The 128,432-nt window shown below is 48.3% G+C and overlaps 4 protein-coding genes and 4 long non-coding RNA genes across 18 annotated transcripts; 4 read left to right on the top strand and 4 right to left on the bottom strand.

Annotated features, from left to right (window-relative positions):
- Positions 1-18,522: 18,522 nt before the first annotated feature.
- On the top strand, positions 18,523-27,283 carry ANGPTL4 (angiopoietin like 4). Its single transcript, XM_066336064.1, has 7 exons — positions 18,523-19,042; positions 19,378-19,488; positions 19,951-20,077; positions 24,361-24,474; positions 24,560-24,655; positions 24,954-25,229; positions 25,774-27,283. Exons 1-7 carry the CDS (start codon positions 18,527-18,529, stop codon positions 25,953-25,955), a joined length of 1,422 nt encoding a protein of 473 aa, XP_066192161.1. The 5' UTR covers positions 18,523-18,526; the 3' UTR covers positions 25,956-27,283.
- A 12,603-nt stretch (positions 27,284-39,886) lies between these two features.
- RAB11B (RAB11B, member RAS oncogene family) lies at positions 39,887-52,518 on the top strand. Of its 2 annotated transcripts, XM_066336101.1 has the most exons (5): positions 39,896-40,078; positions 45,843-46,038; positions 47,872-48,065; positions 49,575-49,655; positions 51,868-52,518. In XM_066336101.1, exons 1-5 carry the CDS (start codon positions 39,922-39,924, stop codon positions 52,011-52,013), a joined length of 774 nt encoding a protein of 257 aa, XP_066192198.1. In that variant the 5' UTR covers positions 39,896-39,921; the 3' UTR covers positions 52,014-52,518. The 2 variants fall into 2 exon arrangements, with proteins under 2 accessions (XP_066192199.1, XP_066192198.1); XM_066336102.1 differs by lacking the exons at positions 49,575-49,655; positions 51,868-52,518 and adding an exon at positions 48,997-49,548 and having other exon boundaries at positions 39,887-40,078.
- A 3,336-nt stretch (positions 52,519-55,854) lies between these two features.
- LOC136371825 (uncharacterized) lies at positions 55,855-56,634 on the bottom strand. Its single transcript, XR_010745409.1, has 2 exons — positions 56,581-56,634; positions 55,855-56,077 (listed from the first exon to the last, which is right to left on the bottom strand). It is a non-coding gene; the product is annotated as an uncharacterized lncRNA (long non-coding RNA).
- A 289-nt stretch (positions 56,635-56,923) lies between these two features.
- On the top strand, positions 56,924-92,336 carry MARCHF2 (membrane associated ring-CH-type finger 2). Of its 10 annotated transcripts, none has more exons than XM_066336477.1 (7): positions 56,980-56,996; positions 63,463-64,204; positions 70,374-70,594; positions 74,105-74,300; positions 86,552-86,761; positions 87,197-87,283; positions 89,424-92,336. In XM_066336477.1, the coding sequence occupies exons 3-7, from the start codon at positions 70,419-70,421 to the stop codon at positions 89,580-89,582; spliced, it is 828 nt and encodes a 275-aa protein (XP_066192574.1). In that variant the 5' UTR covers positions 56,980-56,996; positions 63,463-64,204; positions 70,374-70,418; the 3' UTR covers positions 89,583-92,336. The 10 variants fall into 10 exon arrangements, 9 of the variants coding, with proteins under 9 accessions (XP_066192570.1, XP_066192576.1, XP_066192574.1 ...); XM_066336476.1 differs by lacking the exon at positions 56,980-56,996 and adding an exon at positions 60,011-60,147; XM_066336473.1 differs by lacking the exon at positions 63,463-64,204 and having other exon boundaries at positions 56,924-56,996.
- Positions 90,190-92,992, bottom strand: LOC136372023 (uncharacterized). Its single transcript, XR_010745432.1, has 2 exons — positions 92,000-92,992; positions 90,190-91,969 (listed from the first exon to the last, which is right to left on the bottom strand). It is a non-coding gene; the product is annotated as an uncharacterized lncRNA (long non-coding RNA).
- Positions 92,993-94,392: 1,400 nt separating this feature from the next.
- On the bottom strand, positions 94,393-97,621 carry LOC136372022 (butyrophilin subfamily 1 member A1-like). The gene is made up of 2 exons (XM_066336481.1): positions 96,972-97,621; positions 94,393-96,344 (listed from the first exon to the last, which is right to left on the bottom strand). Exons 1-2 carry the CDS (start codon positions 97,042-97,044, stop codon positions 95,824-95,826), a joined length of 594 nt encoding a protein of 197 aa, XP_066192578.1. The 5' UTR covers positions 97,045-97,621; the 3' UTR covers positions 94,393-95,823.
- A 5,396-nt stretch (positions 97,622-103,017) lies between these two features.
- On the bottom strand, positions 103,018-105,300 carry LOC136372024 (uncharacterized). The gene is made up of 2 exons (XR_010745433.1): positions 104,932-105,300; positions 103,018-104,317 (listed from the first exon to the last, which is right to left on the bottom strand). It is a non-coding gene; the product is annotated as an uncharacterized lncRNA (long non-coding RNA).
- A 2,765-nt stretch (positions 105,301-108,065) lies between these two features.
- Positions 108,066-108,972, top strand: LOC136371789 (uncharacterized). Its single transcript, XR_010745402.1, has 2 exons — positions 108,066-108,519; positions 108,550-108,972. It is a non-coding gene; the product is annotated as an uncharacterized lncRNA (long non-coding RNA).
- The last annotated feature ends 19,460 nt before the right edge of the window (positions 108,973-128,432 follow it).

Raw genomic sequence — 128,432 nt, 5'->3', positions numbered from 1 at the left:
AAAGCAAAGCAACTGCCACCCTGGGAGTGGGCAGTGAGATTAGTGATATTGGAGGGGCAGAAGGGCTGTGGCCTGAAGACAGCCCTGGTTTTCCCCAACTGCTGTGGCTGCCCATGCTGTGACCAAACAACATCCACATGGAGATGGGTACTAATGGGTCTCAGGCATTGATGGGATTCCCAGGCACTTGGCCACCCTCCTCCCATTGTGACCAGTGGAGAGGCCATGCTGTGTCTAGCAGCAAGCTCCCAGCTGCCTCTGCCTCACCCCATGTCCCAAAGCAGGAAAGAGGAGTCCCCAGTGCCCAAGGGTGCCCTGAGGGTAGACTGTGATCCTCCTCCTCCTCTGTGCCCTCAGCAAGGGAGGGGGTGATGCCCATGGCTCAAGGAGCATCATCCCAGACAGTGGGGCACTGCATCCTTGCCCTGTGCTTCAACTGCCACATCACCAGAGCATGCTCAAAGTGGACACCCCAAAATTCGCACTTTTCTCTCCCAAATCTCCCAGCTGAGGACCGGACCTTGTGGAAGAATCCAGGAAGGGGTCCACATATGTCTGTGGTGTGGAGCTCTTTTCCCAGGCAGGGGGTGAGGATCCCAGGGATCCAGCACCCCACACCTTGGAGCCATGCCCTCCCTTAACCCCCTGCTGAGGCCAAGCCCTGGGACTGAGGGTTCTGCCAGAGAGGGACCCCTGCCAGCTGCCTCGTGAAAATTTCTGTTACCTGCCATGGCATTCCAGGCATCCCACATGCTGCCAGCAGTCTTCGGCTGGAAACAGCACACCCACAGTCTTTCCCTCCATTCAAACCAGGAGAACAATCCTTCTGCTTGGGTTTATTGTCCTGAATGTTGGGCTTTTGAAGCAGTGAGCCTTCCAGTGAGCTCTGCTGTTTAAACCATGACAGATATTCCCAGGGGCAAGTTATAAGGAAATCAACATGCAGAAGTGAAATATAGTGGAAATAGCCTAAAAGTCCATGGTGATTAAGCAGAGAAATGGTGTCAGTCTATTTATAGAAGTATCTTGCAGTAGAAACATTGCACTTGCTCCTCAGCCCTGAAGAGTGATGCTGGGAGAGACCAGCCTTAAACCCCAGTTCACAACAGGCCTCCTACACTGGAGTGGGGCAGAGGCTGAGCCCTGTGGTTTTGGGAAGGGTGCACAGCTGAACTTGAGATGTTTAAGGGGATGTCAGAGCCTTTACCAAAGCTCATGTTAGTCTTGGATGTTAAAAGCCCTTCATGCTGCCCTGGCCACAATCCAGCAGATGCTCTGTGCCCAGAGTCAGCAGTGAAACCTCTGGCCCGGCTGCTTAGGCTTCCCTCCAGGGGTTGGGGAGAGCCATGTCTCTATCTCCTGCAGAACAACGGGGTCCTTGATGATGTGATGCCAATGCCACTGTGCCCAGGGCCCTGCTGATGTGGGGGTTTCACAGACAGTGTCCACGTTTGAGCAGGGCTGGCCAGGGGTCTCAGCAGTGAGGGGAGTGATGGGGCTGCAAAAGCTGCTTAAGGGATTTGAATGCTTAATCCCCATTACAAATTAATGTCCAAATCCCTGGAGTGGGGGCAAATCCCACCCCAGAAGTTCATTTTTCTTCAAAACAAAAAGAAACACAATCTGTAGCATGTAGGACCAGCAGCCCAGGAGCGAGGCTGGCCAGGGTCACCCACAGCCCCAGGTCACCCATGGCCAGGCACTGTTTGGGCACAACTGCCCTTAGATCCCTCTGTGTGTTGAGACATTTTCTTCCTTGGTGGCTGTTTCAAAGCATGGGAACACAGCTCGGGCTCTCATCCTGGTGACTGCTCTTTCCTCTGCTACCTAGCCATTAGCGAGTCCCCAGAATCCTCCTCCTGTATTTTGGGAAAGTATTTCCCCTCTTCTGCAAAACAGTAGCTGGTTTGAAAATGGTCCAGCTCCTGGGAACCCAGGCAGGTTCCATTGCTTTGAAATCAATTCCCATCTGAGGGCTAAGCTAAGTTTACACATGACTTACTTTCACACCTCTAACAAGAAGCAGTTTGTTTCTTTCTTGATGAGCAGTGCATATGGCAGTTAAATTGATTATTCATTGAACGAGTGAGAACATGCAACACAGAAACTGCACTGGATACTTAAGCTATTTGAAAGGCACTACAGGGAGACATGGAAAAGTGCAAACATGAACATATCCAAAGCCACTGAGGCCCACTGAGAGGGATCACATCTTGTGCTAAAGCTGATGAAAAAATCAAGGTGTAATTTAGTTTAAAAATTTGGCTTAGCTGGCCTTTCCCTGGTATTTTCTGCCCTTCAGCAGCATTCCATCTGTCCACAGCCACAGGAAGGTGCTGCACAGCTGTGGGGACAGGAGCACCTGCTGCAGGCTCAGAGTGCTGGGAAACACGGGCTGGATTCTGCTCATGCTTCACCTTTTACTCCTTTCACCTCCAATGGAAATCCCTGACACAGGGCACAGGGACTCCCACTGACACCCCTCACCCTACTCCTGGTGTGGGAACATTGCAGGGATTCTTGCTTGGAGGAGGATGGATCTGCATGACCTTTGCATAATGCAGGACCCTCCAGCACTTGGTCACTAGCAGGTACAAAAGACTCAAATCAACGCTCCTTAACCTGGCCATGCTCCTCTCTCCCTCCATAAGGATTTCTCTGTATTTCCACTCACCTCTAAGAAAAAACACATCTTGGGCAGGAGATGGTGCTGAGAGAGGGAAGGGTTCATCACAACCCCATAAGCCCAGTGGCCATGGGATGTCCCTGCTGGTCAGACATGGCCAGTCCCAGCACCAGGGCAGGATGGTCACAGCATTGTGCAACCAGGTTTGGAAACCCCACGCAGGAATGGAGATAGCCTGTGGCTCTGCAGCCCATCCCAGGGCTGTATCTCCTCCAGGGAAGGAACTTTTTGGTGGGTCCCACCCAAACCCCATGAGCAGCAACTACTGCATCACAGACAGGAGTTTTTCCCCATCATCCCTAGGCTGGATGGGGATTAAATCCCCCTGGCACAGCCCCTTGCTCCCAGAGGCTCAAGGGTTTTTGCATCTGCTCCTGTTTCCAGCAAGCTGCATGGGAATAGTCTCTCTGTCATTATCCCAGCCCCATCCCAGGTTTGTGGGTCCTGCTAGTGGTTCATTTCCAGATCTTGGCAGCACAGGAATTTTGCTGTAATTTCCTTGCCCAGGTGGTAATCATAATGAACATCCTTGCTGCAAGGAAGCCCAGCACTGTCAGCTCATATGATGCTTTAATTTAGGTTAAATAATGGGTTCAGGCAAGAACAAACAAGCAGACAGGCTCCTCAGAGCAGATGATGTGAAGAGCTGAACCCAAGCTGACAATTGCCCATGGGAGATGGCCAGTCCAGGGCTGTTGAGGGGAGAGCACTTCTGCTTGAAACTACATGGGACACAAACCAAATTTGTCCAATGCAGGTACCCAGGTCATCATCACAAGACTCCAAACCACCTGGCAGCAACCAGATAAAGGTCTCAGGTCAGTCCAGGACCTGGCAGGTGCCCAAAACCTGGGGCCAGGAAGGTGTTTCTGCATGAGAAGCGTTTGCAGGGTGTCCCCCAAAGGTAGGTAGGTTGTGTAGGTTCACCCCACCTCTATTGCATATATCTGGGGTGGGTTCCTGGACTAAGCCCCAAAGTTTTAAAGAAGGGTGATGTGAATTTGCTCTGATGGGCTAGCAGCTTGGGCTCAGGACCAGACAAGCCTTCTAGGTTGAGACAACCTTCATGGAGCTCAGCTTTCTGTGTGCTTCCAGCACCCACCTCAACAGAGATGACTTGTGCTAACCCGCCTTTTGGCATGTTTGCCTCCAAAGCATAGGACAAGCCCTAACGGATTGTCCTAAATTTTATGAGAAAACAGGATTCAGTGCCTGGGGAGGGTTTTCTTGTGCAGCAGTACAGGGTTCTGGCTGGGATAGAGGAGGCTGCTGAGGCTACGTGTCACCTGCCTGGGTTTTGTGCAGCGCGTGCATTACTCCATTTCACTGTAAAACTGCTTCTGAGGGACACACTCATGAAATATGAATGTAAGACCTGCTTTAAGTGGGCAGAGCCCAGAAATGAACAGCAGGTCTAAGCAGGCAGCAGCTCACAGCCTTTCTCTTCTTAGCTGCAATTAATAATTTATGATTTTCATAACATGAGCTGTGATCTGAGAGCCCAAAATGCCCCGGGGCTGGCAGGGCTGACCCCATAGCTCACTGCCACCAGTGTTTCACTTGTCCAGGCACTGTCCCCACAGGCTCCCATGCAGTGCCACCTAGGGTCGGGCAACACCTTGCCATCACCACAGGGGGCTGGGTCTGTTTTCCAGTGAGGGTGGATGGCACTGATTGGGAATGGGCTGGCGTGGGGCAGGGATGATTTGGTGGATGGTAATGGCTGGTGACGGGTTAGTGAGAGGTGGTGACTGGTTGGTGAGGGGTGGCAATGGGTTAGTGGTCAGTGGTGATGGATGGTGATGTGTTGGTGGGGATGGGTGGTCAGTGGTGATGGGTGTTGATGGTGATGGTTGGTGGTGATGGAAGGGTGGCAACAGATGGTGAGGAGTTGGTCATGGATGACAATGGGCTGGTGATGGTTGATGACAGTACCATAAAACTTTACAGTCTGGGGACCATAGGGGTGAGGAGTAATAGCCTGCTGGGGGGCTGGGTAAATCTGAATGCAAACCTGTCTTCACAATCATCCCTGGGTGAGAACCTCAGCTTCTCCTATGTCATTGTCTTCTGTGAGGAAAATGACCCAGAATATTCAATTTTGAATGAGCAGACACTGTCTGTGCCCAGGAAATACTAAGTGCTGGGCCATGGGTCAGGTTATTGGGGATCAACTTCTGCCCATGTGAGGACAGCACCGAGCCAAGCTAGGGTTAAGTCAGTGACTTACAGATGGGACTGTAGCACAAGCGTGTCTCCTGCAGCAATGGCACTCCCTTGCTGGAGGATCAGGACAGGAAGGGGCTGCGAGGGGCCCAGGAGAGGAGATACAGCTCCAGGCAGGTTGCCCAAAAGGCAGGGCAGAGGTACAGGCAGTGTGTTGTCATACAGACACCACCACCATTTCTGTGCTGGAGCCCTATATCCTGGCTGAGCATCCTTTGCCACTCTTGGGAGGACAGTGATGCCAGGGCCACCATCACCCACTGTGCCCGGGGACACTGCCTTGGGTGTGTGTTCCCAGGCAGAGACTGGCTCTAGGCTAGGTGTGGGGCTGGCACCGGGGCCAGATGAATTGTCCCAGCTCCCACATGCCCCTGTCTGGGCTGAACTTCCCTCTCCTAGCTTCTGCTCTATTTTCAGCTCAGCTAGAAAGAAACCCTTTGGAGTTGTTGTTTCTTCCTTTATTTCCTAATTTAGATGGTCCCAAGGCTCCACAGGCAGATAAAGGCGAGTTTCTTGCTTCTCTGTGTTTATGGCACTGCTGGAACACAGTGCTCCCACAAATATTACATCAAGGGAGCGTAGGGAAGGCTCAGTGTCCCCAGCATGGCTTAACTTTCACCTATATCTGCCCATCACTGCTCACCGCAGCCTCTGGCACCCTGACGCCGCACCCCTGCCACTGCTGGCTCTGTCTGGGCTCTACAGTGGTGCCGACAGCTGTGGCAGTCCCTGTGTCACCCTCCGGGGACAGTCGGTGCCCTCGGCTCTTGCTCTGAATTGTGCTGGTGCCTCGGCTCATCCCGTGACTTGGGAGAGTCCCAGTGCCATGGATCCCATGGCTTCACGTTGGCCTCAGGCCCTTCTCACATGCCTGCTGTGCCCACAGGGAGTTAGGGGCAGCACCAAAAGGCCCCTAGGGAATCAGCTGATGCCCTCCATGGCCCCAACAGTTCTGCTCTGCTGTGGGGGGCAGAGAAGAGACAGGGCAGAGCAGGTGCAGAGACAGGCAAGGATGCAGGGACACCACAGGACCCTGTGATGAGCTCATCACGCTGTCAGGAATGGAGACCCTTCAGGATGTTGATCCATTGTGTCCTGGAGACCTCAACCCTTCCTTGGTCTTGGCAGCCACAGCCCTGGGAAAAATCATCCCCGAGGGGTGCTGGGACAGTGTTTGCACCAGAGGAGCTGCCACTGCCAGCCCCTGGCTCTGCTGGACACGGCTGGGCTGTGTCTGGCTGGGAGTGCCAGGGCTGTGCAGGCTGTTGCAATGAAACACGTGGTCTGAGCTGTGTTTTTTTGGCTGGGACAGTGTGCCACTGCCACGGAGTCCCAGTTGCATCATACCAGGAGATGGAGAGGGAAGAGCTGTGTCCAGCCTCCATCTGCTCCATGGCCAAGCTGCCGTCTTGGGGGAATGCAAGGGTAGGGGACAGGCAAGGAAGGGGAGATAGTGGGGTGGTAGGGCAGGGGGGACAACAGTGAAGTTGGAGAGTTTATTACCTATATGAGAGGAGCTGGGGGTTAGGAGAACCCCTAGGTACTGGATGGAAGGGCTCAGGGCTGCGGCTGGATGTTTTAGGGGCTGTGCTTTAATACAGCCTGACTTTGCCAGACAATGCTGGTAAGAGAGAGATGCCTATGAGACCACTTCTGCCAACAAAAGTCCAGAGACAATGACATTGGGGATTGTCAGTGTTTTTCAGGGCAGAGGTATGATGACCCCCAAAGCCACTGTCACAAGCACTGCCCTGTCATGCTGCCAGTTCCTTGCCTCTTTCCAGGGTCTGACAGAGAAATTAAATCAAAATCCCTCTTTGTGGGATGGCCAAATAGGCAGAGATCTCTAGCAGGGTGTGGTTGATGGGGCCCATTTGCCCTGTCTCTAGTCCTGAGAGGTGTTGGCTGTGGTGTAAATCTAGTGGGTCAGATCCCTTGTGGTAGTTTGCACCTGGCACAGTGTCCATACCACCAGGATTTGACTAAAATGCAAACAGTGGCCTGCTTGGTCTGGCTTTCCAAAGATGTCCAAAACCCCATGCCAGTCTCACCACTTCTTCCCAGGCAAGGATGAGACACCAGACTGGCACTGCCTTACCCAAGCTCTGGTGGTCATGCTGGGCACAACACTGACCACACGTGACTGTGGACATGTCCCAGGCAGGCAGCATGGGGGCAAATTAAGGTTGTCTGTCACTATGCGAGGGGAGAGGGAGCTCTCTCCCCTCCATGCTCTGGCTCCATGGAAAGGGACATCATTATACCCTGAAATCAGCCTGGAGGCTGGGAAACGAGTCAGCAATGAGGTCAGGGATACCTGGGGAGGAGCTGGACCTTGGGAGTGGTAGTGTGAGGACAGCAAAGGAAATCAGAGATAGGGACAGGAAATAACAAAAGTGAGTCAGCTGAGAAGAACGCGGGCAGCTTTGGGGAGCTAATCTGCAGCAGATAACACTGCCAGGATGGAGGAGCCTTGGAGACAAGGTCATGGAAGGGAAGAGTCAAGGCCCAGAGGTGTTTGAGACTCCAGTGGCCAATGCAGTCCTCTGCGTTACACTCAGAGACTTTCCCCTGGGAGCTGGGGGAAGTGTGGGATCTGGCACCCAGCCTTGGGCACTCTGGATAGCATGTACACTTTTGGATGCGTGTCACAGCCTCCAAAGTTTTCCCTGAAACCCTGCGCTGGGTGTTTATCCACTGGCAGACAGGACTAGCTGTGGGTGCAGCCTGTCTGCTTTTAGTCTGGTGGAGATTAAGCTCTCCAGGACCTAATGGCGATTCTTTTGGCAACCGTTCAGCAGGCCTTAATCCATCTTATCTCTGCTCTGAAAGGATGAATTAGGCGCCTCTCCAGGAACTCACTCAGTGGGGGCCAGGAGCAGCAGGAGCTCTGGCAGTGCACAAGCTGCTGCAGGCACCCCGGGGCTGCCCTACATACAGCAAAGAGCCCCTGGAGCCAGCAGCTCTCAGGCAGAAGCCAGGGTGATCTGGGGGCTGGGGAAGAGGCAGCACTGCAGGACGGCCAGCCCGCTTCCCTGCACGCAGCAGAATCCTCTCACCTTGCCCGCCCTGCACATCCGGCTGTTGGCATCACCAGGAGTCTTGGCCTGAGTAATGAATGTTCTGATTCTCTTGGGATTTGCCTGGGTATGAGCCAAGAGCAGTTTCTTGGCTCATGGGGAAAGACTGGCAACAACATGACCCCACTCATCCTGTGCAAAAGCTCCCATGCCTGGACCAGTGCCTGTGCAGCCCATCCAACACATCTGGCACCCAGCAATGTCCTTACTCCCAAAGTCCAGATGCAGTCAGAACTCCCAAGTGACAGAGAGGACATCACGGTCATGTGGGATTTGCTGTCAGGCACAGGGGCTCTGAACTTGCCTTTTTCAAACCTGTACTGACATTGCTAATAATAACTGTGTTAATTAGGGAGCTCTCACAGCCCTGCATAATTCATTCAGTCAGTTATGGGGAATGTTGTCAGGGTAACATAAATGAGGGGTGGCACTCACATCTCCAGCAGCCGTCTGGAGTGCTGGAGCCGTGTCTGAGACCTGAGGCCCTTGCTGCACGTCAGGGTGTCCCAGTTGATGCCACAGGCAAGGACACAGCTCAGTCCCACACAGGCATTTGGCCCAGAGAACCGTGGCTCAGACACTCGCTGAGCCCAATGGCTGCTCGTGGCCATCTCCACCGCAGGGCACTCAAAGGTGAGGTTTGGGGCGAGCGGCTGTGCCCCAGCTGGGGCATCTGCCCCAAGTCCACCAAGTGTCCCTGGCTCTTAGATGACTGCCCATCACGATGGCATCTTTCGTTCTCCAAGTCCCTTTTAAGTGAAATCAGAGAGTACAGTGACACTGTTCATGGGCTTTGCAGAACTTGAAATCTCCCACTTCTCTGCATTAAAGTATTGGTGTAGTGGGTGACTGGGGGTTTAATTTCTTTTTGGCTGTGGTACCCCTCAGGTAGCACACTTGCTCACCTGTCCACCCAGCAAGGGTTAGTGCCACAGCATGGCACTGGGACAGGGTCTCTCTGAGCCTGCCAGGAGGACTGTGTTACCCTGACATCAGCTGGGGACAGTTTGCAGGATGCTGAGAGAGCCCCTGCAACATCACCTGGTCTCATCCTGCCTACACGCAACAGCTGGGAAATGCCTTTAGAGGGGGAATTTCCTTCTTTTCCATGCATGGTAAAGGGAATGATGGGTTTGCTGCAGGGCTGCTGCCAGCTGGCACCCACTGGTGCTGCTGAGGGGCCCATCACCACTGGATCACCCTCCCAGGGGTGCCTGGTGGGCAGTGCCACTGCTCAGCATCACTGCCATCTGCTGTCCTTGCTCCTGACCTCAGCCTTGTTTGCTTTAAGCCAAGCTGTGCTGCCTGTCAGTCAGTGTTTGAAGTGGCCACGGTGGCTGTGGAAGCTCTCCAAGCACTGCTGGTGACACCCTGGCCACCAAACCCAGCCCACCACACCAGCCCCCAGCCTACCCCAACGCTGCATCAAAGGTTCTGTGGGAACCCTGGGCATCCCTCCTTCAGTGAGGGTTATGGGGATCTTTGCTGGAAGATTTAATAAATGTCTTGTTTCTCTCCTTGTCTCTAAAGCTCCTTTTTGCCTCTGAAAGAGGATAAGAATTAATTGAGCAAGAATTAATAAAAAAGCAGAAAGATGCAAATTTTCAAATGAGACATCAAGTGCTGCAGGTCCTGCCCTCTCTGTACTTTGGTTCCAACCTTAGTTCCAATCTTCCAGCCTTAGTACAGAGGTTCCAACCTTGCTCTGCTCCAGCCACTGGCAGCCCTCATGTCTATTCCTGGCCCAGAGCCCCACACGAGCAGAAATCCCCTCTCCATTGCATCACCAGTTGAACTCCAGTGCATGCTGTCTCCAAAGCAACAAGCAGCTAAAATTGGTAGAAAGTTTGATTTGAGCCTGAGCCAAGCTTAATTTTTAATTGCTTCTAATTTCATTCTCTGGGCTAAGTTTGCCAAGCCAGGCAGAAAGGCCACAGGGGCAGGTGTGGACCTGGTCACCCACGGGCAGCACTCAGCTCTCCGTGGTCTGGAGCCCTCAGCTGCAGCACTCGTGTGTACTCAAGGCCCCCAGACCTGGGGGTCCAGCTCAGCTGTCTTGTTCCTGGCTCCCAGACAGTCTCTGGGCTCCCAGACAGGCCCTCAGCTCCCCAGGAGACCCATTTGTTGCTCCCATGGCAGAGGAGATCGAGCCCTTGGACTGAACCAAGAAGACAGTGGGACAGGATTTCAGCTTTTAGTTTTTGTGTTCAAAAGACTATCATGGGGTGAGGATTTGGTACTAAATCCCAAACACCTTGTGGCATTCCTGAGCCCATTACCATTCCTGCAACCTTTCCCATTCCATGCCTGCAGCCTTTGTCTTCCCATCCCACCCTTGAAGCATACCCCTTCCATTCCTTCCATCCCATTCTATCCTACCCCATTGCTGTGTCCTTTCCCTTCCCATTCCATGGTGGGTCAACAAGTCAGGAGAGTGTTTCTGGAATGGAGACACAGAGGGAATCCTACAGTCAGCACTCACATTTCCTGGAAGGCACCTCTTCTCCCAAGTGTCTCCCTGAGCAGGGATTATGAGGCCACATTTCTGGTGTTATTCATGGCTGCCTGCTGAGAGGTGAAAATCTTCTGGTCCTGGCTCAGAACTGCTAGAACTTTGCACAAAATCACTGCTAGAACTTTGCACAAAATCCTCGAACACATTGTGCCTGTGCTGACACAGCAATCAGTTATTCAAATGGCAAAGGTCACTTTCCCCTTTCTGATAGCTATTTTTGCTACATGTCCTGAAGTCCAAGGATAAAGGAGATGTACAGCCAGGCAGAGCTCCATCCCTCACACCAGCTCAGGGTGTTAGAAAGGTTTGGGAGAGAGGAAGAAACAGGAGAAAGAGGACAGTGTCCCTCCTGGCTGCTCCTGCTGATGTCCCACAGAATCATCCCAAGAAGATTGGAGTGGGAGTTGCAAATATTTACAGGAGATGGTTGTGCAAATGAGCATTGCCTGGACTGGCTGCACAGCTGGATTTCACCAAAGCCCTGGGGTTGTGGTGAGGCTATTCCCCAGAAAGTGATCAGCACCTCAGCAAGACTCAGCATCAAATGGAAAACAGCAAGTGCCAGAAGCTCCCAGCCCTCGAAGGCTGCTGTGTGTCACCAGTGGCTGGGAGCACCTGGGATCTGCACCCAGGTGTGGCTGGGACTCCTTCAGGGAACCAGCAGAGGTGGGGGAAGAGCCATGAGGGCTGAGCCTGCTGCCGGTGATGCCCCAGTCACTGGCACAACCCAACTGCCCCAATTTGATGGTGCTGAAGGCAGCCCTGAGCCACAGGAAGGTGCAGCCCTCCTGTGATAGTACACTCCTGTTGATATTCACATTTCCTGCAGAGTCCCAGGAGAGGCTGGTGACAGGATGTTCCTGGGTAGTATTGCACCAGGACATGCACCATGAAACTGCTGGTGGACTGTCTCTGGTTGGTCCAGGGGAACTCTTGATGAAAGTCAGGTGTCCACCAAAGATTGCTTGTAAAGGCATCCAGGGGGACTTGCCTGGGGTCACTTGCACCTCATGGGGAAGGTCACTGGGAAGACTGGGACCAGCCCTCTGCACTCTGACCTTTCTCTCCCTAGAGAGTTTCTCCCAAGAGAGTTTCTGCCCAGTTGATGGCACGGTTCTGGGTGGGTTTGGAAATGGCCATTTAGCAAGAGGAAACCACAGAAACACCATTAAAAGTGACACTGCCCAACACAAACCCTGCTTTTCAGATGGAATGGAGGAGCCATGATGCTCCGTGGTCTCAGGTGATCACTGCCAGCTCATGATCACATCAACCTTGGCCACTTTGACAGAAAACTCCACATTTTGGACTCTCTTTTTAGGATGGGAGGAATTTCTTGGACTCAGAATTTGTCTTTTCTCAGTGTTTTGCAATGGGGAAACAATTTCCAGGCCACTTGAGTGTGTAGCTGCATTCTTGTCAATCAGGACATTTTTCTCTAGGCATTTGAATTTCCTTGCATAGGGGATCATCAGATGTCAAACCTGGGCACCTCGCAAGGGCACCTGCACAGCTCCAGCTGAGTGAGGTGGTCTAAGAGCAGCATCCAAGCTCAAAGCTCAGGCACTGGCTTGGACCTGCATCAGGTTTCTTACAGTGCTAAGCAAAGTCCTAGGAATGGAAACACCTGTCTGCCAAGTAGAAACCTCACAGCCTTTGTTTTTTAAGAAATTCAAACTAAACAGATGCTGCCCTGTACCAGCAGAACCACTGCATGTCACATGCTCCTCTCTGACCTGAGGATGAAGAAAATTGGGGGTAGGATGCCCCTGCAGAGGTACTTGCTGGATACTGGGTTCCAAGCGTGAGATGTCCCAGGCGAGGGATCTACAGGTGCTGTGTCCTGGGTGGTAGGTTCGGGGTGTAGGATGCCCCAGGGGATGTATCTCAGTGCTAGGTGATGGATTCTGGGTGTGGGATGCTTTGGGGGAAATACCTGTGAGTACTGGGCAGCCCCCACTTGGGAAGCCAAGCCCTGCCCTGCAGCAGGAACAGGGCTGCTGTTCTGGGGAGAGCTCAGATCCACCCTGAGGTTAGCAAAACACTCAGTTTAGGAAACCAAGAATCAGCCAAAGTCCCTGTCAGAGCAGGGAAAGAGCCATGGCTGGAAATGGGGCCAGCTCTTCTCTCCCAGCCCTGCTGGGGATCTGGAGCTTCCCCAGCCACTGCTGGTGTTTCACCAGCGAGGGGGGGATGTGAAAGGGGCTGCTGGGGTTCTTGATGCTTTGGAGCATTTTCATCTATTTCTTTTCAGGTTTTCACAGGGTTTTTTTTCGCCTCCCAATGCCTGCATGTCTTGGGAGGTGGATTGTAAAAACCTAGAAAAATCCAGAATCTGAACATGAAAATGCAGGGAAATGTTGACTAAAACTAAGATATATTTCCCTTCGGAAAATGCATGCAACAGACAAAGCCTTGTTTTCATCACTTTTTTCTGGTCCCTATCCTGCAGACCTTTCCCTTTACAGCAGGAAATATCCCGACTTCCCAGACGCAGCCCAAGGCTGGTATTCCTGGACACCCTGTGATGTAGCTGAGCACACAGTTTGGATGCAGCTGGCAGGGAGTGGAGAGAAATCACGGCTGCCTCGCCTGATGCCTGGAGGCATGGCCCTGCCTCTCCCTGAGCTTTGGCCAGCAGAGCCAGATGAGGAGGCCAAGCACCACGTTGTCATAGTCACAAACCAAGCAGAGACGTGAGTGGGAAAAGGTTTGGTCACCAGCTGGGGTTTTCAGGACAGTGACTCAAAATTTGCATGCTTCTCTCTTTGCTGCTGCATGAGGAATGTATGCCGTCATTCTCCTGTACAAAGTTCTGCTGCATTTTCCTGCAAGTCTCTTCCCAGGAGGAAAAGCAGCTGAGGCCCCATGGGGACAAGCAGAGATCTGGCAGAGCCCCTGTGGATGTGGCTGTTGCTGGCTGTGGGTGAGGAGACCACAGAGCTCTTACCCAGCACAGTGTTGGACAGGAGGGCACATCCCCAGGGGTTCTTGTGGACACCCATCCTGAATGTCCTGGGACCACTAAAAACTTTCCTGAGCAGCAGAAGTGACCTGGCGGTTTTTCACACAATGCAGCCAAAAAAACCCATTTGTGTTGCGTCAGGAAATCCAGCCTGTGAGAGGCTATGCCAGCAGAACAGAGAGGTCACGGCCACCAGCAGATGCTGAATGATAAATACCAAGCAGTGCCAGAGCTGTCTCTGCCTCATCACAGAGGAGAAGATGGGTGGCCAGGAGTGACAACAGTGCTGTGGATGAACTCTGTGGGCTTTGCTTGTGATCGCCACAGCAGCTCTCCCCTTCCAGTGGCTCTGGGCATCTCATTTCAGAAACTACAAATGAAATGAGAGGATATTCAGAAAATACTGAAGAAATCCCACGTCACCCTTATGCTCGCCAAAGGCTCTACCAAATCTATTGTCTGCCACTAGCCAAAGGCTGCTGGTAAAATAGAAACCACCATTGTCTCACAAGGAAAGCAGACCTCAGTGCTGATGCCTGTGGTCCAGCCCTTTCCTCATGCACCTATGAGCAGACTGAGTAAGCCAAGGGGCGGCCTCATCCCCAGGAACCTGCAGCTCTCTGAACCCTTAGCTGCAAACTCAGCCATCCAGAGCCCCTAATGTGAAACGCATGTTGGTTAAACCAAGAGATGACTGTAAAAAATAAGGGTCAGGTTTCTCTGGCTGCAAAGCCTCCCACATTACCCCAAGCCCTCTGGTTTCCTGCCTTCTGTCGTGTGTGACCTTCTGCACAGTAACCCTGGTGCTCCCCACAGGCCCAGGATGGCAGGAAGAATAAAGGGGAGTGAAGACTTGCATAATGTTCATCCAGGCTTGCCAGGAAAATAAGGAGACTGCTTGGAATGAGAGCATTGCTGGCTTTTTATGTCAGCTTTTCAAACATGGAAATGGGCCTCCCTGCTCTGGGCTAATGGGCTCCAGGACTTTCCCCAGGTGAGAAGGACCCCAGGGTGGCTGCAGCCCTGATCCATTCTCTGGAGACCTCAGAAGATCCGGCAACCTGGGTAACATGTTGCCTCCCTTGGACTGCCAGTGGTTTACCCAGGGCTGCTCTGTGCTGGCAGGGAAAGCCAGAGGAGACAGGGTGGGAATGGAGCCCAGTGACATGGTTGATCTCCCTATGGAGCTGCTTCTCATTGGGGTGGATAGCTGTGGCAAATTTTCCATCTTTTTGACTTACCCTGCTTGGAAATTCATCTCTACTTAAGAAGCAGCCAAGAGCAGAAGATTTGGGTATCCTCTTACAGGGTGAGGGGGTATCCCCAGCCCTGTGAAAGGATGAGGCTATGCTCCGGCAGGCTATTCCACCCTGCTGTCCCCTCGGGGCAGTGAGGGTTGGGGTACAACCAACCTGGACAGGTGTCAGGAGCCGCATGGCCCTTCTCCAGAGTGGTGAGTGACAAAGCTCGAGCCAGCAAACTTGCTTGGGAAGAGTGGGAATAGGTGACCTCAGGGGTGGGGGTTTAGCAAGCTGTTTGGCTGCAGGGGTAGACCAGGGTGGTGAAGGATGAATCCTTGCAGGAGCAGATGTGAGCAGAGACTGGGGCGGATGGGGTACGCACTCTGCCTGGGAATGCTGCCAGTCCCTGTCTGGGTGAAGTATGCTGCTGCACCCAGATGGGGGCCAGTAGGAAATCTGTGTTGGATTTTTCCCATCATCTGTTGAATCAGAATTATGTTCCTCTGGAAAACCTAAATTTATCCTTGAAGCTGTGATGATGTATTTCACACATCCTATTCCCTCTCACTGGAGTCTCCCTTACGTTTGCAATTTCTAAGAACAAAGCAAAGCTGTGAACAACCTTCCTGTAAATCATCCAACCATCCCTCCTGGTGACGTGAGCCTGGGGCTGAGCAGCTGCAGGAATTCGTGTGAGTTCAGACTGGGCTGAACTTTCACACAGTGACCTGCCAGGTCAGCCTGGGAAGGAGCGGGATGGAGAAAGGCAGGGAACCAAGATGCTTCCCACAACCCACCCGCTCACAGCCTGACGTTCGTGGGACAGGAGTGGGGATGGGAATGAGTATGGGGGGGTGTGCCACCATGCATGTAGGGGCTGTTTGAAGGAGCTACTTGTGATGTGTGCTGGTGAAACTGCCTTTTCTGGGTGTCTGAGCTGGTGGGGCTGCATGGAAGAATGGGTAGGGGTGGATATAGTGATAGGAATAAGGATAAGAATTGGAGGATGGGTTTGGGAGCATCCCTTGATTCCTGAGAAAACCTCCAGAGAAAATAACTTCCTCTGGAGTCTGCTGTTCCCTGCCCCAGGGATGACCCCAGACACCCACAGAGAGCACTGAGAGCCATCGTTGTGCCCTGCTAGCCCATCCTGCTCTGGGTCCCAAGGCCACTGGGCTGCGACAGTGTCTTCATGGGGTCCCTCCTGGGAACCTGCACAGGGGACAGGGTCCTTCATCCCCTGGGACCAAACCTCAATCCTTCCCTGGCCTCAAGCTAACCTGGCAGTTGGGACCCTACAGAGATTTTGACCACAGCCCTTTTCCACACCGGACAGAGCAGGGCATGGAGAAATGCCCCAGGAGCTCCCACTCTGCTGGCCAGGCCGTTTTAAGCTCGACTTAAACTTGAGACCACCTGGCTCTGTGCAGAGCACCTTCCCATCAGGTCATTCCTAGCCTGATGCAGCTCATGGCCTCTGAGGGCTTTGCATTGTGTGCTTTAAAAATTTGTATTTCTCAGGGCAAATTTGAGAAGTCGCAAAAGGAAAACACAGCCAAAGGAAAACGCAGCCAAAGGAAAACGCATTAATCATATGGCTTCTCAACATGTCTTGGCTTCTCACATTCCCTCTCTCCTGCCACTGCAGAAAATAACCAGTGGCAACATGTCTGCTGCAGCACCTGGAGTAACCCCGCCGTATCCCAGGACAGGCTCTAGTGTTGGGTAATGGTGTGTAGGGAGCAGAGCTCACACAGGATTTATTTTGCCTGATGTCATTAACCCACAGCAATAGCCAATGCATGAAATTGTGCTTCCCTGTTTGTCCCAGTGACTCAAGGGTTGGTGTTTTCCAGTCCAGAGGGCTCTTGGGGTGATGAGTGCTCCAGCCTTGGGCTCCAGGGCATGACTCCTGCCAGCTCACTCCCTCCTGGGATGCCAAAAACAAACAATACAAGCTGAAAAGGAGAATATTCATTTTTCAGATTCCATGTGGGAAATTTTGGCAGCCCCTACAGCACTCGGATGGTGGGTAAGGTGGCATATCTGTCCTTGGCCAAGGGCCATGACCTGGGGATGAGGGGGGCACAGGCCAGCCAGGGGCACCCTAAAGAGCCTTGCAGGGACCTCAGACCCTGCAGAGAACGCTGTCAGAGGACGACAGTGGAAACCACCCCCCCACCCCCACCACTACCCTCTCTGTGTCCCCAGCTCCTCTCTAGCAATAGTGTTAGGGAGAACACAGAGGGACTCCCCCAAAGCACAAAGATTTGGAAAAAGACATTCATATTTTTATTGTTTCTTTTTCTCATGCAGTATTTTCTACCTGGGGTTTTTTTGGGTTGGTTTTTTTTTTCTTTTTTTTTTTCCCTCACTTGAAAAAATCCTTCTGACCATGAAATAAATGTGAAAATAGTGGCTGGTGGAGGGGGCTTGGGACTCTCTGGAGTGAATACCTGCAGGAATTTCCAGAATTCCTCTTTAACCTCTGTGACTCCACCCTGAGCTGTTGCTGTTGGTGTCATTCTCTGGGGTCTCTCACTCACCCTTCCAACAGCATCAGCCTGGGGAATATTTGGAGATGGCATGGGGACTTCTGGAAAGATAAGTCCTCCACCCAAGCATTTTCAGATGAGATGAAAAGCCTTCTCCTGGGGCCATGCCTGAGCTGCAGGGCTCTGAGCAGCGGTGGTGGGATGGAGGCAGAACTGCTGTGGGCTTCAGTGGAGGAGCTCAGCCCCGGAACCAGGGGCCTGCAGCTCTGGTCCCGGGGGGCTCGTGTCGGCCAGACCCAGTGAGTGGTGGGAAGCAGGGATTTGGCTCCAAAATCTGGAGTGGGAGGAGAGGCAGTTCCCTGCTCGAGGCTGCGAGGTGCAAAGCAGGGACAGAGCCCTGGGGCAGCAGGAGGAAGCGCCTCGTGGGGAGGGAGCAGAAGGGCTCCATCTGCTCCAATCCGAACAGAGCCGACAGCAGCTCCATCGCGGTGTGTGAATTCCTTCATGGAGAAAAAACAGGGACTCGAAAATCCCTTTAAGCCAGAAGAAAAAAGCAGAACAAGAAGGAAGAGCCAGAAACCAGGGTTCAAGACACTGGCAAATAAAATAAGATGCAGGTTTTTCACAGAGAGGTGATTGAAAGCTGTGGGGGGAGTGTAGTGAGAGATGGACCTATCCATCCTTGTTGCTCTTGGAGACCAGGAATGTTTAGAGGAGTGAACATACTGCTTCCCTCAGGTGTACAAAGGTGCTGACACTGATGCCCCCTCTCCAGGGTTGGCAGCACCCACCTGTGCCAGGCCAGGGCCCCCCAGCAGAGCCCTGTGCCGCAGGGTACTCCCACCCCGGGGCCAGTGGGTGCCAGAGCGGCACAGCCTCAGAAAGTCACGCGGGTGCATCCGCAGGAGTGGGGGACCAAGCATCAGGGCTTGGTGCAGATCAGAGTCCCCAGGGCAGGACGAGGGGCAGGACAGTCAGCAGGGGTGGAATAGGGATGGGCACGCAGACAGGAATGGGATGAGGAGGGGAATGGGGACAGGGATGGAGATGAGGACAAGGACAGGAATGGAGATGGAAATGGGGACGGAGACAAGGATGGGGACAGCGATGAGTACCGGTGCAGGCAGGGTTCAGCGATAGGGACCGAGGCTGCCCCGGGCGGGGGCGGACACAGGGCCTGAGCGGCGGCCGCCGGGGAGGACGAACAAAGCGGCGGGGCCGGGTGGGCGGGGAGGGGCCGGTGCGGGGCCCTCCCCGCCACGGGGGCATAAAAGTAGGGCGGCGGCGAGGGCGCGAGCAGAGGAGCGAAACGGGTAGGATGCGGCTGGGCGGCGCGGCGCTGCTGCTGTGCGCGGCGGGGCTGGCCGCGGCCCCCGCACCGGCTCCGGGAGCCGGGCCCGAGCGGCGGGCGGCGGCGGGAGCCGGGCGGGAGCGGCGGCCGCAGTTCGCCTCCTGGGACGAGGTGAACGTGCTGGCCCACGGGCTGCTACAGCTGGGGCACGGCCTGAAGGAGCACGTGGAGCGCACCAAGGGCCAGCTGCGAGAGCTGGGCGGGCGGCTGAGCGCCCACAACAGCTCTCTGGGGCGGCTGCTGCGGCAGGCGCGGGAGGCGCAGGAGCGCGGCGAGCGGCTGCGGGGCAGCGTGCGGGAGCTGGAGGGCCGCGGTCGGCAGCTGCTCAACCTATCCGAGGCGCTGCGGCAGCGGCTGGAGGAGGTGGCGGCTGACAAGGAGGCGATCCAGGGCCGGCTGGAGCGGCTGGAGGGCCGGGTCCGTCTGGCGCTGCAGGCGCGGCCGGCTGGGAACCAGAGCGCTCGGGACCTGGGAGCGCTGCAGGTGAGCGCGGGGCCACCGGCATCCAGCGGAGGGCGAGGGGTGGACGATGGACCGGACCAGCACCGTCCGGGTGGAGCGGGATAGAGAGGACAGGGCCCTGCCAGTGGCACCGATGCGGGGAGCGTTGGTGGGGAGACGTCCCCCAGACCCGCTAGGGGCCACCGAGAGCGACTGCGGGAAAGAGCGATGGGGGACCCGGCTGTCCCGGGACATCGGGAGTAGCCGGCGGAGATCGGCTTCGGGAGAGCAGAGAGGTCCTGGGAGCACCCTCCCAGGAGTCTCGCATAGCCAGAGCTTCCCGGAGCTATGGAGCTCACTTGGCTCTTCCCCCACAGTCCCTGATGGATGCTCAGAACCTGCGGATCGAGGAGCTTCTGCAGAAAATCAAGCAGCAGCAGTACAAGCTGGATAAGCAGAACCTGCAGATTAAAAGCCTGCAGAGCAAGGTGAGCACCTGTCCTGTACTGTAGCCCCCAGCCTGGCCCTGCATGCTCTGGGTACCCTGGTGTCCCAGCACTGGTGGCTCTGCTGGTGCTCTCTGGCTTTGGGGACCCCAAAGGGGCCACAGTTCTGGTCTCTGTGCTGCAGTGTATAATGTGAGGGTAGCAACCTGCAAGCTTCCAGAGAGTTTGCATGGAGCAATAGGAGGAATTGGTGGGTGGGAACAGCCTCCCTGGCCTCTGCCTTTGCATTCATCTGCAGAATAAACTAGCTAGCATATGTGGGGAAAAACACTATCATTTCTGGCTTTTCCAGGACTGAGTATCTCCTGTTCCTTGAGATTTCCCGGCAAGTTCAGCCATAGCTCAGGGAGTGGCTGTCATGTGGCTGACCTGCTCCCCTGAGTAACAGGGTGGAAAACAAGCTGGTATAAAACCATTCTGACTTGTGCATTTTTTTTTTTTTAGGTCAATCTACTAATTCCCCTACACCACAACAAAACGCAGTCTCCAAAGTGGAAGATAAACCTGAAGAAGAGCCTCAACTTCACCAACCAGAGTCAAAATGGCAGTGGGGAGTCCATGCAGACACAGAGTGAGTATCTGCTTGTGCTGTCCTGCTCATCCATGCCAGAGCAAACCTGTAGCAGTTGGAACCTTTTGGAAACAGAAGGCTCATTTGTCCTGAGCCAGGATATGAGATTTGCTGGAAAAGCTGGAGCTTGGGAGTATGGCCAGAGTGAGGGGCTCTGGAGCACAGACTTATCTTCTGGGCCAGTGTTAGTCCAGCAGGAATTTAAGGATTAAAGAGGCTTTTTTCCTGCCTGGTGTTAGGAATGCAGTGGGGAGCAGACAAAGCCTGAGAACAGGTATTTGTCGGAAAGGATTGGCAGGTGCAGAGTGAGGAGAGGAGGGTCCCAGCTCTTTTTGAGTTAACTCTTATTCACCTCCTCACACTTCACCAGGCAGGATCTGCTTTGCTGTCTGTAGGAGGAGAGGAGGGTTAGGGAGCCCTGGCCTGAGAGCAAAGCTATGTGCTTTTGTATCTCTCTCCCTTGGCTCATATTTAGAGCTCGTGCATGAAACACAAGTGTCTTGGCTCACACTATCCTTAGCTGAAGGTGGTGAGTTGCAGTGGATGCTCACAGCCCTCAGAAGTGTGCACTGGAGCAGGCAAGCTGATGCTGCATCTGCAGCTCCTGGTTCCGCCTGGAGCATCTTCTGCCTCTGCAGCAAGACTGGAGGGGCTCCTGCAGAGCAAAGAGCAGCAGAGCAGGTGTCCCCAGCTGTGCCATGTCCTGCAGCCTCCCTGCAGACAAGAACTGATGTCCCAGCAGGGTTTGCTGGCCAGGAGCAGCTGCTGTCATTCTGTATCACCTACTTCACAGTGCTGGCTCTGCCTGTGCCACTAGGGATCTAGAGATCTTCAGCAGAAGGAAAACAGAAACCAGGCAGGATGAGGAGGCATGGGGAGTTCCTGCTCAAGGCCTGATGCAGGGATGGTTATGAGAAAACATGATAATTTGTGGAGCCTGGAGCTGTCACTGGTGTGTCTGAAAGTTGGGTGGGCAGAACAAAGGGCTTGCCCACATGGACAAGAAGAGAGGTGGGATGTGAGGGTTAAAACTCCTCCTGGGACACAGCTCAGTGTGGCTGGGCAGGATCAGCCTTACTCAGAGCAGCAGTTCTGAGCCAGAAAGCTTTCTCAGAACTTCTCTCAGCCTTAGATGTTTTTTCTAAGCTCTACTTTGTGACTTGCCTGCATAGAACAATTTGGGTGGGAGGGGGCCTTTAGAAGTTATCTAGTATAACCCTTGATTCCACTCTTGGGTTATGCTGAAAGTGGGGTGCAGGGAGATGGGCTGGGACCTTTGCTACTTGTTGGTGCAGATGTAGGATGTTCTGGCTGATGCTGACTACAGAAATGTTTGTGATGCATCATGGAAGGCAGCAAGAGCTACAGCCCCCAGGGATGCTGTGTGAGCTCAGCACCTTCCAGTGCTGCAGTGTCCCTGATGGAGAGACCCTGGACATGCCAATTCTGTCCTGCCAGCTGTGAGCTTCCCTTTTCCTTGCCTAATCCCTGATGCTGGTATCACTGACAGAAAACAAATTGGCTTCCTTTCATTAGCAAGTCGAGTGAGTTTTCTGTCAAATCTTAAAGCACAGAGGCTGGCCCAGTGCCCTCTGCCTGGGGAGGCTTGTGGCCACTTTCAGAGCAGGGGAGTGCTGAGGAGGCTTGTGCTGGCGGCTCCCAGGCTATTGTCAGGCAGAGCCTGGTGCTGGTGTGGCCCTGGGGAGCAGCAATGAACTCTGCCAGCAGCCCTTGTAGAAAGACCCTTTTATTTTCATCCAGTGAACACAAGTTTTTTCAGGGCAGGGCTGGCTTGGGGCCAAGTATGTGAAAGTTGAAGGCTCAAAGCTGCCTGGAGAGTGAGAGGTTTAATAGCTTGCAGAAAGAGGATCACGTCTTTGGGCAGAGCCTGTGCTTGCTGGCAGCCAGCCGAGTAGGGGAAAGGTAGAGCCCTGCTCATGCTCTCCCTGTGGTGCTGAGACTCCAAAATCATGGGGTTGGGGTGGGGTGGGAGAGGGGGAGGCAATGCAGACAGCTCTAGGCATGCCCTCATGCCCTGCCATCCCTGAGGATGGATGTTTACACCAGCTTAGTGACCAGCTTAGTCCCCTGTGTCATGACTGGAAATCCTGTTGAGTGAACATGGGGCCTGAGGCAGATCCAGCCTTGTTGTGTTGCTTGGCTAAATAAAGGGGGAAGGAAAAGAAAACACAGGAGTAGTCAGGAGGGCTTGTTCTGCTGGTGCCGTTCAGATGTGCAACATGAACTGGAACTAACAACCATGTTCTTCAAACAAAAAGACTGAGCAGAAGCTGTTCAAACAGCTGCATCTTGTTCAGCTGTGGCACCAGGGGAACAGGGATCGAGTGCAGCCAGGCACCAGAAATGAGAAACACGCAGAGATGAAGTTGACCTTTGCGTGCTGGGACCACTAAACATCCTGGCACTATCCCACCCATGCTGGGAGATGCAGTGGGAGAAGGAGAGGAGCTTAGAAGCCCAGTGCATTCCTGCTGTGGCAGTATGAGCAGGGGCTTCTGGCTGGGATGTTCCTTCCTCTGAATCTGGTTTGCTTCCCTGCCTGCATTTACCCAAAAAGTGGGGATATTCAGGATGCACTCAGCCCCTGCATTGCTGGGGGAGGGGGGGGGGAGCTCTGTGTGGTTTTGATCCTTGATGCACAATGCCCTCAATCCCTGTGTCATGGGTTCAGGGTAGGGCTGGTGCACAGCTTGTCCTGTGGTGCACTATGGTGGCACCAATCCTGCCCTGGGGGTGCAAGGGCTGGGACTGCCAGCTGTGCTGGCTGTGGGAGAGGGGATGCCTCTGCTGAGGAAGGGAAATTTTGTGGGAAGAGGGGGAGGTGAAGGGAGAAATATGTTGGAAATAGGTGAAAGGTGATGGCAGGTGTCATATTTCTGTCCCCTGGGTCCCCCCTGACCTTTCCTCCAACTGGGCCTCTGCTCTTCACCCCAATGCAGCGTGAAGGCTCCCCAGCACCCAGTGATGATGGGACAGGGTGATGCTCTGCAGGGGTTGCTTTTGCTCTTGGCAGCTCAAAGGCCCTTTTTTTTCTCCTCTATCTGCCCCTAGGAAGCCCCTGGCTGTTGGAGGAAGCCCTTCTCCCTGCTGCTGCTGCCCTGGATCATGGTGTCAGCTCTGACCCTGGGGCAGCTGCTGTGAGGGGACCCCCACGATCAGCACCCCAGCATAACCCAGGGCTTGTCTTGAGATTTCTTGTCTATCTCAGGGTCGTGCTGGCAGCAGCTGTGAGCCAGGGTAGCCAGAGCTACAAACCATCTGCCCTGGCCTGAGGAGAATAGGCCCCCTCTTTGTCTGGGTGTGATTGAGACACCTGTCCCTGCTGACAAAGAGCCCCTTGACTGTGCAGCAGCCTAGGGCTGAAGTCCCTGCACATCCTCCTGTGGCCTTTTGACTCAGGTGTTGTAACAGGTTCCCCACTGCTCATCTCTCCCAAGTTCTGTGGGTAGTGGTTCCTGGATGGACTTTTATCAGTGCTGTTGAAAAGGTGCTTTGCTGGCAGCTCTGGGCAAAGTCCCTGCAGGGCAGACGGACCATTCCTGGGGATGGAGGGGGATGAAGCAGGGTGTGGCTTCACCCTGGGCAATCCACTCCTGCAGTGAGCGAAGGCTCCCAGACTCCACCTTCCCCTCCCGTTCCTTAGTCACTGTATCTTGGAAAAAGGGTCACCCCAGCTTGGCACTGTGCCTGCTGGTGGCAGCTTGCCTAGCAGTATGTCTGGCTGGGGCCACCACAGTTGCTGGGAGAAAGAGATCATGTGCTGATGCTCAGCCACCTTCCTGATGTCAAGACTTTTTCTTTATACCTATGAGACCCCTTGACCCTGCTTCAGCCTTGTGTGGGATGGGCATGCTTGGCCTGGTGTTGCCCCACCCCAAATGGGCTGCTCCTATCTGCGGGTGAAGAGGGACCTGGGAGAAGTTACAAAAAATACCTGGGAAGCTCCTTTGTCCCTCCTTGATGGGGACCCCTGCCCTCCAGCTGAGGTCACTCCAGCCTGGCCCAAAGCCTGGCTTCTGCCTTGGATGAAAGCCCAAGGAGCTCTGTTTGAATAAAAGGGAAGATGTGGGGTCACAGTGTTTAAAGATGTTGAAGTCTGGGGCCATTGTCCCCAGCACATGTCCAGAGCTACAGCCACTGCTGTGTGCAGCTGACTGGGCTTGTGGCCAGGGCTGCAAGTGCCAGGGCCATGGTAGGAGCAAGCTGCTGAGGAAGTGGGGTTTGTGGCCATCTCCTCAGTTGCTTTTTTTCTTTCCCTGCAGAGCTCCCAGAGGGTTGCCACCAGCTCTTCCTGGCTGGGCAGCAAAGCAGTGGCATTTTCCAGGTGCAGCCTGCAGGATCTCAGCCCTTCAAAGTCTACTGTGACATGACTGCAGGTAAAGCTGTGCAGTATCCCACAGCACTTAGGAGAGTGCCCTTGTAAATGGTAACCCCAAGTGACTGTGTTTTCCTGTCCCACAGAGGGTGGCTGGACAGTGGTCCAGAGGCGCACGGATGGCTCTGTAGACTTTGACCAGCTGTGGGATGCCTACAAGAATGGCTTTGGAGACCTTCATGGTAGGTGGATAATGGTGTTTATGTTTTCTCACTGTGGGATAAGGGAAGCTTAGCAAAAATTATTCCCCTTGCTGGCCTCTGGAGCTCTGTGCTGGAGCACAGACATAGGCTGAAGGGCAGGGACACTGCTTGCAGAGCAGGAGTCCTTGATCTTCCGATGTGTCCTGCAGGTGCCAGACAGTGATTCTAATGCTGCAATGTCCTAGGTTGTCCCTTTTTGTCCCTGGAGCTTGCTCACATCTCCACTTTTCATGGCATGTTTGTGTCCCTGCAGCCAATATCATGAGTCTTATTTCAGGTGACTTTTGGCTGGGCCTGGAGAAGATACATCATCTTGTCCAAGAAGGAAAATACAATCTCCTGATTGAGCTGGAAGACTGGGAGGGGAATTCCCAGGTGGTTCAGTTTGTCTTCAGTCTTGGTGGTGAGAGCACAGCCTACACACTCAGCCTGCTGGGGCCTCTGTCTGGAGAGCTGGAAAATGCCATTGGGGAATTCAGGCAGCTGCCCTTCTCCACTCGGGATCGTGACCATGACCTTAAAGCTGACACAAACTGTGCCAAACACCTCTCAGGTCAGTCTGAGGTATTTTATTCCAGTATGTGCACTTGCCTTTTAGCCCTCTGCTGTCTGGTGGTGGTCCAGTGGGACACAGACCCTGTGGCACTAGACCCTTTTGCTGTTGAGCTGGTCTTGTCCCCTACTTCCATGGGACAGCTGCTTCTTTGGGAGGAACTATGCAGAGAACCAAGAGGGAAGCTGAAGCTGAGGCAGGGTTCATGATTCCGGTCTTGGATCAAGCATCTGTCCTCATAAGAGCTTTGCTGTCAGCCACTTTGCTTGGAACCTTTTCAAGCAGGGCAGAGGCCTCTCTTGCCCTGGCTGCTGGAGGTTTTTCACACGAGGAGCAGCCTGGATTTGCAGATGCAGCCTGAAGTAATGTAGGATCTGTGAAAGGTTCTCTAGTGCATGGCACTCCTTGACTGTACATGAAGTGGTCTTGTAAGATCTTGAAGCTTTGAAAAAGTGGGGGAAATAGGGGCATCAGCTGCCTTGAACCTGGGTTTTTCTGTCTGGAATTTCCATGAGTTAAAATGGTCTCTTCATTGCCCTTGTAGGTGGCTGGTGGTTCAGCACCTGTGGCCATGCCAACCTCAATGGGAAGTACTTCCGCTCCATCCCGCGGCAGAGGCATGAGCGCAAGCAGGGCATCTTTTGGAAGACATGGAAGGGCAGGTACTACCCCCTGAAGTCAACTATCATGAAAATCCAACCTGCAGCATTGGAAGCAGAGCCCTAAAGTTGCTACTTGAGACTTTCTCTGTGGAGCATGGACCCCCATGAGCTCCATCGCTCGGTGTTTACAGAAAATAACCTCCTCTTCCTTGGTTAGAAGCCCTTTAGAGGCACAACACTGCTCCTCACTAAAAGTAAAACAGCTCCCTGTTGCCAAAACCCCTGGATGGGAGCTCCCAAACCTGAAGAGGAGCCCCAGGAGGGAGATACACCTCCATTGCATGTACAAGGGTCTTCTAACCTGCCACGTGCTGCTGTGGGAAGTTCAAATTGTTTGGTGCTTTCTATCCTGTCTTAACATTTCTGTACTGTGTTGATGAGATAGGCCTGGGGCAGGTGAGGCATGTAAAGTGTCTCACTGCTCTGGACTACAGCACTGGGTGTGGAGCCTTGCTATGTCCTGTCTTTCACTCTTGTTCCCAAATGATGTCCCATGTACCCTCCTGTGAGAGCCCCTGGAGCCTCCTTCCTGTGTGGGGGCTGGGGGCAGTGAGCCTCAGGCAGCTCCATCTGTGCAGACCCTGTCCCCCTGAGGTACAGGGCTTAGTGGGGGGGATGAGGTTGACCTGTGCAGAAGGGGAACTCAGGCTCACTTGCCTTCCCTTTGAAGACCTGTATTTCTGGCTGTGCTGGAATTTGCTGGGAGCTAGGAAAACTGCTTCCAGCTCTAAGGTTGATGGGTGAGATCCTGCTGCTGGTTGCCTGAGGGGCCAGGTCCTGGGAGCCTGCCATTGCTGCTGGGAGTAGGTAGGGTGAGCAGTGGAACAGCACAGATACAGAGCAGGGAGTGTCCCTGTGTGGGAGCAGCCCTGCTGTCACTGTCAGCTCCCTAAAAGTAGGGGCTGACACCCTCACCTTTGCAGAGTGACTGGACCTGTCCCACTTGTGTGTCCCAGTACTACAAGGCCAGGGAACCACAGGGTTTCCCCACAAGAGCCACACTTCATCGGGTATGTAACGTGATGTCTGGCATTACCTCTGCCTTTGGTGTCAGGGGAGAGGTGGCCAAAACAGGTCCTTGAAAACTTACAGGCCAAGCTGCAGTCTTGGGGCTTCCCAAGCATCCTACCCTATTGAAGTCATATTGACTACTCTGCTAGAGCTCCTAGCTGCTAAATACTGTACATAGTTGTTTGTAGGATGTTGGACCTTGTTGATGAATTCCCTGTTTCAATTTGTTTTCATATTTAAATGCAGTGTTAATAACAATGTGGTGTAATTTATAAATGTTGATGCTGGAAAAGAAAGCAAGTGTAGTTTGTGTATTTTAAACTTTTTTTTGTACTAAAGTATCTTTTCTGAAGATGTCTTTTAATAAAAACAAGCTTTTAAGTGTTCTGCCTGGATTATTTTCCTGATGGCAGGTGTGTGGAAGCATTGTGAGGACCCTGCATTTGAAAACTTCCTTTGTTGGAACTGTGATCTGAGCCCTCTGCTCCCTTCTGGCCTCCATGTTCAGCTGTAGCCTTATGGAGCTCTGAGATAAATTGCTGCTATAGGGCCCAGCATCAGGTTTTAGTCTCTTGAAGTTTATGGGCTCCTAAATTTCTTTTCTTCCTGGAAATTAGGCTGTGGGGCAGGAAGGTTATAAGTCTGGATGTGGTGGGTTTTCTTATTCCCTGATGGCAGACCTTTGGGCGAAAAGAATATTCCTTGGAGGTGGCTGGAAAAGCCTGTGCCAAGTCTTTGAAAATGAGCAGAGGCTGAGGTCTGAATGATCCAGGTCCAACAAAGTCAGCTGATGAGAGCAAGCTCCACTAAATAGCAGCCTTTTAGCTGCTCATACCACATGTGTGTAGTCATCTCCAAAAGTATTTATTATAACTTCTATGGGGGTGATTATAGATGTCAGAATGAAATGAGCTGGGGCTGCAACAGGAATCTTTAGGGTGATGGGGGTAAATTCCAGCAGTGCTCCCACTCCCATCTATATTTTTTCTTCATCTCCAATATCATAAACAATAATCATAGAAGAAAAGCTTAGGTACTTCTCTGGCTGGTCAAGAAAGAGGGAAAACTGCTTGTTGCAGGAAGAAGAGATGAGACTGGTCTAGCCCCCTGAGCAGCTCTATAAATATCTGGTGTACCTAAATGTGGCCCCAGCCCCCACATCTGTCCTGTTTCCCGGGGGGAAATCCCAGGGTTAATGATAGCTCCAAACACAACTGTGCAAACAGCCCATTATACCCACCTCTGTGCTCACTCCTGCATTCAGAAATGCATTTTTAATGCTCTCTTTGCTTAATTCAGAACTTGCTTAGTCCTTGAGTGGAGCAGCAGATACTGGAGTGCATATTTTAGTCTGGATGCTAAAGTGATGAGACTGAAGTAGGATTTGTGCATCAAATAGAAGCTGGTGCAGGAGCTCTTCTGCAGTACCAGGTGTTTTTTTGTAGGCTTGGGGTTTGCGTCCCCTGTGGTGCATTTGACCTACAGGAGGTGGATGGTGCTAGCCAGTACCGGACACGAGCCAGGGTTTGGTAAATGCCAAATGGGCAAATGCTAAATGTCCTAAATCTTGCCTATCCTAGAGATCACAGCTTCTGCTTTCTTGCAAGTCTCAGTCTTGCCTATTCTGCTGCACGAGTCTCCACGTTCCATGAGTGTCAGTGCCACCCATGCCCCACGGCCACTGGTGCCACTCTGGAGCTTGTGGCATCCTTGGGCCCCTTCAAGGTCCCTCTGCAGAAGCCAATTCTGGGTCTGTTTTCATCTGAAATCCTCCACCTCTTTCATTTTTAACAACCGTTTCAACTGCAGTTCGTGGTAGCAGCTGAGCGGTTCCACAGGGCTCCCTCCAGCGGCAGACATAGACCCAGCACAGCGCTGCCGGAGCGTAAGCGTCCTCCGAGTACCGACTGCTCCTGCTCCCAAAACCTGCCGTGGTTCCTGCAGGGGAGCCTCCTGTGTCAGCAGCTCCTGGTGGCATGAGCCACCCGGGACTTCAAGACCCCCCAGCAAAACCCCAGAGGGCTGGTGTAAGGGCTCCTTCTGAAGGTGGGGGTGGTGTGAGACCAAAGGCTGCAGAGTCTTAAGACTCTGGCTTTTCAGAGCCCATAAACTTCAAGCAGAGGACAGGGTGGGATGTGGTTTTAGGGCCAGCAGCACTGTGGCACAGCCTGGGGCTGCGTTCCAATGGGTAGCACGGAACTGGCGTGCCCCGCAGTGCCGAGTTTGGAGCTGTCAGTAGAAGCAGATTGACCTGGGATTTTCACAGAGCATCATTAGATCAAGATGAAGTTGCGCATCAGGCACCAACATCTCGAGCCAGCTGTGTTTGTGGCCCCCAAAAGTGAGGATAGGCTCAACCTGCTGCACAGACCTCCCTCTGAACAGTAACAACAGCCATCGGGAGACATGACTGCAGAGCTTCAAGCCCATTTTTATCCTTCAGTGGACTCCAAATCACTCTTTGGCAAAAAGGAAAGGTGTTTGCATGTACGCAGAGGTGCACCGACTTGGATGGGCAGGCTGAACCCCTGGCACCAGGGTCCTGGAGTGAGTAAGCCAGAGGCTTCACCTGAGCCCCCCACCACCAGTGTAGCACCACAGCAGTGGTACAAAACAGAAAAACTAAATTGGCAAATCCCCACTGAGAACAGAAACCTGCCACACAGCCAAGGAATAGCAAACTAAAAGCAAGAGAAAAGTTCCCCATCCACCAATATTCTCCAGGCACCCCCAGCCCAGCACTCAGCTTCACCAGCACTAGCAAGGGTCACACTTTCAAAGTCATCCCCTGGCTCTCCATATGCCTCACGGTGCCTGGCAGACGCAGGAGTCCCAGAACTCTCCCAATCCTCCCAGTAGCTTCAGCTCTTTTACTGGTGCTCAGCAGCACAGAGCACAAATTGAGTTTCTTGTGGATGTGCCTGGCACAGCTTTGCACCTGCACCTTTACCAGGGACACCTCCCAAGCAGTGTTCTGGGGCAGTTCCCTGAGGGTGCTCATGGACTCCCAGGAGTTTAGATCCCACTAAGAGGAAGGGAAGGGGAAATCCTGGCTCAAGATTCCCAGGCAGGTGCCTGTGTCTCTGGGACACTGCAGGGATTGATGCTCTCAGGGCAAGCTTCAGCATCTTAGGTGACCATTTTGAGCAAGTTTTTATCATGTTAGAAAAAGAAGCAGATGGCATAGACCTGACAGCTCTTCAGCATATGGACCCCAGAAGAGTTTAATAAAGGATTTGGGGCTAGCAGGACCCTCGCTGGCTGTTGAGGAGCACAGTGTGCAGTGTGCAGCTGCAGTGAGAGCTGCAGAATGCCCTCTGGAGAGTCACAGGGGCCCCTCTGGAGTCACTGGAGCTGCTGTGAAGGGGCTTCAGTCCCAACAGTGACAGTCCAGTGGGACGCCCAGAACGGCATCTGTTGGGGGTTGGGTTTATTCCTTTTTACTATAAAGAATTTTTCCCCATAAGTTACCATGGAAACTAAGTGTTGGATACTTAAGACTATTTAACAAAAAACAAAGGGGTACTCAAAGTTCGAGGGAGAGATAATGCGAGTTTTGGGGCAGGTAAAGGACAGAGCTTGAGGCAGTTTGGGACTTTGGTCTTTTTGGCGTTCGGGGAGGGAGAATGGCTGGTTGCTGCTCGCTGCTAGAAGAGTTCACTATCGCTAGAGGAGTCCAGTCCTGGGAAATCCACCATCATCTGCTTGCCCTGGAATTCTGAGCTTCTCTGCCACCCTGCTGGAGCTGAGCTGGGCCAGCCCTGCCCCAACATCGTGGATTCTCTGGCACTGCTCCCCTTGCTACAGTGTGACCCTGCAGCCCCCTGCCCTGCCAGGACACCCTGCCACCCCAGCCACCAGCCCGGGACTTGGCCACTGCTCCAGCTTGGTGCTCTGAGGATCCTACAAAGGCATCGAGACTAAACTGCCCCAGGTTTTTGTAAAACAAAGCCCTCGAGGTTCTTGGTTCTGTTTTTGTTATCAATGCTGTAGTTGTTGCTTTTTGTTTGCTTTGTTATACATACTAGTAAAGAACTGCTATTTCTATATCCAAATCTTTTGCCTAAAAGCTTTTAACTGCAAATTTATAATTGGAAAAAAAAGGGGGTGGTTTACATTCTCCATTCCAAGGGAAGCTCCAGCTTTCCCGGCAGATACCTCTGTTCCCAAACCAAGACAGATTTTGGTGCCCAACGTGCGGCTTGAGGGCACTGAGAAAAGAAAGAGAAAAAGAAATAGTGGTTCTGAAGTAACCTAGTATTTTCTTTAGTGTCTGTTGGATATAGAAACCTCATCAGGTAGCATCATGTGGTCTCACTTGCCCTGGTTTGGATGGCACGTGGTTGTGGCTGTATTCCTCCCATTTGAAGGCCCTTATTTAAACATGGGCCCTATAACTAAGGCTACTGTGGCTGTCATCCAGTTTGTTTTATGGGTGGATAAGGTGAGGCATTCATGGATTTTTAACTTCCTCTGGAAGGCAGGCACATGGATACATGGCTATCACACATTAAGCCTGTGTTTTGGGGTTACTTTAAGAATGGTACTTTCTGTGAGGGAATGACAGCAGGGGAAATTTTCTCACAGCCCTTCAACCAGTTCTTTGTGCCTACCCTACCAGCTTTTGAAGGGTTTAAATTCCCTCTAGATACTACTCAAGTGTTGCAAATAGTCATAGTCTGTCTATTAGTTTTCAGAGATAAGGTGGGGCCAACTTGGACCACTGCACAGACACCTACCCCAGAGACGAAGGATGCTGCCTTCCCAAACCAAGACAACATCAGACTGGTCAGACAGGAAAGTTTGCTTATTAGTTTGTAGATCCAGGTGTGACCCACAGCCCACCACCTTTGGAGTCTTCCTTCTCCAAGCACCCAAATGCTGCTTCCAGGCAAGTTCACCTGCATCTTAGGAGCAGGGAGGAGCCTAAGCGTGTCTGTTCAAATTCCCTGAGCACATTTGCTAAGGGTGGACCTGGGCCCCTCTGCTGGGGCATCATTTTGTTCAAATTTGGTGACACTCCTGGGGGGATTGGAGCCCCTTGGGAGGCACACATAGAAGTATATTTCTTGGAATTTTAAAAGGTGGTTCAAGTCCCTCTTAGTACTTAATAAGGCGGGAATAAGCCCCAGCATGGAAAAGAAGCCGCCCTTGACCGAGGCTGTGCAGAACAATCCTCTGCTGTGCCTGGAGCTGTGGGGTGCAGCGATTCCCACCCCCAGTGGGCGCACCCACAGCTCCGGGAATGCCGGGCGGTGCAGCAGCGTGGTGTGGCCAGTGCTGTCCGCAGCGGGCTCTGAGGGGACAGCTTTGCCAGGCCGTGGCCCTGAGGGGACTGCGGGTGCTTGGCGGGCTGGGCTGAGATGGGCTCGGAGGAAAAAGGCTGAGGAAGAGTGGTTGAAGCATTTGAAAAGATACAGTGGGAACCTGTTATAGATATTGGGGAATTAATCCGTGTTTTTTATAAAAATATACTGTATCAAATGCCTCTACCTCCACAAAAAAAAAAAGTGATGGTGCAACTACAAGCCGTTTCCAGGAATAGGGGAGCCACCCATCTACAACACAGAGGAGGGTGTCCCCACCAGGAGATGGGCCCTCTCTGGAGATTAGATTGTCAATGAGCCGAGCCGTGATCAACACCTGATTGGGATCTTAGCTACATCGGACTGAGTGGGCATGTGAATGCCAGGTTCCTGTAGTGATCAGAAGCCTCAACTCTGCCCAGAAAACCATTCATCAGACCAGCAAATGAAGAAAGAAGGAATATGAATATGAAACACCAACAGAGTGGACAATGGAATGAGGCAACTTGCCTCTGGCAAGAAAAACTGTAGAAAAGTAGACCCTGCAAGGGCAGACTTTGTGAACGGGGAGTGATATGGCACGCTGCTGAATCTGAGGTTCACCCAGCATCGATCCCAGGCTCAATGCTGTCCATTTGATTTTGGCTTTTTCCAAAATTCCTATTTTGCAATATTTTCCAATAAAATGGCATATTGATGAAATTACACTGATCATTTATTATACATTTATTATACAGAACCTATCAAAAATTGTGTGTTAGAAAGAGTATTTAATATTTGGTGATTCCTTCAGGACATTTTAATCTAAGAGTTGATTTTAAAAAATTCTGTGGGGTTCTGGAATGCTTTTGTTTCAGCTCCCAGGAGTGCCGTGTCTCTGGGGCACAAACCTCCACGGAGGGAGCTACACCCTCTGGGTCACTGTGCACACGGAGCTTCCTCTAAAAGGGAGATTCAGGTAGATCTGCATCCAGAGGCACCTCAGCTTCCAAATGTGTGCTGCTTGTGTCAGTTTTCCTGGAAAACTTATATTTTTTGTGAATTCAAATTTAGTTGTAACTATTTGAATGCATTCTTGGGGTGTAAACTAGAAATACAAAGGAGTATGTTCTCCAGGTGTGTGTCAGCTAACACACTACTTTATTTTTTATGTATATGAGATTCCCTGTGGACATGCACTTGCTTATAGTGTTGCTATTTTTGTATATTTCTAAAAGAATATTTCTAAGAGCACGTTTTTCTGCATGTACATTTATATTGGGTGAAGGGATGATAAACATACAAATAATATTTGAAGACCTCCCCCAGGATAAGGAGAACTGTTGTAGCTGTTCCTGAAGATCTGCTATGTTCTGTTCATGAAGGGAGGGCATCACCTGTGGATGAGACTAGTAGCATGTGCAAAGCAGCAGGAAACCTTCTTACACTAATATTATTTCTATTAACTTGGGAAAACTTTCATTTTCTTCCAGGACAATGGGCAAAAAGTCTTGCCTGAGCAGGAAACTGGTTCTGTTGCCTAATGCTTTGTATTGCCCCTTCAGTGAAAAGAAAAAGAAAAGATTTTTGCTACTGAAAAAAAGTTACATATACATATCTTGTTGGGGGTGGGGAGGGGGAGGCATATGAGCATAAAGAAATGGCCTACTAGTGGAGTAGGAACATAGAAAGTGGGACTCCACCAGAGTCACATACTCCTCAGCTCATCTTGATCCAGTTGCAGTGGGAGCACCTGTCATAAATTGGTAGCAGCAGCAGAAAAAACATTAGAGAAAAGCCACCCCCTTACCCGGGGCATCCTGCAACAGTCCATGTCCCACATGAGGCAGAAATACTGTTGGAACAGTATCCCACCCCAGCTCTAGCACAACAACAAGTCCTCCTAACTGCACTCCTAAAAAGATGCAACACCTTGAATCCAGTGAGCTGAATGCCTCTACCTGATGATGGAAAAGCACATCTCCAGTCTGAACAAGGGATGAAGATTTCCATTAACTGATGTTCCCTCACATAACCCAGATCTAGTTCTGGGCTCATCCTGCTATCTGCAAAGACAGTGATGGTCTAGACCATCCCTGGGGATGCCAGGGGCAGGTAACAGAAGCAGAACGGCTCGCAGCAAGGAGGAGCACACAGGGAGCAGCCTTGGCTCATGCTGCACATATAGGAAGAGTGAAATGAGTTAACAGCTATACATTTAATACTTGATATCCTTTTGGTGTTTGTCATGCAGCAGGAATGTTATGGAAAGAACAGGGATTTTTCATACCAGCACGACAGAGAGTATCCAATGGAGAGGAAATAAGCAGTTTGCTAGCATCAGTGCCAATTCCCTGCAGAAACTGCTGTAGTACCTTGTCCAGTCCACACTAGAGGCATTACAGTGGTTGGCAGAGGCAGTGCCTCAGCTGCTGCAGCTGTGAAGGCACAGCCAGGCAGCCTCTGTGATGAGGTGCCACTGTAACTCTATCTAATGGTTGCCCAGAGTGAAAGGCCCAATTTGACATAATTTCAAACTGTGTATGAGAAGGGTGGCTCAGCAGAAGGAAAGAGAGAATGAGAAAAGTGGGAAGCAACTCAAAATGATGATGGAATATGGTCAGCTGGAGGAAAACTGGTCTGCCAAAGAAACGTTTAGTAACAGTGGTGAGATGGCTTTCAGGTTAAAGCCTGTGGAGGGGTAAAAAGCATGGGCAGCTCCAGGAATTTAGGCTGCTGCAAAATAAATTACTAATAGCAGCCCAGCTTGCCCAAAGTTCTCATGTAACAGAACAAGCTCAGAGGTAGGAGGGTTACCATGGGCCTGCTTCCCTTTGCAGGGGCTGCAGAGAGACTATGGACACTTTACCTCCAACTGGGAACAGGAGTGTGTTGGTGATGTAGAATAGTGGCCAGGCTGGGCAGGAGCCCTTCCAATGTGAAGGGCTGACAAAGGAGAAGTAGTAAATGCCTGGCTAAAGGAAGTTATACCTGATACTCAGGGTTCCAGAGCTTATTGAAATAGACAGAGGTGCTAATTTTACAGCAGGTATAATCCATCAGCTGTACAAGTCCTTAGGGAGAGACAGGAAATTACAAATACCACATCACTCAGAGTCTTCAGGAGAAGTAGTGAGAATTAATAAAACATTGAAAGAAAAGATAGAGAAAATATGCATGTACATTAACCTGAAATGGCCAGAAGCCTTAAATTGGGCTTTGTTGGATGCCCAGAATACTCTGTGATAAGCCATAGGGCTGACACGAGCAGAAATTCTCTTTGGAAGGCACTTAGCTATGCCTGGATTTTATATCCCAGCTATGGCCAGCTTATTGGATGAAGATTGACCCAGTGTGTCATAAATATGCAGAAAGGATTCAAAGAACAAAGTATGCCCAGTGTTATCAACTCAACCCCCTGAGATACAAGTACATGATATACAGCCTGGAGATGGAATTTTAAATAAGATATTCTGTAGAAAATTCAAATTAGGACCTAGATAGGAGAGGTCATGTTGTTTTACTGTGATCCTATTTTGCTGATAAAGTTATAGGTAAGAAAAATTGGATATGCTATTCTCACATCAAACAAACAGCAGATGTTCTGTTCCATTATTTTCACTAGTTGTGACCAGTGCTCAGTGTTGGGCCCAGTCCTGCTCAGTATCTTTACTGATGATCTGGATAAGGGGATTGAGTCCATCCTGAGTAAATTCATGGATGACACCAAGATGGGTGGGAGTGTTAATCTGCTGGAGGGTAGGAAGACCTTGCAGAGGGATCTGCACAGGCTGGATCAATGGGCCAAGACCAACAGCATGAGGCTCAAAACCACCAATTACCAGGTCCTACACTTCGGCCACAATAATCCACTGCAGCAATGCAGGTTTGGGGTAGAGTGGCTGGAAAGCTCCAAGCAGAGAAGGGTGTGGGGGTACTGGTCAACAGCAGCTGAACATGAGCACAGGAGTGTTTAGGCCAAGAATGCCAGTGACACCTGGCCTGTACCAGCCATAGTATGGCCAGCAGAAACAGGGAGGTGATGATTCTTCTGAACTTCGCACGGGTGAGGCAACACTGAGTCCTGTATGCAGTTCTGTGCCACTCAATTCAGGAATGACATTTTGGTGCTGAGTCCAGAGAAGAGCAACAAAGCTGGTGAAGGATCTGGAGCAGGTGTCTGATGAGGAGCAGCTGAGGGAGCTGAGGGGGCTCAGCCTGGAGAAAAGGAGGCTCAGAGGAGACCTTCTCACTCTTCACAACTTCCTGACAAGAGGGAGGAACAAAGTGGGAGTAGGGTTTTTGTCCCTGGCAGCCAGCAACAGGACAAGAGGATATAGTCTAAAGCAGCAGTAGGGGATGTTTACGTCGGACATTAGGAAGAATTTCTTCACAGAAAAGGCAGTTAGACACTGGAATGGGCTGTCCAGGGAGTTGTTGGAGTCGCTGTTCCTGAAGGTGTTGAAGAAAAGACTGGATGCGGCGTTCAGTGCTCTGGTCTAGTGGACAAGGTGGTGCCTGATCACAGGCTGGGTTTCATGGTGTCAGAGGCCTTTTTCAACCTTAATGATTCTGTTAATAAATAACTGACTTCTGAGGATCGTTTGTGATTTTGTGTTGGTAATCTTTTAAGTATTTGTGCAAAGAAGTCCATGCTGTACTTCACTCTGTTGGCCCTAATTCTGTTCTGTTTTTCACTTGTGATAATGTTGTATATATAAGGGTAGTATTCAAAAGTCTTGAAAGTATTTTTCTTTTTCCTTTCAATATATTAGCAGGTGTAGTACACTAAAATAAAGGGAAGGATGTTGTGGAATGCTTCAGTGCCCAGCTCAGGGAGCTGCAGTGCAAGCTGCAAGTTGTGCTCAGAGTGGGAGGAATGGCCAGAGTCCCCAGCAAGGGGCAGGGACATGGCACCGACCCTTTGCCTGACCAAGGGCTTGGAGCACTAGGGAGGCAGATGAGGGGTGGCCAGTCACCCTGGGACTCTGCAGGAGCCAGGAACAGGAGCCAGGCTAAACATCAGCATCAAGACGGGCACAGCCCAGGGGGACTTTGTCCAGGGTCTCTCCCCAGGGGCACCAGCTCAAGCTATTCTCTGTCACTGCACCACAAAGGAACCAGAGTCTGGGATTGTGCTGTGGCAAACATGGGTCCGAGCCAGTGAGAGGGGCTGGTCTAAATGGGGAAGTGTGGAGTGTGCACAAAGTCACAAGGGGTCTGTGAGTCACTGGAGCCACCACTGCAAAGGGGCTTTGCTCCTAGCAGTGCCAGTCTGGGGCAGTGCCAATGGGACCCCCAGATGAGGATCTGAATGGTCTGACAGGGAAGTTTCCTTACCAGTTTGCTGACCCAGGTGGGACCTCAGGCCACTGCCCTGGAAGCTTGATGACCTGTGGCAAACTCGAGGACATGGAATTTATAGAAAGGCTCTGCAAATGCATTCCCCCATCAGTGACACATATCTGGTTTTGGTGACATGACACTGATTCTCCGATGCAAAACATACCATGAGCTGGAGGGACTCCTGGATGTGAAGAACGTGGGGACTATGGGCTCATGCTTCACTCCACATTGCTCCTCCTCTATCACCAAGTCATCATTTCCACTCCTGGCAGCCCATGTTAAAACCCTGTCCCAAGGGATTTTGGAGCTGGATGGGACTCACAATAGTACCACCACCATGTATTTCTTTAAAACTTAAGGTAAGAACTCCCAGCATTAGAAGAAGGAAAGAAGAAAGTGATTTCCATCCAAACTGATAAAAAATAGCTTTGGTGGTTTTTTAGGCCTTCCTCCATTAGTGTTGAGTCCAGAACTAATAAAATTACTTGTAATAATGAAAAATAAGATGGTTTACTTCTACTGTGCAGAGCAAATCAAGGGAAGCAAAGGCCCCCCTTGCAGACCAGCAAGGAGCCACTCTCCTCTCCCTCCTGTCACATAGCCACTCACTGGTTGCAGCATTATCAGCTGTGGGAAACTCAGCATGGGATAATAGAAACTCCCTGGTGTTAAAACACCCTTTCAAGTGGGAAGGATTGATGATCCATGATGATCTGATGATCCATGCTGCATGTGAGCACCAAAACCCCTAAGAAAAGATTCCCTCCCCGCTCCTTCAGCAATCACACTGCCTGTCACAGAGGAACAATTGGCCCAACCCATTGCTAGGCTGGAACTGCGTCTTTCCTAAACCGCAGGTTCTGTGAAATTTTGGTGTTCCTTGCCTGCTGCTTCAATTGCCTGATAAGCAACAGGATACCTAGATACTTTGGCAGTGGGATTGTAGTGTGCTTGCAGCATGTTGGTTCTCACCCGTTCACAGAGCCTAAGTTATTGACAGCCTGGGTGTCACCATGCCAAAGTGTCACTGCTGCCTCTTTATCTGCCTCCACTTATTTATTAGCACTTATTTCTGGAAATGGGACTCTTTGGATACCATGGTCCCACCTGTCCAAGGTGTTCATGTGTTTGGCGGCAGCTGAGAGCAGTTCAGGGCCACAGAGCCTGGAAGGTCTGAATCTGTCCTGACCCTGACATCGCTCCCACTCTGAGCATCTTCGAAGGCCAGCAGAAATGAGTCCAAAGCCAACTTTTTCCTCGACATTGTCTCAGTCTTGCTGCTGCTCCCTCTATAATATGGCAGTTGCACTAATCTTTTAGCTGGATAAACACTCCTCCCGGGAAGAAGTAAGGCAGACCTGTCGTGATGAGCACAGACCAGAAAGAGAGAAATGTGTGATGAGCAGAGCCACTTCCCTGCACATCACAGAGGGACGGAGGGAGTCGGCAGTTTCCCTGCCAGAGTTTGTCCAACCACAACCAAAGGTGTCAGGCCAGTGGTGGGACACAAGTGTGCATAGGTTGTATGGAATGACAAGGAGGGGGCCATCAGGGCAGCAGGGGACACCCTTGGACTGTGACTCCATGTGACTCCGTGAGGCTGGTCCTGCAGCCTGGACAGCGTTCCCAGGACGAATTGCTGCAAACTCTGCTGTCGGGAAGGTGAAGGATGTCCCACCTGGAGCCCACAAAGCCGAGGTGAAGGTTGTTCCGCCGCCACTGCCCGAGTGGGCACGCGGCCTCTGGCTGTGGTCACTACTCCGCTCAGGAAACTGCCTAGAGCTGCGGCAGAAAAAAAAAAAATGGGTAATGCTTTCCTTGAACAATTATGTCACCGTGAGGGCATGTTTTTGGCAGAACAGCCTTTTCAGCTGGTGTTTAGCAGGAAGGTGGGGCCAGGAGCCCCTGAGCGGGGCAGGGGGCTGCAAGGGGGCTGGGGCGGAGACTCTGGGCGGCAGCCGGGTGTCGTGGGCCGCTGCCGCGGGTCTCCCCACCCGTGCTCCCCGGCTCCGGTGCTACGCTGACCCCCTGGCCGGGCCAGTTCTCCCTCCCCCGCGCCTAGAGATGACACACCAGCGATTGGATCGGATCTCAAGCGGGGCGAAAGTTCTCTCCAGAGATCCCGCTCAAAGCAGGAGCTCCCCATCCCGAGGGCCATCCACCCTGCGCTGTAACCGCCTCCCTGAAGAGACCCCGCCTCCTCCCCGGCCACGCCCCCAGAGTCCCCGCCCCAGCCCCCGCAAACCCCGCCCCTCCCGCTCCGCCCCTCCCCGTCTCTCAGGTTCCCAGCTGGGGCGCCCAAGCACCGCCCCTCCTCAGCTGCCTGCCTTCGATTGGGTAGAGCTCCCGCCAGTTAGCGGACTTCTCTTTGTTTATTGGCTGTTGTTGATGGGTCTGGCGTACCGTTCGCCCCCTGCGGGCTCTGATTGGTCCGTGCGGGAGCGCCCCTCCCCGACTGGGCCGCGGTCGGTGCCGGGCAGGCAGAGGGTCGGCGCCGCCATCGCCATGGGCACCCGTGACGACGAGTACGACTATCTGTTCAAAGGTACGTGCTCAGCAGGGCCACGGCCCCCGCACCGCGCCGGCCTTGGCCGGGACCAGCGAGCCGCGCGAGCCCAGGAAATCCGGCGCGGCCTTGGTGCGCGGGGCGGCCTTGTGGGCCCCCGGCCTGGTCTGGTGCCTGTGGAGCCCCGGGGGAGCGGCGGAAGAGCCTCAAGGGCCTCCCCGCCCCGCCCCGCCCCGTCCCGGTCCGCGTGGGGCCGCGCCCCAGCGGCTGGGCGGCTGCGATCCCCGGGGGCGGCCGGTAGCGGGCGGGCCGCGGGCCGGGGCTGTGCCCGGCGGTGTCGGTGGTTGTCCGGAGATCGCCCGGTGTTGAGCCGGAGCTGCAATACCATAGGCTTTGGTGGAGACTCCTTCGCAGGTCCCCTGTGAGCGCCGGAATCGGGAGCCTGAGACCGTAACAGTGTTCATGTGGTTGTGCTGATCGGTGTTTTGCCGCCCCTGCCCCTTCCTGTGACATGTCGGGTTGTCGAGGGTTCAGTGCTGCTTCTGCCATGGCTCCGGGGGGATCGTCGCCGTGGGTGTCATCCCGTGGGATGTGTTCGGGGTTTCTGTCCCGTGGGATGTCTCCGCAGCCGGCCTCCTGCCTGTCCAGAGGCTCAAGCTGACCAATTTCCAGGAGCAACCCACAGCTCTGCCTGTGAGGCCCGAGGAGTAGTGCAGGTGGGTGTAGCACCTTCATCTTTGGTTTCCCAGCCTGTTTTGCACAAGATCTACTGTGGGTAGAGTAGCTGAAACGTGATTTTCATCCCAAGAGTTTACTCTTAGGAAGGGCAGTGCTAATGGTGGTCTGTGAGGGCTGGGGGTCACTTGCTGCTGTGACAATTTCCCAGGCGTTTGATGTCTTTGTATCTGGACTCTCACAAGGGCAACAGTGATTCCGAACTTGTGGACCAAAGGAAAATATTTCTCATCTGTGGGAAATATTTTATAAATGTATTTGCCTATTTGCTTTATGTGTTTTACAGTGGGTTGAATCTTGAAGACAATGGGGGGAAAAGGCCCTTATTTCTTCTCTGCCTATAAAGCAGAAGACCAGCCTGTAAAAATATGCTAAACTGTCTGAGTCTAAAGTAGTTTCCTTCTGAAGTCTGTTTCCCAGGTGGTTTAATAGGCAGGAACTTGAAAGCCTAAAAATTGTAGTTATTTTTTTCTTTCTCTGAATAGTCAATTAGGTAGGGAGAACTGCATTCATCTTTTAAAAAGACTTGATTTAAAATACGTTTTTAACATTACCTGGAATGAGACTCGACCTGAAGCCATTTGGTCAAGAACTGTGCTGTGGTGATGTGGGCACACTTTGTAGCACTTCATAAAAAAACGAGTGAGAGAATTATCTTTTTCTGTGCATGTTTTGGGAAGGGTTGTTGTGTGGATTAAAAAAACCCAAGCAGATAGAGGTGGGTTTCTTTGTGGGTTTGATTATTTATCTTTTCCTTCCTCCGAGGCTTTTTGGGACTAGACAGAAAATAATATAAATGGGACCAATTGTTATGAAGGCTCTGCTGTGAGACCAACTCCCCTTCCTTTTCCTTCTGCCTCCTCCAGTAGTGGAATTAAACATCAAGGACAATTGCTGTAATGATGTCCAGGACTTTGGTTGGTTTGTGGTTTAGCCCCTTCTTAGCTAAACAGATGACTTTTGAGATCTGTTCTCTCAGTCTGTGTAGTAGTCAGAGGTACAAATAATGATGTAGGAGGATCTTAGTCTGGGAAAGTTTATTTTTATTAAATTTAAGGCTTGACTGTTTCTCCTGCCACCTATTTCCAAAGGACAGCATGTGGCAGGCAATGAATAACTTAAGGTTTGGGAGCACTCTGTCAGTCATTGTAGTGAGCGATTATAGTCAAAGCTGCTCTACTGAACTAGTGCTTTTTTGTTCCCAAATTGGGTTTTTTTTGTGTGCATCCCAACAGAACTGCTTATTTTATTGATCACAACAAAATATTACTTGTTACCAAAGAGGCAGCCTTTGGCAGAAGGAGCCAAACTGTGTGTGCAGGGCTGTGTGGGGTAGTGAGGCTGCGAACAGCCTGTGGCTGTGTTCAGTGATGTGACCCAAGTGAAGCCAGCAGTTCTGGCCTCTATTCCCAGTTAGTTTTGTAGCAGGGATGGCGAAAAAGCAGGGACTTTCAGAATGAGTTTTGAATGCGTTAATTTGGAGTTGGATTCATGACCTTTGAAGAGCTGTTAAAAATGTTGGAAGCCTTGTACCTATTAAATGTGATCTGCACATTAATTTTGCTCTCAAGAAGATTAGCTATTATCAGTGTTTATTTTAAAAATTAAATCTGAGGTTGTGCAGATGTGTGCTGGCTCATGGAAAAGGCAGGAAAAATCAGGCACTGGGAAAAAGAGCTTTCTTTTGTGGGAATTTAGACTGCTCTGATTAGTCTCCACTTAGCAAAGGCTGTGGTTATTAAAAACAAATACGTATCTTCTTAGTCAGCAATATCTGGCAACCGTATGTACTTCAGATATATCACAAACTCTGGTTAGATGGTCTCTGCTGGAGGGAGTCTTAATCTTCTTAATTGCTCAAAAGTATATAGTCTTTTTTCCATATTAGTAAATTAGTGTATTTACAGTTTTCATAACTTGATCTCTTTATTTTTCCTTTCTTACCAATGATGTATGACACTGGAATTTTAATTCTGACTTTGGCTTGTTTTGTACAAGGATCTCTGTTGCAATAGGATACGAAATAAAGATGTTTGATTTTAGTCAGAAGGTAGTAGAAATTATAAGGTTTTATTTATAATTTATTTAATCTTTTTATAATACGTTGTGCTAAGAAAGTACGTTATTGGTCAGTAGGACTGACATCTTTTTCTATTGGCTAAGTAACAGAAATAGCTAACAACACCTGGTGCTATGGGAAAGGAATATTGTTTACACAAGGTTGTTTTGGGAAAGAGAAAACTGTTGAAAAGTTTCCTTTGAGAAGAGCTAGCACTTCTCAGGCTCAGAAAATACCGGGTCCACAGATCTCAGTATATAGGGCAGGTGTTGGGAGTGGGGCTATGCTGTAGTTCTTCATGTTCTAGACTCAGGAGGCAGAGTGAGGGTGGTCACTGAGTTGATGGATGGCTAATGTGGTGGTGATGACCCACACAGTGGCAGGGGGTGCTGGAGGAGAGAGAAAATCAGGAAATACTGAAGGAGTAGGACTCAGGATATAAGCATGAGGCTTGTCTGTGTGCATAGAGCCATCTGAAGATGGCTAGTGCTGGTTATTGGCTCATCTCACTTCCAAGATGAAACCAGTGCAACTTTTCATCACCAGTATGGCCCTTAGGGGCATTTGAAGAGTGAATTCCTCAGTTCTGGTGAGATGTGTTTAGAGAGTATTCAGACTCTTAAGCTGTCATTTGGAAGTTTTTTTTCCTACTCTGTCATGACTTCTGAATTTGAACAGGCAATACTATGTGGTGGCCTGTTACCCAATTTAGAAACTTTCCCAAGATCTAATCACTTAGTCCAGAATGTTAAAGGTACCTTCTTGCTCAACTCCCAGAGAAAATTAGTTTGTGGCTTCTTTCTGCATGTGGGGCCCCCAGTCTTGGCATCTCTCTCTTGAAATTGAAAATGCTCTTTTAGTCCTCAAGACAGAGTATTAATAAGAAGCGCTTGGAAACTCTAAGAATGCTTTTTATTGAATTGAGATCTGATTGGCTTTGTTTAACTTCTGAAAAATGCTCTCCTAGAAGCTCTCTGGGCTGGAATGTGGGGCAGCACGGTGAAGGGAGCCTGCCACAGGACACCAGCCCAAGGAGCGCAGGACCAACCGCTGGAATTTTCTTCCAGTGACAGATGGAGTTAATGACCTGAGAACTGTTTGCATGGTTTATGCCCCAAATTGATAATTTTAAAGTGCCAGAGCCTGGGAGATGGCTAGAAAGTGAAAAGGCTGTGCTTTCTCCGGCTGCAAATTCACGGGAAGATAACTCCTTTCAGAAACAGTTGGAAGCCTCACAGGTCTTCCAGTCTGGTCTAGTTTGTGTGGTGGATATTATTACTTTTGGTTACGGTCAGGGCTTTGCTGTAGTATAGAGCCTACTCCAGCCAGCAGATCCCTGTGCAAGATGGGTGACCTTTGCCTGTTTTTGTAAGGTCCCATGGACTTAGTGATGAAAAACGGTATGTCTGGAAAATAAATCTAACAAAATCCTAGAGTTAGGACTGTAATAAAATCTTTTTTTATCTCATACCCTAAAAAATGGTGAAGACCATTTGCCAAGGAAGGCAGAGCACCGTGAGGAGCTGGTTTCAGTTCTCCCGACCGGGGAGTTGTGATGCCCTGCCACGATGTGCTGGCTGCCCGTTCCTGCATCTGTTGTGTTTTGCCTGTTCAACTGTGCTAGCACAATTGTCAGTGCTGTCAGGCAGATGAGATGCTGGCAGGGTTCTCTAGGGTGTTTCAACAATGCCCCTGTGCAGCTCGGGAGCTGTTGCAGCACAGAGCCAGGGTCCAGCAGAAGCCTGGGAATGTGCTCCCGGAGTGGGGTGGCAGCGAGCTGGAGCAGGGTGCTGCCAGAGCTACATCCTCAAACAATGGCCTGAGCAGAGAAAATCTGTAGCAGCACTAAAAGGCAAGTATGATGCTTGGCCCTGGTGAGCTTGTTCTGGAAGTGTGCAATGAGAAGATTATTCTCTTATTTCCTGGGGGGAAATTTGGAATGGTTTTTGCCCGTGTCTGCTTTTCTGTAGGCAAAACAGACCATATGAATGAGGAAGATCAGCAAATCTGTACTTAGAACTGGAGTAGGAAATATTCCCAAGGTTAAAGAAGCTCACAGAGGCTGGCTGCCTTCCTTCCTTTTGCTTGGGCCAGGACACTTGAATTCCAAAGCGTATGTGATACAGTGTTCATGAGGGGAAGGGAGCATGGCTCAGCTGTTTCAGCTTTGTTTCTCTCAGTTGTTTCTTGCTCTCATGGATAAGCCAAAAAGTAGAGGGAACCTCCTGCCACAAAATGTACCTTTGTTTTCATAATTCCTTTCAAGAAAGCTGGGCTTTGTGTGCTGAAGATCTCGGCACTTACATTTTTCTGTTATCATGGCAACACCACATGTGGAGGCAGAGGTTTCTAGCTCATCTCTTCTCACGTAATCTACTACAACTTGTTTTGCTGGATGAAGTTCTGCTTTGCTTTGTATCTTTTTAGTAGTATCAATGTCTTCTGTTTTCCCCTTTCTGTGGTGAACATATTTATTTATTAAATTATTGAAATAAAACACCCTATATGACTCCAACAAGGACTGCAAATAATTGTTTACTTACCATGTTTTCTTTTTGTTTGTTTTTAATAAAAATAGAGTACACATATACTGTACAAAGGCTTTTGTTGGGCAGACAGGTCACCTGTTTCCATGCTCTTGTCTGTAGTATTTCTTAAAATGTGGATTGCAGCCTTCCTGTGCCAAAGGTCAAGTATGTGAGGGGCATCTCTGCCTGCTGCAGTGATTGGGGCCTCCAAAGTTCGCTGTTTGATTTCGACAGTTGCTGTAGCAATTTCTCATTTTCACCTCTGAGGACCAAGAAGTTACTCACCACAAAACAGCTTGGGACTTTTCTAGGGCTGGAAAAGCAAGCTGTGCACAGTAAAGACTGCAGTGTTGTCTGTGTTGTCTTTCTTGTGTTATCTGTCTGTGCATGTCTGGTGAATGTTATCTGCCATGCTGCACTGCAGTGTAGGATCAGTGCTGGTATGAGAAATTAATTGCGAAAATAATGTCTTTCCTTTCAGTTGTGTTGATTGGAGACTCTGGAGTTGGGAAGAGTAATCTTCTGTCACGTTTCACACGCAATGAGTTCAATCTGGAAAGTAAGAGCACCATTGGGGTGGAATTTGCCACCAGGAGCATCCAGGTTGATGGGAAGACGATAAAAGCCCAGATCTGGGATACTGCAGGCCAGGAGCGATACCGCGCCATTACCTCCGCGTGAGTACTGTGTCTTTGCTCAACAGAATTCTAGCAGAGATGCTGAAGAAAAGTGTATGGGTAGAGAATGAAACCAATTTGGCACACATGACAAACTCATTGTGACAGACTGCAGTGTGGATCCAAGTCATAAGATAGCAAATACTTTTGTGTTCCCTAGATTAACATAATGAAAGTAATTTTTAGATTCTCATGTTACTATGATAGAAACAAATGACAGCTTAAATCAAAACTGTGGCAAATTCTGTTGGAGTTTTGTGATTTGTTTTTTTGTCCGTGCTGAATGTGCTGCATTCATTATGTGGAGTGAGTGTCATTCAGATGGAAGCTGGGTACTGTTGGTATCAAGTTTTGGTCTAGACATGGTGGCTTACAGTAAACACTTATGGCTTCTGGTTTCAACTGCCCCTTCAGTCTTGAGATTGAGGGTATTTTTAGGAAAACCTGCAGCCACAGAGCTGCCACATCTCAATGACTGAATTAGTCACAGCCCTGAAAATTAGGTCCATGAGTGCACACATCGAGTAGCCAGGAAGTAGGAAGGCAACTATGATAGTACTGACTGTGCAGCATTAGGCACAAGATAAGAAGCTTTTTCACCTGTGGAACCTTTTTAATCCACAGAGTGGCTTGACGTGTACCTGTTTCTATGCTGGCAAAAGTATCTGGCAGAGGGCAAAAAGAAAACCCTTTGGTCAGGCCTGGTTCTCCAGAGCATTTTCTGGTCATTGAGTTGATTTTTTGTTATGCTACAGATGTGTATCAGTTTTTAAAGATAAAAACATGTTTCTGAGTCATGCAGAGATTGAGCCATTAAACTCAAGGTTAGGGGAATTTTGTCACGATGGGAGAAAACCAGGAGAGCCTGGTGCCCAAAAGGAGCGGTCTATAGGGAAAGGGATGCAGAAGCAGATGTGAGGGACAATTTCAAATTGCACCTTTTCTGGAACTGTTAGTGCGACTTTCTGAAAAATTTTTGTGACCCTTGCTCTTGCTGTAAAAACTGCTAGTCTAGTCTGGGTCAACCACAACTGGTTGGGAATTAGTGCAGCTGCAGTCCTGTGATCCTGCCTCTCCTTTGTGCTGGCACTAACTGCTGCTCGACACATCACTCAGACAGTTCAGCCTGCTCAGCCAGCAGAATGCCAGACGTCAGGGAAAAGGGAATGTTTTCTGCTGACTTGGTACCCTGACTCAGTTCAACATGTTAGACAGGTGCTGGCAGAACTGAGAAGAAATGGTAGGATTGTGTGGAATAGAGATATGGATGTTACAGGATTGCAGATACAGATTGGCTTGTGCTGAGCCGAGCCCTTGGCTTGTGTTGAAATGGGTCCAAACTGCGCTAAGGGGGCAAACTCTGTTCCCGGATTAGAGGTTTGTGGATAGTGACAGTATAGCCCAGAGTCCCCTATTTAATTTGTAGGAGGGACAGGAGATACTTGAAGGATCAGGAACAAATATTGACATTTTATTAAGGGTTATTTTCCTAGCAGAAAGTTAGGTTGTAACTTCACAAAAACCTCCCAGCTGTACCGATTCTGCAATACTGAGTTTTCCTGCACATGGTTGGAGCAGACAGGACATTTTCAGTCCTGGTTTCTGCAGGCTCTCCAGCATTTTGGTACACACACTGGATTTTTTTAGAAATGCCATTAGGAAAAAACCCTGCATTTGGAGCTTGGTTTTAGGCTTCAAAACCACTCCAACAACAGTACCTGCATCGGCACAAATTTTTCCAAAGTGGAAAGCATTATAGAAGATCTAGATGTCCTGTTTGTTGGCGTGGCTGGGACAGAGCTGTCGCTGAAGTGCTGTGCCTCGTGGTTTCAGATATTACCGTGGTGCTGTTGGGGCTCTGCTCGTCTATGACATTGCCAAACACCTCACCTACGAGAACGTGGAGCGCTGGCTGAAGGAGCTGCGAGACCATGCTGACAACAACATTGTGATCATGCTGGTGGGCAACAAGAGCGACCTGCGCCACCTCCGGGCCGTGCCCACTGATGAGGCCAGGGCTTTTGCAGGTTTGTACTGTGGGTTTAGGGCCCTGGGGGATGTGCCTGCAGTGATCACACAGTTTTGCCCAGGGCTGAACTCTCACCTCAACCTTTAATTTGAACCCTAACAACAACATTTAAGGTGTTTTGTTTTAATTAAAATATCTTGACTTATTAACTAGCATGTGGGGTTGGTTTGGGGCTTTTTGAGAATTTTTTTGTCATTTTTAGTTTGTGGTTTTCTGTTGTTTTTTAAATCCAGTGGTAGTACATGTTTTTGCAACACTGTCCTTGAGTTGCCTGATAGCTGAAGATTAAACACTTCCCCTAACAAGGCTAGAAACAGTAAGCAAGATTTAGAAGATAAAATATCACAATAAAATATAAAATGTCACAATACAAAATGTCCATCCTTCCTTTCTAGAGACCTTCTTCTGAGTAGATATCTATGTGGACAGCTACAAATCAATGCTGAACCTTCTCTCAGATGGGGTGGTTGCTGCTCTAGAGCACTGATGCATATAGTAGTGTCATCTAGTCTCACGTAAATGCAGCAATTGTCAGACTTGAAAATTACCATTTGTTGGGAGAAGTCAAGTGGGTTATGTAAGAATTTGTCACTGCATTCCTTCTCTCTTCCTTACCTGGCAGAGCACTGGTCAGATACTCTTTTGCTCTGAAAGGCCTTTTATGTGTCTGTCAAGCCTGGAGGTGGAATGTAAATGTACAACCTCTAAAATACCTCTAGAAATATTACCAAAGGTTGTTTATACACACTTTCTGAAGTTTGCTGGTAAGCAAATATCCTGAGAGTAGTAGAGCTGCTTTAAATTTTCAGATGGAGGAGAAGTGACATTTATCTTAAGAGAAGCAAAATAAGTTGGTGGGTGCCCCCGATAGTCTATTACTTTGGTCATTTGGTTCAACTTCTTACTTTTGACCCTAATTTCCTCCTAAGGCTGTTTTAAATTACTAGTGGTGGTCTAATTGTTGCTGTTTAAACTCCATGACTGAAATTTGCCTGTTACTGGGCAGCTGATACAGAACCATTCTAGGTATGATATTTGAGTCACTTTATTTTTTAATTAAAAAAAAAATGTTTTGCATTGTAAGAGGAAGGAGGAAAATAGACTGTGTTCCGGGAGTCACTGTTATTTGGAAGTGGAGTCTGATAGGAAAGTACAGGTCTAATGTTCTTTTTGGGGTTGCAGAGAAGAATTGTGTCTCTGTAGCAGCTGACGTGCTTTTGCTGGGGCTCTTGCTGAAGGTACCTCTAGGGGTGATCTGCAGCCAGAAGAGAATGATATTTTGTGTTGCTCTATTGAGCTAGGGCTGCAGTGGGGAAAATGTTCTTGCACTTTGGGCAAAGGAGATGTTCCTGAACTGCAGCACCAAGGTGTTCCTTGTGCAACAGGGAAAAAAAAAATTACTTGGCCCTGGCTGGTTTGGGCTGAAATAAAAGATAAAAACCTCAAAGTTAATGTGAAATAAAGTGTTATTGAAGTTCTTAGCTGAACTGCTTCTTATTTATTACAGAAAAAAATAACCTATCTTTTATTGAAACATCTGCTCTGGATTCAACAAATGTAGAAGAAGCCTTCAAGAACATCCTTACAGGTATGGTTTGTTATGGATTCAGAGGAGCTGCTGAGGTGGTGGATCTTCTTCATGGGCACATTTTGTAGTTTTCTGGAATGTTTTGGAAATGAGTGTTGGTAACGATGGTTAGTTTGCAAGCTTTCTGATCTCACCTTTGTGTTCTGCCTCCCACCGTATGCACCCTTTCTGTCCCATGAGAGGGTTTCTGTCCCCTGGAGGTTTCTATCTCCCAGTGTTCCAGAAGTTCAGGCTACTGCAATAGTACTGTTGTAATTGTACTTCTGTGCCTGCACAAAATCTCAGCAGTGAAGCCCAAGGTGCCCAAGAAGAGGCAGACAGGAAAAAGGGGTACCCAAGTTGCCTCTATAGGTAAAAAGCCTGACAAGGAATGGGTTGTATTTGCTTCCCAGCAGATGTGTGTTATTAGAGCTACTAGTGAAGCAGCTAGAGTGTGAGGCAGAGCTGACTGCCCAGAGCAGGAGCTGGGCCAGTCTTGCACCATGTAGCAGATTCATGGCTGATCTGGGACACTTGGCTGGATCTAAGGCAACTTCTCTGGCACTTCAAGACAGTGTTTTTGATTTTAGTGCACAGAGTGTAGTTGAACAGTCACTGTCAATCCTGTCTTCCTTTGCAGTGTTCTCCTGAGACTGACCCTGGTTAGAGATGCTGGCCTGAGGCCACAGTAGGAGAGCCACAGTGCTGTAGCAACTCAAGCTGAGGTCAGGCCTGAGCAAACTGAACTCACCCTCTCTCTCTCTCTCTCTCTCTCTCTCTCAGCATCCTGGGCTCCCAAAAGTGTTGAGATTGTCTAGTTTGGGAAGCATAGGCACATGGATAATAACACTGAGAAGTCCTGAAAAGGCTGTTCCTAAAGTGAATACACCTGGGGGAGAATCATCCTTCTAAGAGATAAGGAACCTAGGAAAATCGGCTGTGTAGTGAGTTGGAAGCCACCACAGGGTCTTGGCAGAGGGAAGAGAGTGTGAACAGCAGAACAAGAGTTTCCTTACTGGCCACTTGTTTGAGGAATCACTAAAGACCAGAAGAAAAACCCACAAAACACTCCAAAGAGATACTACCCCAAGGCAAAGGGGGCTTGGCAACGACTGTGAACTGCTCAAATTCAAATACAATACTGAGCAGGAAAGAAAGAGGATGTGACAGCCTCTGAACAACCCTCCTTCTCCCTTTCAGCAAAGATTTGTAGGTAGCCAGTGGCAACAGAATTGGCCTTGAGTTAAAGGTTTCTATTTTAAACAACACAAATATTTGCAGATTCTTACAGCCTAACAAAAAAACCCAAACCCCATAAACAAGCCCTGTACAGTCCTCTGTGATTTTTAATCCTTACTAAAGGCTTTGGGTAGTGCCATTTTGGGATTGTAGCTGTATGAATGTGACCATAATATTTACTACAGACTTCCAGGGAAGTACTTGCCCTTTTCCTGTTTCACAATTGAGGGAAGTTGGAATAAGGGCTTATAGTCAGTGAAATAAGTAACTTAAAAACCCTTCCACTTATAAAACTTCAGCTAACTATGCAGTTGAAACAGTTTGTTTCTGAAAGCTTTTAAGCTGGCAGTCTCTCTTCAGTGATAACAGCTTTGTGGATCTGTGTGCTTTCAAGCATAAGTTAGTTTGAATGGAATAAATTCATTTGGAGAAGTACAGGGCTTTATGGACCCATGCAGCTTTTTACTGTCATAGGTAGAAAGACTGATGTGTTGCAGGGAGGAGTGTTGCTGTTACTTGGCAGGTTGCCAGGAGCAGAGGTGGGCATCAGGTAACTTGCTGCTGAGAAGGTTTCCCAGCATCCTGGTGATTGGTGTTTCTAGAGTGTGCTGCCCACTTTTTTTTATTCACAAAGACAATGATTCCCTGTTTTAGAAATGAGCATTCCTGCTGCTTTCCCATTTGAAAACCCTTTTAATAATCCCCATTTTCATGGAGTCATTGAAAAAGAACAGGATAGGAAGTGCTGTTGCGGAAGACAGTGAGAATTCTTGTCTCAATAGCTTTTCCAGGCAGAGCCAGCTCTATTCATTCTGGAACTGGAGTGCTAGCCAGATGTTGCATGCCACATCTGGTTAGCCTAGATTCCCTTTCAGAGCCTTCAAGTTAAATCCTCTCCTTCTTGGGTTCTGGCACATTCTTGGACAGTTTGCTCAGCGCCGTGCCCGTGGGAGGCCGTGCCCTTGGGGCTCTGACCCATGTGCTCTCCTTGCAGAAATCTACCGCATCGTGTCGCAGAAGCAGATCGCTGACCGGTCTGCGCATGATGAGTCTCCTGGCAACAACGTCGTTGACATCAGCGTCCCACCAACCACTGATGGACAGAAATCCAACAAACTCCAGTGCTGTCAGAACCTGTGACCTTCTCTAGATGACTGTTGTGCCCTCCACTTTGTCTGTGCTTCATTTAGAAACCTGTGTGCACTTCCTATCTCCTGTGATTCAGTGACTCCCTCCTCCCTCCTTTACTCCATTCCCAAATCTCCCCTCTCATATTAGAGCTTTAATTGTAGGGCTAACATCCCTTTGCCTCTGAAACCCCTTCCATGTGGTGACTTCTGGGCTTGAAATGTAGTCACTGATCTGATAGACATGTTTGTGTTGGAACATCTGCTGCTGGATATTATCCCATGAAACACTCTTATCAAATAGGCTTGTTTTGGTTTGGCTAGGTTGTTTTTTTTTTAGTTTGGTTTTGTTGTTGTTGTTGTTGTTTTCTGGGAGGGGAACAATGGGACTTGACTCTACCAGTTGAAGAAATAACTACATTTAGGTGACAAGGTTTTTTCCTCCCATAGTCAGATACCTCTTTTTTCTTTTGTTTCTGTAAACATGGGGGAGAAATTAAACTAGCTGTCCTGCCAAATGCTCTGTTTTCTGTCCTGATGAAGTCTCACAATGAGGATTTTAGTAGCTGCACACACATAAGAAAGCTGTTGAAAATAACATTACTTATTCTGTAATTACCCCTAATACAGTTAGTCTGGCTGCATAGTTTACTGTTTCCTGCTTGGGAAATCTTTCTCTATTCTTGTTTTATTTGGGAACAATGAAATATATCTGCATTGCTTTCTCTGTCACCATGAATGCCTGTGCAAGCTTTATGAAGTGGTGTAATATTTATTCATGGCTTATGTTTCTCAGTTAACATTATTGTACAGTAAGTGGCAGAGTATTGGTTTCAGAAATCTTTTGCAGGCTGTACAAGTAGGCTTCTTTTGTACTGTAGGTCAGTGTCTGAAAGCAGGATCTGCTCTAGCTCCAGGGGCTTTTTTTTTGCATGCTGCTTTTTCTCTAGATCTCTCCTGCCCCTGTCTGAGTGAGTGAGGCAATATTTTCATGTTGCATATATACTTGCACTTGGAAGGGTTTTGGTTGTTGCAGAAAAACACAATACTTTATACATTTTGTAAAACTTCTGCAGATCCATAGTATTGGGAACTTTCTCTTCATGATCTTTCACTATTGACCTCTACTAAAATGCATAATATTAGGATTTCACATAATAACTACTAACCTGTTGTTTTCTTCTTACCGTTTTACTGAACTGCAGACTGTAATTCTTAAATGATTGTACTTCACTGATGTAACAGATTTGTCATCAGCAGGGCTAACTATAATTCTTTGTTGTGCTGAATGGGAAGAATGTTACCACAACTTTGTGTAGTCAGTCTCTTGTTTGCTTGTGCAAATCTCTGATGGCTTTTCATCATTCGCTAACTCTTGCACACTGGTATCCCCTTTGGTATCCGCTGAATGTTCTGATGGCAAATACTGGGTGAAACGATCTTAAGGAAGAGCTGGAGACCCTCTGCTGCTCCCTGAAGGCTTGTGGAGCCATTTGCAGTGAGTTTTTGCTCTGTATTCTGAGCCTGTACCTCACTGGATGAATCCCAGCTGCATATTAGTGAGTTGATTTTTCTTTACTGATGCAAAGCAAATATGAAACTGACTTGTGCTTGAAGAGGAAACCTGACATTCTAGTCTCAATTGTTCTGTCTAGTTACATAATAAAATTAAGGGCAGTTAACTCTGATGGTTTTTCTTTTATAAGATTTCCAGACCAATGCCTTTAATTTTGTACTGTAAGCACTGAGAGGGCTCCAGCTCATAGCACAGGATATACATGATGCCTGGCACTTCCACTCTTCACCTTTGTTTAGAAGTTACATTCAAGGTTAAAGGGTGCATGCTTGCAGCCTCATTGAATGAGGGTGTGAATTCCTCTGTAGGCTTCACAGGGCTCTGTCCTAAGGGTGTTCCAGTTCAGGAAGCACTTTCAACTTCACTAGCATTCTGTTGAGAGAAGGTGGGAACTGGGATGTCTCCTTTTTGGTGGTCCAACACCAGAACGTAACGTGCAGTATTCAGACAGCTGGCAATGAGAGAATGGAAAATTCTGAAATATTGAAAATATTTCATTTGAGAACAAGTGAACACTAGTGGAGCTGGGCTCCTTAATTTTTGAACAAACTTTATATAAAGAAATCAGTTGGGTAGCATGAGGAGTTGTACTGTTAAGAAGACTTACTAGTTCAGGGTGATGTATTAAAATGCTTACTCTGCAAGTTCTGTTACTAACATGAAGTTTCTAGAATCAGTCTAGCCTGGTATAAGAACCCAAGAAGCAGTTAAGTCACTTCATTGTCTCTTGAAAGATTTTCTTTAGTCTTTTACTTTGTGGAAGGCTCTAAACTTTGCTGCAGAGTCCCGGTGAAAGATCAGTGTCTAGGGCTTAAGTGCTGTTAAATTTATGGGTATTGAAGAGCTCTTGAACAACTCCATTGTCCAAAGCCTCCTCAGCACTGGTGGCCCTTGGACCATTTGGTTGTGTTTGAGATTGTGTTGTGTGACAGGGAAAGGCCTCCTGCCCTTTGCTGGGGGCACCCAGGATGAGGGAGTTGTGTATGTGCACATGGGCAGCCGTGTACTCCTGAGAGCACTGGGAATGGCGTGGGGGCTTTAGTCTGCTGTGGTCCCACAGGATGAAATGAGGCTGTTCCCAGTCTGCTGTGCCGCTCTCCAGGCAGAGCCACAGTCTTCCTGGGCTCCTGCCTAGTCTAAGCATAGGGCTGTTTGTGACAGTAGAAAAAGGACAATGGACCAGTTCTGCCAGGTTAGGCCATCTTTCTGTGCACAGACCAGGGAAAGTGCTTCTGATCTGGAGTTCCTGGTGTCCTGATGAAGCATTGTGCACTCCTTAGTAACTGCATCCACAGCCCAGCCCACCACTGTAATGGAATTGCTGAGGGAAAGACTTGGATGAATCCTGAGCAAACTGGAAATGCTGAAGAGCTGTCTGACATTAAGAGAAGCTCTCCAATAGCCCAGACTCCTTGAGCATGCTTTCCTGATGTGGAAATTAGAGACTACATGTAACCTTAACTAGACTGCTTCATCCTCCAGCTTTGCTGGCTGTGTGTCTCTCAGTATTACTGTCAGGAAAAAAGGAAAGGTTACAAAAAAAAGAAAGGCTCTCTTCCATCTGCCTGGAGGGATTTGAGGGTTGAATTTGGCTTTTGTAAAACTCCTGATAACAGGAAAGCTGGCTGTGAAAAGAAGAAATGTGTGCTCTGCTTGCTTTACTTGGATGTTGAGGCTGACTTTCCTTTAACTATTGAAAACACTACAAAGGCCTGAGTGCTGCCACCTGTGTCAGGAACACAACCATCAGAGGCTCCCGCTAATGTCTAGAACAGGTCCTTTAATGCTAAATTAGGCAGGAGTCTGTCGTGCTGCATCTCTTGCTGATGGGGAGGGTGAAGGCTAAAGTATGTACATAAAAGTGACTTGGTCCTAAGCACACAAACAGTTAATTGGTAAGATAAATTTCTTGGGTAGATTAGATCAATTCAGCTTCTTTTCCTGCAGTCAGCGCTTACAGACAGGTGAGTTAGTCTGGGATCTTCACTGGAGCCTGCACAGAACAAGGAAGTTTGGTTCATAGGAAAGTTTCAAAGCTCCATATTTGTATGAATGTAAAAATCCAGTTGATGGGTGACAGCTTGCTACTTTGTTGAAAAGATTTCTGTGTGTGCTTTGGAGGCCATTGAGATTGCTTTGAAGAAAGGCAGTTTGATACCATCCTGCCCCTGTTTAGAGGCAGTAGAAAGATGATGGTTGCCAGAGATGCCCCCATTTCAATGCTGTTCTGTGACCCCGTGGTGACCAGGGCTTCTTGGGTGAACACTGAGCTGTTAGCTGGGTGTGGAAAGGGTTGGGCTGAGCCTTTATTTGAATCAGTTACTTAACAAAAGCTGTTGGAAAAATATAAAGGAGGTATTTTTGCTCCTGGTGCTTTGATCCCTGTGTGATGTACTGCTCCAGAAGGTGGAGTAGGATCTATTTCTGGCCGAGTCTTACCGAGGCTTGGTGATTGTTTCCCTTCCAAGCAGAAGGAAGAACTTGGTTAGAGGTTCTTGGCTCTGTAGAAGAAAAGAAGATCCAAATGAAGTGGCTCAGTCACTTAGAGAAGATTTTTTCCTCCATAAAAAAATTGAACAGTGTTAAAAGTAGGGGCCTGAATTTCAGCTAAGGAAAATCATACAATTGAAGGTGAAGACTAACTGTCCTTCACGTAAAGTACAGTAAGTGGGAGTTGAGGGGTAGATTCTCCTGACTTGCAGATTCTTAAATGTAGTTGGTGATTTATGGAATGTTTCCATGGAATGGGTATCTCCAGGGCTGCACTGTTTCAATAAATCACAGCAATTCCTATTTTACACTGGTCAGATAATGCATGGTAGTGTTGACTATCAGGCTTTGTAGGCTATAAATAGTAGTGGGCCTTTATGCAACCCAGAAGAGAGGTTCCTTTCATTTACTTTTATTCCTGTGTTAAGTGCAATTCACTTTGTAAATAAACACATCACTCGATTTTTGTGCATGGTTATGATGTATTGTGGATATAAAGACTGCCAAATCATACCGTCTGTGTAAAGTTCTGTTCCAGATACAACTGTCGAACAAGGTGAGGGTCGGGGCGGGTTTCCGTACTGCTGCCGGCGGCCCCGGGAGCGGCGGGACAGGACCGCAGGGGCCGCGCTGGGCGGTATCCCGGGGCTGGGGGCGGGGCCTGGGGCGGGGCCCGGGCGGTAGGGGGCGGGGATGGGAACGGGGCGGGGCTTAGTCGCAGGGTCCCTATTGGCCGCCGGCTGTTGCCAGCGGGGTCGCGTTGCGACGACGGCGGGTTGCCCGCAGTCCATTGGGTGCTCGGGAGCTGCGTCAGCGCGATGCGGGCGGGGATTGGAGGGCGGGCGCCGGGGGGCGGGGCCAGGCGGCCGCCGCAGCCGGCGCTGGGGCGGCGCGCGCCGCGCTGAGGGGCCGCTGGCGCCGGGAGCGCAGGTACCGGGTGGGGGGGTGCAGCCCGGCCGGCCCCACGCCCCGCTCCACGCCCGCTGGCCCGGGCAGCGCTCCGGCGCGGGGCTGCGGCGCGGGAGCGGCGGCTAGGCCGGGCCGGGGACCCGGGCGCCCTGACAGCCCTCCCGGTGTGCGGCGCCGCTCGTGCTCAGGAGCCGGAGCCAGGCTGCAGGTCTCGGGGCCTCTCCCGCGCAGCTGCTGCCGTGGGTCCCGTGCGAGACGCTGCCGCCGGTACGGGCTGCGCTGTGTTCGCTGTGCGGAGCCCCCGCGCCTAAGCCGCGGCCCTTCCCGGCTGGGCGGGGCTGGGCCGGGCTGGGCCGGGCTGGGCTGGGCTGGCACTGTCCCCCGGGAGCGCCGGGGGTGTCGCCTACAAATGTCACCAGGGGCAGAAGTGCCGGAGGTTTGAGAAACGGCGTTTGTTCATTAGATTCTTCTTCCTTGGCTTATTAGGGAAAGTTTCCTTTGCCAGTGGGCTCTCGTACCTGTTTTTTCACCTGTTGGGGAGCGTTTTGGTGCCTGTTTTGCCTCCTGAGCACACGGACTCGCTGCCTTATGTGCAGAGATTTCTCAAGAGATTGAGCTCGGTGTCACAGCACAGCTGAAAAGGTTGCTGCAGTCCTGTGTTGTAGCAGCTGCTGCTTTCCTCCGTAGTGTAAGCTTAGAGTTTGCCATGGACTTTTCATAAACTGGCAATCTTTAACTTTGTGTCTCATTTAAACTCAGGTTTCTCGAGACAACTGTCTGTGACAGGCCAGAAATGCTGGTTTGTGGGATTTGTACACACAAACCTGTGGCTCATGTACAGGAAGATGACTGTGACCTGGGAAGTGTTTTTGTTGCAGCCTCAAACACTTGCTCTTGTTAAATATTCTAGAGCTGGTGGTGAGACCAAGATTACAAACCAAAACGCTGTGCAGTGACTTTGGAGGCTTCTGGAGTGTGCAGTTGCTTGTATGTAGTGCCCTTAGAAATGGTGCCACCAAGGCATGGGGTGGAATATCTGCACTGCATGGTGCTGCTGGACCAAGGAGAGTTCAGGCTGTTGTCCTCTTGGAGGGACTTGTGCAGAGCTCAAATTTTGCAGGCAGGCAGGTGGGGTGTTGCTCCTGTTGGGGATGATGATGGCAAACTGGCAGTGTCAGGGTTATCCATCTGACTTTTTATGCTGCTTGTTTTTATTCAGGGTTCTGTTCTTTCCCTGCTGTGTGTGATGAAGATCTGTCAGTGGGGATGTGATTCTCATCCCACCCTGTGCCCTTTATTTGCTTATCCCTAAGGGACTGTTTCTGTCCTCCTCTTAACCCTCTCTATTACCAGCCCTTAATTTTCCTTGGCACTCTCATTCTCTTGCTCCACTCTCCTTCCAACAAGCATTTATCTCTGTCTTTCCCTTCTGATGCAGTTTCTAGCACTTTCTTGACTTTTTTCCAGGTTCTTATTGAGAATGCCTGTGATGTCACTGTGGTCAGCCAGCTGCATTGGTCCCGTTTGTCAGTCTGCTTGTGGGAACATAAAACCCTGCTTGGCTGCCACTCACACGTGTGCAGTATAATCCTTTGAACAGCTGGACATTAGTCTTGGCTATCCAAGGCTAAAGTGTTTGAATCCTTTTCTGCGACTCCAAAGGATTATGCAGGGGATGGTGCCCTGGCACCAGAAGTGCCCTGGTTTTTCTGGTGTGTTTGAAGCTGTAATGGTGTGTCACCCTTCAGAAACAGAGGCTCGAAGAGAAGGGAGCTGGGACTGTAAAGTCCCTTTGTCACATGTACTGTGACAATGTATTTAATAATTCTGGTTGAGGACAGAATGTCTAACTACCCCCAAGCATGCACTGAGGAGCGTTGCAGGCAGCCTGCATCAGTAAGAAGTAGTCTAAACTTTGCTAGGAGCAGACCAGGTGGCACAGGGAACCTGTGTGAGCCTAATGTGGAGTTCATGGACACTCTATACCAGTTATAAAGCTGGGGGCGTCTGTGTGTGGTTAGCTGATCAGCACCACTGCCTAAGTGGAAACAGAAAATGGCATTGGAACTAATGTTCCTTGCTTTGGGTGAGTTTGCTCTTTTTTTGCTGTGGATTGTACAGGGGCTGCAGGGTGAGGTCACCCTGTGCTGGATGCCAAGTGGACCATGCAAATGAGCAGAACTACAATGTACTGACTGTGAGCAGCTTCTGACAGAGTTCTTGCCTTCATGGATGCTGGGAGAGGGCCTTTCCTCTTTTAGGTGATTGATGCTGGCCCGCATCAAGCAAGTGTAGAACAGGACGTTTCCTTGGGAGGAAGTAAGCACCATTTTCTTGACCAAAGTCAAGTCAAAATGCATCCACAGCAAGCTGAGGTTGAGTGTGGACTCTGAGACTGTGAGTCTGAGGGACTGTTTCAAGTCCTCAGGATATGACTTCGTAATAGTTCTGCAGGTAGAGGCACAAAGCAAAATGGGCTTTTGGGAACTTTTTTCACTATTGCTTAAACTATCTTGGTTTTTCATACTAAGAACACAGAAGCTTTTCTTAGAAAATGAAGGGAGGGTTCCAGAATTGTGAACTATAAACTACAAGATGAGTTTTTTTCCACTTGACTTTGAGTCAGCTTTGGATATTTGGAGATTTCAGAGTTTCTGTTTCCAAACTGGTTTTCTTCCCCCTTCAGACTGAAGTTCAAGCTGGTGTGTCTCTTCTCCCTCCCAGTCTAATTTACTCTGGTTAACTTATGCTTCTGCCTGCTCTTAGCTTCAGCCTTTCCCACAATAGAGAAGTGGTTTCACTTACTGACTCTTGTCCCCTTGGAAGCACTCTGGGCAGGCCTCAGTAAGTGACACCTGGGCACACAAGCCATGAGGAAAACTAAGCCCTGGGACTCTTTTCTGTGAAGGAAATGAGCACAGCACCAAACCAGGGTAGGCAAGTGGTCTCCATGAAGTCTGTGTACATTAGCTTTCTCTGGTGGTAAAATGATGCATTAATCTATCCTGAGATTTATCAAGTGTGGCTTATCAAATTTGTGGCTTATCAGCACAGTTCATGTCATGCATGTAAACAGCAGGATCTCCACCTCTCCAGTCCTGGTCTTGTTCTCTGTCCAACTCCAACTGTAGCAGGTGTTCCCTGGAACCTGTGTCTTTGTGCCATCTTTGCTGTAAGTAGACCAGGTCAGCTGTAGCTCATTGCAGCAGCAGTGCAGCTCAGCTGGGAGAGGAGTTTTCCCACTGGTTTGGGAGAGCTCTTGGCTGCCTGTCTTGCTGGGTTAAAGCAGGGAAGTCACTACTGGGTGTCCTAGGGTCTTGTGCACCTTTCCTGGGGGTGGAATATGCCTCTCCTGCTGTGCAGTTACAGCCTGTGAGAGCCCTAAGCGCTGAAGGTAAAGTGCAAAATGACAAATTCCTGAAAGCAGGGACTGCTGGTATGTCCTGAGGCAGGGACTGAACCCTGTGCATCCTCCAGTGAGGGGAGCAGCCCAACAGGAGCTGTACTGACCTGCAGCTCTTCCTACCCATCAGCCTTGCAAATACCTTTCCTGCCCCAGGCCTCTCTAGAACAAACAGTGTTACAGTTTGGAATCTGTCATTTGCCCCCATTTCAAATAAATAGGAATCTGTAAGTTTTATTCCAGATTTTATGTAGCAATTCTAACTAAACTTCTCAATTCCTGATAGAACCTGAGATGACTGTGTGTGATTAACCTCAAGGAGAGAAGTGCTGTAATTGCTGTTGCAATTTTAATCAGTTGTCACAAAATTACTGATCAAAGCTGAAGGAAACATTCTCCTCCAGTTCCTAAAAAGAGGGAACCAGGGACAAGGAACAGCACTGGCTCAGGAAATAAAAATACCAACAAATCAAACTTACCTTCTAAAGCACTTTTCTGTGAAAAAGAGAATTATGCAAGCTCTTGGCTTGAATGGGGATATCTTTCTTTGAAGCTTTTAGTGCTTTAGTCCTCTTTCAGCTGAAAGCTTTTTGGGGTTAGATTTGAGAGTGATGGGAAGGGAAAGGTAAACTTCAGTTCTGGACTATTTTAAATTTATTTCCTCCCAGTTTTTCTTGTACTTCCCTGCAGACAAATCAGACAAGGCCTGTGTCCAGAAGAACTAGAAATGCAGCCTAAGCAAAACACTGCACACTGAACTGAGAGAGTTTTGCAGCACAGATACCAATTGTGAAGTTTCACTTGAGGATTGAGGAGGGAATCTGTAGCAGCAGGGAGTAGGCAGAAGAGAGACACTGGTGCAATTGGCTGGCATCAGTGAACCCTTCTCTCTGGCTGACCATGGGGATGCTTTCAGTTGGTGTCTGCTCTGGAGCTCTCCAGAGTGGGGTGGTGAGTCACAGGCTGCCTTTGGTGGTGCCTTGGCTAGAAAGCTCTTTGAAAGCTAAATCTTCTGAACAGATTTGTGATACAGCTAGGTTGAAAAGTATAAATAGCCAAGTTAAATTTCAGATCAAATGTCTCCTGGGAGCTGAGTGAGCTGCCTAGTTTCCATGCAGCGGTTGCACACTGGCAGCGCTGCTCTGAGCAGCTGGGGCAAGCAAAGTTGCTGTGTGCTGTGCTGGTGGTTTGTTCCAGCTCCAGGTAATCTCCAAGCAGAGCATTCATATTTGTATAGCAGTACAAATGGTGCTTTATAAACCAAGAAGGAAAACACTAGCGAGAATGCAAGTTCTTTTTGATCTGGGCTTCCCAATCCTGAAATAATGTGTTGTATCCTCCTGAGTCATGCCCTTTGAGGGACTGAGCAGTTCTGTGGTGTGTGGGTACTGCAGTCTTGATCTGGTGCACGTGTTACTGCTACACTAAAATTCTATTTCCTGAGGTATTACACACAGCTGGAAAATCCATTTGTTCTGAACAAACTGCAACTGCCTGGCAAGTGACTGTGCAGGACTGGGGAGCACTTGAGCTTTGACCTTGCTGCAGAGGCTGCCTCTGTTTAAAGAGCAGCTCGCTGAAGCAATAGAGCTGGGAAGCAGAAGTGTCTGCTGCTGGTGTTTTGTAAAGCACGTGGGTGCAGAGAGGTGTGAGAGGCCACATGGTTCTGGTCCCTTCAGCAGGGCAGGGCTGTGCTTGCATCTTGTGGGCTGGCTTTTCTCCCCAGTGGAGGGTAGCACTCTGTAAGAATTGTTTTGCAGGCATGGTAATACATTTCTTTTTCACCCTGGTTCATGGTTTCAGTTTCAAGTCTTTCTAATGTATCTTTCTTTCCCTGGAAAGTGTGATAAAATTCAGAGGGAGGTGGGTGCAGAGACTGTGTAGTTGCATCATGTAGTGAGTTGTGCTGCTGTTCACCTCTAAAAGCTGATGTCTTTATAACCCTCAGAGGAGTCACAGGTGTTCCTCATGCCCCAGCTGGTTTTCAGTTGTTCCCTTATGAAAGTTGTTATCAAAATGAGTGAATTTTGATTGGAGGTACCCTCTGTGAAGAATTTTCTTCTAATGTTGCAATTCATTTTTCCAGATGTTAGTAATTAAAGTGCAGTAAACTTTTCTTTCATATGGCCTTGTGGCAGATAGCAAGTCTCAAAAGATCTGAGATAACGCTGTTCATTTTGGCATTCCAGCTGTAACATACAGCCTAATCATTCCCAAGCACAGCAAGAAAAAAAATCATCCTTTAGGCTTCTTTTTTACTGATTTTTTTTTTAAACATCAAAGCTTGAACCTTTTGCTTCTTTTTGAATATTGAGTAACTTTATTAGGCAATGAAGAAAACTTTTTTGAAACAAGTGGGTGAATGTAGGGACATCTGTGGATGGCAGAGACAAGGTACTCTGCAGACCTGAGATATTCTAGAGACACATGGTTTTATTGCAAGGGTCATGGATAAAGAGGGCTGCTTTCAGCCACCAGCCTCAGCTGGAGGGAAGCCTGAAAGAGAGAGGGAGAGAGAGAGGAGATATGAGGTGAGGGAGGTAAGAAAAGTGCCGGGGTCAGGGTGGGAGGAGAGAGGGAGGTGGAAGCAGCAGAGGGAGAGAGAGGGCAAGAGAAGGGGCAAAGAGGCAAGAGAGGAAAAGGGGCGAGAAGAGAAGAGGTGAAGAGGTAAGAGGGTAAGAGTAAGAGAGCAAGGTCCTTGTTCCAACACATTCTATCTCCTTTTGTGTTGAATATTCTGATTTACAGTGACCAGCTGGCACAACATACAAAACCTACAAACTTTGCATGCAACCTCTGAGAACTACTAAATTACCATATCATCCTATATTCTAAACTCTAAAGGCTACTCTTCTTATCTACTTTTTCCTTGATGCCTTGGCAGAGTGGAGATGGACTGCATTCTTGGGTCCTTTTGTTTTCTGTCCTTCAGCCTGTCTCCAGTTACTCACCGTCCTCCTGCCTGCCATGCCTGCATCTCAAAGCTGCCCTTCATTTCTATTTCACTCACAGATTTTATATCTCCAGTATTTCTTACCAGACAATCATATCCATAAGCCCTTCCTGTCCCATCTTTCCCAACAGGTGTACAACATGATAGGTATCCTGAAATCCAGGGAGCCCTGCTGTGTTGCAGTTCTGCTGTGTCCACACGAGACCCATGCCTTTGGCCTTATTCAAAAGTTGGGGTTCTCACCTGCTGGGAGCCCTGCCAAGCCCCACAGGAGCTGTGCCACAGGAGCTCCATCTTTGCCAGCCAATAGTTTTCCATTGCTTCAAGACGTGGAGATTAAGTGAAACTACAGCAGGTGTTGATCTAATATGCTGAAGTTTTGAACAGGAGGGATGTGTGTGGATGCTGGCTTTGGAAAACAGCAATTATTGATCACCAAGGCTTGCTGTAGTATTTTTCTACCAGTGGGGAATAGAAGTCAGATCAAGGCAATGTATCTCCTTGGCAAAAATGGAAGTGGAAGACTATCTCTTCATCTGTGTCTGCAAACCCATTTGCCATAATCTAAATAATCAAGACTTCAGAGAGCTTCTAGAATATGTCTAAATAGTTTCTTCGTATAGAGAAGTTATGATTGTTTGTCTCCAAAAGCAGCCAGTGAGTGAAGCCTTGAGTTACCATTGACTGCTGCTGAGCTGTATTTTTGGAATATTGGAGAGGCAGCCCAGCCAAGTCTGGCTGTGGTCATGTACAAATGTGACAAACGCAGGAGTCCAGAAAGACTGTGTCCTCCAAGCTTCTGACCTCCTCCTGGGTGTTACAGGGTTAAACTTTGAGCCTGTGTTTTTAAACACAGCCCCAGCCTTGAGGCAGGTGAGGATCTGGAGTCAGCCCAAAGCTTTTGCTTTTAAAGGTGTAGGAGGAGTTTCCTGGTGTGAAGCTTTATCAGAAGGTTTACAAGCTCCCAGAATGTTGTGCCTTGATTATTTTTTTTCCCCTTGCTTTTTGAGGTTTGTTTTGAGCCCAAGGTCAGGGCTGTCCCCTGGCTCTGATCCACAACACTGCTCTGCTGTCATCCTCTGAAGAGCAAGTTATGGCTGAAATTTTTACAGTATCTCCTTTAGTTGCAACTGCCAACCAAATGTTGCAGGTGGGGCAGGAAATAAAGAAGCTCCTAGAGAGTGAAATGTTTTCCCATGTGTTTTTTTACCAAATTTTGGAATGTTTTAGAAGCTGTTGCATGGCATCAGATCTTGTTGTGAATATTGAGGTATATGCCATATAATGCTGTGTCACTTTTCTCACTGGATTCAAGGGCTCCTTGCACCCTTACTTTAGAGCTGTTGTGTTCAGGTGACTTCTGAGCATAGGACTAATGAGATTTCTTCCCAGGCCCTGAGCGGTGGGAAGAGTTGCTGATTGGTCAGTTGTGGGCAGATCCTGTGCTGGCTTTTTGGGTGCTTTTAAGGTGTTACGTAGCAGACCTGCAGGGTAACTTTGGGGAGTCAGTATAAAATAACGTATTTTTAATAAAGAACAAAATAATACTGTGATTTTCAACCCTTAGCAGAAAGTATGCTTAAACAAACAAAACTGAAAACAAAGCTGTGCGCAGTTTGGGGCCAGTTCTTGGGGTATGTTTTTTGGTTTGATTTTTTTTTTTGTTATGTTTTCTTTTCTTTAGATTAATCCACTTACACAGCTGTGGGAATACAGCTTGGAAGCAGGACTCAAAGTATTTCTGAACTCATTGCAGAAGTAGATTTGCTAGAGGGCTACAGGCCCTGGCAGGTTGAGGCAAGATCCTGAAGAAGGAAGAGAGCAAGGTGTATGTATATATGTTAGCATGCGAGACAGTACAGGCCTGTACAAGTCTGTACTAGCCCATAGCTAAGCAATGTTACTAAGAGACGTAGATATTGTTGTTATGCTTGAAAGGTATATAAACCAGCAGTGTGTTTAATAAAATTAGCTTCATGATGCAAACCATGGAGACCCTTTCTCTTCAGTCGCTGTACACACAACCTTTTCACAGTAGCAGGGAGCACTTCAGGCCACTAATTGCATTGCATCTATGTGTATCTCTGGTGACATTCCTTAGGTGTGTGATCATTTGAGGGTCTAGAGGCCAGATGTAGAAGAGGAGGTACTTTGCCAGTAACCCAGAGCATGGGGGCTACAGGTACACTGGTGAGGCCAGTGCCTCAAGAGGCAAAACTGGTGCTAGAGGATGTGCTGCACACCTGAGATTGAACCTGGGCCATGAGAAGATGTACATTAGCTGTATGAGATGGGGTGTGTGGGAGCAGATGTGCAGCAGCAAGCAATTCTCTGTATAGTCTCTGTCGAGATGGAGAAAGATGTTCAGATGGTTGTAGGGCCCCGGATTTGGAAAATCCAGTTTTAGTGGTGAAAAGGAAAGCACTGATGTTTGGAAATGCCCTTTAGCAACTGAAAGTTCACTTGTGACATTTGCAGGATCATATGATTAGAAAACTCAGTGTCTGTGTGCCCAAAGTGGCTAAAAGGGCTTTGCAAAGCAGGCTGGGAAGCCTTGCACCCAGGCTCAAACATCAGCTCATGTGAGCAGTGGTCAGAGCTCTGATCTGTCATCAGTGAGTGGATTACCTGCTAAAAAAAACAAAAGTCCTTGTGTACAGATGGATGAGTTATGTTGGCTACACAGCTTGATTATCTCTGGTGATACCATGGGTGAGGTGCCAGGTCTTGGTTGTAGTAATCAGGGAAATGGGTTGCTCAGTGAGAGGACCAGACTGGGCTGCTGGCAGCCTCATGTGTTGGGTTTTTTCTTGATGGAGATGTCCCAGGAAAGCCAGTCTGTTCTGGAGCTGGTGTTTACATGCGGCACCCAAAGCAGGTGGAGCTGGTTCTGATTCTAGTCCGCTCTGGATCCTATCAAAGCTGCAGGATGGCTCCAAGTCTTTAGACTGGTTGGGATATTCATTAGTGGACATGCCACGAACAGCATGGCAGAGCCACAACAGCCATGCACCTGACAGTCCCCATTACCACTATCATTTGGCTGAAGTCTTTCCTGTTGTCTTTCTTATCTTGACTATGCTTTTCCCTTTGTGGCTTTGATCCAGGTGTTCATCTGGCCTGCTGTGGTTTCCCTGTCTGGGAGAAATAACTGTTTTGTCCATCTTCAAAGTCCACAAATATGGAGAGCAGAGCTGGGGGACCCTTTAGCTCCTTGACTCCTGCTTAGTTCTGCTGGGCACATCTCCTGCATGGAGAGTACTGGTCCAGCCTGATCTCTGCAGTCTTTTGAGGGAGTTTTGCCTGCCTCATTGCCCTTTGGATAATATAAACTGGGTTTCATATCTCATTGCAGTGCATGAGAACTGATGAGGGGGAGTATCTTGCAGGCGTCTTTCACTCAAGCCATGGAGTGGGATCCTGCCACCAGCACCTTGGTCTCTGCCTTGGAACAGTGACAGAACATGAGCTGCTCTTTGAGGAACTGGCTCGTTTTGCTGCACATGTTTAAGTTTTGGAATTTGCTCTTCTGAGTCAGCTTTCCACAAACAGGGTTTGGATTTTTTCAGTTTGAGTAATTATCTACAAACTCAGCCCTTTATGATCTGGATCTGCTCAGAAGCTGAGGATGCAAAATGTTGCTGAGAAGAGACTTCCCATTTATTTGCTTATGTCTAACTGTGGCAGCAGAGAGGATGTTGATAATAAATGTAGAGACTTTTAAAAAAAATGTAGACAAGAAACATATCCCCAAGGAATGGGCTCAGAAAACACAGGTGCTTAGAAAAAAAAAAAAGTTCGTGGTTCAAACCAGCTGTTTGGGTCTTGTTTCTCAGCCTGGGATTTTAACGTTTCTGCTGTAAATGGAGTTGGAGAGGGGGCTGGAGCACAAATCTGATGATGAGTGGCTGAGGGAGCTGGGTGTTCAGTAAAGGAGGTTCAGGGGGGACCTTGTTGCTCACTAAAACTCCCGGAGAGTTCAGCCACGTGGGGTTCAGTCACTTTCCCCAGGTAATGAGTGACAGGAAGAGAGGAAATAACCTCAAGTTGTACTGGGGAGGTTTAGGCTGAAAGCATTCCTTCATGGAACGGGTGATCAGGTGTTGGCACAGGCTGCCCAGGGCAATGGTGGGGTCACCATCCCTGCAGGGATTTAAAAGCTGTGTGGATGTGGCACTTGGGGACACATGGGTTAGTGCTGGGGGAGCAGTTGGACCAGATGATTTCAAAGGCTGTTTCCAACTTGAACGATTCTGTAAACACTGGGTTTGGGTTGGGTGAGCTGTTGACAATTGTGAGAGAAGGCTGTGTGTTGATGAGCTGATCCTTCAGGGATCAGGAAAGGGACTGACTCGGCTGTACACCATGGTTCTTGTTCCACTGGGTATGCAACTGGGATCTGGGTGCACTGCAGATGTTGTCTTTGGATTTCAGTTACTTCTTTACTAACGATGAAAATCTTGCTGCTTTTCCTTCATATTTGCTGAATTGCATGAGTCAGATATTAAAGCAGTGACTTCAGGTTCCACCCTGGGCTGGACCTCGACAAGGAAACGCCAAATAACTCCTAACAGAAACCCACACGCTTCCTGAAGAAAGATAGGGTGGCCATTCCCTTCCAGCCCAAGCAGGGCCTTAGGGCAAGGCCATGGGGCTGCCTCTGTCTGTTAGATGTGGAGCACAAAGGGCCTCAGTATAAATACTCCCAGGGCACAGTCAGTGAAAGGCAGTTTTATATCAGTACACAGAATGGACTTTTTCCTCTGGACTTCAAAATAAACAACATTTTGGCCAAACAGATGGAACCGACCTTTTTTTATTAAAAGCATATATCTTCTCATGCTTGTTTTCAGTAAGAGGTTGTTAATTTTAAAGAACTCCTTAACTTGCAGAACAGCTGACTTAAATAATTCCAATAGCATTTATCATCTTACTTTTTGCTCCTTGAAGTTGTAGAGTTTTGTAGCACTCTTTTTTTTTTTTTTTTTGAGGAGAAGGAGAAATAAGAAAACTACCCCCATGTGTTCTTTTTCTTTGCACAGGAGAGAGAGGATGAGTTTGTGAAGTTAATTTTTAAGTTGATGAAAAGATTGACATTCACGTTGAAGAGGATTGACCTGCCCACAAGCTTATTCCTGCTCAGATGCAAAGGAAGTATTACAGATAGTTATCAAGTGCAGCTTTAAAAAAGAGATTAGAAAGTCTTCTATCAGAAATTAGAAACTATTCTGTACAGTGAGGGGATGATACCAAAGTTGGCATCTGGTTCTGAGACACCAGTGAAGGGCTCTCTCCCTCTTGAAGGTGTGTACATGAAGGAAGCTGTCCTGACAGCTTGTTGTGTGAGTTGCTTAATTTCCAAGACATGAAAAAGCACTTGTGCTTACCCAAATCAGTGTTTTCAGAGCTTCAAGGATTGTGATCTTGTAACGGCTTTTTGTTTTTTTTTTTTTCCTCTGTAGTGTGCCCAAGCCTACAATCAGGAACAAGCCCTTATTTTCTTTAGTTATTTTAGTTAGATTTTTGGCTTAGTTGAACCTGACAGAACTGCAGTTTTGTGGGAATGTTTGACTCCTGTTGTGCTCAGAGATCTCAAAACAAAGAAGCCTTTCCTTGGATGGGATGGTGAAGGTTTGTCTTCCTACCTCCAGGAGGCAAAGATTGCAGATTTCCCCCACTCCCCCAAAATTTAAAAAACCTAATTGTTTTCATGTATCTTATTTGGGGTTGTGGTTATTTTCCTTTTATTCCTCCCCTTTTTTCCTTTTCATTGCTTTAATTTGTACTTCTTTTATGGATTTATTTCATCTTGAAATCCAGCCACAAGGATGAGGCAGCATTCCAGCTCTGATCCCAGCAGTGCTGGCACACAGGAATTACTCTACATACCTTGCATAAGGCAGTCCTGTTAACAGACACAGAGATTTTGGTTTTACCAGCAGTACAGTGTTGTTGGATTGTGTTCAGCCTGACTCACTGTAACCTCAGCCCTTAATTTCTGCACAGCTCCCTCTCAGGGACCAAGTTAAAGGAAATTGGCAAAACTAGGATTTCTCTAAATCCGCAGAGAATACCTGATTTTGGGGATGAGATATCCCCTGCCAGGGAGGAATATGGCTGTTTCTGGCAGCTTGGGTGAGCTGCTGCCTTATCTCAAAAGCAGAGATCTCTCCTGTCCATACGTGGCTCATCAGAGCCAGCTCCTGGTTTGCTGTGTTGGGCTTTTCTCTTCATCTTCTCTCCATTTCTTGCATTTGCTGTTTGTTCCACGTCTTCTCTTTGCTGGGTAAATGTTGAAAATGTGCTGGTGTGCTTTGCTGTTTGCAAGTGGCTCTTGTAAAAATCATGATTGGTATGAACAGTTGAAAGGGAAAGGAGGCAGACTGGCCTGCTGCCTTTCCCAGGGAGGATTTTTGGTGCTTTTGGGAGGGTCATACCCACACATTCACTGTTGGGATGTACCACAGTGGATATAGAAATGGGAGCATGTGCATTTCTTTAATAAAACAAAGAGAAAAAAGGTCAGAGATTGGATGGGGAACCTTTTGGGCTTGGACAGTCTTTCAAGTGCTCAGAAAGCTCCTGAAGGCAGCTGAGAAGGGCCTGCTGAACCCAGCCACGTAAATTGGTTTAGATGCCCTGTTCAGGGGAAGCTTTGTTGTATTTATGGAGAGTATGAATATAAATTATCAAGATGGCTCTATCCAAAACAGCATAGGCCCACAGGGCTTCTGGTTGCCTTCCCCATCTCTGTGTCAGCACATTCAGTTTGAAAAGCTTCATCAGGTTAAAGGGTGGTTACCAGGAATTCTCTTTGGGAAAGGCAAATTTGCAATTCTGATGGTAAGTTATGTAAGTAGAACACTGGAAGCCTTCATTTTATGGTAAGGCAGCCTCACAAAGCCTATTAAAGGGGACAGAAGATTCACAAACGTGTGTGTGCTGGGGCCCTGAGGTGCTGCTAGTGCAAGAGGGGCTGGAGGAATTTGAGGTGTTGGGCACTCCCGGGTTCTGGGTTCTGACTGTAGAGCTGTTCCTGCAGGTCTCCTGGGTGCCGGCCCCCGGGACAGAGGGGCCCAGAGCTGCCATGACGACAGGCGACTGCTGCCACCTCCCTGGCTCCCTCTGCGACTGTCCGGGCAGCGCTGCCCTCTCCAAGGCGGTGGAGGAGTCGGACCTCGGCCGCCCGCAGTACATCACACAGGTCACCGCCAAGGACGGGCGGCTCCTCTCCACAGTCATCAAGGCTCTGGGCGCCCAGAGGTGAGGCTCCTGCAGGGACAGGGCTCGGAGCTGCAGCTGGGCTCTTCCCCCGTTTCGGTAGCTCAGGGGTACAGGGAGACAGCGAAGTCTGGTTTTGTGAAGGAGTTAGCCAGAGCGCTAATATGAGTGTGAATCCTTGGGAGCTGGCCGCTCCCAGGCCTTGTCCCGTGCACTGGTGGCCTGGAGCTGGTGTGTTCATGGAAGCCCCAGAGCTGCAGCCGCTGTTATGGCCTTGGTGAAGGTGAGGCCCTGTTTGTAGGGCTGTGCCATTCATGGAGACCTTTGAAGGAAGGTCTGGAAGGGGACCACAGCCCTTGTTCCAGGAATGCCCATGGAGTAAAGGAGTGGTGTTGATTTTCAGCTGCAGCGAGGGGAGGCTGTTTGTGTTGCAGGAACTACAGCATCAAGCTAGAGGGGATATGTAGCAGCTTTGCTGGCTCAGACTCCTCCTGATGTGACTTCTTGTCATTTATTTTGAGCAGCTTCCAGGGCAGAGGACATTTGGCAGCATTGTTCAGTCCAGCTACTGAGAGCTGTCACATTTTGTGTTCAGAAATCCTGTCTGAACAGCTGTTATTTTTTTCAATGAGTTTGGTCAAACATTTATGCGATATGAAAACAGTGATTGCAGACATGGGGGAGGGATGCAGGGAAGCTGGATGAGAATAGAGGCAAATCTAATTGCTGCATCCAGCAAACCTGGAGCAGGTCAATAAAAATGTGAAAGTAACTGGGCTTGCTCTCTGGCAGTGGATAGTTTGAGTAAGAAGTTGTTTTACCCTTTACAACTTGTGAGGGTGTAATAGTTGCGTGGGAAAACTGCCTGGAAACAGGTTAAAAAACCCCAACAGGATTTCTTATGTTTCTACATGGGCAGCAGTTTGTTTCTTATGGTGGTGGGATTCAGTGTCTTCCTTGTCACCAGCACTTAGTGCAGCAAAGCCAGGAGCAGCGTGACTGCACTGGAATGTTGAATTACTGATATGGTGTCTTCAGCCTGCTGGAAAACTGTGTCTGAGTGTGTATCATGTGGGAGTGTGAGTGGGCCCCCACCCGGGGCAGGGGGGAAAGGAAGGAAGGAAAATGAAGTCTGATAAGAATTTTTTTTTCACACACTGTCAGCAAATTTTTTTCATTTTGGATTGTTTGTTGGTGGCCAAGGTTGTAGTAATGCTGTGGAATCATGAAACTTCTCAAACAGGAAGAGAGCAGGTGAAATATCTGACAGATGCTTTTCTTAGGAAACGACAGATGCATGAGAGCAGTGGAGCCTGTAGGGGATTGTCTGTGTCACTAAGGCTCTGTGTGCGGGCTGTTCTGGTAGCATTTTATGGCAGTAAATGTTACAGAATCATCAAATAATTCAAATTGGAAGGGAATTCCATTGGATGTCTTGATCCAGCCTCCTTTTAGAGCAAGCCTGCTTAGAGTTGTCTGATGCAGTTTCCTGTATCTCTGAGGATGAAGTTTCCACCACCTCCCCAGACATCTGTTGCACCTTTTGCAGGGATTGTCTTGGCTGAAGAAGTCCCCTCAATGAAAGGTGTGTAAAAAGGAAAGAACATGGGTCAGTGGTTCACCAGCGATGTTTGGCAGAGAGAAGGGAATGGTGTACATTGGGTGTAATTTGCTTCACAGCCCTAAATAATAAAAGTCCAATTGGGATGAAACCAGCTAAATATTGAATTGAAAGTGGTAGAGATCTCCTGTGGTACACAAAGAGAGGAATCTTGCTTCTCCTTTAGTGAGCTGATGTGCTCTTCCTTGCTGACTCTTCTCTTTCCTTCATGGCCCACTAACCTTTTTCCCCAGTGTGCTCCTTTTCCTTGAACTGTGCTTCAATGTCTCACTCTTGCTTTCTGTGCAAACTAATGGAAGTGGTGCTGCTGCTTTTGAAGACGGCTAAGGGCTTGCTCTGACTGTTGTGTTGCAATCCCACAAACTTCTGCAGTCAGGTGGGGTTTTTTGAAGTCAGAATAGCAGTGTAGTGTGAACTGTAATATGGGTTCAGTGTGACTTTTGTCCTGTCAACAGTATCTAGAAAGAGGTGATATGTGATACCACTCACCTGGATTTTGAGAGGACCTACAATAGGGTCTTTGAAATAAAAATGTTCCTTTTTCACCCTCTTTCATACCCCCAATCTGGGCAGCTTTTGATATAAGAGGAAAATTGTGTGAAAGAAATGGCTGTTTGGAAGGTGGGAAGTGAGGTACTAGTGAAGGCCTGGTTTCCGTGGTCCAGGGAACACAGTCCTGTCCTGGGCCTCTGCTGTCCACCAGTTGGTTCCTAAATGATCTCAGTGACTGGTGAATGCTGAAGAGATGAACTGAACTGCTGGGAACAGCGAACTTTGGTGTCTAGAGCCATCTGCAGCTTTCCAGGGAGCCCAAAACATCCTCATCATGGGGCTGGCATATGTGGCAGAGGGTTGCTGAGGAACCTGTGCCTTGGGATGCCAGCTGGGATGCCCCATCCCTGTAAGTGTTCCTGTTCCAGGCCAGGTTGGCTGGGGGCTTTGAGCAAGCTGGTCTATTGAAAGGTGTAGCATCAATTGTTCACAGTCAGTGGTGCCAGCTGAAGGTGTGAGGAGTACCTTGGGAACAAATGGAGTGTGATGAGCAGCTCAGGCCTCCTGTGGGGAAGGTTGCAAGTGTCTCTGAAAGTGTTTGTTACTTTCTTTGGTAGGTATCTCCAGTTCTGTGAGGTCTTTGAGGTTCTGTGTGAGTCTGTAATTGGAACTCATGGCCAAGGAGGTGTTGTTCATGAAGCACCAGAGCATTTCTGCAGCCACTGAGAGGGTGAACACTGCAGAGCAGTTGTTGCTTTGGGGAGAGTGTGCCCATGGGATGCTGGAGAGTTACTGTGCACTGATGGGCAGAGTTTGTATGCTGGAGACCTTGGTCTGGGTGCCTGCTTGCTGTGAAATATGTTGTGTTCTTTGAGAGATGAGCTTCCAGGGTCAGTTCAGTTGTGTCTTGAGATATTGCTGTTCTTTGTGCAATTCCTGCTCAGCCCAAGCTGCAGAACCGAGGTGGGGTGAGTGGGTAGGTGATCTGCTTAATGTGACCTGATTGCCAACCTCTTGAGTAGCTGCAGGTGGCTGGGGCATGCTGTGACTGCTGCGGGTCATTCAGCTTCGCCTTGGGCTTCTTGATTTGCATGAGAGCTTCAGGCTTGGTGTTGGCCCTTGCCCACTGTGAGCAGAGCTGAAGACTGTGGGACATGCACTGTACTCACTTCTGTGGCCAGCTGAGCTTACCAGGCTGGTGTGCCATCTTCTCTTGTTGTTATGGGTCTCCAGATTTTAAATGATTTAAAATGTCCTGAGCACCAGGATGGTCCCCTGAAACTGGTATCTTACTGCAGCAATCTCCTGGCATGCTGTGCCACACACTCTGCTGTTCATGTGCCTTCCTGGGTCTTGGTGTGACCAGATCCTATGGCTGTGTTGTTCTGCCTGCTCTGACTGTGATTTCATTCTGTTTGTCTCTTGTTTTGCCTCTTTAGTGATGGTCCCATCTGTCGAATCTGTCATGAAGGTGGAAATGGGGAGGGACTGCTTTCCCCATGTGACTGCACAGGAACACTCGGCACCGTGCACAAGAGCTGCCTGGAAAAATGGTTATCCTCCTCCAACACAAGTTACTGTGAGCTCTGCCACACAGAGTTTGTTGTAGAAAGAAGACCAAGACCCTTGACAGAGGTACCGTTTTTTCCTGCTTTGTTTTTATTTCCATATCATTTGAGAGAAAAAGACTGATAGCCCTACTGTCCTTGTCATTCTTGCTGTCTCCTCCTCCTTGTAGTACCTTTGTACTCACAAAGAGTCTATTTGGAGAGATCAAGACCGTTGTCAGACCAGGCAAATAAGCAGTAGAGGTGTTTGGGGTAGCTCCTACCTGTGACCTGCCCACATGCCGCCTGCCAGTGGCAAGCACTGTGCTTGTGGCTTTGCTTTTTAATGCCTGAGCATCAAAATGCAGATGTCACAACATGACTCACTGAAATAGGAAGTTCTCATAAATATTCTTTTTTTTTTTTTTTTTGCTGCTGGTTTTAATCTTACCTCAGTGTTGGATTAGTGCAGCTCTCTTGCATATGCCTTTCTCGTCATGTTCTGTTCTGAAAAGTGAGATGTGATTGCTGATACTGTTTGTAAAAGACCTGTCTTCCCATGACTGTGTGCTTCAAAACGTTTAGGCCTTGCTCCTTCCTGCTGCTCTGTGCTTCTCCTGTTTGAAAGAGAAAACAGGACAGGGCTCAGCTGCTCGTGTTCCTTTCTGTATTGACCATAGGGGGATCAGTCCATCAGCCTTGCAGAGCTGGAACATACAATGCAGGCTCTGGCTGGTGGGTTGGGTTTTTTGTTTTGGGAACAAAGGCAGCATGGACCAATCCATTGTCTGACCTCAGGGTTCAAGTGTACATCCCCAAAAGAGGAATAAGTAAACCAGTGAGGTACAGTACAAAAGGCTTAAGGCTTAGAAGATGGTTTAATACATCTGCAGTTGTGTGAGCTCTCCCATGTCAGTGTGCTGCTAGCTTGGCTTGGGGGTTCCTTCAACACACTGTGTGACTGCAGAGAAGTGTCACCCTGCAGCTGGGCATTTACACAGCAATTTTGGGAGCCTCACATTCCTGCAGCCATCAGCAGTGGGAGGTCTGGGAGCCGATTCTTAGCAACAGACTCCTGTTACCTGTCGGCTGTCGGAGATTTGTTGCTGCCTGCCACCAGAGTGTGTGTGGAGGCAGAGTTATTTCAGATTAGTAGTGGTGACTGTTCTTGTCCACCCTCTCCTTCCCCTTGCTGTGGAATCCCTGCAGCCCCTCAACATAATACCCCGGGCCTTGGCAGGACAAACCACAGTTACCTGCCCAGCCTGACAGAGAGAACTCCCCAATGGTGCTCTGTACATGATGGTTTGCTGCAGTTCCTCCCGCTGCAATGCCCCATGCCCTTGGTTTCTCCTGTCCTCAGTGTGTCTCCATTGGTTGTGGGAGCCGGTGACTGGCCTTGTCTCCCCTATGGAATACTGACCTTAGCTGCCTTTTGTTGCTCCCCCATACCTCAAGGTCGTTGGCTGCTGATTCCCATACTTAAGCGGAGACAAGTGGATGTTCCCCTTCTTGACTCTGGGTTTCTCTTTGGCTCCTGGAAATAAACCAGCTGGAACTGATCTGGTGTCAAGGCCACCTGCTTCTCCTAGCTGAGCTAGCCTTGTGTGGATGTGTGAGCTGACTGCCTTGCTTGAGTTTTCCCAAGTGGCTTTTCCACTGGAGAGGCTTATTGGGTCCAGGCTTCAGCTCCACTCCTAAATAACACATCACTACATCTTGCCCCATCAGTTAGGTCAAAACTGAGTCACAACCAGAATTCTAAGTTGCTTTTCACATTTCTGTTTCCATTCCCATCAATTCCAGAGGTTGTTTCTTTTCTCTTCCCACCTCCCTCTGAAAACAATATTTGTCCCCTCCTCCGTTCCACAGTCCCCAGCTCTATCTCTCACACTCCTGTCTCCTCCTAGTGAACCTTGGAGTGGAAAAGAGTCCACCAACTGGGGGAGCATTCAAACTTCGGTTAGCAAAATGAATAATAAATTTTAATGACTGTTTAACTTACAACTGACTCTCATGGACAGCACTAATCCAAACCACGTATCTAGCACAGTAATTTGGATAAGCATTTCCTCAGTGGTTGCTGCTATTGGCATCTTACTGCTTCTCTCCTAGTTGCTCAAACGTATAAATTGGTGCTTTGGCCGGTGTCTCTCAAATGGTTGTTTCAGAGGTTGCAAAACACTGCTTTAAAACATTTAGGAAGGGCTGTATCTTGGTTTTGAGAACATAGTGCAGGCAAGCCATGGGGCAGTAAGCTTGTTAGGGCTTAGGCAGGCCAAGTTATGAGTGCAAGTCTCTGATGTTTTACCTTAAGAGGTGGTAAAATATTCCTGTCCAGAAACAAACACATGGCAGTGCATTCAGCCATCTTTCATGATGCTGTGGCACCTCGTAACAAGCATAGGCTTGGAAAACTGCACACTCAAGTAAAAGCTCAAAGGCCAGTGTGTATTGGAGGACTTTTTCCTGTGGCACCAACTATGTGCCTACATCTGGCATGAGGAGCTTGCTGGGAGAGTGGGACAGAAAAGTCTTGTCTGTACTCCAGTGTGGGTGAATAAGCATTCCAGGACAATCAATTTTAATTCCTGTTGAAATCTGTGAAAAGCCCCTCTGGACTAGAGCCTGTAAGGGTATGGTGATCAGCAAAGAAACTGTGAGTGCTGAGAGGTGATGGGTGGGCAGCATTTAGTGGACTCAAACATAGGAGAGCTGTCACTGTGTTTTCAGAGAGGAATGGACTCCTTGAGCCATTACTGCCAGTTGGGAAAGGCTTTGGGATTCCAGTGATTTGTTACTTCTGGTATTTTGGGACTGTCTGTGAGCACAGTGGAAGGGGATGATCTACTCTGTTGTGGTGTCTGCTGGGGAACAGCTTGCCTGAAGTGCCTTGTGAGCATGGAGGCAGGTTAGCACCTGATGAAAAGTCACCAGGTCGCTGGTGAGAGTGATCCCTGTTACAGAGCAGAGCCTAACATGCAGCTGGCCTTCATAGTACAGCCCCATAGCAGTTCCCTTGTCAGCAGCTCAGAACAGTAAGGTTTTCCATGGCTTGGAAAGCAGCATATGACCTGGTTTAATACAGCCCACGGCAGCAGGCTGCTCTTGCCCCTCTTTTGGGGCTGGCAGTACTCTGCCCCTCAGGCGATGGAGTGTGGTTACCAGCAGTGTGTGCTGTGGCTGCAGCACTCTGGTGTGCTGGGGCCTTGCACAGCCTGCTCAGCTCATCAACACATGTGCTCTGTGCCTCCAGCACCTTGGCTGGAAGGCTCCTGCTAGAGCAAAATGGCTCACCTGGCTGGAAATGACACCTGGTTTTGTTTGATTACTTCAGCCATGCTATAAACCCTCTGATCCTTGCCTGGAGCCTGCGAAAGTGACCTGGAGTTCAGTTTCTTATTTTTCTTTGGAGCTATTACAGCCACCTTGAGCTGCTGCACCGCTGCAATCTGTGCTGGGCAGAGGCAATGACAGTGAGTATGCTTCATCCCTTGAGGTTTGCTGGGGCTTAGAGGTCGACTGACCAAGTGTGACCACTTTAGGAAGCTCCCACTCATAGCAGAGGCTCTGCCCTTAGTGCGGAGTCTTTTGGATGGAGCTGATAACCACTTGGCCAGCTGACTGGCACTTTCCACTAATACTCAGCCTGCAGTCTGATGCAATCTCATTACCAGACCAGGCTGCAGCTCTTCACCAAATACTTTTGGGAAGTGTCATCTCCAAGTTGTTTATCTGTTTCTGAGAAGAGGGCTGGGGAAAGAGGCTGCTTAGTAATTTAAAAATGACACAGTTCCCCCAGCCACCTTATCTGGGAAGTTCTCTGCCTCTTGGTTGCGAGGAGGGGTGGGGAGTGTTTTGAAACTTTGAGGGAAGTTGTGTTTGTGGTGAGTGTGCTGCTGAGAGCCCTGATAAAAATCCACTGTTCATCAACTAAAGCTGTGAAATCAGAATAGAAATTAAGAGCAGAGGATAAATGGGTGGAGACTAGGACTAGGAATGATGCAGAAGCATGCTGCATGGCAGAAGGGTCTGTTCCATGTGTGAGAGGCTATTCGAGCATTCTAGCTTTTTTGCTGTCACCTGGCTACAAGGGAATTTGGTAACATGCTACGTGCTACTGCTGGGCCTCTGAGGAGAAAGCAGGTCTTGCTGATGGTTTTGCTGTGTCCTGCCTTTCCAGCCTGGGCAAACTTAGAGCTGGTCATAGTGGCAGCACAGCTGATCTCTGGGAAGGGACCAGCAATTTCATTAAGAACTAGCTTTGTCCATGTGGTTTTGAGATCCTTTAGGAGGTGGCCTGAGGCTTGATTTTGGGCTGCAGGAGACATTTTGGTGAGTGCTGGGAGGAAGCTACATGACCAAGTTGAAATGCTTCTGTGTAAACTTCCTGATTTCTTGGAGATCAGGAAATGCTATGACCAAAATTGCCTTAGTTTTTACTTCAGGCCTCTTGTCTGTCTGTGTTATAGTATGGTTTTCATGGTCACAGGCTGTGTCTTCCAGAAGCAGGGCATGGATGGAAGATGCTCACTGTGTTAATCCTACTGCGTTAATCCTGCTGTGTCCCTGCTCACCAAGAGCAAACTATTCATTTTCTCACTAGATTCTGTGAGGAGCTTACTGCTATGACATCCAAGCACTTCATAAACAGTAATTGAATTTTGCAGCCTCCTTTACAGAGGAAAGGTGTCAACTTTGTCCAGTATAGATTAAAGATAATTTGTTAATAGAATTGTATTTTTTTTTTTTTTTTTTTTTTTAAGCAGCCATTGATTTATGTTGTGGTTTGTTCAATGTAAAAACAGTAACAGTGTTGACTGCCACTGTGCCTGATCTCTGAACCCAGAGTAGGAAACTTGTCTGAGCCCAGAGCCACCTCTGGGAACCATGGGCTGGCCTGTGGGTATGGGGGAAATACCTCCTGCAGTTCAGTCTAGTTGATTTAGTTTTTAACTAAGAAGCTGGTTGAAACTTAGAAAAAACCATGAAAGGCTTTTGAAAACTGTCAGGCTGTGAGATCACTGGACTGAGAGGGGGCATGTTTTCAACACCTGCAGGTGGAGATGGAGAATTGACCTGCAGCCCTGGGTCGAGAGTTTTGTAGCCAGCAGTGCAGGACACTGCTGCCTGTGCTGTGAGAGGACAGAATGACTTCTGCTGGGCTCTGAAGTGGTCTCCAGCTCAAGACACTTGTGGACCAGGGTTCTTGAGTGAGGAGCATATCCCCAGCAGAGAAGAAAATGGCCAAGCCTTGGAGAGGGATGGTTTTCCAATACTTGATTTTCCTATATGATTGTTAATTTAATTAAACTCCATATGTTTACAGGGAAGTTATCTGACTCCAGGACACTCTAGCCAGCATGGCTGGCATAGTCAAAAAAGGGAAAATACTTTCTGTGGTCCCTGGAAGGTTTTGGCATTTGATACTTAGATGAAGTGTTTGAAGTGTAAGTTGCAGCAGACACAGCTTTCCTGGAGGAAGTACTTTCCTCTTTGTTCTAATAATATCATGCACAAGAAATGCCCAGTTACCAGGATTCGTCTTCAGGGAGTATCTGTACCTTTGCTGTCCAGGAGATGGTAGAATGAGGAGCACAGGCCTTTGGATCTGAAGGACTGCTGCAGCCTAGACAGCTCTTTCTCCCAGGCCACAGGTGGTCATACAGTTTTCTAGGCATGATTGAGTTTATTTGTCCTAACATTTCATGGCTTAAATGTCCCTCAGCTAGGCCTTGTTCTTTAAAGTCGTATATAGTGTATGGAGAGAAGGGAAATACCTCTTGTGATCAATTAATTCCTGCCTCCTTAGAAGGCTAAGTTAGGATATGTCAACTTGTCCAGAAGAACCTGCCTCTTCCTGGCTGTAGGAGAACCAGGGTAAGTGGTGTTACAGGTGTAACAGGTGTGTTTATGAGCCAAAACATTGCCTCCCCTGTCTCTTTCCTTAATGTTCTCCCTTTCACATAAACTCTTCTTTTTGGTCTGGGGCAAAATCCATCACAAACCTATTTTCTCTTACAAAGTGGTCTTCCTGCTGGAGATACTTTATCCTTTGGGATTTCAGGCAGAGCTGCATGGATGGAGGCATTTGGGACTGTACTGGATGTGTTGTGTTTCCAGAAAGCATTACCAGGGGTGACAGTGTGGCTGTGTTTCTACAGCCACAAGCCCTTCTGCACAGCTCCTGGCCTTCTCCCATTGCAGCCCACAGAGGGAGGTGGGTGTGTGCGTTGGTCTGTATTGGTGTACCTGAGCCCACTCCAGCCCATTTTTACTTTCCCAGGCTACCAGCAAAAGTATTTCCTTTTCATGGCCACCTTGTTTTGTGTGTTTTGCTCTGCTACCCACCCTCTCATTTCTTTCATTAACAACTCGTAAAGTGTTTTAGCTTTAAGCTATTGTTAATTTTGTCCTCTGAGTGTTTCTCAATGGGCTGAAGAGAAACGCCACCTCGCCACACAAAGACTCCTGTTTGGGACCATCTGCCCCGGCTGTGAGCCAGCTTTGGTTTTCCTGGCATGGGGAGCGGTCAGGTCACGTCTGTGCCCCCAGCCCAGGTCTCTGTGGAAGTGTCCCGGGGCTGCAGGTCAGGCAGGTGTCTGAGCAGCAGCTGTTTAGTCCCAGCAAAGATCACTCCATACTCCAGAGGAAGGGTGTATTTTTCTTCACACATAATGTAAATACCAGGGATAGGAGCCAGGAGGTTTCACGTCTCTGCTCTGAGAGAGGACACAAACTGCTGGTGCAGAAACCAAAGACTCTGGCTTTGCTAAAATTAAAGGGAGGCTGAAAGTCAACATACCTTAATGGTGAAAGCTAACAAGTATAATACAGGACTTGATCATAAGTCCTTATGACCCTATAATGCTTCTGCAAGCGTTTAATACCTTTGCTAAGGCAAAACTCATTTAAGATATGTCTAATTCCAAAATAGATTTCTCTGGTGAACCAGTCACTGTTGGAGCAGTCCAGCCACACCTTTTGTTTCCCTATTTCTGTCCTTTCAAGCAAATCTCATCAGAGTCCCAAGAAAATTCTGCTTCCATGTCTTCAGTGCTGGTGTTTTCCAGCAATGTGTCTTTTAACAACTTTATTTATAAATGGGCTGCTTTAGTGATTCTGTGTGCGCCTTTGCCTCCACAATACAGATTTCCTTCTAAGGGTGGGTGCTGTGCTGTTCAGGAACCTGACAGTTTTTTGCTCCTACTGTTTTTCTTGGAGTTTATGGTGCAGTTTTGATTAAAGATTATTACTTTTCAATGATTGCTAATACTTTTGATTCACTTAAACTCGATATTTTATGTAGGTCAGTGGATTTTTTTCTTTTTTGTCTCTTGAAAGTACAGCTTTCAAACACAATGTCACATGCAATGAAATGTGTTTGAAATTCTCTGAGGAGCTGCTTGACTGTGCGGGTCTCACTAGAATAGGGGACACCTCCCATGGGTCTGTCACGTGCAGTCCTTCTGCTTCATCTCCTGAGTCTCCTGCACTTCTGTGGCTGTGGAAGGTGCTGCAGAGATGTCCCTAGAACGTGCAAAGGGAGGTTGGCAGGCAGGAATTGTGATGTTACTCCTGCTTATGCTGTAAGGGAAAGAAGTTTTGCCTCTGGGTGCAGCGCCTGGTGCAGTGGTCACAACCCCTCCTTCAGTTCAGAGAACTGAGCTGTGATATAAGCTCTCCCCCACCCTTCCTCCAGCCTTATCTTCCTTGCAGACAGACTTTTCCCTTTGCTTTCCTCGAACTCTTCTGCTGATCTCACCACACTGTTGTCTGCCTTCCCCAGCCTACCTCTCTCCTTGCTCAATGCACGCCTCTTTTAGACTCCTGGATCTAGTAAATAACAAATCCTTCTTGGTTCTAGCGGAGTTCCCACTCCTCTAATCTTTTCCTTTCTCTCTTTACTTGAGTTTGCTGTCTGGAGATGCTGGTCATAGGTACAACATGAGGTACAAGATGCTCTTGGCACTTCTCTGTGCAGTCACAGGCATTGGTCTGCATAAAGCAATGGTCTGTTTGGGCCAAAATGGGAAATAAGTCACTCCTGCACTCTTGGTACTCACCAGCACTAGTCTTCCTTATCTGTCTATCTTCAGTGCTTTGTCCAGCCCTGTCTGTTTTGATCCAGATGACCAGTGAGCTTTCTCTGAGGTGTAGCTGCTGGCAGTGCTGTGAACCCCTACTGGGGCATTTGGTGTGGCCTTTGCCATGGTGCCACCAACCATGGAAGCATGTGCTGCTCTGGAGGAAAGTGTCCCACTGACCTGCAGCACTGCTTGTGGGTTTGTTCTCTCCTGTACACCATTTCTAGTGCTCCTGAATCTCTTAGGTCAGTCCAGAGCCCTATGCTTCCCAGCAGCTGAGGGGTATAGGGAAGGCTTTCATGCCTGTACAAGGAGCGATTTGGTTTGTGGAGTTTTGTAGAGCACTGGTGGCAGATAGTTGGGGAAAGGAGAATGAGGAGGGACAGCTTTGTGCTGCAGCATTAAACTGCTCTGCAGGCAGGGCTAGGGGCATTTCTGGGTCTTGGCATCCTGAATTCTGGGTACTCTTTCAGAAAACATCCCTTCCCACCCTGGTGAAGGAAACAGGACCATTCTGCTGGGGCTGCCCATGGAACTCAATGGCCTATAAAATGGTTTTAGTGCAGGCCCAGAGAAGAGATGTGAGAGTGTCTCATCTGAAGCTGGATTTTTTGATTCACCGTGTTTCTTAGGACAGGGACAAGGCTAATAGTGCTGCTAGTGATCAAGTTCATGTGATTTTTTTTCTGGCTTTTATAGCCAGGCACCATGTCAACAGTGGAAGGAAAATCAACAGGCACCTGAGAAGCCACAGGGTAACTGGTGGGCAGAAAGCATGTGGAATGTTTTGTAATGCAGCCAAATACTTTGTATGGTGTGGTGGCTTGCCATCATGCTATAGCTGTGAAGCATGTGGGGAGCTCTGGCAGGGTCAGCTGGTGAGGCTGGCAGGTCACACTGGTCCTGACTTATGCCTACCAGAGTGAGTAGTCCAGGTGCAAGGCAGGGAGAGATGTGAGCACATGCTGGCTGGAGACTGCTGGTCCCTCCAGTGTCATGCTGTGCTGAGTGCTACATGGGATGTGTTTATGAAACAGGCTGACAGCTCATGGCCATGGACATTTAGGTAAGTAAGCTGTAAGAATCAATGAAAGCTAATTTTTAAAACACCCATTTATAACCACCCAGACAGACTGCAAGGTGCTGCTGGGAGAGTCCCTCTTCTGTCCACTACCCTTGGTCCCAAGGGGCAGAATGCAGCCCAGCCTTGAGGTACGTGGAGCAGCAGGTGCTGGGATGGACAGGCTGAGAGGCTGCTCTGATACACTTTGTGTTATGCTCTTGGCTTCCAGAGGAGCTGATCATGTCTTGATGCCTTTTACTGCCTGCTCTCCTCCTGCCTCCTATCACCTGGGCTCACCCAAGCTTCATAGGCACTGCAGCACCCAAAGGTCAGCTTCTCATCATCCCATAGCCCTGATGTGACTCTAAAAATGAGCTCCCTTCCACAACCCTGCTGATCTCAGTATCTGGAAAAGCCTCAGGATCATGCTGGAGGACAAAGAAATATGGTTGTCCCAGAATTCTGTCACACAAGCAAGCAGAGAGAGGTTGTTTCAAGCATGATCTAGGACACAGCTCATAGCCCAACTGGCAGCAAGCAGCCCCCTCTGCCTCCTTCCTTTCAGTCTCAGACACGATTGCAGTGTGGAACCTGCTGGAAGAGCACCAAGTTGTGCTTTTGTTGCTTTCCCATGCTTACTTGATAATTTTCCCTAGAAAAATTATTTAATCTGCCTGACCACTTTATGGATTGTTTGCAAAATTTAAATCTCATATGGACCAATGTGTTGCTGTGCCAGAAAGGCTACACCCTTAGAGTGGCTTATTGTGTTCCAGTTTGTTACTGTGTCAGTGCATATTGTCAAAGTAAATCAACTACTTCAAAAGGAAATAATTTGCTTCCTGCCTTTATATGTTTGTCTCCCCCCTTGGGGAGAAGGAAGGAGTTTCAAAAGTCACAAGGAATATAAACAGAATTAAGATGCAGTAAAATACCTATCTGCCTGAGCTTCTTAATGTTCAAAGGTCAAAAGTGCCCCAGCATGTCCTGTTGCAGGGAATGGGGTGCTCTGGGCTTGCTGCTAGAGGGAACTTGGTCCAGATGGGATGATTTGGCACTCACCTGAATGCTGTGTCACCAGGCAGCCCTGTCCTGGTTGGACTGGGGAGAGGCTGGCACATGGCTGGGTTTGAGCGCTGGGGCTGCCCAAGAGGTGCTGCTCCCAAGAGGAGCAGCTTTCCTGTGCCAAATCAGTTGCTGTCCACCCTCACTTCCTTCCAGGACTACTCAGACTGCATTTGTTATCTTTATTGTCCCCATGCAGCTCATCGCACTGACTCCTCTGCAGAACCATACAAGGGGGGACCTGGAGGTCTGCCTCCCTTCTTCCGGCCCCTGTCCAAACGACAGTTCTGCCTGCTCTGGAAGCAGTCCAGTGGAGAAGGACTTGGTAGTGCTGGTCAGCAGTGGCTGAACATGAGCCAGATGGCCAAGAAGGACAATGGCACCTGGCCTGTACCAGGCATAGTGTGTCTAGCTGGAGCAGGGCTGTGATCATCACCCTGTGCTGGGCACTGGTGAGGCTCCACCTCAAATCCTGGGGTGGCTCCTTAGTCCAAGAAAGACACTGAGGCACTGGAGTGTGTCCTGAGAAGGGCATCAGAGCTGGGGAAGGGTCTGGAGCACCATGAGCAGCTGGGGGGGCTCAACCTGCAGAAAATGAGGCTCAGGGGGGACCTTCTGGCTCTGCACAACTCCTTGACAGGAAGATGCAGCCAGGTGGGGGTCGGGCTCTGCTCCCAGGGAACAAAGGACAGGATGAGAGGAAATGGCCTCAGGGTGTGCCAGGAGAGGTTTCGGTTGGATATTGGAAAAATTTCTTCATGGAAAGGATTGTCAGGCATTGGAACAGGTTGCCAGGACAGTGGTGGAGCCACCATCCCTTGAAGTGTTCAAAGAATGTGTGGATGACTTGAGGACGTGGTTTGGAGATGGCTGTGTTGATAGCTGGACTTCATTTTGGAAGTCTTTTCCCACCTTAGTGATTCTGTGATTCTTTGAGGTTTTCTTCTGGCTGTGTGCCCATCAATTCATGCTCCAAATGGCTTTAGAATCGATGAAAGTTCCTTGACTGTTACCACAGATGGTAACCATGAGATGTTCAGATGCTCACATCCCTAAAATATTGTGGTTATGAGTCCTCTCAGCTGAAATTCCTGGCCAGGCTCATACCTGTCACTGCAGCATCCTCTTCTCAGCTCATGGCACTTCCATGTTGCTCCTTAAATGGTGGTTTCTGAGTGGGAAAGGAGCTTTGTGTGCAGAGTTCCCAGATGGGTCCATTCCCAAGCTGTCTGTTCCAAAGCAGGTACTGTACTCCAAATCTGGCAGTAGGATTGGCCTGACATCCCCGACCTTGATAGCCTTTTCCCTGATCTGCCTGTGCCTTGTCAGTATTATTATCCAAGTTTTATTTAAAAATAAAATTTAAAAAATCCTGAATCAGGCAATCATCTTTGTGAGGTGGAGAAGAAAGAATCTGCAAGCCAGCACACACAGATCTCAGTCAATACGTGCTGTAACAATCTGGTATCTGTAGAAACCACAGGTTCTTGCCATTCTAAAAAAAGGAAAGAAAAGGCTGAAAATAGCATAATTCCAGGAAAACAGAACAATTGCTGTTGCTGAAGTAAAGTATCTAAAATGAACCCACACTGGAAGCAACTCAGGACTCCCAAAAGAAAAGAAAATTGGAGATTTGCTGTGAAACTCTAAAATGCTGTAATTCTCCCAAAGGAACCCAAGGGCTAGATTTGGGACAGATGCCCTTATAGCTTGGCCTTGCTGCAGACCCCAGTGCCCCTGTTTCCCACAGCCCCTTCACCAGTTAGACTCCTAGGTCTCTTTCTGTTGAAGCTCAGAGAAAGACCTGTCAGATCCATATTAAGCCAGGCTTTACCGAACTGACGTCCTGCAGTGCCTGCTCCTGACTACTCCAGAGGAGAGCCCAGGAGCTTCTGCATTCATGACTGCCTTCCTCTGCACACATTCTTTAGCTGTTTCTCCCATTTCCCTTGTTAGCTGTTGAACCTAGACCTGACACTCTCTGGTTCCATTTTGGAGAAGATTGATGTGAGTCAGCCACGTCCACCCAGACTGCACGGTGCAGGCGAGAGCTCCCCATCTCCGCCTGCTTGCCATGCACACTGCCTGTCCCAGACTGATCCCCTTCTCCCGTCCTTCCCGCAGTGGCTGAAGGACCCCGGGCCCCGCAATGAGAAGAGGACCCTGTTCTGTGACATGGTGTGTTTCCTGTTCATCACTCCACTGGCGGCCATCTCGGGCTGGCTGTGTCTGCGTGGGGCCCAGGACCACTTGCAATTCAACAGTCGGCTGGAGGCCATTGGACTCATAGCACTCACTATAGCACTTTTCACAATCTACGTCCTTTGGACACTGGTAAGTGCCATCCGCCAGGGTCCTGCTCCTTCTCAAACAGCATCGGGAAGCACTGGCTTGCACCTTGTCAGTCCCACCTGCTGTTTCTGCCTCTCTATGCGAGAACACCTTGGGCTCTTCCGCTTGAATGTCCGTTTAGTTATCTTCATGTGCAAGCTGCTAAAGCTGTTGCTGAGAATGGAAAACCACTTTCTGGTCATCTGCTTTCCAGACTGTCACAGTGTTCCCCAAAGTGTCAGGTATCTGGCACAGACATGCTGGAGCTGGGATGGGGATGGGGGTGGGTGGGAAGGGCTTGGGGCTGGGTCAGGCGGTGGCCCATCTGTGGCTCAAGAAGAAACACAAACTTGGTACCTGGCAGTGCAGGGGAAAAGTAAAATATGGAACATGTTTGACTCCTAAATAATTTGCCACCTCTGTGCTTTTGCTGCACAGCACAGGCTGGCTGTGCCCAGCTGGGTTGCAGACTGCCTTGGGGATCTCTGGCCACAGCTAAACAAACTCCTACGCAGTATTTTTAAGGTGTGTGGAAGTTATTTCTGGCCCTGGGGAAACCTATAGCTTCTCTGATGCTGAGATGTGTGGTTGGCCCCAAGTCAAGGCTTGGTAGCTAGCCTGCCCTGGCCCACTGCTGTGTGTGGGACACTGAGGATTGCCAGGAACCTGCACTTGAGCCAGTCTGGGTGTTGAACAGATCCGTGCTGGGAGAGAGCTTCCTCCAGACACCTTGTTTGACATTTCTGGATGTGCTGAGTTAGGAGGCAAGGAGCTTGTAGCTTGTAGGGAGCTGAGAAGAGTAGGAAAGCAAATGAGAGTTTGGGTGTGGCACAAGCGGAAGCTCAGTTGGACTGCCCAGCCCCTTCCCGAGGGCCCCCGGGCTGCTGTCTCCAGGGGCTGCCAGGCCAGGGACTTCCTTCTGTTTCCCATTCACTTTTTTTTGTCTTGTGTTGCTGGGTGGATTTCTGGGTTTGGATCTTGATTTTGGCTCTCCTATTCCATGCCCTGTGTGTGCTCGTGCCCTGTCAATGCCGTTTTCCAACTGCTTGCAGGGAAACACCATTTTGGGAGGGGATGAATTGCACTTGATGCAGGAGAAATAGTGGAACCCCAAAAAGCTGGCAGTCCTTTGGGCAATAGAAATTTTCCAGTCAATTTCCTTGTTATCTCGTGTTCCAGTTTCTCAGAGTAACCCCTTTGCCTGGACACTCCCTACAGCTCTCCCCCGCAGACCTCGCAGCCAGGGCAGGATGAGTGGGTGCTGCAGCAGTGCCTGCTCTGGGGAGGAGAGTGCCTGGGGGAAAAGCTGGAGCCATCCTTGCATGGGAGCCATGGAGGAAAGTTTCCATGCTGCACTTTCCTGCATGAAGCTTGTTTCGGTAGGAGGCAAAGCTAAAATTGGAAACCTTAAGAGGAAATGTTTCCATCTTCTCTATCTCAGGAACTGGTGGAGGAGCTGGAAACCTGGAGGAAATGGAAAAATGTTTGCGCAGTAACAAGTCCTGGCTAAAATGGCTTTAATTCTCTGTGCTTCACTTCTCCTCGAGCAGAGGAGGACATTAGGTGAAGCATCTTTATTCATATTCAGCTCATTCAACCCTGGGCTGTGCAGTGAATGGGGCTGATATGTGGGAGGGGGTTCCTGGCTGTAACCAGTGTGAGGGTTCTGAGAGGGGCTGTAGCCAAGGCTGCAGGTCCTGTGTGAGGAGCAGGAGCCTTCCTTGTGGTTTCCACTGTTAGTTCCTCGTTCTCTGAAAACTGGGAGATGAGTTTGTCAGCAAATAATCTTATTGCCATAGTCCCTCTGCAACAGGAAGGAGGGGTGTGCACAGATCAGTAAGTGCAATTACCTCAGTGTCACAGCTTCATTTCTCATAAAACGTGTCATAAACCCATCCAGAAGTAATAGTTTTACTAAGTTTTCTGTGTCAGATGCACTTCCTGGTACGTCCTAGTTGCCAGCTAAATGCTTCCTGTAAGAAAGCCTGGTTTAGATCAGTGGCTGACTGGATTCGGTATTTAAGCTGAGCTCGAAGCTCCCCCTGCAGGGCTGTTCTGAAACTACAGGGCCAGCTCCTGCCTCTGCTGGGCTGCTCTGGGTCCTCCTGTCTTTGCATCCTCTCCTGTCTCCCTCTGGCTAGACAAGTCTCCCAAGTCACATTGTTGTCAGGAAAAAATGAATCCAGCTGCTGTCCTGTTGTTGAAGACAAAGGAGGGAAGGTTTTTGTGTAGGACGAAGAAGATCCCCTGGGATCTGTGGGATGGGAGGAGATGGGTTGGATTCAGACCCTTGTTTTGCTCACCCAAGGTGCTGGCTGCAGTCTGGGGCTGGATGAAAGGGCGAGTTGTAGCTCATCCCCACCACATTTCACCAGCCCAGACCCAAACCCAGCTTAGCAAACTCCGTCCCACTCTGCTAAGTGCTGCCCAGAAGGCCCCTTTGGCTGTGCCCCACTCAGCCTGGTGTCACCAAGAAGGGATTGATTGCTTGTCAGAGGCTGGGGACGTGGAGTGCCCCAAACCATGCTGGGGCTCAGTATCGTCTCCTTTGCCTCAGGATAAGGAGTCCCCAGAGGCAAAGGGGTGCTGGCATTGGGCTGTCCCTGTGTGTGCTCTGGCACGAGTGGCAGGGTTGGTGACAGAGCGCTGCGTTCTCGCCCGCCAGGTCTCGTTCCGCTACCACTGCCAGCTGTACTCTGAGTGGCGAAGGACCAACCAGAAAGTCCGCTTGATGATCCCAGCCTCGCGGAGCCCTCATCCCATGCCCCACTCCCTCCTCTCCACCAAGCTCATGAAGAAGACCGCAGATGAGACCACCGTCTGAGCCGTCCTGCAGCTGGCCATGGTGGAGGGTCGAGTGTCCCCACAGGCCCAAAGAACGTGGCAGCTGTGGGGACACTTGAAAACAATCATCCCACTCAAAGGGACTCTGCACTCAGCACATGCTTTAGACCTTGGCAAAGTGACACATAATCAACATCTGTGTGTGAAATGGCCCAAAAGAGCCTGATGGCAGAAAATGCCTGTCTGCAGGGACACTTTCCTATAATGAAATATTATACGTGGAAAACATCTCCCTCTCTCTATACATATATCTATATATAATATCTTTTTTTAATGGCCATGTATATTGTGTTTCAATCCTTTTGTGTTGATGTTCTAAGCTTCAGGATAGAAGCTGGCAACTTGATCTCATTCAGAGGTTAAATCAATGCCTTTTCTCCAAATGAGCATATGAAGAACACTTTTCGTCAACCATTATTGAAAGTCCCCTTCTCCTTTGCACTAAATTGGTTTTGATATACTGCAGCAGCCTTCCCATTACTCTTTGGTCTCTTTTGTGGTGTTCTGTCCTTTTTAGAAAGTTGAGTGTTTTTAATAATTATTATAATCCCAGAAGGAGTAAAATGACGCAATACCGAATGGAGACATTTTGTATTGTAAAGTACTGTAATTTTGAGGATTTCAAAATCAGTTTCAGAATGAGAGAATCTTTTCCAGTGCAGACATGATCTCACAAAATGCTTTCCTTGAGATCCTGGCACATCCTGAGGACTCAGATACAGTCAGCTCTTGGTCTGTCTGGCAAAGGTAGATGGAGGATCTGAGAGTGAGGAGAGATGGCTCCATACTAGCTAAACCCACCATTGCCTTTTGCTTTGAAAAGATTGAGAAAGGAGCTTTCCGGGCCCCAGAAGGTGGGAGTTGGAGTCTCTGTTTGCTGATGTCCTTTTGCCACCTTGAGGCTGGACCTCCCATAGCATCAGTTTCACACGTACCTTAGGAGACAGGCCATGCCCTGTGGCGCTTGGAGGATGCAGGTGCTCTTGGCTGTCTCTGTGCTTTATTTGCACATTCCAGAGGAGCTGCTGGGATTGGGTTGATCCCTGGTAGCGCTGCCTGCCTGTTGTGTCCTCTAGTGAATGTTGTGTCCTCTAGTGAAACCCCACAGCTTGCTGGTTCCCAGAGAAAGGCTCTTGGTCCCTTGTCCCATGGGGCTGGTGTTCCTCCTTCTCCTTTCACCTGCATTTCCAGCACATGCAGCTCTCAAAGCCCTCTGTCTCAGAATGCCCCCTCTGCCAAGAGGCCCCCTGGTTTGGCTTTGGTTTATGCCTCTGCCACCTCCTCACTCTGCCAGACAGTGCCCGTGCCTGGTGCTGAGCTTTCCTGAGCCTCCCAAGTGGCGCAGGCTGTGAGAACGCTGGCGAGGATGCTGGCAGTCACACTGTCCTGCCACGTGCTCCAGAGGTGTGTGCAGCTGCTTTGCTGGAGCCTGGGCTATGGCTCCGTGGTGGTGAGGGTAGAGAGCAGGCAGGAGGTATGTTCTGAGGGGTCTGTGTCCTTGCAGTGGGTAGTGGTGGTCATGCACTATGTCCCTCTGCCCCTTTGCTGAAAGCAAGTTGATCAGTGCAATGCCCTGCAAGATGGAGATCTGTAATTTCCTGAATTCAAAGCACCATGTGCACTTCCTCCTCCCCCTCCTCTAGCTGCGAAGCAGGATGTTTCCTTATCTCTTCCCTCACCCTGAGCTGAACGTTGCTGGTGGTCTGAGCAGTGGGGACCAGTGTGCCATCTTGCCCAACAGGATTGCTCCAGCCCCATGCTCTGGTCTCTTGTCAGCTCTCCTCTGCCTCCTCTCTCAGGGTTCTGGTGCAGCTTGGGGATACCCTGACACATCTTGCAGCAGCCTCTCTGTGCCCTGAGGGCTGCTCTGAACTGGTCTCTCTTCCAAGCATGAGGTGCTGGTGTGAGTGCAGAGTGAATGTCCTCTGCTAACAGCCAGGCTGACATCTCCACTCCTCTCTCAGCCAGACCCCCGACGGTCCCTTCCCTTCTTCCACATACCCGTGGGTGTCTGCCCTTTTCCCAGTCATGCACTTACGCAGGGATTACTCTACTCCTGGTACTCTTGGTGGAGAGGCTGCAGCAGCCAGCTCCAGTCACAGTCCCTGCTCCAGTCTCATCCCATTCCCATGCAGATGCTCCCTCCACTGCACACCCCTTCCATGGCAGCAGGCTCTGCACCACTGCTCTGTGCCTTGTTCTGGGTGCCCCTTCCTTCAGCTGCTTCCCAACAATCAAACCCCTTGTCACCAGGACATCACCAGTGAAGAAAAATGGGGAGCGGGTGGTTTAACCTTTCCAGCCCTGGCTGAGTTCTGGCAGGTGATGAGGGATGCTGTCTCCCACAGCACATCCCCAGGGTAAGGACTTAATAGAGCCAGTGCTAAGTTAAGAAACTTAAATTAAGGCAGTGTTCCAGTTAAGAAACCCACTGTCAATCCAAATATGCAACTGTGAAAGCCAGGAGCCCCTGGCTGGGGCAGTGGGGGCCTGGCCCTATGATGCTGTGTGGCCACGGCTGCACTCAGCATCCTTGGCTTTATTGTCATTGCCAATAATTGGAGTTGTTGCATGTTCCCCTGCAAGACCTAATAGTGACTCTTTTGAGTCTTGTCCTCCTTCCCAGAGGAGATGTTCAGCTCGTGGATGTGGGCAATCGGTGTCTGACCCACCATGTTCCAGTGCATTCTGGGGAAATGGGCTGTGCAATGATGTAAATAAAAGTGAGACAAACTTTGGGCTGTTGTGTTGTTATTGGAGGGGGCTGGGACCACAGAGCCCAGTCTGCTCCCTGAGAGCACTCCAGTATTGCCTGCCTGGGGCAGCTGTCCTGGGCAGCCACCAGGGCCCCAGCAGAAGGTTTCAAAGTTGGACAAAACCCAGGGCTTTTGTCATGTCTGGGCAGTTTATCTGTCAGTGTATACAAGCCTGGTGTGGACCAAGCAAGGCAATAGTGTTTGGGCCAAGTCTCAAGAGTCTTTCAGCCCCTGGTTGGGCGAGGGGTGTGTATGGGCTGCATGGAGTCACCCTGGTGCTGCCATGATGTCACCCCACAAAGGCTCCTGATGCTGCCCCTGTGAGTTGCCTGACCCAGGCCTGCCCATGGCCCTCCAGCCTAGCCCCTCACTCCAGGGCTGTGGGAGACACCAGACATATCTGCAAGCCCACACTCTCACCTGAGCCCTGGTGGGGTCATGGTGGGCTGTGTCCAGCTGTGTCCGAAGTATGTCCAACAGTGTCCAAGGTGTATCAGACTGGGTCAGAGCTGTGTCTGAGCTGTGCCCAAGTGTACAAGAGCTGCTGGCAGCTAGCTGCAGGGCAGGAGCCTTGCTCTGAGTGCTCACTACAGCTGGCTCTGAGAACCATCCAGGGCCAGGGGCATGGCAGGGGCTGCAGAGACTTGGGCAGCCGTCGTTGCCCCTGTGGGGCAATGAGGAGGCCCAACATTCCCTGCAGCCTTGGCCCCTGGCTCTGGATCTCTGTAGCAAATCTGGTCACACCACACTTGAAGCAGGGGGTTGGAAATTGTGAAGCTGCCCATTTAAAATGGCAGCACTGCCATTAAAATGGCCCACTCAAAGCACTGCAACACCAATGTTGGATGCATTTCCAAGGTCCTGGACAAGGCTTTAGCCTTGGATGAGTTTCCCAGCCAAGCTGTGAAATCAAGGGTTTTCTGGACTTGTTTAAATTTAAAAAGATTTTAAAAAAAGAGTGTGCCATGGTTGGCTTAGCTGGTCCTTCAAAATAAAACTGTGATGCCACACAGCAATCTGACAGGGAAGGGGGAAGAAAAAGTAGCATCTCCAACAGCAAGAGAAAGGGCTCACTGGGGAAAAGGAAACAATTTAATGGGAAGGGCATTCAGTCAGAGTTGCTTGGCCAATGTGCCAAATCCAGGCATGCTTTGTTTGGATCATGTCTAACAGACCAGTGCTGAGAAGAGCATGTTTATTGAGGTGCCTCCACTGCCCACTGCTGCAGCCTTTTTCCCTGAGGGCAGGAGTGTCCCAGGGGTCTCATCACACCCTGCTGTGGACTATGGGCTTTGGGAACTTGGGAGTTGCCCTGTGGTCTCCATGTCCAGGCACTGGTTGAGAGGCAGCAGATCACTGCTGTGATGTGCTGTCTGTGCCCACACTGGGTATGGGACAAACTTCACAGCTCTGGTTGTCTCTCTAAAACCATTCAGAGCCAATGAATGGGTCCAGCCTTGCTCAAGGACCCCAGTGTTCCTTAAGCCTTCCTACCCATTGTAGATCTGGCATGCAGAGACCTCTAGCACAAGAGTTGAATTTAAATTCTCCTGAGTCTTTGTGGTGCAATTCTACATGAAATTGTCTATTTCTTACACAAATGCTGCAACTATACAACTCAGCTCCTAGAGAGATGATTTTTTAAAATTTAATTTTTGGGGGGCATATCAAAAATGAAACTAAGGCACAAAATTTACCCCCTCCAAACCACAACATTCCAGTGAAGAGGTTCCTAGACATCAATCTGTTCAAAAACTCAACTTTTCTCCAGTCTGAGGTGCTGAGCTGGCTTTCAGAAAGGAATTTCTTCTTCTTGATTGAGGTAGGTGTCCCTAAATGCACAGCACAACTCTTTTAGGGTGTTTTGCATGAAAAAGGACAAAAATACAGAACTAACAATTTGCCATCTCCATACACCAACATTCTGCTGTGAACCTCTGTCACGGTGTAACCCCAGCTGACAACTGAACACTGCACAGCCACTTAGTCACACACCACCCTCCAAGGGGGATGGGGGGAAAAAAAGGAAAAAACTTTTGGTTTGAGGTAAAGCCAGTTTAATAATTAAGACAAAGTAATATGCAATAATACTAATGATAATAATAATTGTAATTTAAAAAAATTATGAACACCAAGTGAAACAAGTGATGCCCAGTACAGTTGCTCACCACCCACTAATCTATGCCCAGCCTATCCCCTGGCAGTGATTTGCTCCTCCCAGGCAGTTTCCCCAGTTTACACACTGGGCAGGACATTCTGTGGTATGGAATATCCCTCTGGCCAGTTTGGGTCAGCTGTCCTGGCTGTGCTCACCACCCAGCTTCTTGTGCAGCTCCTCGCTGGCAGAGTATGAGACACTGAAAAGTTCTTGCCTTGGATAAACAGCACAGAGCTGATGGTTTGGTTGTTGCTGTCAATATTATTCTCACCCTAAATCCCAAACCCATCACTGTGCCAGCTACTGAGAGGAACGTTAACTCTATCCCTAGCAAAACCAGGACAGTCTCAGAGGCTCCTGCCCATGGAGGGTATGAAGTGCCTCTCATTGGGAGCAGAGATCCCTGGGTTTCTCCAGTCTTGGTGCTACCACAGGGGAAGAAGGCTTAGGGCAGAGCTCTAGGGGCAGATAACTAGGCTTGACCCAGAACTGCAACTCTTTGCATCTACTGGAGGAGGGCAGGGAGACCAGTACTGTTGCCTGTACCCAGATGCCACCACAACGATGACAACTAAGGTGGCACTAAAGAAGGTCCAACCAGAAAAGTGTTTGGAGATTAAATCTAGGCTGGACCCAGGCAATGTCCCACTTCACCTACATCCCGCCTTCTCCTTTCAGGATTTAGCAGGATCCTGTGAGTTGGGACCTTGATGGGGCAATAGCAGAGAATGGCAGATCTGTGGATATTGCCTGTCCTGTGGATTTCACAGCTCAGCATTGTGCTTTCTTTCCTGGGCTGCCCCTACTGCTGCCCCTGCATTGCTACCAGTGCTCTGCTGCAAGAAATGTCCTTGGTGCATGTCAGGCAAGGAGAGGCTCTGGATGTGTGGGGAAGATAAGTGTTATCATGAGTATTCAGCTATGTTTGAGGTTTTTTACCTTAATTGAAAAAAGCCAGAGGCACTACTCCAGCACCCTTGGAGGAGCTGGACCCTGCTAAATTTTCCATGGCCTCGTACAGAGCAGCTCTGCAGTGCAATGGGACCACCAGGCACCAATTTCCTCCCTGCACTGCATCTCTGCGCTCCCTGTTGTCCCTGCAGTCCCAGCCGAGGGGTGGGGGGATGAAGGAAGCTCTATTATGGCATCCACCTCTGTGACCTGCCAGCCGTCCCCTTGGTGGCCAGAGAATGTGTGTGAGGAGAAGCCAGCAGGATGCAGAACCCTCCCGGTTCCCAACACCAAGACCCAAGATGATGGCGCTTACCTTTCCAGTCTCTCCCCTGCCCCACCATGTTCCCTCCCTGTCAGGGGCACAGCTTGAGCCATGAGCCCATCCCTACCCAGAGCCATGGGCGCAGCCTCTCCCCAGCACATAAGGCCAGGGAGAAAGCAAAGATTGGGGCTCCACTCTCTGCATCAGCAAAAGTCACCTGCTTGTCTGTGAAGTCCAGGCAGACCTGGATGGCCCTGGGGAGGCAGGTAAGGTGCAGGGGTGTCCAGTCAGGATCACTGAAAGCATGGTACTGTCCAAACCACTGCCCCACGGCCCAGATTCCCTCCTGGGGTGTAAAATTGAGAACCCCCTTCCTCCTGACAGACTCCTGGGCCACTCCCACAGCCCACCAGTCCCCTGCCTTGGCCACCTCCACCTCCCAGCAGTGTCTCCCTGCAGCAAAGCCCTGGTTGCCCAGCACACATGGCTCCATGTCAAACCGCTCGGGGTTGTTGGGCAGCGAGGTCCACGCGTCCCCCCGTCCCACCCCTCGCTGGTCGCTGGCCAGAATGAGGAAGGGATTGGCGGTGTCTGGGTCCAGAATCACATCGGCTGGGGACAGAGGAGGAGAAGCTGCTCAGAACAGGTAACCCCGGGGCTGCATCCACCCCAGCAAGAGAAGGGACAGGGTGAGTTCCTTTTCCCTGCAGTGGGAAAATCCCCCTAGCTGGACTGTCCCTGGCTCCCTACTGCCCCAATCTTGTCCCTGCCCCAGGGGCCTGCACACATCCTGGCCAAGAGGACCTGAATTTCCTGGAGGAGGAGGCACCTGAGTGGGTGGGTGCACACCTGCAGTGCAGCCACCTGGACCTGAGCCTGAGTTTTTCTGGTGCTATGAGAGGAGAACAGGCAGGTCAGGGTACAAATCAGTGCCAACCACAGTAGACATTACCCCAAGACCCATAACCCACGGCCACAAATTCACCTCTCTTTCTGTGACCAGTGGAGGGGACCAAGGATGTCAGCTCAGGAGCCTTTGGTGCTGGAGCTGGGTCTACAGATAAGCACCAAGAGTTCAGCTGGGAGTGTTGCAGCCACTGAGCCCCAACCCATGGAAAGCCTAGTCTGGGGACAAGCCCCAGAGCTTTGACCTTCAGTAGTTGCCCCACAGCAGAAGCAGGATGCATTTTCTCCTCAACAAAGTACAGTTCCCCCTCCTCTTCCATCCTGAAAACTCACCTCTTCCACTCATCTCCTCCACCTCATCCATCCGGGTCTCACTTTCTACTCTCTCCATCCTGGATGCCAGCATACCCACAGTCAATCAACAGAAGGGGAGACAGGATTCACTGCTCAAAGTGGGAATTGCAAGACTCGAGGACTGCCTGAAGATGATAAAGCAGAGAAAGAATGATGGAAAGGTCAGAGCATTCAGTACTTTTTAGACTGCCAGTACTCACCTGCTCAGCCTGCATGTTGGCTCTGGGAAAGCAGGTTTGGGATGGGTTGGAAGGTCTTCAGTCTGTGCCCCATTCCTCTGATCCCCTCACCTGCACTTGGCTGGACTGAGCTTGCCCAGCACTTCCAGTTTGTTTGAGCGAGCAGGGCACAGTCCAGAGGGGCTGGATGGCCTGGAGAGCAGAACTGGGAGTTTTTCTGGATACCACCCCACCAGACTTCCTCCTCCCCTCCTCTGGGCCATGGCCTCCCATGCCCTGAAGCTGCCAGACTGCGTGGGACCTCATCCAACCCTTGAATTTGGCAATTCCTCCTGTTTCCTGCAGTGTCCAGTCCTGTTTACATCAGAATCTGCTGCACCTCCCCTCCCTCGGCCCAGCTGCAGGTGTGTGATAAGAGCCCCTGAGTGCTGGAGGAGTCTGTATCTCCCTGTGCAGGATGCTCAGAGCCCTTCTGGGCCACAGCACCACAGGCACCTCCAGCCCCTTGGCATGGCACCTGGGGACACCAGTCACAGAGCAGTGGCCATGCTCTGGGTGTCCAGGCTGCATTCTGTGAAAAGGGCAGGTCTGGCTCCTGCCCTGGCTGTTTGCCCAGTTTTGTCCTGCTGCATGGGTTCATGGTGGAGATGTTTGCAGGGCATGTGCCACTTCGATTGCTCATCTGGTAAATGGGGAACAGCACATGCTGGGCTTTGCTTCGCACCTCTCTGTTCTCTAGACAGCTCTTCATGTGTGGAGGGATGATGGCCTTATTCCTAGTGTCTTGGTTTGGGAAGACAAACCCTGGTATCTGCCAGGGAAATCTGAAGTTTCCCTTGGAATAGAGAATGTAAACCACTCCTCCCCTTCCAAATTTTTATAATTCTGCAATTAGAGGCTTTAAGGCAAAGATTTGGGAATAGGAATGACAGTTCTTTACTAGGAATATTGAGAATACAAATGTAGTAGTACCAAAAAAACCCCAAAACAAGCAAACAAGCAAACAAAAAATCCTAGAAACCCTGACAAAGTCAGAAATACAACCTGACACCCTGTTGGTCAGGGTGTTGGAGGTTCTTGACAGAAGCTCTAAATAATAGGAGGCCAGTCAGAGAGCAAAACAACACGTCAAACCAATGTGGTTAGCGTGGCATTCTCCATTTATTCTCTCTCAAATGGTGTGTTTTATACTCTTTAGCATAGTTTACAATGACAGGGCATAGGAAGAATGCAAACAAACACTATTTATCTTATTCTTAAGGTGGCTGAACTGTTCACGCCACAAAACTACACCTAGAAACCCACTATCTCCATGTGTATGCCTTAACCTGATTTTCCACCTGCACCACATCATAGGCCTGAGGCCCCACACGCCCCAGGCCCAGTGTGTGATAGCTCAAACCTCAATCCAAATATAAATCATGTCCTTGCTCTCCAAAGAAACCCCGCAACAGGAAGTGGTCCAAAGTAAATCCTTCTGGAGTAGCCGATGTGGTTCTGTTGGAGTAAAGATGATCCTATAGAAAAGGGTCCAGTACTGGCAAGAGGGGTCTGGTCTTCCTCAGGGAATCCAGGGGAAACACTGGGTACCTGGTGTTGTGGCATCTCGGTTTTTATCTGGGTAGGTATTTTGGCTACCCCCGCTGGGTGGAGCATCTCACAATGGGATGATGTAATTTGTCATGTCACTGGTGAGCCTTTATGGCTCATTAACAGAAGATATCCCCTGGAGTGAAGATGGGTTGTGGAAGAGATAAGAACATTGTTCCACCTGGTTTTAACAGCTGGCCCATTACCAGAAGGCACCAGCCCCCTTCCCCCTAGAGTTATAAGAGATAAAGAAAACACCTCCCCAATCAGTTTCAACGGAATAAACATGTTTTTGGTTACATAACCCAAGAAACTCAGTCACAGGGAACGCAAGGTGTTCCACTCTGCTTTGTCAGATCACTCTGGAAGGCACCAGCTAAGCACAAAAAAAGCAGAATGCAAGGGCAGCTCTGCCTGCCTGAAACTCCTGCCTGGATCTTGGCTGCCTAGACCAAGCTTTCTGACCTTTCCACTTTACCCGTGACCAGTTCCTTTTGTGCCCTTTTGTCATGTCTGACATCCAGTCCTCCTCAGCTCCTTCCACTCCACATGGCTTTAGTGCTCACATCATTCCCTTGTGTTACAAATACACATTACAAAGTTGGCTTTTTGCAAATATTAAAATGAATGCTATATGTATAATGTGGGAAGTTCAAGCTCTATTAATACAGCATCTTTCTTTTTCGTCTATTAACAGGGCTTAGAAATGGTAATGTGATAAATGTATATTTTTTTTTAGGTTATAGCATAATATTAAAATAGAAACTATTTGATGTAAGATGTGTTTTGTAAGCTAACCCAGAAGAATAGGAAATATAATCAAGAAATTCCCCACATTATTTGATTTATTTGGATAAAGATAATGAAAACAGACCGAAAAGCTCCAAAGGAAGAATTTATTGAACCTCCATTATCAGTACCTTATCCAGATGAAGACAGCATGACCAGAGCTCCAAGAGAGGAATTTATTGAACCTATGCTATCAGATGGAATAGATCTACTCGCAGATGGATCTACAAGATAAAATGGTTGGGGGGGAGTTGAAACTGAACAGAGAAATTTAAACTCAAGAGAAATGTTTGAATAATGCATTAGGGTCTTTTGAATATGTAACAAATTGGTACATTTAAAGCAGTGTTTTCTGAGTTAAGGTGAGCTTTCTGGCCACATACCAGGCACCCTGGCTGAGATAATTTGCTTTATTCCTGTTTTCCTAATTGTCTTATTTTTTATTAAATTATTTTAATAAAAATTTACCAAGAAAGTGAACCTCATTTTTCACACTTTGCACACCCAGGTTTGATCCCCAGGTTTGCACAGCTCTGCAGGCTTGGATTTCCCTGGAGCGATGCCCATGGAATTGTGATCCCATTGTTAAGTTATGAGGTTCGATTATTACACTTCTTTCTGCTGTCATTTGTTGTTGTTGGGGGTTAGGATTTTTCCTTTTCTTTCTTTCTCTGAGGGTTAGGGTTGGGTTAGGGTTTAGAGTTAGGGTTAGGGCAGCAGATTTCCGCAAATGAACCATCCTCCGTGGCCTCACCTCTCAGCTGGGAATTGCTTTCAGGCAATTTTTAAACTACTGCTTTAGTTGAACTGCCACCCTGGCACTGCCTCTGGGTGTGAATCCCAACTCCATCACCTTCCTCCTTCCTACTCCCTCCAGACTCATACCAGGGATGTGCAAACTCCTGCCAGTCCAAGCAGCACTGTGGGAGGAGGCTGTCACCAGCAGCCCTGGAGAGCCTCTGCAGCAGGGGTGTGTCTGTGCACAGTCCCAGATGGGCATGTCCAGTGCAACAGCATTATCCCAAACCAAAATCCCCCAAATTACTCAACAACTTTCACTTTGGAGCAGAGGCAGTGCAAGAGAAAAAGAGCTGGGACAGGATGACATTTTTGTTTCCTTTTCAGGCAAGGAAAAACTTAGTTGGGACTAGGGGACCTCTCTGAGGTGCTGGGTGATGGCTGAGCAGCTCCTCCTCCAGCTCAGAGTGCAAGAAAGAGCTCAGGGTCTCCAGCTCTGTGGCATTTTTTGAGAATCTGCAGATGGAAGTAACCCTCTGGCATCTGCCCGAACTGCCCATGGTTTCCACCTCTTGTTAGCAAAGTGGAACCAAGTCAGTGGCCAAAAAGGGGGATGGGAGAGCAGTTCAGGGTCAGATCCTGTCCTGGCTGGGGCTTGGATTAGTGTTCTGGGTATTTTGCTTCCCCTGGTACAAGGCCACCTCCCGCTCTCTCTGAGGTGCATGGAATGAGTCCTGGTTTGGTCAGGGCTCCTTCTCCTCCTTCTCCTTCTCCTTCTCCTTCTCCTTCTCCTTCTCCTTCTCCTTCTCCTTCTCCTTCTCCTTCTCCTTCTCCTTCTCCTTCTCCTTCTCCTTCTCCTTCTCCTTCTCCACCTATTTGTCTCTTTCTTTATACAGAATCAAAAAGCCAGAGCAGGCTGTTTTTTGCTCTCCCGTGGGAAATCCCCACAACCTTTTATACCAGTCTGGTACTTTGTGTATAACACACTAAACAATGTCAGGCTGAAGATGGAAAATCAATTTCAACCTTTGGCATCTGAGGTTCTTCATTAGGCTTTGCAAAAAGGGGCTGGGTTCAGCAATGAATCCCTTTAAGTGAATTCTGCCTTTCTTTCTTTTATCTTCCCTTGGTTTTCCTTCCTTTTGCCCTTTCCCTCTCCTTCCTCGTCTCCAAGTGATGCTCCAGTGAAGAGGAGACTCCCCTGTTCCCAGCTCCTCTACTCTCTGTTGGCTTTTGTCATTTGCCATTTAGTTTTCTAAGTTGATGAGCAGCACTAGGTAAGAATTGTCTAGATCCTGCTGATCTCTGTGGCACAGCTTCCAGCCTGAGTATCTTCCTGGCTTCCTGTGCAGCAGCTCCCTGTGAACAGCAGAGCTTAGAGAAGGGTCAGGTACTTTCCATAAACCTTCTCCACTTCTGGGAGCGCCAGCATCCCTCTGGATCCTGATGCATCCCTCCAGCCATGGCAGCACAGGTGTTGAAACAACCTCACTGAACCTGGGTAAGGATTAGATGATGCCAAAGAATTGATTACAATTTGCTGACATTTCCGTCCCTGCTTTTCTTGTTCCCTGCATGTTCCCATTTATTGTGCTGTGTCCAGGGTGTGTTGGACCCTTTGGAAAATAAAGATCAATAAAGGAAAAAAACCCAGCAACAACAAACTTGGCCTGGGCTGTTTTATATTGCTGGCCTAAATCAGCTTCTTCAAGGCAGCCTTGGCAAAGGATGCAGCAGAGCACTTAACTCAGAAGTGATCTTGTCAAAAATGTTAATTTGCTTTTGTTTCCCTTCAACCAGAACCACTTTCTCAGTGAGCTGAGTGGCCAGTTTATTATAAGCTTTTCTCTTTTAAATTTTCACAGATGCCAAGAGTGCTTGAGATGCTTCTGCTTTTTAAATTGATTTTGGAAAGAATGAGAAGAGATAAGGATATTTGAATTTTATTTGTAGCAAAGTTGTCACTTGCTCCAGCCAACCTCCCAGAAACCTTCCAGCCACTTCCATTATTCCTTGTCTTGCTTTCTGCCTGCCCTGAGGTGAATGGGCACCAGTTGTGCCCTTGAGAACAGGGGATTGAACAACTCTTGTGGCAGCTCAGGACAGGAAAACAGAGGGAGGGGTGGTGGCCTGGCCCCAGCCCACTGCTGATGCTGCAGGGTAGGGTCCCTCTCCCAGCTCCCCTCAGCACCTCTTCTGCCAGCACAGTGACCTGGTGTCTCAGTTTTGGAGACAAATTTCAGGAGGAAACCCCTGGAATGAGCATTTTCTCTGAAGGGAAAGGGCTTCAATAGCTCCCTTTTCTTCTGCCAGTGAGAGAAATAGATACCAGGAGATAAAGAAAAAAAAAAAAGTAAAACTGTTTATTAACAAAGCAAGATTCCCACAAAGCACAGGAAAAAACAGAAAATAGAACCTTACACCCCATCCCCACCTTGTCAAGAGGCAAAGGTGTCAGCTGCCCTTCTTTGTCTCTGGGAAGGGGGTAGAAAAGAGTTTATGAAGTGGCTGGGAACCTGTCGGATTTCTGGTGTGGGTCTTCTCCTCAGAGCAGATGAAGTTGGTGGACTTGAAAGTCCCTTCTTTTGCTGGTCTTTCTGGAGTTCGGACCAGCCAGGGCTGCTTCTGTGGGCTCCTCAAGCCAAAGAAAAAAACCAAATCAAAACAGCTCAAGGAAAAAAATAACCCAAAATCCACCTATTGGCAATTGAGAGGCAGAGACATCTGAGTTCTGATCAGAAGCCGAATTTATTGAACACACAAGATGTTTATATAGGTTTTTTCTTGTATGACATTTATATAGGGTTCTATTTTGATAACAATTTCTCATTGGCTACACATTCTTTATGGCATCATATCACCTAGTATCATTATCTTATCATAAGGTTTCACAACATGTTTCTTGGTCACTTATTCCCCAGGGAGCTCTTCTATGTGTCTGTGTCTCCCACTGTTTCTGTTTGATGAGCCAAGCCCTAAGATATCAGGCTCCTTTCTCAGTTCCATTATACTTTCTGTTTTATTCCCCATACTTCTGTCTTCCTGTTTAACCAAAGAGACACTCTTAAGTGACTTGTCTATTAATTTTTGCACACAGTGTAAAATACAAGGAATAACCATAACAATACATAATATTGTAGATGTCTAATACATATAAGTCTATTTTAACTAAATTTCTTACCCATCCACCAAGTCCCCAACTCCCCAGAAGCTGACCTAGCCAATCAAGTCTGTCATCTCTGTCTGTTAGAGTTCAAACAGGGGCTGATGTGGTAGCGAGGTCTTGCTTACAAGGATTCTCTTCTGATGTTGGTGTTAAAGGTGAATGTTCAGCTGATGCAGTCAAAGGTTCTCAAAACAGCTTCACATTCTTTGCTGGAATCCACTTGGGACCAGTCTCTGAGGAAATACAAGCAAAATCTTTACTCTAGGTGACCAAAGGATAAGGCCTGGGTAATATCTTACCGAGTTCTGGACCCTTCACTAGAACAAGGGAATTTTCCTTTTGTTGCAGTTGTGAATTACAGTGACAGTGTCGAACAATCAATCAGTAGGTTGGGGTCCATGAAAGAACAATTCAAGACACAAAAGGGCTTTCTGCACTCTCTTGGCAGGGATGCCCTCTCCAGTTCCCCCTTCAGTTGAACTAAGAAACACTTTGGAGAGCCATGAGCTTGTTCAATGATAGATTGCCTTGTTTTGGAATGAGGAGTACTTGTTTTGTGTGTAATTTTCCAAAAGGCTAAAAAAGGCAGCAGCTCGACAGGAAATATAAGCTGGGCTATTGTTTGTCTTTACTTCAGATAGTATACCAAGAGTTGTGAAAGCAGCAGTAAAGTGTCCATAGACAGCTTTGCTGTTTCCCCTAAATGGGTTGATGCAAAAAGGGCACCAGAAAAGCTATCAATAGAGGAATGAACGTATGTTATGTGGCTAAATTCAGAAAAGTGGGTAACGTCTGACTGCTAGATTTGAAGGCTCTGAAGCCCTCTGGGATTAACACGCCCTGCAACAGAGGGAAAAGAACACCTTTGGTGTTATAAGCGAAATAGCCAAATTGTTTTATATGAAGAAATTTATTAAAGTCAATTTGGTTACAAAGAAATAAAAAGTCCACCACCAAAATAACAATAAAAACAAAAGAGAGATGCCGAGCCTGGGAGTCGGCACCGGTGAACAAGGTCGGACCAGCGATCTATCTGGCAAACAGTCCTCCCCTGGTTCACGAGAAATTGCCGCTGGAGCCTGGATTTTTATACAGTTTTTGTGCCCTCAGGCTAGACCCAGCGAGGTAAATCTCCTCAGCCTTCCGGTATGGTGTTATCTATTCTTATCGCCTTGCATTGAATAGTTCTCCCTGGGCTTACTGGAAGCCCTTTTGTTTTTCCCTCCCAGTCCGGTGATGTTGTCCAGGTGGCATCAGTGTCTGGTCAGGGAGTGATGACCGCTCCTTGTCTCGCTCCAAAAAGATGTTACTTCGCCCTGTGCCTTCAAGTGCAAATGAAGTCTCTCCCTGAGTTTAGGTTTTGCAATCTGAGTTTTACAAAGGCGGGGGGGGGGGGTGCTTAGTATATTTACTATATTTAACTTTCAGCACTTTATATAAATATTATTACAAGCATGAATTAATTCTCCCTCATAACATTTGGCAACCAGGACAAACAGCAGTAATTCTTGAAGCTTGGGCTTTAGTAATGCTATAGTGTTGAATTAGAGTGGCAACATTTTGGTGAAAAAAAAGAATGGTTTAATTTAGCCTGCTCTATTTTATTAGGTAGAAGAGATTGTTGCACAGGCGTTGTCAAAAGGTCAGCTTGCCTGTTCCCTTCAGTCAAAAATCTGGGAAGGTCTGTATGCGATCAAATATGCATAACATAATAAGGAGAGGTTCTCTTTTCTAAGGAAAAGACAAGGAGCTGCAACCAATAAAAAAAGTTGTGAATTTTCAACCTCTTTCAAAACTGATGCTTCAGCTCTCATCACAATTCCTGCAACATAAGCTAAATCTGTAACCAGATCATCTTAGGCTGGTCATTGCTCCTCAGACAGGGGCACCAATTATTGGCGATTGAGAGACAAGGACATCTGAATTCTGATCAGAAGTTGAATTTATTGAGCATACAAGGTGTTCATACAGAGTTTTTCTTGTATGACATTTATATAACGTTTTATTTTGATAACAATTTCGCATTGGTTACACATTTTTATGACATCACATCACCTAGTATCATTATCTTATCACAAGGTTTCACAACATGTTTCTTGGTCACTTATTTCCCAAGGAGCCGTTATCTGTGTCTGTCTCTCCCATGGTTTCTGCTTGATGAGCCCTAAGATATCAGGCTCCTTTCTCAGTTCCATTATACTTTATGTTTTGTTCCACATAGCCACCAAAAGGATTTGCCAGTGAAAAAGCCTCCAGGCCAGGGTTAGAAAAAACCCAAAACCAACCACCCAACCAAACAAGCAAAAAAAAATCACAAAAACCTGGGGCTCCCAGGCTCTGGCCCTGCCCCCAGGCTCATCTTAAAGATACTGCAGACATTTCTGGGCATAAAGCAGATGATTAGGGAATAGAGTATCACCATAAAATCACCCCAAGACACCTGGCCTGGCAGCACACAAACTGCAACGAGCAGTATCTACTATGCCTGAGCTCAGGTTCCAAGGCAAACTCAAGGCTCTCTCTTCTTCCTTCAGGTGTTTCTCCCAGCTCTGCACAAGATGACGAGACACCCCGACCCCATCACCATGGCCAAGGGCGAGAATGTTGTGCTGCCCAGAGCGGGAAGCACAGAACACAGAGGTGATCTGGTTTGGGCAGCAGTTCTCACCCTTTGTGCATCACTACAAGGTGGACTAGGACCAGTATGGGGAGCAGATGCTTCAATACTGAGGGCTACAGTGAGCTACTGAAGGATGGCCTTGCCCAGGGCAGCACACACTACACAATTTTCCGTGTCCAACTCTCTGACAGAGGGAATTACACCTTTTTTGTTCAACATGGCTCAGATTACAATGAGTCTGTGGTGTCACCTGTGTGACAGTTGTTTAGGGTGACAAGTCTCTAGCTCATGTCCTTTGTACCTCTAATTTACTTGCTCACAGCCAGTGCTCTTTTTCCCTGTCCTCCTGCCCAGAAGCAGCTTGAGGTGGCTGCTTTGGAAATAGGGTTTTCTTAAGTCCCACATTTGAAAATACCAAGATTGTCTCAGAGAGGTGAAATTACCCACTGAGTAGCCACAAGGAGCTCGTGAGATATGCTTCCTCCTTCAGAAATGTACTTGATATTATTTTCTTCATATAAGAAGGTGTAAGAAAAGTTAGACATTGGGTACTAAAGGAAGAATGTTGTAGTTTATGCATTTATGTTTTGATATCCAGGCCTGTAGATTATTTTGCTGCAGAACTGGTCTCCAGAGCAGATCTCTCTGTTATGCAAATGAGATTGCAAGAAATGTCCTGACTCCAGGTGACACCTGTCTGAAAAACTCTTTGATTTGTATGTGTCCAAGTTTGTCCTTGTCAGGGAGAGAAACAGCCAAACCACCACATCCCCCCAACATGCAGCACCCCGCAGGCTCACCTGTGAGTCTCTCTGTTTCTGCAGCCAGCAGCTCTGTCCTGCTCATCATGCTGGAGTGCTATGAGACTGGGGGGATCCAAGTGTCCTGTAGCTCAGCCAGCTGGTAACCATGGCCTCAGGTGCTGTGGCAAGATTCCCACGGGTGGCAGCTCCCATCCCACTGGTTGAGAACAGGTTCTTTGCAGTGGGGAGCAGCATCATTCTCACCAGAGGTGTGACCCAGGAACTCTCCTGCTCACTGCAGCATGTCCCACACATGGCATGCAGGGGTCAGCCCTTTACCAATCAGGTGAGCCAAGCACAGGGCATCACTCTGCCAACATGCCTGGGGAGTTGTGCTCAGCACAGCCTCTCCAGGGCATCAGCCCAGCAGCATGCTTAGCATTTCTATTTCCATGTGTAAACAACTGCAGTTTTGATAGGGTTTGTGCAGCTGTGCTCCTAAATCTATCACTTCCATCAGGAAGTGCAGGCTAGGGGGAAAAGAAACGGCCTTTTCTATGTGGCAGAGTTTCTACAGACACCTGGGTGAAATAAACACTAGAAATAAATGAAAAAGGGAAAACCAACCCATGCCCTTAGTCTCCCCTGCTGTGAAATCCTTCCCTACAGGCTTACTATGAGAAATGAATCCTTGTGTCTCATTTTAGCACCAGCAGATATTGAATGTATTTTTAATTTTCCCTTGTGTCACAGGAAAACTCCTTTTTCACTGAATAATTGATTTGGGGGCTGGAAATATATCAGGGCAGAGATGCAAAGGAGAACCGGACTCAACATACACCAAAATGTACTGCAGCAGCACATGCTTTTCCATTCTATTTTGTTCCTCTTGTACTTTGGGAATGAAGACTTGGAGACTTTCTTTTCCTGGGGAGTCATTACCTATCTCCTGGTGATACTGCTCTGCACTGGAGTTTGTGCTGGTTTTGCATTAATTGACATTTGGTGAAGAGAGAAGAAGCCACCCACAGAAATGATTTTTTTCAGAGAAGCTGCTAGCAGTTCCCTCTGTGCCTGACAAAACCAATCAGTGGCTAGTTTGAATATTGACAACCTGTTAAACCAATTAGAGAGCTGAATATACCTCTATGAGATTCACATTTTAAGATGAACAAGCCTGGGAAAAGGATATTTTTGTTTCAGTCTGGGAACAGGCAACAGGCTGGTTTGGGCCCTGCTGAGGGGCCCCATCCTGGCTGGGCTGGTTTCCCCCTCAGCGCAGTCAGGCCAGCCCACAGTAAATTAAATGCAGTATGGGCCTGAGACCCTTCTGGCTGGACCCCCTGAGAACCTGGCACAGCCCCAGCACAGCCTGAATCTATCACTGTGACTGCTTTGGCCACTGCCTTCATGACCATCTGCAGGCCCTGGGTGAGATATTAACTCTTTCACTGCACAGATGAAAATTGCAAAACATCAATCCTCTAGAGTGAGAGAAAGGATAGAGTAGAGAAAGGTCATGTAGAGAAACAATACAAAGACACCGAAGTCAGTAAAGGGGTCAAGTTCCAGATGGGAGGAGAATGAGAAAATGCCTTAGTCTTAGGCTGAAATTCTTTTGTAAGGTCATGGTCATAGACTGTGATACACTAGAATATCACTTTAATTCATGAAAAAAGTATTGATGTGTGTGTGTGTGTGTGTGTGTGTGTGTGGCTGTGTGTGTGTGAAGTGTTCAAATTGTAGACCTGAGCAAAAGCATTTGTGCTGAAGCAAGTAAATGTTGAAATAGCTGTGATCTCATGAGAAGCTTGAACAGAGGGCTGAGAGTGATGGAGACCCTCTGTCCCCAGGGAAAGAAGATCTCTGTTCCCAGAGAGGAAGATGATCTCAGAGATAGATGAAGAGAACTTTTGCATTTGAACAGCTCAACCTTAAAAAAGTACCCCATAAGTTTGACATGGCCCATGAAGGCAGCTGTGGGAAGGCTGCATTAGATGGGAGGGACTTCACAATTGCAAATTTCCGGATGGCTGCTATTTGTGGAAATTGAAGCTACGAGAGGACTGTTTCTTGTGGAGGAGTCTCCATGACATGGTAAGAGAGACTCTTCTTCCTAAGACAACTGATTAAAGACTATTTAAGAAGTGATAAACTGACCTAAGTCCCAGACTTTATCTCTGTATGCTGTCAGTGGAAATGAAAAGAAGGTTGTGGGGGGAGGAGAACTGATCTGAAGGTTTATTCTGATTCTCATTAGCTTTTTTCCCGTTTCTTTCAGTTCTGTTTAAATAAGGTTTTCTTTATACCCTTTAAAGTTTGAGCCTGCTTTGCTCTCCTGTTAATTCTTATCTCACAACAGAAAATGAGTAAGAAATTGTTGGGGGTCAGGTTTGTTCCTTTCTTACTCTAAAGAATTTTTTCTCCCAAAGTTACTCGGGAGATTAAGTACTGGATGCTTAAGGGTGCTTAACCAAAACAAAGAGGTGGCGGAAAGTTCAGAGGGGGAGATAATGTGAGTTTTGGGGCAGGTAAAGGACAGAGCTGGAGGCTGCTTCATTCTCTTGCTCTTGGCATCACATTAGAGAGGACATGGCCAGGCTGCTGCTTGCTGCAGGTGGAGTTCACTGTCACCAGAAAAGACCAGTCCTTGGAAATCTAGGACCAATCTGCTCGTGTGGTCTGGAATTCTGAGCTTCTCCACCTGCCCTGCTGGAGCTGGGCCTGCCCTGCTCTTTTTGATACAGTGTGACCCTGCAGCCCCCTGCCCTGCCAGGACATCCTGCCATCCCAGCCACCAGCCCGGGACTTTCCACTGTTCCAGCCTGGTGCTGTAAGGGTCCTGCAGGGGCACCAAGACCAAACTGCCCTGGGTTTTGTGAAGCAAAGCCCTCAAGGTTCTTGGTACTGTTTTTGTTATTAATGCTGTAGTTGCTTTTGTTTGCTTTGCTATACATACTAGTAAAGAACTGCTATTCCTATCCCCTAATCTTTGCCTGAAAGCCTTTAACTGCTAATTTATAATGGGAAGGGGGGGGGGGTAGTGGTTTACATTCTCCATTCCAAAGGAAATTCCAGCTCTCCCTGGCAGATACCTGTCTTCCCAAACCAAGAAAGTCATTCTAGTGGGTGCATTGGCATTTAGCCAACATTACACCCACTACATTATTGGTGCATTGGCTGGAAAATCTCAAACTGGCAAACCAAAACCACGACAATGTTACCCTACTTCTCATCCCCTATTAACTAATGAAATACAATATTTATTATTCTCCAAACGATGAGAAACCATGATGTAACTAGAAATAACGTGGTTAGAAATCCATCATCCCTTTGAAAATCCCCAAAAATGCAGACGAAATGTCATCAGCCTCGGACAAGTGCTTAGCTGCCAAAATGTGGGGGTATTTTTGTTATTTTTGCCAGGTTTTGGAGTATAGTGAGGAGCTGATTTTCATTCTGAATGGGATTCAGATGGAATGACCATGTATAAAATAGAAATAATCTTCCCATTGCTAGTCACAGAGTAACCTCCCCTTTGGGCATTTCATTCCTCAGATCCCTTTTTCCATGATGCCCATCCTTGGATGGTTGCCACAGGCCTGGTCCTGATTGCTGTAGCTACTTTCCTTTATATCACTGTATATCTATCTAAAATGAATGGTATCCTCCTGGGGCGGGGGCTGGGGAAGGAGCTGGGCTGTCCTACTGAGCCACCTCAGGTCCTAACTGATGTGAAGGATTGAGAAATACAAAGATAGAACCAGGGTCTTGTCCCAACACCTGGGGCATACATTTGGTGCCAGGGAACTTAAAGACCCAGGGACTTCTGTCAGGAAAAGAAACGTTTCTTCTCTAGCAAGAAGGCAAGGAATGAAGTTGGCATTAAAGGCACATAATTCACTCCTCTGCCCCAGCATGGAAATGCAGCAATAATTTGCTTTGCCCTGTAAAGAAACTGTGATACTTTTGGGTGGCCTGACAGGGCCTCTTTTCCTTCTAACTCTGATGGGAGGTGATACAGAGGAATGAAGGAAACTGAAATCTTCTCTTTCTTACTCAGGGGAGATGGGGCTGGTGGGTCATGTGGGCACTGAGGCACATCCAGACCCTGTGGCCCTTCTGCCATGTTGATGATTGCAACCTGCTGGGGGTTAATCAGTGCTTGTTGGAAGGGATGAAGTTTTTAATTATTTGCACTTCTTTCTTTTCTTCATGGCAAAGCATCAGAAAAAAATAGGTTTTACTTTCCATTTTCTGAAAATTGGAGAATTCTTCAAATGGAAAAATTCATGGGTTGCATTTCTGGGGGACATTTGGGATGGAAATGATTTGGATACATACAATTATGCAACTAATTTGAATGAATTGATTTTGTGATTTTAAGGACAATCATTGCAAAACTAGAGAAAGTGTGAACAGATGTACGAACAGTGAACTTTGCTTTTTAAAGTGCTCTCAAGGTTCTTCCTTCCCAAGACCAAGGGAAGCTTTGGGGCAGCACATTTCATTTTCCAGGGGCCTCATATTTCTCAGCACTGCAGACCTCAGGCATAGGGCAGTTATGCACATCTGCAAAGTGGCATTTAACCCTGTGCCTCCCTTGTTGAGATAAACCTGCCCCTTCACAGTTGCCCTGGAACTGGAGCCCAAGCTCAGGTTCCCAGCTGGGTGGTGCTGATGTCTGCACCTGTTGGGGTTAGGGAGGATGGATGAGATCCCCAAAGTCTTGAGAAGAAAGGCCCTGAGGAGCTCCTGGGGCTGATGCTTTTCTCTCATGAGCAATTTCAGCCTCCTCCCTACCCCGACAAGCCTATCATGGGAAAAATGTACCAGTTTGGTGGTGATGCTCTGGTTCTGGTTTTGTTTTCCAGCAATGCAAGCAGCAGCACTGCTTAAGTCTCACTCCTTGTCTCCTTGGCGAAATCCTTCGTGAAAAATTCCAGGCTTTTTCATTTGTATTCCCATTCTGTCCAAATGTTCTTTTTGTTATAAATGTATATTATAAAGTTGGCTTTTCACAAATATTAAGATGAATGCTATATGTGTAATAACTGCTGTAAGGATATAATTTTTATTTTTGCTATTAGCAAAACTTAGACATGGTAGTGGGATAGCTGATATATATAGTTATGCTTGTAATTGAACAGCCTGTTTGGTTGGGATAACATCCAGCAAACATATGATGAGAACCCTGCTGCTGACATGCCAGCTATCAACACTGATCATCTGTGGAAAGTAAGGGCCAAGGCCCAGTCTGGAGGTGATAATGAAGACACAGCCCAGAAACACGCAGCTCTAAAAAGGCAGACCCAAGGAGGGCCATGCTAAGCAGCTCCTGGAATATGGAAACTAGTTTGTGGAAAAGATTGAATATGCATGATGATTTATGAATATGCAACAGACTGATGCAATAGAAAAATTGTTTAAAGAATGCCTCTGAAATAGCAGGTTGTGCTCTTGGCTGAATGCCATGTTACCCAGCTGTCAATCCTTTGCTTGGTTTTCTGTTTCTTAATTGACTTTTTTTTTTATTAAATCTATTTTTAAGAATTTACCAAGAAAGTGAATCTCATTTTTCACACTTCTAGGCAGATATTTTCCTTTGCTGTCCTCTGGCCTTGTAATTATTTGAAAATTCACCCCAAACAGTCATTAGATTTTTCCCCTGGGTGGTTATCAATGCTTTCTGACACTCCTGTAAGTGCTGAAATTCTGAACAGTTATTTTTCTTTAAGGGAAGATTACAGAAACCTGAACTTTTAAGAAATTTCTTATACAAATACAGATTGTTTGATCAGTAGAGAACTTTTAAAAAACCAAACTTGCTTGAAGAGCAAGCCAGTTTGCTTGTTTGTTTACTTGTTCGCAGAATTCCTAAGGAATAGTGCTTTGGCTGTTAAAAATTGACTCTTGGTAAATTGGTTCCAGTAAAGGGGAAAAAGAATGATTGGGGGAAACTTAGTACAGGTCATCTGTCTTTGCAATCGGAGCACAAGCCAGTGCATCTGCCCCCTCCATTTCAGCCTATCCTGATCTGTGCGGTCCTTTAGCAGGGTGGGGGTCCCAGGGAAGGGGTTGTGCCACACAGTAACTCATGTGTGTTTGTGCTCCTTGTTCAGGGGACTGCAGTGCAGAAATCAGTGAGTCTCCTCCTCTTACTTACAAAGAATTATTTACAGAGTCTCTGTAGGGTGGTGGGTTTGATTGAGTTTTTTCACTTTTAAAGTGTAAAGTAACCAGAAAAGTGGTTGGGGTTGAGGGGAAGGAAAATGAATTTAAATATCAAGAATTAGAGATGACCAGAGATGATGTCTGGGGCTGGGAATGGGTGGTGGCAGTGGTGGTGTCAGCAGATTGGGAGTATCCTGGTCCTCTTGGAAGCGAGGGACCTCTGAAAGAAAATCTCTTGCCCCTGATTTGCATAGGACAAACTGCACTATCCCTGGTAGAACAGAGCTTCAGGCTGCGGGTGGAACAGGGCTTTGGACAGCTGAGCTGTGGCAGAAACCCACCCTGAAGCACGTACAGGTGGTTACAGGAGAGGGGATACAGGGTAAACCCAAATCAATATCCCACAACCCACCTTGTGTTGGTTTACCTTCTTTTGCAGAGAAGCAAGCCAAGGAACTCAGTGAGTATCATTCTCTTTACTATGTGGGAAACTTCTCAGTTGGGCCTTTGTCTCATCTGAATTTTGCGTGTGTGCACTGGTTTTGTTTTCCCTTTTGGGAAAGGAAGAGGTAGAAAATACAGAACTTGTTTCAGAAACATTATATTCCACTGGTCTCTGTGTGGCTTTCTGCTATTCCCTGCGATTATTCTATACTGAGAAGAAAAATCCTTTAGTTTTCAACAAACTTGAAACGAATCCCTCACAGCCCCCTGGGACTAGCTCAGTTTCTTGGGAGGCTTTGGGGGAATATTTCAGGGACAGGGCAAAAGATCCAAAAGAGGCTCTTACCCACAGGGTTGATCCAAGACGTTTATTCCAGGAGGGGAAACGAGGGGAGGAGGCCCTGAGGGCAAGAAAGGTACAGAAGGAGGGCAAGTGGGCTGGAGGGCAAGAGGAAGAAAGAGGAAGAACAGGGCCTTATCAAGGCTTCTGCTCAGGGGGGATGGCTGGACCTCAGCCAATTGGGTCAAGAAAGGAAGGAAGGGTCAAACTACATGGTTACAGGCTTCAGAGGTCCTGGGGAAAAACCATTCCCCAGAGAAATACAACAATTCCCCCTTTTTTTGTTTAACAAAGTTACAGGAAAAAACATTAGGTTCATTTTGACATGGAATACGGGTTTTCCCAAAAAGGGAAAAACAAACATTTTAAAACATGGTGGAAGTTTCTGTTTCTGCCAGAAAGAATCCACACCTAGGAAGATTCTTTTTTCTCCATCCAGCGGCGTCTTCTCTTTGAAGCAACGGCTACTCGCCTCTCACCCCCTTCTGCTAGAGCTGGATTTTTGGGGACAAAAGGTTTCACCCACTTCTGAGGAATCCACTGAGGGCCTGAGGGAGTAGCCACATATGCACAGCCAAGACCCCAAGTCACGAGCTCATAGGGACCTTTGCTTTCCCAAGTTTCTGGATCCCTAATCAAGACTGGTGGACACTGAGATAATTTGAACTGATTTCCGCTGTTAAAATGACATACCACTGGTGGACTCATATTTTCAAATGAGCACTTCAGAAAATTGATGGTGAGCTTCTGCTGTGGAGACATCCACACAGTTGAACTGCTCTGTCGAGCCAAGACCTGCTTGAGCATCTGGTGTGCACGCTCAACCACAGCTTGACCTGTGGGGGAGTGAGGGATGCCAGTTTTACATTTCACTCCCCACTGCTGGACATATTCCAGGAACTCCTTGGATGCATACGCTGGGCCGTTATCAGTTTTGATTTATTTTGGGATCCCAAACACTGAAAAAGCTTGCATTAAGTGCTGCTTGTCATGCACAGACTTTTCTCCTGCATGGGCAGAGGCATACACTGTGCCTGAATATGTGTCAATGCTTACATGAACATATTTGAGGCGACCAAAACTAGGAATGTGTATGATGTCTGTCTGCCACACTTCACAACTGCCAAGGCCTCAGGGGTTAACTCCCATGCCCATAGATGGCATGGCTTGGAGCTGGCAGTTGGGACAGGTGACCACAATGGCTCAAGCCTGACTCTGTGTTAGCTGGAACTGATGGATCAGACCTGGCACATTTTGATGGTATTGTTGGTGACTCAGCTTTGCCTGTTGGAAAACATCAGGGAGACGTGCTTTTTCAACTGGTGCAGCAAGGGAGTCTGCCTGACGATTCCCCTCTGCAATTTCACCTGGCAAATCAGTGTGTGACCTTACATGCATCACATAGTATGGATGCTCTTGATGAGAAACAAAATAAATTAGACTTGAAAGTAACCTGAAAAGATGCTCATTCTCAATGCTTTGATCACAGCCTGCTCCGCTCTGGACACCAGCCCCGCTACGTATGCAGAGTCTGTTACCAAATTAATTGGTTCTGAGAACTTCTCAAAAGCTCTTACCACTGCAGCCAGTTCAGCCACTTGGGGGGATCCCTCCACAAACTCAACATCAGCTTCCCAATGCTGAGTCTGTGGATTTCTCCAAGTCATCACCGACTTCTGGGAAGCCCCGGAAGCGTCCTTGAGCACTGTGAGAGCCTTGAGTGGTCTCTGACTCCTTTTCTCACAAGGAAGGAGGTGGAATTCCTCATTGAACAACTTGTGAGATGGGGCATGGACTGGTATTTGTCCCCTGTAGCTGTCCAAAGATAACTGGAGACTGGCATTGCTCTGGAGCAAATGCTCAAACATCTCTTTGGTCAATCTCTCAGGAGAGTTCCTTGCCTCCTCAGAAAGTTTGACCGGAAGGTGGATACATGTAAAGTCACAACCAGCCAGTTCACACAATCTCACCCTGGCCTTCCAAATCAGCTGAGCTATCAATTCTTGTGGCTTAGTGATGGTCTTGGATCTTTGGTGAGAGAGGAAAATCCACTCTATAATCAAGAGCGAATCTCTCTGTCCCTCGATCCATTGGAAAATCAAACCGTGCAAATGTTGGCAGCTTTCCTAGAACAATGAAATGGAAAGGCATGTTTGGCTCACACGGATGAGCCTGCCTCTCTGACAAGGCCTTCTGTACCTTTTCGATTGCAGTCTTTGCCTCTGGGGTCAGTTCCCTGGGAGGAACCAGCTCCCTCTCCCCCTTCAATAAATTGAAGAGGGGGGCTAGATCCTCATTTGTGAGGCCTAGCCAGGGTCTTACCCAATTCGAAGACCCACACAAGGAGTGGAGATCCGCTAGGGTTTTGCGATTGCACTCAATTACCAATTTCTGCGGAACAATGGTCCTCACAGTGGTTGCCAAACCCAGGTACTTCCAAGGTGGCATCCTTTGAACTTTGTCTTCCTGCAATTGAAATCCAGCAGAGGTTAAAACCTTAACCACTAGGTCAAGTGTGTGTTTGAGTATAGTGCTATCAGGGCCACGCACTAATATATCATCCATGTAGTGAAGGATGATGGCATCCTTTCTCTCGGCACGTACCAAAGACAGCAATGAGGCTACATACTGTTGGCATATGAAAGGGCTCACCATAATGCCATGGGGCAAAACTCTCCAGTGATAACACTTCATGGGGCTTCTCGATTGGTGGTGGGAACCGAGAATGCAAACCGTGGAGCATCTTCTGGGTGCAACGGTATTTGGAAGAAACAGTCCTTGATATCTAGGACAGCCAATTGCCAGTCTCGAGGGAGCATTGTTGGAGTAGGCATCCCTGGTCGGAGTGGTCTCATGTCCTCTACAATTTTGTTTATTTCCCAGAGATGATGAAGCAACCTCCACTTGTCCTTCCCCGGTTTCTTTACTACAAAGACTGGGGAATTCGAAGGGCTTGTTGTCTCTTCTAGGTGTCCTTGAGCCAATTGCTCCTCCACGAGCTCCTCAAGCACCTTGAGCTTCTCTTTACTCAATGGCCACTGTGCTACCCATCTTGGGGTATTATCCAACCACGTTAACTTTTGGGTAGGGCACTCCACAGTGGCTATTTGTAAAATTCCTGGGGCGTCTTAGGAATGACCAATTGGACTTCCTCCTGGGACATGGTGTCTCTCCCCCACAGGGGAGCCTTATATTCTGCAACAAATGGACAGACACTGGCCAATTTTCTGTCGGGTCCTTCAATTTGCACAATGTTTTTTGAAATTCTTGCCAATGTGATTCCACCTATGCCCTGAAGTTTGCCCACTATGGGTTGCAATTCCCAATGTGATGGCCACATAGTCTTAGGTATTATCGTGATGTCCACACCCGTGTCCAGGACCCCTTCCACATGGAGGCGGTCTGACCCACAGGCTAGGTTGCATGCCATAGAGGGTTATTCTCTCCCACCACCTCTGCCCAGTAGACTTCTGATGATTTTCCATCTGCTGTGATCTCTTCTGGAACAGGAATGGCCTGGGCAAGAATTTGCTCCTCTACCAGGTAAAATGGTGGGTTCATGAAGCATGCCAACAGCATAAGGCTTGTTATCTCTCCCTTAATGGTCATGGGAGCTACCTCAGTCTCCAAAGGTGTGTGTGCTGTGTCCCCAGTAACAAAATACTCACTGTCCAGTCCCATGTGGTAAACCATCAGGTCCTGTGAGATGTTTGACAGGTCCACTGTAACGACTGTCCAATCAGTAGACCTGAAATGAAAACCTTTGGTAGTCACGAGCCTAAATCGGCCTCGCAGCTGCCAAACCTTGTTAATTGAACATTTGACATTTTTATTTTTCTGCACCCCCACACCGTGTGTCCTGTCCTCCCCCTTTTTTGTTAAGAGAGAGGCATTCGCCAGTGTGGGTCCTGCTATATTTATATCTTTGCACGTAGTTGTATCAACAGCAGGTATGCACTGTAAGCTCAGTTTTTTTGTTTGTTGAACAACTTCTGTTCCTGGTTTTGTGGGCAGGCTCTGGGGAAGTGTCCTGACTTTTTGCAACAGAGGCAGGTGATGTGCTGCAGCTGGTGTGGTGACATTGGTTGCCTCCTTGGTCCTGGTACCACAGCTGCCGCATGCTGTGGGTGTGCCAGTCCTGGATTCCTTTCAGGTGCACTGAACAATTCTGCTTTCCTGGTACAGGCTTCAATCATATGTGCAAGACTAGGCGATGGGTAGAGGGGAAGGCTGAGAATATTCTACGACAGGTGTCATTAGCGTTACTCTGAACCATCTCCTTGATCAATTCTGTCTGCATCACCCAGTCTTGCACTTGTATTTCCACTTGTGTTCTCAGTCAGTCCACAAACTGCAAGAAATTCTCTGAAGGAAACTGTTTAATGTTAACATAACTGCCCTTAACTTCTATTGTTGGTAGCTGATAAAATATTTTTTCTGCAACATTACAAATCTTATTTAAGACTGACTTGGATAACACTCGAGTTTGCTTTTCTGGACAGTGCCAATCAGCTTCACCACACAAATGATCATGTGTGATATCATTATCATCATTGTCTTTTGCTTTGCCAGGAGTTTGGTGAATCTCCTGTAATACTGTTATCAAAGCTCTTTTCCATCTAGTTTCCCATAAATCATATTCTGAGTGACTTAACAGGCCTCTGAATAGGTCTTTGATGTCAGTGGGTACCATTTCATTCGAATTAAAAGTTGCCCTCATCATGCCTTTAAATATTTCACTGGACCTTCCAAATTCTCTCTGTATTTCGCAAAGCTCCTTTTTATCTTGATAAGATAATGGCTGATAAGTTTTCCTGCCGTTTCTCTTACCAAGATAAACTACAGGAGCCACAGAGGGTATGCCTTCATCAACATCTTTCTGAGTTACCAAAATTTCTGCTGCTCTTCCATTGCCCAGGGAGACAGGAGGTACTCCCTCCCCGATCCCCTGGGGTCTGGCACGAGGCAGCTCCCCCTCCCTCTCCCGGGGTCCCGGGGGAGGCTGCCCATGTCCCCTTGCTGCGAGGAAACCGCATCCCCCGCAGGGGATGTGGGCTGGACGCTGCCCACCCCGATCCCCACTGGGGCTGCAGGCTGCAAGGGGCCAGCGCCCGTCCCCGCCGCTCGGAGGGACGGGGAGGCACTGGGAGGAAGGATGGGGCGGGACAGCCAGAGGCGTGTATGGATCAGGGAAGGGATATGGGGTTGGGCGGGGATTTGGGAGGAGAAGGGGTCGTTGGGAGAAGGAGCAGGCACATGGTGTCCGCCAATTCCCCCCCACCGCGTGGTACTGTGGGGGACTCAGGAGTCCCAAGTCCTGCTTCTGCTGGGGAGACTCACTCAGCCTCTCCAGTTCGGGAACAGAGGAATCAGGGAAAAGGGAAAGGGCATTTGGAGAATTTATCTGTGGCTGTCTGCTTTTTTTTTTCGCTTCTAACAGCTGTTTGCGAGCTAGTAAAAATATTGGAATGAACAGAGGAGCTTTTTTATCACCATTCTTGATTTTTAAAGTTAATAAATGTCCAATTTTATCCCAAAATGAAACGGAATTTAGGTCTTGCAAGTCAGAATCTGATATTTCAGCTGACAGCCAGCAGACAAAATGTGTTACTAACTTTTTAGGGATTTTAACATTAATCAAAATACTTTTAAGCTGTTGTAATAAACTCTTTTGGTGAACAGATAGCCGTACGCCCATGTTTCTGATGTTTTAAAGAGATATCTAAGATCTACCTTCTGATGCGAAAAATGCACAGCATGAAATTTTCCCGATACTCAGTGTCCCAAAACGTGGGCTGTGCCGGCCGGGGTGGCGCCGCTCGCTGCGGAGCTCCGGCCAGGGAAAATCCCCCACGTTTACTCAAACCGCATCTGCTGGGTCCTAGCGCACCCTGCTGCCATGCAGTTCCCACGATTCACTGGTAAACCTCCCCCAGCTAGGAGCATTCCTGGGGCAGCCGCAACACGAGGGGATTTACCTGTCTCCTGTGTATTGTGGGTTGTCGTGCAGCTGCGTCAGAAGTCCCTGTCCTGAGCCGACTTGCCTCAGGCTAAAGCAAGCCACTGGCCCAATCCCAACCACTCAGAGCCGCACAAAAAGCAACTCAGAGATGGTAGGGTAGTTGACCACTCAAAAAGCTTTTGAGACCCCTGGATAAGGGCTCCAGCTACTACATGGGCTTTTAATATTTCATAAAAACCAATGTTTGGGCGCCAACTGAAATTAATCCCCCGCAGCTTCCCGGGGCTAACTCAGTTTCTTGGGAGGCTTTGGGGGAATATTTCAGGGAGAGGGCAAAAGATCCAAAAGAGGCTCTTATCCCCAGGGTTGATCTAAGACGTTTATTCCAGGAGGGCAAACAAGGGCAGGTGACCCAGAAGGCAAGAAAGGTCCAGAAGGAGGGCAAGAGGGCTGGAGCCGGAGGGCAAGAGGAAGAAAGAGGAAGAACAGGGCCTTATCAAGGCTCCTGCTCAGGGGGGATGGCTGAACCTCAGCCAATTGGGTCAAGAAAGGAAGGAAGGGTCAAACTACATGGTTACAGGCTTCAGGGGTCCTGGGGATAAACCATTCCCCAGAGAAATACAACACAAACTGAGCATAAATGTATGTCCAAATCAGGACCGGCAGTGTGGTTGTATTTGTAGAAAATGGATGGAGCCCTTTCGTGTAGTCAGACATTGAAGTTTTGAAGCAACACACTGTGAGATGACTTTCACAAAGATAACAACTCAGAAAATGAGCAGGAAGACTGGCATATCATTACCCTGAGCTTATCCAGTAGAAGTGCGTTTGATTATCTCTCACCCGTATATTTGTTTGTTGGCTGGTTTTGGTTTTGGTGGTTTTTTTGCTTGTATGTTTTTTGTTTGTTCGTTTGGGGAGGAATTGTTTTGTTTTGTTTTGTTTAAAGCATGGAGAAGATATGCAGAGCCTATAGAAAAGGTAATTACAGCTTGGTCTTTCAGGGTGCTGAATCTCCCTGCTTTATTCTCCCTTCCTGGCAGTTCCCTTACTGCAGTGTTACTGATTGGACCAGGGGTGGTTCTGCCAACCCCCCCTTTAACAGAGGAAGTGTAACACCCAAACTCCTTGTTCATTTGATGGATGCCCCAGTTTCAAATCTGGAGAGCCTTGGTCCTCAGTGAACTGTGTCCTCACATTTCACACATCTGGAGTCTTCAGCCTGGAAGTCTGCTGATAATCCTTTTATCTTTCTGCTTCTTTTTCTGTTCCTTGCACCAACATCATGACCTTGTAGCCCTTACCCTGCCACAGTCTGCCAGCTCTTGCTCTCATCCTGTTTCTTCCGTAGGCAGCCCCAGCCAAGAGCTCTCCTGGGGTGAACTCTGACCTGATGTGTTGGTTCCATCTCACCTGCAGTGAACATGATACTGTGTGGTGACTAACAGCTGGCCTGAAAGCCTCAGTTATAAGTAATCCTATCTATAATTTTATAACTGAAATGTAACTGATTATATAACTAATTATATAATTGCCTTAATTACATAACTTGGCCAGTCCGGGTCACTGGGAAGCAGGACCAGAGCATTGGGGATGCGGGCAGCTATTGGCTGGTTGGCAACTGGTTCAGCCAATCAGGATTAACCATGCAGACCTCCAAATCTATAGAAGGAGAATAGCATTCAATAAAAGTTGGCTGTTGTCGCATGACCCTCAAGGTGTACTGTTGTGTGCCTGTCTCAAACATCAGCAACAAGTGGTAACCACCGACGTGATGCAACACGCTGCTAGGTACTGCAGGGACACAGAGAGCAGCAGGAATTGCTGCCTGCAGCCTGTAGGGCTGTGGAGAGAGGTGGAGAAAGCCTTAGTAGTCCTGGCAGAGCAGTGGGCATAGCTGCAAGCAGTGGAGCAAGCTGCAGAAGGCAATGGTGAAAGCTACGTGGGTCTGGACCCCCTTTTGTGAATAGAAGACATCGCCAGGAAATACAGGAATGTGGGCTTCCATGCAGGAAGACATGGCTTTCAAGGTATGGACTCTTTTTTTAAAGAAACAAGGGATAAAATATGATGACCAGGCTTTGCTAGCCTTACTAACATGCTCTGAGAAACACAGATTGGATATGACTGAAGGAGTTGGAGCAGCCCCTGGGATATATACCAACTAGAGAGCTGAAAGACACCCATGGTGAGAACCAGAGCCATCACCCCGCTGCAGAACCCTGAGAGAACACCACTGCCGCTGTGCTGCCAATGGCTACACCCAACCTGACCAGCATCTGTCAAGAGGTAAAGCAAGCCACGGTCACAAATGGGGATTTGGAGGGAACAGACAGAATTGACGTGCCCTTATAGTGGCTGGGACCCTGGAGCCAGGACACTTGTATCGGGACGGCCAAGTAACGATATGTAGAACTCCGATTTCTTCGGAGGGCATTATAGCACCAGTTTATTGAGAAACAGACTCTTTTATACAGTGTTTTGGTAGAATCAGTATGATTAGTCATTTAGAGCAACACCTCTTGACCATCTTCTTACAAGTAAACGACAAGTTAGAAAAACACCAGGTGTCAGGAGGACAGTATCTACAAGGATTGTTTTGGGTTCCTCCTTATGATTTCCCAGCCCAGACTGAGAGAGTTCTTTACTTGGCTTTCCCACAGGCTTCAAGCCACTGCCTGGAGCCTAAGAATCCATGTTCTGACCACTGTCAGTTCCCACACACTTGAGGTATACCTAGTGCTAAGAGGGAGTGGAACTGCGTCTGATAGATATACACTCTTCCAGTGGCCAGTTCTTTCCAAACTATGACAGTTCATTGCCAAATGTAGACGGGGGTCTCCTGCCATTGCCAACATGCTGTGATTTTTAACCACTAAGGAAGTAACACCTTTTGATATCAAGCAGCTGGCAAAATTGATCTATACCCCAGTTCAATATATGGTTTTTGAATCAACATGATGATGTGTGCTGCAGAACAGCAGGAGCTAAGAAACCTAAAGGTCTCACCATAAAACCCACACTTTGGGGCAGGAGTTCCTCAACTCCTAGGACTACCACCATTGGACGACCCACAATTTCAAGCCCAGTTACACCTATTAGTGCTGGCACAGCTAAAAGATTTGGGGATGCAGGCATTATTTAAGGGAGCAAACATGGCTAGCCCAACCTAAAGGTACTCAAAAATCAGACAGGGTATCAAAGAACCATATCTACAATTCATAGAGAGACTGCAGGATGCCATGGATAAACAAATTGTGAATACTGAGGCCAGAAACCAATTAATTTTACAATTGGTAAAGGACAATGCTAATGGAGATTGCTGAAAAATCATAGAACTGCTGCCAAATGAAAATCCATCATTAGATGAGATGATAAATACCTGTGCTAAGGTTGGATCTGATAACTACAACATGTCCTTATTAGCAGACTCCATTGCAGCTGCTGTAAAACTGACATCCCAATGTTACAGATGAACAAGGCCACCTGAGAGCAAACTGTCCCTGCAAGCCCACTCTAATGAGAACCTTTCAAGGACAGAGGAATATTAACATTAACTGTAACCAGTGTGGGAAACCTGGTCATATGGCCCAGACAATGCAAATACAAGTGTATACTAACAAAGAATCTTGTAAGGACTGGGGAAACAGAAGAACCAAGTGCGAGGGGAGATGCATAATGACACAAGCATCTTCCCACCTTCCTGTGTGAGCCAATGTTACCAGCCCACAGGAGGGACTAGAGGATCAGGTGGAATGGACATTTCCACCTCCATCTCTGTCAGGCTAATCATGGGTTTAAGATCTCAAAAGGCCAAGAGCATTCTCTGGTTGTTACAAGAGACTTTGTTACACAAATACATTAGTCTCAAAGGCTAGAGTTCTAAGAATGCGGTCTAACTAAAAGTTATAATGTTTAAAGTCCCAGTAAGGCAAAAAGCAACTTTAACAGAAAATCCCAACCATGTTGAAAACAGGGGAACCCAGCACATGGGAGAAGGCTGATTGACAAGGGGTTCCAATCACAGGAGAAAGGAGGCAGGCAAGAGGGTCCCAGCTGCAGGGAAAAAAGGCAGTTTGGAAAAGTGTCCTGGCCACAGGGAAAGACAAATTGGAAAAAGGTCTTGGCTGCAGGGAAAGACAGATTCCTGGTCCCGAGCAGTGTTCCCCACAGCAGCCAGAGCAGCAAAGGCTACTGCTGTGGCAGCAGCAACTGAGGCAGCAACAGCACCCCCCATGCAGCAATGGTAGTAGAAACGGCAGAAGTACCCCCGAGAGATATAATACCTGACAAAGTCCTGGCAACAGCTGCCTGGCAGGATTCCTTGGCAACGCCCTGTTCTTTCTTGTACATGGCAGGAGGGTGGACTGACCAATCAAGAATCGATTGATCAATATCATGGCCTCCAAAACAGAGGATTGGTATCCATAAACTCTAAATGCATATTCAAATCTTTTTCTATAGGTTGTCCAATTAACTAAGAACACACTTCTAAAGCAATTTCTCTACACCTATCTAAACCTAACTTAGAAAGTGCATAAAGCTATGAAAAACTACAAAACTTGGTATCAGACCTTACACAAAACCCTACGCATGCAAAAGCTTCTATCTTATTCACGTAAAAATTGTACCTACTCTAGCTAATACTGTAAGCAATGTTCTTGTTATGTCTAATACTAAGGTACTAGGCCTAAGGGCTCTGGGCCCTGTGCTAACTATCTGTTTCTTAAGGCACTTAGGGTCTACTTACTTAAAACTAGAGTCTAAACCTCTACTTCATATTAACGTAGCTTAATATATTTTAAATTTTCTAAAGGATTTAATTACCCCTCTATCTTTCTCTTCCCCGGGGAACCCCAACACATCTCAACAACCATAAGCACTTCAAAAGTACATAAAGTTCTTCTCAAGGCCCAGGGGCCCATCGGGAGAAGATTGAGTGCACTGCTGATCAGGAGATCCAGTGCCACTTTGCAAGGTATCTTTGTACACCCAGGTGTTAGAGATGCTGATTTTACAGAAGAAATACATACCATGGTATCAACCCCTATTCCACCCATGACTATGCCTGCTAAAACCCAAATTGCTCAACTCATCCCTTTTTAAGTCTTCTGTCCCAAAAAAAAGATCCTAAGGTACAAAGAGACAAAGGCTTCAGGTCAATAGGAGAACCTCAAGTATATTGGACCCAGGTCACGTGTGATCAAAGATGTAATATGGTGTGTTCCATCACAATTCCTCAGGCAAGCCTCTTGCAAATAAAGGTCAGTAGAATGATTGACACAGGAGCAGACATCACTATAATCTCTGCCAACACTTGGCCTTCATTTTGGTCCACCACAACTGTGGGATCTACCGTTGCTGGCCTCGGAGGGACCACACATGTTCCTGTGAACATCAGGAATCTGGAGGGTCAGACAGCCATGATTTGGCCACATATTACTGCTGCACCACTCAGCATGGGGAGTCCAGGTGGGGACAGATTTTTTAACAGGACTCACTGTATTGAAGGGAGTAAAATATCCCACACTAACCCTAAAATGGCTTACAGCTTTACCCATGTGGGTACCACAGTGGTCTCTAGAGAAACTGCATGCTCTTAAATCCCTAGCAAAAGAAAAATTAACTCAAGGGCACATTGAGCCATCCATGAGCCCTTGAAACACTCTGGCATTTGTTATAAAAAAGAAGTCCAGTAAATGGAGATTGCTCCATGACTTGAGAAAAATCAATGCAGTCAAGGAAAGCATGGGTGCTTTGCAACCTGGTATACCACCTCCTGCAATGATTCTTGCCTCTTGGGATATTCTGATTGTGAACCTAAAAGATTGGTTTTTTACTATTCCTCTACACCCAGATAATAGCCCAGAGTTTGCTTTCAGGGTGCCATCCATTAATAATGCTGCATCAGTTGATTTTGCCACAAGGTATGAAAAACAGCCCCACCATTTGTCAATGGTACATTGCACAGGCACTTTCATCAGTAAGAGAACAATTTCCAGGAGCGTTCTGTTATCATGACATGGGTGATAGCCTAATAGCAACTCCAACCAAAAAAGACCTTTCACAGATTCTGCCGAGCCTGCTGCAAGCATTAAAAATTTTTGGGCTGCAAGTAGCACAGGAAAAAGTGCAACAGCAACCACCCTGGAAGTACCTTGGACTCAAAAAAATGGATCAGACCATAAAGCCACAAACAATTCCATTCTCAATAAAAATTCAAACTTTAAACAATGCACAAAAATTGGGCCATAAACTGGCTCAGACCCTATCTAGGATGGACCACCTCACAATTGGCACCCTTATTTAACATCCTAAAAGGTGATCCTGATCTAAATTCTCTCAGAAAATTAACCATAGAGGCAAAAGCCATTCTTAAAATAGTAAAGTAGGCTATTACAAACAGACAAGTCCACTGGATATGCCCAGGGGTATGCATTACTGTACTATTTTCATTGTCAATTTTCTTCCTACTGGGATTATTGGACTGAGTGATTTGACCCTTTGATGTTTTAGAGTGGATGTTCCTACCTCACCGACCATAAAAGATGGCACCTACCATCTTTGTGTTAATTGCACAATTAATTATCAAATGCTGTCAGAGATGTTTACAATTAATTGCAAGAGATCCTTCCAAAATTATTATACTTGTGCCACAAGAACAATTTGAATGGTGCTTTGCCAACAGCAGAGCTTTACAAAGTGCCTTGCAAAATTTCTCAGGACAGATTGGTTACCATCTGCCAAGCCATAATTTACTGCAGTTGAGTGGGACCTCTGAACTATCCCTAAAAGCACTGAATAGTCACACACCCCTAAAAGGCATTACAGTATTTACTGATGGTTCTGGGAAAACGGGAAAAGCCATTGTAACATGGAGAGAGGAAAAGGAATGGCAAACATTGGAAGGTTATGAGAGTGGATTGCTGTGTGACTGAGAAACGGGACTTCAAAGGAGCGGTGGAAAAAGTAGTCCAAGCAAGAAGCCCAAGCAAAAAGAAATCAGAGGCCTGAGCAAAAAGAAGTCAGAATTTAAGTCATTGAAGTCTAAGGAAAACAGGGTTGAGGTAGTTTATTTTCCTCACAGTTCAGTCTTATACACTGTTGCAGCGCTAAGCAGTTAGAGCTCTGAGCAGTCACATCCTTAAGCAAAAATTTCCCACTAGCTACAGAATCAGCCTATTGTTTGTGTTACTTGTCCTTACAAAACTACATCATTTCAAAAACGTTGATATCTGCATATGCTGGACTTTCCCAGTTCTTCTCATATCTGTGGTTGCTTATCCCAATGCCTGTATCCCACCAAGGCCAGGGTATCATTAAGCTCCATTGTGCTCTCTTTTTTGTCCTCCATTTGTTTTCCCTTAGTGGATCACCTCAGCTGGTGGAGCTACATGCTGTAGCAATGGCTTTTTAACGTTTTTGGCATATTCCTTTAAATGTGACTGACTCTGCCTGCATTGCTGACATCACAGAGAGATAAGACCAAGCCCTGTTAAAAGAAATTGACAATGCATAACTATTTGACCTACTAAAAACTTTGTGGCATACCATCCAGGCCAGAACTTGCCCTTACTTCATCCTACATATTAAAAATCACACAAATCTACTAGGTTTTATTGCAGAAGGCAATGCTCGATCAGATTGTCTAGCTAGTCCTGCTTGGACAGCACCACAGCCAGATATGCTGGCACAAGCAAAAGCATCACATGCCTTCTTCCATCAGGGTATTCAAGCCCTACAGCAACATTTCCTACTGTCAAACACAGAGGCTTGTAATATAGCTAACACCTGTGCTGACTGCTGAGGCCACACGGCACCTCTGCAGATGAGGGTAAATTCTCATTGGCTGTGTGCTTTACAAATATGGCAAACAGATGTCACACACATTCCTGAATTCGGATGTCTAAAATATGTGCATGTGTCAATTGACACCTTTTCATCAGCCATATGGGCTTAAATGCATGCAGGGGAAAGGAGTCAGGATACCATCACACACTGGTGATCAGCCTTTGCTGCTTTACATATCCCCCACACCATCAAAACAGACAATGGCCCTGCATACATTTCACAAAATATGAGACAATTCCTTCAGATTTGTAGAGTGGCACACCACACTAGTACTCCCCACTCACCAACAGGACAAGCCATCATGGAACATGCATATGGCACTTTAAAATAAATACTTGATAGACAGAAGGAAGGAATGTGTGGTGAGACCCCACAGAGCAGAGCAGCAAAAGTTGTTTATACCCTGAACCACTTAACAATACTACAAAATTCCCAGAATCCAGTAATACTAAGTCACTTTTAATCATTGCAATCATCTAGTGATAACTAATCACCTAAACCCAAGGTAATGGCAAGAGATAACATCACAAATAAATGGGAAAGTCCATGAGATCTTCTAACCCATCTTCTGGGGACATGGGTATGCTTCTGTTCCCACAGAAACCAAAACACAATGGATACCTGCCAGGTGCATACACCCTGCTCTACATCCTACTTGGAACCAGAAGCAACACCTTCCTTATGGCCCCCAGCAGATGATGTAGAGCAGTGATTTAAACAATTTGTACACCTGCTACAGACAATTTATTTCAGGATTTTCATCTATTTAAGGATATGAAGATTTTATATATTTAAGGATAAGAGGACTTAAGGATTTATTTAATGACATGAATCACAAATCTGA

Source organism: Sylvia atricapilla, chromosome 26 (genome assembly GCF_009819655.1).
Source record: "Sylvia atricapilla isolate bSylAtr1 chromosome 26, bSylAtr1.pri, whole genome shotgun sequence".
Taxonomy (NCBI): Eukaryota; Metazoa; Chordata; class Aves; order Passeriformes; family Sylviidae; genus Sylvia; species Sylvia atricapilla.
This window is presented reverse-complemented; position numbering and strand designations above follow the sequence as displayed.

Bases quoted from the DNA above. Each gene is read 5' to 3' on its own strand.
- ANGPTL4 (XM_066336064.1), top strand. From the start codon at position 18,527: ATGCGGCTGGGCGGCGCGGCGCTGCTGCTGTGCGCGGCGGGGCTGGCC. The intron at 19,489-19,950 runs GTGAGCACCTGT...TTTTTTTTTTAG, and splicing joins TTAAAAGCCTGCAGAGCAAG to GTCAATCTACTAATTCCCCT. The intron at 25,230-25,773 runs GTCAGTCTGAGG...TTGCCCTTGTAG, and splicing joins CTGTGCCAAACACCTCTCAG to GTGGCTGGTGGTTCAGCACC.
- RAB11B (XM_066336101.1), top strand. From the start codon at position 39,922: ATGGGTCTGGCGTACCGTTCGCCCCCTGCGGGCTCTGATTGGTCCGTG. The intron at 40,079-45,842 runs GTACGTGCTCAG...CTTTCCTTTCAG, and splicing joins GTACGACTATCTGTTCAAAG to TTGTGTTGATTGGAGACTCT. The intron at 46,039-47,871 runs GTGAGTACTGTG...TCGTGGTTTCAG, and splicing joins TACCGCGCCATTACCTCCGC to ATATTACCGTGGTGCTGTTG.
- MARCHF2 (XM_066336473.1), top strand. From the start codon at position 70,419: ATGACGACAGGCGACTGCTGCCACCTCCCTGGCTCCCTCTGCGACTGT. The intron at 70,595-74,104 runs GTGAGGCTCCTG...TTGCCTCTTTAG, and splicing joins AAGGCTCTGGGCGCCCAGAG to TGATGGTCCCATCTGTCGAA. The intron at 87,284-89,423 runs GTGTGTGGAAGT...CTCGCCCGCCAG, and splicing joins TCCTACGCAGTATTTTTAAG to GTCTCGTTCCGCTACCACTG.
- LOC136372022 (XM_066336481.1), bottom strand. From the start codon at position 97,044: ATGCTGGCATCCAGGATGGAGAGAGTAGAAAGTGAGACCCGGATGGAT. The intron at 96,345-96,971 runs GTGAGTTTTCAG...CTCTGTCCCCAG, and splicing joins GGAGGAGATGAGTGGAAGAG to CCGATGTGATTCTGGACCCA.